Source organism: Leptonotus elevatus, chromosome 1 (assembly GCF_054856555.1).
Source record: "Leptonotus elevatus isolate MCC_2025b chromosome 1, RoL_Lele_1.0, whole genome shotgun sequence".
Lineage (NCBI taxonomy): Eukaryota > Metazoa > Chordata > Actinopteri > Syngnathiformes > Syngnathidae > Leptonotus > Leptonotus elevatus.
Window position 1 is genome coordinate 41,761,754 of NC_141239.1, and position 141,601 is coordinate 41,903,354.

The 141,601-nt window shown below is 39.1% G+C and overlaps 2 protein-coding genes across 5 annotated transcripts; one reads left to right on the forward strand and one right to left on the reverse strand.

Moving 5' to 3' along the window:
* Positions 1–32,415: 32,415 nt before the first annotated feature.
* Positions 32,416–110,759, forward strand: asic2 (acid-sensing (proton-gated) ion channel 2). The gene is made up of 10 exons (XM_086059147.1): positions 32,416–33,817; positions 83,276–83,426; positions 91,232–91,359; positions 100,220–100,370; positions 100,465–100,521; positions 103,276–103,429; positions 103,525–103,616; positions 103,754–103,833; positions 103,903–103,971; positions 107,787–110,759. Exons 1-10 carry the CDS (start codon positions 33,149–33,151, stop codon positions 107,877–107,879), a joined length of 1,644 nt encoding a protein of 547 aa, XP_085915273.1. The 5' UTR covers positions 32,416–33,148; the 3' UTR covers positions 107,880–110,759.
* Positions 110,760–124,457: 13,698 nt separating this feature from the next.
* LOC147182247 (MAGUK p55 subfamily member 3-like) lies at positions 124,458–139,078 on the reverse strand. 4 transcript variants are annotated; one of them, XM_086059185.1, is made up of 20 exons: positions 138,965–139,078; positions 135,553–135,606; positions 135,345–135,435; positions 134,593–134,670; positions 134,217–134,297; positions 133,772–133,909; positions 133,608–133,689; positions 132,825–132,910; positions 132,691–132,765; positions 131,358–131,554; positions 131,149–131,213; positions 130,124–130,144; positions 129,702–129,743; positions 128,208–128,273; positions 127,366–127,521; positions 126,496–126,576; positions 126,332–126,425; positions 125,915–126,023; positions 125,702–125,830; positions 124,458–125,495 (listed from the first exon to the last, which is right to left on the reverse strand). In XM_086059185.1, exons 2-20 carry the CDS (start codon positions 135,576–135,578, stop codon positions 125,316–125,318), a joined length of 1,797 nt encoding a protein of 598 aa, XP_085915311.1. In that variant the 5' UTR covers positions 135,579–135,606; positions 138,965–139,078; the 3' UTR covers positions 124,458–125,315. The 4 variants fall into 4 exon arrangements, with proteins under 4 accessions (XP_085915311.1, XP_085915303.1, XP_085915322.1 ...); XM_086059177.1 differs by having other exon boundaries at positions 135,345–135,463; positions 135,542–135,606; XM_086059196.1 differs by lacking the exon at positions 128,208–128,273 and having other exon boundaries at positions 135,345–135,463; positions 135,542–135,606.
* Positions 139,079–141,601: the final 2,523 nt, after the last annotated feature.

Sequence of the window (141,601 nt, forward strand, 5' to 3'; positions counted from 1 at the left end):
GACCGTATATGAGTATTAAATGCTAAATACCTGTACAGGCCAAACGTTTAGACACACCTCATTCAACGTGCGCTATTCTCATGACTATTTACATTGTAGATTCTCACTGAAGGCATCAAAACTAAGAATGTGGACTTATGTACTTAACAAAAAAAAGTGAAATAACTGAAAATACGTTTTAGATTCTAGTTTCTTCAAAATAGTCACTCTTTGCTCTGATTGCTGCTTTGCACACTCTTGGCATTCTCACCTTTGGGAACTCCTTCAATACTGTTGGAAAATCATTTCAGGTGACAACTCTTGAAGACGTGCAATCGAATGCAGTTTTTGCTCTGAAAATTCATTGTAAAATTCTTAATTGAAATAATGGGGGGAACAAAAAAATCACACACAATGAAACTTGTTTGTCTTAAAAACGTTTTGACATTTGTGTATGAATAATCATTTATGAACAACAAATTTACATAAATAAAAATTATTTATGTAAAATGTACGTGAAATTTACATTTTACATAACACAATAAGGATTTTCCTATAGTGCAAGTAGCATAAAAAAAATCATATTTTACATTGAGCTTGATTCAGGTAAGAGCACATGCCTTTTATTATTTTTCTGCAGGTGTAGATGTTAATATTTCATTAATGGCAAGCTGCATTGTTTGTTTTTGATAAAACGCTGTGTTTTTTTCTTCTTTTTTTTGGTTCTTCATTGTCCCCCTGATTTCTGAACACACTGCTACCTTTTCCTTATTAGGACCTTAATCTGACTGCAAACCCCCCAAAACGAGCTGTTAGTTAAAATAAAAACGGAGATCATGTAGCAATTTCCACTTATATTTTGAAGTATTTTTCAATTCAGCTATCATTGAGTACACGCTACAAGTTGGAGTCTTCAGGAAGATTTTGAGAGTAACAAATTCCGACATATTCTTTGTACCATAAAAGCATCAGTAGTTGGAGCAGAAGCTCCATGCCCCGTCCCAAAGGAAGAAGAACGTTAGTTTTAGCGGGGATTTTTGCCGCGGCGAAAATGGATGAGAAGGATCGTGTTTTTTTATGAAACTGAGGCGGACAGCTTCCCCGCGTCCTCAGAACCAACTGCGCCCAAATGTCCGACTTCATCGTAGTTGCGAGGCTGATTACAACTTCTGTCAATACATTTCAATTACAGCTAGGCTAGCACGCAGCATGCTCTGTGATCATGTCGATCTATCAAATAAAGGCATTAGTTTTGCTTGAGTTTTCTGCATTCTAAGACCTTGGCTTTTGTTTGCTGTGAGAGTGACTACGTGAATACAAACAGAGAGACCAACTTACCGCAGTTGTAGTGGCGAGCGACCTGGCAGAATGGGGCGCGTCTCGTAGTATAACGACATCCAAGGATAACGTAATAATATATATTTTTTAATGTAAATTATGTTGCTGAATTTTAGTTTTGAAAGGCACCAAAATTACTTTCACAAACTTTAAAATAAATAAATAAGTAAAGGGGCACTTTGGGCATCAGAAAGTAATGGCTAATTTTGGTTGTTTAACTCTTTGACTGCCAAGCATTTTCAGAAAAGAGAACATGTGGGTGCCAGCTGATTTAAGCATTTTGACTGATCTTTCAAGGTCCACAGAAAATTTTGTGTTTGGACTATGGAAACACAGATACTACCAAATGAAAGATTGAACTATCATCTTTCATCAGAAAAAAAAGTTCTATCTTATTCTGTTTTTCAGTAATCAACAATAAAAAATAGGTTAGTTTCACCCAAATGCTCTGTTTTGGACCAAAATACGGAGAAATCAAGCTTTTAGTGAAACGATATTATTTCATGCACTCTAGTGAATTTTACACTTCTTTTTGTCCATGAATGATGCCACAAACACCTAAACAGTGCTTTACTTCTGTAAAACACTACCACCAACAATGAAAAAGTGTTTTTTGATAGCAAAATACGTTTACTTACATTCAACAGTGTAACAATTTGACAAAACAATTTGGCAAACTATTTACAAATGTGTGCAACTGTGGTACTATTTACAATTATGTGGATGTTTCAACGACAGTTTTTCTTTTTGTGTAAAACTCCCCTGCGTGCAAGGGGACGCAGCAGGATTTGCACCACAGATTAGTTTCACTGCGATTGTCTCTTCGCGTGCACTTTCTTGCCGGCCTTTTTTTCCAGGGAGTAGCACGTATATACTGCAGTGTGTGTTTGGCCATGTTGCCATCAAGTCTACTATCAGGATCATGATACGCTTACGTTACGGTGGCGTTACGTCTGGCTTCCTCATGTCCTTCGGTTCCTATACCGGGTGGTAAGAGATGTTCTGATCCATCTTATCCACTCCATTCATGGTGGCATCGTAGTCCAGAACCAGTGTCTTCTCCGTGATCAGACTGTACCCGCTCCTCCGATGAATATGCATTGGACTCGGGGTACTCTTCATCGTCCGATTGAACGTCCGCATGTGCAGAAGTGCTCGTTTGTGCACCACGTTTTCCGCCGTTAGCATCGCTAGCCGGTGAGGCTTTACGACGTGATCGAAGCCGCCGCGTCAACGCTTCCAACTTCGGCGTCAACCTCGGAGTCACCATCATCATCGTCGTCATCAATGTGCTCTTTAGCATTGGTCGATGCTTTTCGTCTTTGAAAAAAATGCTCAAGCGTGAGCTGCTTGCAACCGGTCGCCATTTTCGCTTCTTCAGCCATTCTCCCCTCAACACTCTAGCTCCGCCTCACGTCTTCTACTGACGCCTACCCGATCTTGTCCAAAGAGAGTCATCGCTGCCATCTAGTGCCCAAAAATAGGCATTATACCAACTCGATCTGCTTGATACTTTCAGCACAGCTGGCCAAGGCGTTCCTCCACCCGTTTCCAAAAAAACCCCAAAAAAACATAGTGAACGTCTTTTAACGTTCATTTGGATTTTACTAAACGTTATTAAACGTTTTTGGCGGTCAAAGAGTTAATATTTAAGAAATTTGTCTTTATTTTAAATTTTGTAAGTTTCAAGTCATTTCAGTGAGCATTGAGGGTTTTTCTTTCATTAGCAGAGGTGTATCAACAGTTGTCTCCACGTGCTCAATACGTGGATGTGAATGGCAAAATATACTTGAATAGATTATATTCCACATATAGATGTGAATGTCCACAGCAGCCATGAGAATATGTAGAAAATGGCCGCCTTGCCTTCATATTGAACAGTGACATGGGAAAGAGCCAGGGTGGGATAAGTAAGTGCCGGCTGCTGAACTTCACACCCAGCAATGCGACATACCATCAGACACAGTCATTGTCTCACTTGTTTTTCACAGCTCTGTTTGTCGCTCCAAAGGCGAAAAATTGACATTTGCTCTGTGCGGTTAGTGGCATTTATACATTATCACTTGGAAAACAAAACAAAGTTTATTCAGTTGCAGGATTGAACAGACGCGATGCAATGTTTTCATGAGAAATGAGGTGACAATGTTTTTATCTGACTGGTGTGAAATTGCTGAGCGGAGGAAGACCCGCTTAAAACCCCGCTGCGAAATGATGTCGCGTCCACCGTCATTTGTCAAATATCTTCGCCGCAGTTATTGCTCCAACGGGACTTTTTAAGATGAAAGTCAACACCACAAGTGAAGTGTGTGAAAATGCTGAGAAAATCAAGTGTCAGAATTGCAGTGTTATCTATTGTTAACAATCACAGTACGGTAACTATAAAACATCATCAAACATCAGTATTGTGATGTATGCTCAGTACTGCAATGTATTTAATTCTGTACAGAAATGATACATCAACTTTGAATACATATTGATATTGTGATGTATCGTATCGATCGGTACACCTGCATCAAATAGAGGGTTGCCTTGAGCTACGCGTTTAATTTGTTCCGTGACAACGCTTGTAACCACTTGTATCGCAAATCATTATTTTCCAATCTCCATTGAAAGAAAAATCGTTCATTTTTTCTTGACAAATACTCAACTGGGAGTGGCCTGAAAATAGCTTGAAGGCTCTTTGAATATATTTTTCACTATCTGCCAAACTGCTGCTTGTTGTGAATTGAGCTGCGTTTTACACCCGCTATACAACAATACTGGAGCTCCATACCCGTCGCCAAAGCAAAAAACAACAACAAACACCTGAGCAACGATTATTTGTATCTTGACTTCTGGTTTGATACATGATGATAGCAAAACTTGTGAACACTTGATTACAAACTGAAGGAAAAAAAGTGTCTGAGTGTCAGATATTCTTTTTGTGCTGTAAGCCGGAATAAATATGTTAAAACAGAATATTTTCTTTCACAAAATATTGTTGAAACCACTGTATCCAAAATGGATGGACAAAATCATGTGTATGCTGGAAATATGCAAGCAAATGCACATGAAATAGGAAAGGGCCTCTAAAAACATCTGGCGTGCAGCTCTTTTGTCTATCAGCAGAGAAACAGGCGTTGAGCGTTTGTGCTGTGCGATAAGAGCTTGAACTGCTCGTCCTCGTCTTCAAAAGCGGCGCCAGGACGGAATAATCTACAACTTCAAAACAGGCAGAGAGCAGCATTTGAGTTACTGGAATTTGCGCAAATAACTGTTATCATCAGAGCAGGGAACGACATCTTCTGGAGTACAACAACATATGCAAATCCTCTCGCAACAACATCCTTTTTTGTCCTGTGTTAGATGTGTTTAACAAATCAAATCATCCACTGCACATGTGTCAAATTCCATTTAGGAGTGCAGCAATTTCTAAATTTGATACTAATGGTGCGGGACGGTAATGATACGTCACAATATCAATATTCGATAATATTGTATTTTGACACTTTAATGAATAATGGCACTCTTGAATCGATATTTTCTGTTGGTGTGGCGTTACTGTATCATAATGAATAATAGCTAGGAATGTTCCAATCACATTTTTTTTTTTAGTCTGAGCCTCTTGATTTTCAGTATCAGCCGATACTGAGTCCCAATCCGATACCTCAAAATTACATGAAGAAAAGAAAGAGAACATCAACATTGTCTCAATTCTTAATTTCTATATTTAAATGGTAAATAAAGATATCCCATTATACCTTTTAATGTGGCTACAAGTCGCTTCAAACAGAGTAAAGAAGATTATAGCATATCAGTGGTTTAAAACGAAATAATGATGCAAACCAATTATATTGGAGTAAGCTTAAAAAAATTCTTCAAATGTGAAATATCTGAATTTCATTTAGTGATCATAAAGATAATAATAGGATAGATAGACAGCGATATTGATATTTAATGTGGATGCTGTGCCAGGATTCACAGCGATACTATATAGTAATAGTGATATTTGTGATAAATGTAATTGTGATAGATAATGTTACATTGCTATATTGATAAAGTATTTTGACGTTACTGTGTTATGTATGAATATCATACTGGAAAAAGGATGTGTTGAAGTAGATCATGATGAACAAAATGATGTTTCTGTGTAGTGAAGTTACAACTATCATGATTCATTGCAATCAAAATTTAATGTTGCTGTGTTGTTGTATGATGGTGAGTCGACATGCGCTTCATTGTAATTTTGATATTTCCTGCTTTGTATCTTCCTCCTTATTTTTGTCATTTGTCTATTCAGATGTCGGTTTGTGTCATTTTGTGTTGACGTTTGAGCCCCGGGTGTTATTTGTTATTATTTGTTATTGCCCGTAATGAAAGCACGCAATATTCCTGCCACAAGGTAGGACAAACCGGTGGTCCCCGAAGGTATCGTCTTGTATTAGCAGGCCGGGCGAAGCACTGTGAGCTGAGCTACGCGGTCGGAAATGTCAGCTCCAAAAAAGACCGCGGGGGGAAAGAGAAAAAGACGCTGAGCTCGCCAGGATGGATGTTGAATTTGTGATGACTCATCATTCGCATGTGGACGCAGATGAAGAAACACACAAAGATGGATTTCTTCTTTCCGGTAGCCTGACAACATTAAATGTTAAATGCATCATCCGAAGAATATTCAAGTGGCAGTAACGGGCAACAAAGAAGGCCAAAAACATAACTGCATCTAATGTTCAAAAAATTGGAAATAGAGGGAAATGGAGCAGCACAATGAATTGGATTGCAGCATTAACATTAACTTTATATTTTATTGAGTTGTATTATTAGTACACAAATATTGATGCTGATAGTATTGATACAACATTATCAAAAAATAAAGAAATACATAAATAAAAAATAAAAAAAAAGAGAGCAATGATGATGACATGTCAAATCGGTAAAATTACTTAATGAACAATACTGAGCTCAATCAAAAGAAAAAAAAAGATACAACATCAAATATTATTATTGCGATGTCATATTGTTATGCATTACAATTCAGTATTCATACACCAACATCAGTATTCAATCTATCATTTGTGTCAACACAATTACACAGCATTGATTCACCATTAAACATCAGTATTGTCGTTTGCAGTATCACATTGTTTGTCCACCGCAGCAATTCCAAATTGCTCTCCCGTGTTGTGTCCCAATCCTCTTTTCCACATGATGTGTTCATCATGCCGTGCGTGCCATGGATGTGATGTCGGGGGGAGGGGGGGGGGGGCATGTTTTAGCGGCTGGGGAAGGACGGGGCAAACACGTCGGGAAGCTGTGAGCGCACTCCAACCTCATCACGGTTCGTCACTCATCTCACCTCCGCACTCGCACGCAAACGTGGGACAAAATGCCTGCTGGCCTGGGTCTCTCACGCACACACAAATAGAGTGCAATACAATTACAGTTTTGTGAGTGCAAATCATCTGTTGGCGTCCCGCCCCGCCATTGTTTACATTGTTTGTGCACATTGAGGAGCTTGTTGTAAATCCGTCTGCACTGCCAAAAACACGAGCACATGCTGTGCTGTTCAGAACGAAAACAAGGTCAGACACTTTGAAAGTCCTTAAAAAAATTAAAAAAAAACACTCATAATGTTGGACTTTGAAGAGTGCACAGAAGAACGCAATTTTTTCTTTTCGTGCACCGCTGCAGTAGCAGCCAAAGAGATAGCGGCAGAAGAAGAATGTCTTATGTGTCAATAAAAAGTAATTATGACTTGTGTTAAATAAACACAGAATAGAAAATCAAATAAAGGATTGAAGGTGGTCAACATCTTACATAGCCAGATACAAAATGTGTCAGTTGGGCCCCATTGTCGCCTTGCCCAAAAGCAAGGAAAGCTGAAATATTTGAATGGCAATTGACTACTATATATCTTCAAACATTTTCAAAATAATTCATATTACAGGCACTTTAATTTAATATGTAAAGGTGATTTGGTGCCCTAGGCAAAAGTGTAGATTGTATGGCAAAAAAATTGACGGACGCTCATTTTGCTGAGCAATCGACGAATGACGGATTGACGATTTGTCGTGAAATATTGACGGACTGACGATGACAGCAGTGTGTCCCGACTGTTGACGATTGCTCAAAATGTATTGACGCGCCTATCTCTGTATGAATATAAACATTTAGATATAAAGTAGAGTAAAACTTTGGTGGTAACGATGATTCACAGAAAAAACTTTACTATGTATTTATTTACATTAAACCAGCACACAATTCTTGCATAAATTAACGTGGTTATGGGAAACAATAATTTATGCACATCTATTTGTAGGTATCTGGGCTGTACTGACTTCTTTTTTGTTTGTTTTTAAGCCAGCAAGCTTTGCTCCTCTCTGGTGCACGGATGTAATAGTGGAGTAAACAAGTTACAAGCAGGCTAAGAAGCTAACGCTATTTTCATGTTTATGCTTTTTCTTCTCCTCCATTTGGCGCTTTCTGAATGCAGCACGAGAGGGATTGGACCTTTTTTATTTTGAACGTTTTTGATGTCGTATAGACAACAACACAAGCGTGCCATCCATCTATCAAGAGCGCTAACACTGAGATGAAGCGCGACCCCTCCTCCTACCTTTCACTGTAAACAGCAGCAGTGGGTCAGGTTCAGGGCGAAAAGCGAATTATTATATAAAATCTATTTGCCGTATAACATATTTTATTTTAGAAGACATGAGGGGGACTTTTTTTTTAAATCTTTTTTTTTATCCTGCAATTTGGAGCCCGCCCTACTCGATGGCGCCCGAGGCAACTGTCTAGTTCGCCTATGCCTGATCCTTAGATTTGTATAGAACTTGAAATATTTTGCTTGGTTCTGCATCAATGATGTGTGTATTAGGCAAGTTGATCCATTTTCTGTGTGTTTAGAGTGAATTGAACTGGTATTTCTAATATTAGGCATGCTCCGAATAACTTCACACACGACTGAGTCGTGCGCGTCCTCGCCAGCGTCACGACACAAAAGTCCTTGCGACGGCGCAGACACCTTCAGCAGCAGATTGTTGACATTATTAAAAGCTCAGGGCAAAACTCAAAAAGTCATGCAAAGTTCAATCATAGAGAAAATGCGCTCATTACTGCGGAAGGATAATGAGATGATGCTTTCAAGGTGTGTGGGCTGACACGCTGTCTGTCGCTTCTTGCATTTTTTCTTCTTCTTTTTTTTAAACAAGTCTGCATGCGCCTCCTCCAGGGTGGCAGTGATGATGAACACAAGTTCGCTGAAAGCATCTCCTTAATTACACCGCGGGAGACACCTTCTACTTCAATAGCGTGTCTAAAAACCTTTGCTGGCATTGTGTGGTAGCCTGAATGTTAGCTGATGTAAATATGTTACTTTACTGTTATATGTAAACATTCAAATAATCCCCAAAAATTCACTAGAGTTGCATATTATGCATGTAAATATATGTACTATATATAAGTACATTGGAGTTGTATAGAACAGCAAATATGATGTGAAAGTGATGCATTATAGTCGAATAGAACATTAAATATATGCAATGGTGCCCAGCAGCTGAACAGACCAGAAAATACAAGTGCTGCGTGCTGTTGTGGTTGTATAGAGCATTAAGTGTGTAAAAAGTTACACTAATTATAACGTTAATAGTTGTATCTGTAAGTATGGTACATTAGAGGTGTATAGAACATTTCATGTGATGTGAATGTAGAACATTAGAGTTCTATTGAACAAATATGTTGCACTGGATTTGAATCTGGAGGCACGGTGGCTGACTCGAGATCGAGTCCGGGCTTCGACCTTCCTGGGTGGAGTTTGCATGTTCTCCCCGTGCTTGCGTGGGTTTTTTTCCGGGTTCTCCGGTTTCCTCCCACATTCCAAAGACATGCATGGCAGGTTCATTGAACACTCCAAGTTGTCCAAAGGTGTGATTGTGGATGGAGATGGCTGTTCGCCTCTGTGTGCCTTGCGATTGGCTGGCAACCAGTTCAGGGTGTACCCCTGCCTACTGCCCAAAAGCCAGCTGGGATAGGCTCCAGCGGCCCCCCGCGACCCTTGTGAGGACAAGCGGTTAAGAAAATGGATGGATGGATTTGAATCGGAAGATTCCTTCTCATTCAGTAGCATAAGAAAGTGTCCCCAAACTTTTGACTTCTGCTGTCTATGAGACTCCGTGAAGCAGAGCATTCACAGACAGACAATTTGTTCTTCTTTTTGAGAAAAAGCCCAAAAAGAATATCTAGATTTCAAAGTCGCTGCTGCCGGCAAAGCCGACAAGTGAGGAAGGAATGATGAGAGCAACCCCCCCCCCCCCCCCCCCCCGCGAAAGAGATGCCCACATGGACAGGCGGCGAGGCTCCATATTTTTGATTCTATCTCTTAATCTGCTTTATGAATATTTCACACGCAGGCTGCGTTCACGGCTCGCCGGTGAGAGAACAGAGGGCTCGCGTCGGCCATTTTTATTTGCAGCTCTTCTTCCTCAAGGGAGGCTTGACATAGAAATATTTGGTTAACCGATTTAAGTCTTCTTTGAAGAAATATTTTGGCCCAATTGTAAGTCGTCATCAATGCGCACCTCCCACATTAGCCTAAATGTTAAAGTGATATTCATGTATTATTCAAAATAAATAATATGCCCTCGCAATGTTAAGTAAAGTGCTGCGCAGAACCCTCATTGACAGGACGTTGGCAAAAAAAAATCTCTTCAAATAACGACTGCTTAAAAAAAATCAAGCTAGCTGTGAACGATGAATCATTTCGTGCGCTGCATCGCTTCTTGATCCACACTGACATCAGCATCGGGATCAACAGGAGGTTCGACGCATTCCCGCCTGCATAGGTTTTCTCCCAAGCATCCTTTCTATCCGCTCAGTCACGCCGCCCACCGCTCGTCGCTCCCGTCTCCTCCGCTTGTTCTTCAGTCAGTCAAAGCAGCGGCTGCATACTTTTAATGAACTTTTCATGAACTTCACATGAGTGGATGAAGATGAAGAGTGGCTAAAGGTGCTCATTTTCAGCAGCCATTTTTTGCTAAGTGGCTAGTGTTTAAATGTCGCTCAGCTCACCTGCTACGTAAAGTATGTTTGTGTTAAAAACCAGATAGTCATCATAGTCATCTATATTATGTTGAAGTAGTTCAAAACGTGTATATAAAATGTGTAGATGTTTTTTTTGTTAGTTTTTTATAAAATAATGCTTATTTATTTTTCTTCTACTTTACTTCTTGATTAATCAACCATTGAATGAATGAATGTTTAAATTTTTTATTTTAGGTGCAGTATATTTTATTAGCCAATTAAGGGGAAAAATGCTTAAAGTGATCCAACACATACTACAGGGTTGCGGATCATGTCAACTATCAGGAATTATTTCATTTTATATTTGTATTTTTTTGATGGCCAGGTCTCTAAAGTGAGCATTAAAAATAAGTAATATATATATATATATATATATATATATATATATATATATATATATATATATATATATTTAACAAGAACGTAATTGTGTGTACTTTGAATATTTTGAAATTTCATTCATCACAATAAATCAATTAACAAGATAAATTAATACCCACATTTTATGCTTGCTTGCTTTATGCTTGCTCGTTTTATGCTTATCTGGAATTGTGAGTGTTTAATTTCACTTTTGTACGCTACTCTTTTCATTCATCCGTAACTACATTGCTAATGTTAATTTACATTTCATTTAATTAATTCTGTGTTGATTCCTTTTTTGTAGCAATTTATTTCTGTCTTTGAAATCTTCCGTAGGATCGCAGATATGGCATTTGACTTGAATGCTTGCTTAGTGTTTTTTTTTTTTGTGTCTTTACCTTTTTTTTTTATGTGAACGTTGTGCGCCAAAGTTCACAGCTGGCTGATCATTTTTAATGGATTATTCTGCTCTAAATTAATTAGTGCGTCCAAGGCAAATAGTTTTACACAACCGCGATGTTAGAGAGCTGCACTGACAGCTCGCTTTAATGAGGGCGAGTGTGGGTGTTCGCCGGCCTCCGGGTTACCCCCCCCCCCCCCCCCACCCACCCTTCAGATGTCCCTCATCTTCTGTCAGGTCAGCGGTCATCAGGTTGGCCTCTCTCTCTCTCTCTCTCTCTCTCTCTCTCTCTCTCTCTCTCTCTCTCTCTCTCTGTCTTTCTTCTTGCCAGATGTCAGTGACTGTAGCGTGCATTTTTACACAACATAGCAAATGTCAGCCTTTTTTCTATTTTTAGTCTTTGAGATTTGAGGAAGTCTCCTAAGAATTGAGGAAGAATCACAAGATGTGAGGATGTCTCGCATGATTTAGTGTACATTTTACAAAATTTGAAAATGTCTTGCATGAATTAGCACAAGTTTGATTGGACTTGAAGAAGTGTTGACTGCGTAAAATCAAAACATGAAATTTGAGTCTTGCGTTAATTATTATAAGTCTGACCAGATTTGAAAAATAAATTGGAGGGACTGTGTTGAAATTAAGCACCAGTAGCATGAAGTCTGAGGAAGTCTCACATATATTAGTACAAGTCTGATGAGATTTTGAGGATGTCCTGCCAGACTTGGCGGGAATCTCAAATGATTTAAGGAAATAGTTTGCAATTAAGCACAAGTCTCATAAAATTTGAAGAAGTGTTGCTTTTTTACAATTGTCACAAGAGTTATGGTAGTCTGATGAGATTTGAGAAAGTCTCATGAAATTTAAAGTGTAAGAGACACGTCAACCATCACCCTGAGTAGTACAAATCATGTGATTCTAATGATTACTTAAAAAAAGTGTAAAAATGATATATTTTCGTGAGTTTTGCAAGCCATGACAGCTCATTTCCGCGCCCTCTTGTTGTTAACCTGTGCGTGCGTGACGTCAGACGCCCAAGCGCTCACTGTTCAGCTCTCTACCTGGCGATGATGAGCTGTCTGTAACTTGTGCGCTCTGTTTCTTATTCATTGAAGCAGCCCCAACAGTACACAATCGTGTTAAATGCAGAAAAGTCACACAAAACGTACCTCGTAATTTATTCGATCTTGTAGACAGTCCGATTGTGTTATACGGACAGTAGTGACACAAGTAAAGCTTGAAAATTTACCATTGAAATCACTGAACGTTGCCGCATTGCCTCCGGAATTGTTCCTTACATTAGCAGCAAAGCTATCAGGTGACGGGTTCTTCCACCAAGCGTCTTGATGCTAACCCCGATCATTTTTATTCATCTCAGGCAGCGTTACGCCAGGTACCCGGTGAAATAATGTGTCACACTGTCACTGGTCATTCAAGAGCAGCGATGCTAGCGAGAGTATAGTGTCATTAGCCCGGAGCTAACGGCTTGATGCGAACCTCACCCCAGTGACTGACTGCTATTCATATCAGAACGCGAAAACGAAGGAAAGTGAGGCGTTATGAAGAGATCGAGTGTGACCTCCAGCAACCGAACATTTTATTTCCGCCAAAAGAGTGCCATAGCAAATTGGTTGCTGCTCAGATGGGATGGAATAAAGCTGGAAAAAGCATGATGTCCCGTTCGTTCATCTTTCTGTCTCTGCCGATGTTAAAGACTCAAGACTCAAGACTCAGAGTTTACCGGCTATAAATAGTCAACGTGTGTGTGTTAACATGTTTTAGTTGTTACCTGTTTTTTTTTCTCGCTTTCCTGAATGGCCTTAAATCGGTAGCAGGGCCTTTTTTTTTGCATAAAACCACATCTCTGAGAAGCCAAAAGAGGCTCCCCCCAACAAACGACTGTGTCGCAGAAACAACGCAAAGGTTCTGTTTTGCTCATGACATGGTGTTGGACATGGGATGTTTCCTTGTTAGCAACTTATAGACCATCTATAAGACTTTTGGATCCATTCCAGTCAGGTTTCCGACCTCATCACAGTACAGAAGCAGCTCTGATGAAAGTACTAAATGATATAAGATTGAGCAGTAGGTATCGGTGCTCGTCTTATTGGACCTCAGTGCAGCATTTGACACAGTTGATTATAATATACTGTTGGACATCCTGGAAACTTGGGTGGGGTTCAATGGAATAGTCCAAAAATGGTTCCGGTCCTACTTGGAGGAAAGGAGTTACTTTGTGACCATTGACATTTTTGAATCTCATCGAATGGCCATGACGTGTGGGGTCCCTCAAGGGTCAGTCCTTGGACCCCTTTTGTTCAGTCTGTATATGTAACCTTTGACTCGAATGCTTCAGGACGCCAATGTTGACTATAATAGTTATGCAGATGACGCACACCTGCATTTATCAATGTTCCCAAATGACAGCAGTTCAAGTAACGTATTGTGTCACTGTCTAGAGCAAATAACAACTGGAAAATTTCCTTCAGCTAAACGAAAAAAATGGAGGTCATTGTTTTTGGCAATAAAAAAGAAGAAGAAAATTGCTGTTATAAAACACCTTGAGCCACTGTTTTTAGAATCCAAAGACCAAGTTCGAAATCTTGGGGTGCTAATTGACTCAGATCTGACTTTCAACAATCCAATCAAATAGAAAATTCTGCTAGTTACCTTAATTAAGTCTCATGGGATTTGAGGTAGTATGAATAGATAAGTCCCATAAGATTTGAGTCCCGCATCATTTATGGTTGGCATGGAGATTTGAGGAATTTTTGCCTGATTTAGCGGGAATCTCAAAAGAAGGAATTCTTGTAGTCCAGTCAAAGTTTAAGCATTGACTAATTAATTAATTACAAAAAATGATTGCATTAATCATGTATTAACGCAGATTAATCACACTATTAATGTTGACCGCAGATGATCCTTTATTTTACAGCAGATGGTTAAAGGTAAAGGTAGCACAGATTGTGTTTGGGTAATAAATATAACTACTCGCATTAAAGTAGAGCATTTGATAAATGTTTATGTATGACATTCAAAATATTTGTTCATATCAAAATATTGGGGTCATTTTTTCTCATTCTATATTCCGCAAGTAATTAAATGATTAGAAAAAGAGGAGAATGAGAGCGTCCAGTGTATCAAAAAATGTTGAAGACATCCTCATAACATTAAATGTCGAAATAATTAACACATAACAGGTGCTCTTCAAATTTGGTGGGCAAAATGTTTTGATAAAAAGCCTTATTCATTGAGCGATTAATCATGATTCATCAAAATTCTGAAATGTAATTAATCTGATTAAAAATGGAATCGTTTGACAGCTCTAGTAATTAAGCAAGATTTGAGACAAGTCTCACATTATTTACCACAAGTGTCATGAGAGTTGATGTTGTTTGACGAGATTTTACAAAGCATTATGTGATTATCATTACATTTAAGCACGTCTTGGATGATTCAGCACAAATTTCGCAAGAGTTAAAGAAATCTCATGGGGTTTAGCATACAACTCACAAAATTTGATCCAGTTTCCTGAGATTTCCAATGCCTTTTTTTGCCCATCCTGCATTTTTCTGAGGATTCGATCCCGGCCGCCATTTTCCCCAGCCGTCTTCTGCAAATCCAGACATGAAAGTTCCATCCGGATATGAGCGTTTACCAGGTCCAGTTCTCATTGCTGAGAAGATCTTGTCCAGAGCACTTAAAGACCAGTTCACTAGTTCCATGTTGTTTTACAGACTAGAATCAGTACTTATTTCAGCAAGACTGGTGGTTGCTTTTCAAAGACGTAACAGCTCCCAAGTGACTATCAATCCTTGAGCAAAGACATCAGGTTCAGCTATGTTTACATTTTTATTTATTTTTTTAGAAACACCAGGCCTTGTTTACAGTTCAGGGTTTTCACCCAGATTTTGACCTTGAGTGCAAATGTCATCATATCCAGAAGTTATCGATTTTCATCAGTGTATCTGTTAAATATAAGTTATTTATACTTATTTTTTCTCCAAAATCCAAGTTATTCCATTGTTGTACCCCAGTATAGGAGACCGAAAATGATTTTTGTGTTGTTCTAACATAATTGTGTACGAATACATGTTTCCCTCTCCAATCATATTTCGATTCCTTGGCCTGGAAGCAAATTTGCAAGTTATAAGGGAAGCAGTTTTTGGACGCTTTATACATTGTCTGCACAGTCCTAAAGTTTATTAAGTCATATATTTTAAATAATTTAGATTGAATAAATAATTCATGTGTATATGCATTGTAAGGAGCGTTGTGTATGATTCATTTTTCTGGAGTATCATCAAAGGATGTAGGCGGCTTACGTAAGTAGTCCCCCAAATTTCAGCACAATAGGTCATGTAAGGCAGGATTAGCGCGCAGTAAATTATTTGAAGGGCCGTCTGATTTAACATATTTTGGGCTGTAAATAGAATAGATGTACGTCTAGCTAGTTTTTTGTTGTTGTTGTTGACTTATTTGAGTATTCCATGTTAACAAGTCATCGATTATTATTCCCAATACCTTGTGTTCTCTAACACGTTCGATATTCACATTGCTGACTTTAAACCATTGTTGCCGCTTCTACAAGTCTTCGTTTACACTTTGGGCCAGCTTGTTTAAATCCTCACCTGCACAGAAAATATTTGTATCATCAGCAAAGAGTACCATTTTTAAAACACTAGAGACTTTGCACATGTCATTTATGTATAGTATAAATATTTTAAGTCCCAAAACTGAGCCCTGGGGTACACCACATGTGACTTTGAGTCTATTTGAGATGCTCCCTCCGATTGTCACATATTGATATATTTTAGATAAATAGCTTGGTATCCAGTCCAAAGCTACACTTCTAATTCCCATTCTCTCTACTTTTTTAAATAATATTTCATGATTTACTGTATCAAATGTTCTTTTTTTTTAATCCAGGAAAATTCCAAAATAATATAGTGTTTGATCAATCGCATCGGTAATAATTTCCATGCATTCGGTCAAAGCTTGTCCAGTGGAAAGATTTTTCCTAAAACCATACTGACTATCGTTTAATAATTTGTGCTTTGCTGCGCATTTTGCAACCAGGTGTCTTATCTCAGTGTCCTTGACTGGTTCCAGAAACATTGGGTGTAAATTCCGTACTTGAGTGTTATCGAACTGAGCTGCGGAGATATTTTTTGCCAGGTCAGGATCAAAAGATACAAAAAAACTTGTTAAAGGTTATTTGCGACTTCTTCCATATTTACTACAAAATGTAGTGTTAAAGTCCAAATTGAACTTGAAATGTTTGTTTTACAAAAAGCTCTTTTTTTTGTTGTTGCTTGTCTGTTTTTGTCTCAGGAATTGGAATTTCGAACTTGGCTATATTCTAACGCTGATAACTAAAGAACGGAAAAGTCGAATCTTTCTTTTGGTGGCTAGCGAGAGCCGTCAGATTACTTTTCAAAGGTAGTTTAATAGACAAATGTTTCTACTGATTACTTTAACAACACACTCAAATGTGCAGTTTTAGTCGTTAAAATCACGACTTGGTTTCTGACGTACTCTAACTGTCTCATAGACCAAAATCTATGGGAAGAGATTCGTCTAAACGTTCACTAATGTTTCTAGAAAGGAAAATTGTGCTAATCACACTTCAAATTTAAGTAAAAAACAAGAGTATCTAAAAATGACAACCAGTTGGTCATTCAATTATTCAGTGGAAATATGTTTTTTGTCTATATATATATATATATATATATATATATATATATATATATATATATATATATATATATATATATATATATATATATATATATATATATATATATATATATATATATATATATATATATATATATATATATATATATAGGGGTGTTAGAAAAAATCGATTCGGCAATATATCGCGATATTACAGCGCGCAATTCTTGAATCGATTTGATATGCGGCCGAAGCGATTTTTAAACATCAATTTTTTTATGTGAATATTCAACGAAACGTCTTACTTAGGATTTGCACATTAAGCATAGAAGATTGTTATATTAATGGAACATTAAGCCTTAATATTTTATTTCAGTGCTGTTCAAACATGAAACAGACTGCAACCTCAATTTTCAGATAAATAAATACATTTTCATACAAATCTTACAGTGTACATGTGCAAGTTTACTCATTAGTATTTTCTAAATTTGAGTAAAAAAAAAATAATCGCAAGAATCAATCTATTGATTCGTATTGGGATTAATCGGTATCGGATCGAATCGTGACCTATGAGTCGTGATGCGAATCGAATCGCCAGGTACTAGGCAATTCACACCCCATATATCCGAAATAACTCAAAATGTGGACGCAGCATCAATTGGTCTCTTCTTACCCCCCAGCCAAATAAATTAAAAATCATTAGTCAGCTGCTCAACATTCATCATAGACCCACAAGAACGACAGCACAAAACTTTGGTCATAAAACTGTACATCTTTACTTTTTACATGTTGTTGTTGCTGCCTATGTGCATCACAGACGCGAAGTGCGCTATTCTGTTTTGTGCTCTTGTACATCATGCTGTGTAATTGCTCAAGTGACCCAGTTTCCAGTAAAAACCTTTCAAGCTGCAATCTGGAAATCCGCCATTGTCCATTTCGCTGTACACCCTGAAAAGCCATCGCTGCTTCCTGCACCTTGTCGCTCAGTCACGTGTGAAATTAAGTACAGCTACTGCCATCATGCCTGGCATCATACTGTACCGGTCTCCTGTGAGCGGAATGAAGCTACAACAGCCCGGGTCTTGTATTTTTATTTAGTTTATAGAGGAAGGTTCGCCAAGGGTGCACCATGGGATTGGTTGCCAGTCCACTGCAACCTTTATCCTCTGCCACCACAATCCAATGTCAATCCGTCCATTTTCCCTGGCGCCTATCATCATTTAGGTGGCAGGTGAACCGTTGACTTTGGGCAAGATGGTGTGGCACTTGCACCTCATGGGCCAATGGCAAGGCACGTACGCGTGGAGACATTAGACAAACAAGCAGCCATGCTCAGATTCACACTTGGGGCATTTTAGCACCTGCATGGCTGCCCACTCTAATGTGACCAATAAAACACTCTACTAAAGAAAAGCATCTACAATGGATACTTTTTTGTTCCCATGCCTGCCGCGCCCACACCTGACGCTGTAGCTGTCGTATCCATCATGCTTGCATCTGTCTGGCCCGCTAAGGTTAGGTTTTTGTCTCGGCTTATTGTTATCTATCTGTATGCTGCATTACAATGCATCTTGTTTACACCCCCCCCCCCCCGACTGTGTGGTGGTGTACTTACTGTATGTCAACTTCAAAGGCAAACTGCAACTATGTGACAATCTCGGTAATGAATCGATTTGGACTGAGAGAGTTTTTTTTCTCAATGTGATGAATTTTTTATTTTAGCATTCGTCACCTTTCACTGACTTCTCGCTTGGCACCAAACTGTGCGCTCGAGTGTCTGTGTGTGTGCGCATGACGCTGAATAACAAATAGCATCTTTTGGCTTTGAATATTCACAGCAGCACAGTAAGGTCGCTCGGATAATTAAACAGCAGGGTTAAAGAGGGAAAGTTTGGAATATTTGCCCTTATAGAGGTCTCGTTGGGGTTTTTTCTTCTTTTTTATGTGTGTAAGGCAATTCTCCCCAAAAACAATTATGCTCTGGAAAGTTTCAAAATGCTTGCATGTGACCGACTGAACATATGTCAAAACATGAATCCAGCCATTTTGAGCAAATGTCCCCCTGACCACCCCTTAAAAAGTCAGAAAAAATAATCCCCAGGCCAAAACTTTCACCGATTAACACCAAATTGGGTCGACATGTTTATTATAACAAGACACAGAAAAAAAAGTTTCAAGGATTTATGCCTTCAATTGAACAGGAAGCCCACCTTTTTGGTCTACCATTAAATCCCATGAATAATATGCTCAAACCCCCGGCCCACCCCCAAAATCATTTGCTGGTATCCTTTATTATCTGAGTGAATAATATGAATGAGTACAAATTAAAAGTGTAAATACTGTGCACTCTTTTAGTCATTTTAGTAAGCTATTTTCTATTTCTTCACTTTGCTTTTAATTAAATCACTTTAACTCTTGTAACTGCCTTTAAATCTATTGGTATGTGAAGCATTGTGAGTTACGTTGTCTTTGAAATTTGCTATATAAATCAGTGACCATGTTTTTTCCCCCCAGCCCCTAGATACTGCCGAGGTACTGGAAAACGTCTAAACAATTATTTTTGTTTGAAATTAAACCATACCGCCCCCTCGATTTGGGATAATTTTATTTTGGGGGGGAAAAAGGTTATTCATTTGATTTTATAGTAATTGCCTAAGTGGTGCCCCCCAAAAATGAGCAAAAATAACTCCCTGAAACCAGATACACTAATGAACATGGGTGCATATGTGACCCGCTCCAGCAAATGATCCGCATGTCGGAAGGATGTTTAACGAGCTACACACGAAAATGTACAGTTTGCACGAAAATGTCGATTTTGAGATTTCTCCACAAATAGCCTATTTGAGGTCTCTAGCTTCATTTCCCAGCATCACAAACGTCCAAAATGTAATAGAAGTGTGTGAAAATAAGCAATTATTAGACCGTATGCATCGTAACCAGGGAGTGTTTCTAGCAGAGCTGCTAGCTAGCGCCGCGTCTTGCACCTGTTTATTTAAACCAACCCGGAACGGCATTGAAAAATGGTTTATATAAACGTTGTGAGGAAACATGGTTCTGATTATGGATGGATGGATATAGCAATCAAATAATGAATGTATGAATGAATGGGGTGAACTAAACTGTAGAACCATCATAACATTCGTGACCAAAAGTATTTTAGGCATAACAACCATCCATGATGTTACAATAAACATACTTTTCACAGGCTACACCAAATTGCAAATCATCTTTTAATTCACACAAAATTATGAAATCACATTTCCCACTGCGGTATTATGACCTCGTTTAAGCAAGAAAATACCACAAGGAGCACCAATAAAATAAGAAAACTTTGGCTGATGCCGCAGAAGATGAATTGTAAGCTGAATGTGATCTTCAAAGTTGAAGCGGATTTCATCTGTTGAGAGGTCAAACTTTCAAAACTTTTCAAGGGTTCAAATCTCGGCTGATGGCCTTACCTGCGATTGGAATTGACTTTCCACTGATATTTTAACACTTCCTGGACATTTGGGGTTCATATCTTTTTCCTAAGGTACTGGTTGTGATAGACATTTGAAAGATGCAAGTACCAAAAAATTCTAGTTTTTCTCAAAACTAGCGATTTCAACTTTCCAACATTAAAGTTGCTGTAACTTTGTCAATTTTTGAGGTAAGTCATTTTAAAGGGAATTAAGTGCAGAATTTGAATATATCAATATTTTTTTGGGGGGGGCACACGAGGACCTTTTCGCTGGTCACATATGTATATAATAACAAATCTTAAGAACCCATGCGCAAACGTGAACATGAAGCCATGTTTGGTTTGAAGTTGCCATTTTCCAGGACCTCTATTTTAACAAACACCCACTTGGGGTAGTTCCTAGCCAGCGCTGCACTAATTTGTCCCAAAACAATTTTTGCGAGTGTTTGCTTTTGTCGTTACATTATTATTATCATCTCAGTCAGTGCGTTTGTTTTGATACTGCAGAATGGCCCTCAGCTGTTGGCTCCAAAAGAGCCTCCAACTGAGCGGAAAAGTGCCACTCCGACTGGTGAAGCCCATTAGGGGGGGCACCAGTGCTAATTAGCTCGTTTAGCTCATTGAAATGTAGCTGAAACGCGTTGCCAGCTATTGAGGCCTGCAACACCCTCCCTGTTGAATTGACAGTTTATCAGCTGGTGACGTGAAGATGAATTGAGCTCCGCTTTTATATTTGTATTTAGCAATTTTATTTATTGTTTTTATTTTATTTAACGTTAGCAACTGTAACTGATGTATACAAAAACATGCATGTCATGTTTTATGTCAACAAGGAATAAGTTGAGTTTGATGTTTACAAAAATCACCTTTTTAGGATCACTGAAGACTTTCAATTATCTTTGTTCACAAAAACTAAATATTTGGAAGACTATATTTTCTTTGGTATTTCAAAAAATACCAACAAAATAAACACACACACATACTGCACTGAAGACTCTCTTTGTGGTTTACGAAAACACATTTTACTATCGTCATTGTTGGGTACAAAAACAACAATTTATGTTACTCAAAGATGCTAAATTGTTGTGGATGTTTAAGAAATAAATAAAATTAATTGTCCTCGAGAGCATCTAGGATTGTGAAGTGCTCCAATACAAGTCTTTCAATTTCATTGTGCTCTCGTATGCTAAGCGTCCATCGTCATGTGTATTGAAATGAATGGGTTACTATAGCGGAGTCACCGTTGTGCATAATAACGTCTTGCATAATAAAGTCTTGAAGATGAAAGTGTTGAGATTAACATAATGTATTCACACGTGCGCACACATCAGCCCGGCGCGATGCAGTCTTGTGTGAAATTGCTGCCGACGTTCATCCGCTCACGCATCCGTTCATCGGCGTGGCTTTGCATCTTCAAGGAGGTTGGAAATTGTGACGAACCTTCAAAGGCTTCCGCTGATCCGCTTCATCCACCGAGGAGGATTTCCCCCGCCGTCCCGGTGAGAGATTACGGCGTGACGGAGCGGCAGCGGATTGTCGGGGGGAACAATGAGCTTTAATTAAGACCACAAAAAGTTAATGCGGGGGGGGGGGGGGGGGTCGTAACCGTAACGGAGCCGGGACATTACCCAATGCTTGGACCGGGGTCTGAAGTTTAACACTTGTTAGAAAGGAGGATTGCATATGCTGGTTAATCTGGCGAACGTGGCTGACCCATTACGAAGGAAAATTAACCATAATGACTACCCGTCCAAACTGAACCGAACAGTACGACTTGGTGGAAACAAGGATATTGTACTGCATTTACACTTTTGCTACGGTTACCGCTCAGATTTGTGCCACAATGGATGAATTACACCATTTTTTTGGGTGTTAATCATTAGCGCACTTTACACCAAACATACAAGTACCGATACCACACTCTAAAAAGAGAATTGTTGAACCAATTTAAGATTACAAAGTGAACTGATGGCTAACTTTAAAAAAAAAATCGCTTCAATTGGTAACACACGATTGAATTAAGTTAAACCAAAGTGAATATATTAAGTTTGATTAATTATGAGTCCATTCAATTTAATATATTCACTTGAATTAAATGAATCCAAAATTAATCCAAAGTGAATATATTTTTTAATGAATATAGTTAAGTGAATTAAGTTGGTCAACAATTTTATTTTTAGAGTGCACTACTACTTTTGACTTTTGATACATAATGGCCCCCCTCCGCAAAAAACAACAACAAAGATTTTAAAATTTTGAATAAAGACCTATATATCCCAATATAGAAATTAATGGCCATTTTCTGTTACCGTTTTCCCATTTGTTCATTAAATACATATTTTGTGTAGAACACAACAAAATGAATTTGAATAAAGAAATTACATGAAACAAATATTCCGGTCACAGATTATTTTGCCCTTAGTTCTGGAACTAAAAAAAAAAAACTACCACGAGCCATCATGAGTACCAATAAATACCCTGAAATAAGGCCAGATATCGGCCCGGTATCGGTACTCGGCCATCCCTAACATTTACATTTTTTTCTTTTATTTTTTTACCTCCTCTATGAACGGCCTGGCCCAAATGTCTAACCCGTTATTAGCCAGATTGATAATTGCAATTCACTTAAGGAAGTTCTCCACAATATCAATCTGGTACTGCTCGACGGTGATTTGCTCGGGAAAGGCGGGACATTCTGTGCAATACTTCGAGCTGATTGGACGATGCGGCATCTTGTACGCGTATTTTTTTACTAATCACGGCAACGGATGAGAATGTTGTCTCCGGTCTTGTTTTAGGGAAAAACGAGCACGAACGTCTTTGCCAGCTAAAAAGGCACGAAGCGCCTCTCGCTTTTCAACATTCAGGAAGGAAACGGTGAGTAATTCTGCACAAACAGAATTAATTGCAGCGTCCATTCGTCCATGTTAGGTTAGTTTGTTTCCCACGATGTCTGCGCTTCCTGGTTTCGTCACAGCTGCAAACGCAATCGGTCCAAACCACCGGTGGAAATCAACGGGCTCGGTACAAGATGTATTCTCCGGAGTTTGTGAACGAGAATTCAGCTCGGACGGCAAGGTTTCCATCTGTCCATTTTAAAATCAAATGTGGCCTTTGAGTCTGCTCGAAATTGCCCTTAGGTGTGAATGTGAGTGTGAATGCTTGTTTGTTCCCATGTGCCCCGCGATTGACCGCCCACCAGTCCAGGCTGCACCCTTCTTTTCCCCAAAGTCATTTGAGATAGGCTCCAGCTCCTCCGCTCCCCTAATGAGGACAAGCCCTCCAGAAATTAATATATTGATATTTGCATTTGGATTAGATGTTCCACCGTTTATCAAAAATGAGCTTCAAGGGCCTATACGCACAAGTAAACAAATGTGATGTGTTTATATTTCACTTTCCTCTGTTTGTTTTTGATCTGACGTGCGAAGATGTCTTCTGAATGGAGAGCTTGATTACAAAATGAGGAGTAACCTCAGATATCATGTCCTATTCGTTGGCTGTGGATTAATGGGATAGTTGAAGTGGGGTTGAGTGGGCCCCAAACAAACAGTTACTTAATGGGGAAAAAGACACAAAAACGTCTCGCTCTTTATTACACTTTTTACTCTCTCTGGGGTTTTACTCCTTTTGTTTCTTTTTCTTTTACCACCTTTGTTTAAACCTGCTAGCAGTTTGTAGCAAGCCCCATATCGCATTGTGGTTATTTGTTGGCAACGTGAGCCCATAAATCAGCGTCAGACCTGCTTGGCAGCGACTCAGGAAAGACAAAATGATGGGTCAGGGTGAGAGATGAAATGGAGCGACGGACAGTGATAACCGTACAACCTGATATGGATTTTTTTAAAATTATTATTTTTTTATTTTTTCCCCCTTGAGAGCTCAATATTTTTCATTTGGTAATGTTACGGATTCGACATGTCATCATCATTGCTCTCTTTTTTAAATTTTTTATTATTGATTTTATTTATTTTTTTATTTATTTTATTTTGTAAGTGCGTGTGCATGTGTGCGTACGTGTGATTGTTTACTCTGATATGGAAATAGTAAACAGAAGCACACTCGATGTCAATTTAGCAATTTGGTTGCTAAATTTAGGAGAATAACTCATAAAAACTCCCAACACTTCCCTTTCAGTGCTTTTTAAGCACATGTTGATTCAACGGCTTTTGTGATTTGTAACATGTTAAAGTCTAAGAAAATAGACAACTTTGTTCTAAAATTAAAACAAAAAATGCAGGGAGCTCCCAAACTCAGCAACATGTCTTATAAAGTTAAATGAAGACGTAAACTATTTAATTTCTCATTAAAGGGGAAGTCAAGTCAAAAATGTTCTATATGTGACTCCATGAGTCTAAACATAGTACTTTTTTTCTGATTAGTGTTAAGAGAAATTTGAATTTAACGCCACATAGGGAAGGAAACTGTGCTCAAGAGTAAAAGTACAGTTACGCAGTTGTGGTGAATTGATGTGGGCGGGGCTCTCGGCAAAATGTCAGCGCCATCATTCAGACTGAAGGCTGATGTTATATGCTGACCTTTTACACGCGGGCCCCCCCACCCCTCTTCATCACTGGCATGTGAGATGGCGCGTCCCTTGAGGGCTAAGCTATTTCTTCTGCTACATCCTCCCTTTTAACACCCAGTGACGTCCATGTGCCATGCATGTATTATTTTATTATCTTCTGGAATAGCATGCACGTAATTATCTTAATGGGGCAAGCCACAACAGATGTAAACTGAAACAGTTTCAGTGAGTTCTGTGTGAAAGGGACAGACACATACACATCAGCTATACTGTCCCCCTACGTTCCAATTTTAGCATTGAGATGCTAATTATAAAACACTTATTAACCGCACATATGCACAGGTGCTGCATTACGGCATTGCAGGAAAAGTGGTCGTTGTGCATGTCTCGCGGGGTGAGGTCATTAGCTTTAACAAGGTTTGATGTCCGGCTCATTAATGAAAGGATTTTTTTTTGCCATAATATGACACCACCAGATTATCATAATAAGTAGGCCTTTTATTCATAATTCATATTGAGGGTATTAGCTACGCATTTTAGCAGTCTCTGCCTTTTCAGTTGGGATTAGCCGTGCTTTCATTTTGCTCTCATTATGACTTGTGACTTCACATGACACGAGTGAGCCAAGCTAATGCTCAACTGAACTTTACATGCAGTCAGTTCATTATCTCCACATTTATATTTTCCCAATTTTACTAATGTGATTTCACTACCTTCTACATTAAAACAAAAATATTCTTAAAGTAGCACTAAGGAACTTTTCAACCTTAAAAGGAATCCCGACTGCCATGACAAGTTTGCTCTATATTATTTATTTGGTTGTTACTAACATAAGTGTGAGATTCATATTTCAAACATCATTTCCAGTTCAATACATTTTGTAGAAACTTTATTTGGACGTACACCGCCATTGTTATTTACGTCGCAACGCATTCAGTGCATAGCGACGTAGAATGCCGACTGGCTCTCTCTCTGCCGAGCAATGTGAAACGCTTATAAAGAAAGCAAGTTGAGCCTCCTACTAGAGCTGGGTGTTATGGCCCAAAAAATAAATCTCGATTTTTGCAGTCATTCAGGACGATTACGATTCGATTTTAATCTAATAAATCCAACAAACATTTATTTAAAGGTTTCATTTATTCAAAAATAACTCCTGTGCAAAATGACAACAATAATGTATACTGATTCTAAATTATTTTTAACATAAATTTAACATTCATAGTTTGTGCTTAAATGCCACAATTAAGTAGTTTGTAGCTATTGTAAACATGTCTTGTAAACCACCAATCCAGCATTCTCTGCCACTTGTGCAAATTTACAACTCACAAAAACATTTGAATGTAACAGAACACAACAACATCTTTTAATAATCCAGAAGACAAAATTCGATTTCACGATTTAGCAAATTCGCAACGATTCGATTTTTAAAATGATGATGTATCGAATTAATTCAATTTATTGCCCAGCCCTACCTCGTAGCGTTCCTAAAGAAACAACATGTGACCGGTAGAGTCACCCTCCCCCACGCCATGCTCTATCATTCGACCAGACGCATTCAAGAGTTCTTTAGGAACGCTATGGAGGCTGACCGTTTTCTTTCTACGCGTTCCACATTGCTCGGCAGAGAGCCAGCCGCCATTCTACGTCAATTCGTATTGAATGCGTTGCGACGTAAATAACAATGACGGCTACGTCCAAATAAAGTTTCTACAAAATGTATTAAATTAAAAATTATTTTAAAAAATGAATCTCGTAGTTAGCCAACCAAATAAATAAATTGAAATTACAGTCGGTCTTCCTTTTAATAAAATATTTTCATACCTTTTCTGATGTTTTAGCTACTTAAGCTTAAACTTAAAGCTAGTTGAATGGCACCTTTGCCATGGCCTGAGGGAGTCTGAATCAATTTTACTGGCACTAAGCAACTTTGAGGAGGATGGTAGGAACACTGCCACACAAAAAACTACAAATGTGAGGAATGCTTTATGGTATACGTCACTTCCCCCATTCCTCATTCGTTAAAAGACAGAAGTCTATTTGAATGTCGACGCACGATTACTGCTTTCCTGGCAGAGGCTGCAAAACAACTGAAAAGTTTTGTTTGAGGAGACAAAAAAAAAGAAAAAAAGAAAAGCTACCCGGATAAAAGGACAGTCAAGGATCAACATTGGCCCGGCTTTCACTCGCTGGCGTGAGCTAAAAAACGACGCAATGCTGCGCTTGTCCTCACGGGAAATGTAGTCTTCCTTCAGGCATAACGTTACAGCTTTTGTCCATATGGTGTCGCCATAATCAACGTAAACTAAAAGTTCCTTAGTGATGCTTTAAGCTACAGTATCACCATCAATTTAAGTTGCTCCATCCTTTATGAACATGTCTGAAATTATGGGGAATCTAATCAAAGTTGAATGTACTATAATCTTAATTGTCTTCATTATTTATTTGTATATACTTTTAAATAATTCAAAATGTAAAGTAATGATGGTTTTATAAAGAGCAGCCGCTTGTTGATGCAATATGCTGCTATTTACTTGTTCCGATTAGTCGACTAATCGCGACTAGTTTTGGTGATTAGTCGTCGAGCAAAATAATCGTTTGTGGCAGCCCTAATTTGCATCTACTGTCTTCTTTGTCATATTTGAAAGGAAAAGATTCTCTGACTGTACACATAGACTCCAATGTTAGCTTCTTGCGCTAGCCGCTATGTGTTTGTCATTTGATAGGACTGGGAAGCAGCTTATGTCGCAACTTTTTGTAAGCAAATAGGTTTGATGTGGTCCTAGGTATTTGAGTTTGTTTGACAAGTGAAAGATGACAATGTAGACTGCTACATTAGCTTCTCGTGCCAGCCGCTTATTTGTTATTATTTTTCTCTTTAACACACACATCCACCCACACACTCACAAACATGGTCTCCCGGGTGGGAAGCGAACCCTTGCCGCCTGCACCGAGGTCAAGCGACGCCACCACCTCGCCATCCAGAGCCCGTGCTAGCCGCTTATTGCTTGCTGTCTTATGCTTGTGGTTTGTGATCAAAAGGTAGTTTGCTGACAGATCTGGTTTAAAAATACGACATCAGTATTACTTACTTGGTTGACAAAAAGGAGTGTTTTATTACTTTTAATTGCCATCAAGAGCAGTTAACTTCCTATTAAATTTATATTTAATCAGATTGTGCTCTTTAGTGAGGTCAGAAGGAATCATTGTAGATTTTCATTCTCTTTGTCTTTTTCCCTGGGCAGCGTCACCTTTAGAATGCCGAACAGCGCTGTCTAAAAAGAAAAATGAATTGGCAACACAAGCACACAGTCGGGTCCAAAAGGGCGAGCTGTGAAATATTTGATGTGCACAAATGAAAACTCCCTTTTCTGTTTATTCAGCATTTTGACAGGAACAAGAGCAAGAAAAAGAAATAGCAACCGTGGCACACATTAAAATATTCTTGTTATTGTTTACAATTGAGCACTATTGCTACATGGCTCCATATTTGTGGAGACCAACATTGGCCAGATAATGTTTATGTATAAGTAGAAACTGACTATCATTGATCATATTTAATAATCATCGTAAAGTGATTATAGAATTGAATGAATTTCATTTTTCAAACACACACATATATATATATATAAAAGAAAATAAGAGGGGGAAAAATCTACTCAAAGATATTAAAAATTTAATGAAACATTCTCAAACAATAAGACCCAAACATAATTCAAAACACAGTCCTGTACATTCACATAAAGTCACATAAAAATACAACAAAACAAAGCAAATAATCCCTGCACGGACACCAAAGCGCCTTAATATTTTACATTTTGTCTGTGGCACTATAGTCATTAATGATTTTATAATTTAGTTTTTTCTTAAACCCTGATTATTGTCATAAGTGTAAATATAAGTGCATTGTAGAAAATATTAAATAGCTAAGCGTACACAAATAGATACAGTAGAAGTACAAGTATGCAAGCATCACACAAATAAACACATTTACAAAAGCATGCAAATGGTTTACTCGTACACAAATATATTGTGTATAAGCATAGACACATGCAATTTGCACACAACCACACGTGTAGTATACAAGTAATCAAATACACAAATAGGAACACACAAGTCACAGGCACAAAAATACAGTACACAGTGTACATTCTGCATACAGTTTAGCAGACAGCAAACAGTCCTTCCAAAAGAGCCCATTGCTGGTATCTGTTTCACTATGTTCCGCTCTCACTGACCATACAGAGTGGACGATTAAAGCTGTGACTCGCTTACATTTACAGTATTTATTTGCATAACTCAACACAGTACAGTACGTTATTCCTGGCTCATAGGACACGCTCGGTTTAACTCACTCCAATCAGTCTCTAACAATACTATTGTTACAGTATCAAGCCGTTTATTACATTCCAGTTGAGGTTGACTGTAAATCTAAACACACAAAACGAAGAAAATGACACACAGTGCAAACACACTTTGTTTAGCTTGTTTCCCGACTGTAGCTAGCGCAAGGCTAACGCACAATGGAAAGCGCCCTTGACTCGCTAACGCGCACTACTAACTGCACTTTTATCACTCAAAAGAACGGCTATTCATATAAAAACGATTCAGGAGTATACAGAGAAGCATGTTTACATTACTCACCGGCATATGCGCTTCCTACGCTTGTCCAAAAAAGACAACTTTTATTGGTATAACTTGATTGTGACTTTTTCTTCTACTCTCTAATGAGGCTACAACTTAACAGTGTATCAAAACGCGCGGAACCACACTGCCCCTAAGTGGCCAAATTGTGTACAACATAAACAGCGCTCCCAATAAAGGAACACACAAACAAGGGCAAGACATTATAAAATAATTTCAATAAAATAGATTTTGGGACATTTAAAATAAATTTAGATTCGTTGTAAATGAGAATTGCGATTATTATGACAATACAATTTTTGGGACACCCCTAGCATACAACTACACAAGTAGCACACCAAGCGCATAAACACAAGTAGCAATACACGAGTAATACATAAGTATGCAAATAACCATGCACAAGTACATAAATGCATAATCACACAAGTAGTGCACTAGTGTGTTTGAGTTATGTATCAGCTTTTGTGTGTTTTTTTTAATGCATGGATTTTTTTACGCTAACGACTCTTTGGTCCGCTTTGAGAAAATAGCTGCGCTATGTTGTGTTCTTCTTCTGTGGTCTAATAATGAAGCTTTGTGCTGGAGTCACTGAAAAGCACTCAGGCTGATTTGGCTATTGTACTGAGTCGTCGTCATTGTGCAACCAATCCCTACGACGCATTGCAGTCGTCACCTTGAAGTGCCGCCGACAAAAAACGGTTTTAAAGGAAGATTGTCCTAGCTGCTCCCTGCCTTTTTGTTGACAGGCTACCAAAAGGGGATGTTTACTTACTTAACTGCAGAAGAGGGAGGTCTTTATTTTTAAAACAAATCAAACAATTGTGTGTCATCAAAGCAAAGCCACACAGTGCCCTCTGCTGGCTCAATCAAGTCTAACGACCTTTAGCTGAAACTGTTGTTACAGTAAAATAATAATATTTTAATTCTGTTTTTGAAAAAAAATACACAGAAATGTGTGCGTTGTGACAGCGCAGCAATGATAAAATGTGGTGATGAATACGAGAGCTAATATCATTTTTGATTTTCGACATTAAGAGGGTTTGAATATAATTTTTTTTATGTTTAGCGTGATCAGTCAGACCTGCCCAAAAAAAGAACCATGAATAAATTATTTTTGCTTATTTATAACATTAATAATTATAACAACTAATTATGTATATTTATATATTTATTATTTAACTAATTTGCTCCCAAAAACTTTTAAATACGTTCTATTTTTAATGTTTTAAGTGTCCCAAAGTCATATTTATATGTTTTTTTTTATGGGGGTTTTTATGCTAGAGTGTACAGAAGGCTTTGATTGAAGAACGGTTGAAGAAATGGTAGTTATTACACAAACGGCCAGCAGAGCAAAAGAGATCAACCAGGACCATGTTGAAAAAAGCTCACAGTTCTAAATAGATTTGTTAATAATGATGAAAATTTGCTAAATTCTACTGCTAATTGCTGCAAAACGGAAACAGATAGAAATATACTTTTTTTTGTAAGGAAAGAAGAGGCTATAATCTTTCTTTTGGTAAATTCCATGTTTTTATAGCAATATAACACAATATTATCTGGGCCTTGCCAAATCTGTCAAAATCCAGTAAAACAGCCGGGAGTGAAGGAGATTGCTTCAGTGAAAATGGCTGGGAGTGAAAAATTAATTAGTGAGTTAATATGGATTATTTATGTATGATTTATGCATGTAGAGTAGATATTACCATTCCTTTAATTTAAATGTATTAACATTTATATAGTGTTTTTATTTGTAGTATAGTTATATTCTTATTTATATGCTGCATTTTATTAATATTTGTATGCATTAATGTTTATTTATATTTATATGAGGTATTTTGATCTTATTTATATATTTATTTTTATTATTTATTTTATTGACGGTATTTTTATTTATGATTATTAGCAATGGGAGAGTATCGACACGAGGTATCAGTATTGGTGCCGATTACCAGCCTTATTTTATCATTAGGAAATTGAAATTAGAAAAAAAGAATAGAAAATTGGCATGAATGTCATGCAAGAAAAATGCTATATTGAGATATAGCTTATATCGTCATATAGATATCGTCTTTCTTTAAAATTATCTGTCATTGCGTTTTTTATGTATCAAAAGTACTAGTGGTAATGGTATCGGTGACAACTCAAGAGTACTCGTACTGGTGTCAGCGCCGTCTTTGAGCTCATGCTAGCAAATGAAAACCGGATCAATGTTGATCCTTGACTGTCCTTTTATCTGGGTAACCTACCTTTTTCTTTTTTCTTTTTTTTGTCTCCTCGAGACAAAACTTTTTGGTCGTTTTGCAGCTTCTGCCATGGCAGCCGCACGTGTACGTTCAAATTGACTTCCATCTTTATAACGAACGAGGACAGAGGGAAGTGACGTATGCCGTAAAGCAGCCATCAATTGTAATTTTTTGTGTGGCAGGCTGCTTAGTGCCAGTAAAAGCGATACACACCCCCCTCAGGCCAAAGGTACCATTCAAGGAGTTGTAAGTCGGTGTTTCATAAGGAGAGTTATGAAAATATTTTTTGAAGGTTGAAAACTTCCCAAGTGTTGCGTTAATATATTTATTCACATTCATTATCATTTACGATATAATGGTGAATATGTCATGTGCATTTACATTCAGTTTGTCAGTATTTATTATGAATTGTCAAATAAATATTTTTGTATTCAATTATATTTATAGTTTTTTTTATTCATCCTCTTTATATTTACTTATGTATTGATTTGTAGTATTACATTTACTTGTATTATTTATAGTATATTGCAATTTTGAGAATGATGATGTAAACATTTTTTGTGTAGTATATTTACTCATAGATCAATTTTTTATGTTTACATTACCAGCCACGCACATTGTCATGTTTCATTGCGGCGGCGACAGACAAACAAGGACGGAGTGATGGGGGCTGGGGGGGGGGTGATGAGTGGTGCGGGGGCTTGAACAAGTTAGCTCAGCGGCGGGAGAACGGGGGCAGCGGAGGGTGGTTGGGAGCTCCGCTCAAATCGCGCGTCATGTGCTGCGGGAAGCAGAAGAAAGCGGAGCCAAATGCGAGAGGAAGACAGCGAGTGAAGGCTAGCGAGGGAAAGTGGGGAAAGAAGATGCGGAGGAGGTGGAGCAAGGAGTTGATGGATTGGAGTATTTTTAGAAGGCGAGCCAAGGATTCGCGAGGACAAACTCGTCTGCTTTGTTGTGCTTGCTTTTCTCCCCGACGCCGGGGTCATTTTGTAGCCTTGCGCTGAAGACCTTTGTGGCTCTGCCAGACTCCAACCATCCAAGCGAGGAGCGGCACGTGGAAGTCACAGAAGTGAGAGCACCGAGCGAACGCGGACTGCCAATCAGCTTCCGTGAGTCCAGCCGCTGTCGCTGGAAGCCGTGAAACGGTCGACGAAAGAACCTGAACGAAGCTGCTCTGCCCTCATTGATTTCATTACATTCTCATCTCACGTTTGTCGCCCCCACCCCCCACTGGTTTGTATTCTGTCCTCCCTCCTCCTCTTTTGGCGTCCTCTCTCGCTCGCTGTCACACAAGCTGCAGCGGCGGACGCTCTTGAATTTCTTTCCGCTGAGTCGGCAACGTCAGGAGGGACCAACAAGTCCGCTTAGTGAACCGGCGCAGAGGTACCTGAAGGGGGAGTGTCCTTTCCTGAGCAGCCAGCGGGGAGTTCATCCGGGTGTGGATTTACCATTTACCCTGGAGCTACATGTGGACCGCAGCCCCGCAAGCCGGGCTGGGAAATGACGCCGTCCCCGCGGTTGTAGGAGCCCTGTGGGCGGCGGTCATGGCCCGAGAGGGGCGCTGTCACCGGTCCCCGGCGGCAACCCGGCGGCGCGGGACAACCCGGGCACTCACTTTTGCTCTGCTGTCACGGACGCGCCTTCACGGCTTGAGGCAAGTGTGCGTCCCTGGCGGCTCCCTGGGCCGAAGGGTCTTCTGGCTCCTGGCGCTGTGCACTTCCGTGGGCCTGCTGCTGTCCTGGTCCTCCAACAGGCTGCTCTACTGGCTGTCCTTCCCCACATATACTCGGGTCCACACCGAGTGGGCCAAGGAGCTGGCCTTCCCTGTGGTCACGATCTGCAACAATAACCCCATCCGTCTCTACAAGCTGACAAAAAGCGACCTGTACTTCGCCGGACACTGGCTGGGCCTGCTGCTGGCCAACCGTACCGTCCGGCCCCTGGTGCTGGACCTGCTGCAGGAGGACCGGGTGGGCTGGTTCGGCAAGTTATCAGATTTTAGGCTCTTCCTGCCGCCCCGGAACTTCGAGGGCACCAACTTGGAATTCATGGACCGGCTGAGCCACCAGCTGGATGACATGCTGCTCTCCTGCAAGTACAGAGGGGAGCCTTGTGGAGCTCACAACTTCTCATCTGTAAGTTGATTACATATACGACATCATCTGTGCCATGCTTTATTGGGTTTAAGTCTGGAGGTGGACTGGCCAGTCTAAAACCTCTCCCAGCTTTTATAATTATGTTGCACAGGGTTGGAATCTAGAAATTCACTTGGCCCATGGACTAGGCCAGTCTAAACTTCTCAACAGCTTTTGTCACTATGGGTCATTTTGCATGTATTCTGTGCCATGCTCGATGGGGTTTAAGTCTGGAAATGGATTTGGTCAGTCTAAAACCAAATGTGCGTGAGATCCCATATGCTTCCAAAAGTAGCAAATAGATGCATGAAATGACTCATTCGAGATTTGTGATAGAAGTCCAAACACAATAGTGCTGAGAAATCTTCTTTAATGGCACAAAGAATAATGTATACAACACAAAATACAATTCCCATAATGCCATGCAACAGCTGCCTTACCAAACAAAAGGCAACCTGCAACCATTCCGCAGCTCCATCTACATGTGACTGGAACGCTGTGAGTCTACTGGCATTTTGTGTCCTGTTGTAAAGAATTCAATGTTTATTGTTTAAGGTTTGGTCAGAATTTTTCCATTGCTGTTTGCAAACACAACATTCAAAAATGACACACCAAGGAAGCTGAGGACAGCAGCTAATCAGGAATGAGCGTGAAACCAGCCCACCAATCAGGAGCGGGCGTTTGCATATGCCACTGATAGTATAGGCTCTGAGACTTGGCTGGGAGGAAAATGTTGAGTCAGCCCAGAAACGTCCAGGACAGGCCAAAACAAATCCTACGGACCATACATTCAACATTAGTTTTTTGTTTTTCACTATCGTAGTGGTGGTTGTGTGTTCTTTGCCTGCCTGTAGCGGGTTGTGCTGTCATTTTGAGTGAGGTTACTGTTGTGTTTTATGATCTGCTGTTTGTGTTCAGCGCGTGACAAGCTCATTGCAAGTTATGTGCTCGAATAAGATCAAGTGCCTACCGTGCGATTCAAGACTGCAACAATACTAACAGCAGGACATATGGACACTGATGGACACCTGCATACCATGCAGAGAAAATCGAGATTACGGAACCCTACCCCAAACAAAAACAAACATGTTGCCAAGAAGGGGAAAAAAAGCCAAATGTCCAGCTCTTAAAAAATATCAAACATTTTGATTTACAATTATTCTAGCTTTTACTATCATTATTATGATCATTATCATCATTTTCAGGGTCATTGCAGTATGTTCATATTTTGAATTTGCATAATTTTGTCGGATAGGTAGATCAACACATTTTGAGTTATTTGAAATAATACTTAATTAATGTTAAATATTATTGTAATCTTGTCTCTTCCGATTCACATTTATGTTAAACAAAACAAAGCAAAACAAAACGACATAGTCTGAAAAGAGTGAAGCGCCCTCTGCAGGTTGGGGACGAGTTTTCAAATGTGACGAATATCTTGGCCAGACTGAACACCTTGATATACAATATTTATTAAAAAGAAATTACCCCCCTCACTTATACAATTATGTCTTCAGAGACAAAGGCCCAAATTTTGCAGTGTCTAAGGCTAAGCTGTTCGAGACCACTTAAACAGTTACCGCTTTTGTAATGATTGGAGTCCTGTGTAAATCAATGACGCGCAAACTGTTTGGACTTCCTGTTACAGCAAATCGTTAAAGCTTTTGAGCGCAAAATGAGTTGCAGAAAAACAGCTAACAAAAAAATGAATTACTGAAAACACAAAGGTGGACACTGAGTTTTAATGAACAAAAACTGACAATGTGCACATTCAATCCACTCCAGAAGTATTGGAACACTGAATTTGCAAAGGGTTGCTTTTTGTTCTCCATTCAACCCCCCCCCCCCCCCCCCCAAGTAAAATGCATGCTCTTTTAGGTTTAAGTCTGGAGATTGATTTGGCCGGTCTAAAACTTTCTACATAACCTTCACAATTATTTTCCCCACATCCCTTCACAGTCTCTGGTTATCATGTTGGTTACACTTCTTTCAAGTATAAACAAATCTTAAGGCATCATGGGTCATTTACGCACAATCTCTATAGGGTTTAAGTCTGAAGATTGATTTGACAAGTATAAAGCCATCCACTTAACGTTTTTTTTAAAAGCCTTTTTTACACCTATAAATAGAATAAAAACTAGATGTCTTTGACTTTTAACTATAGCATGCTCTTTGGGGTTTAAGTCAGGAGATTCTTCAAAGATTTTATTTTTATCTTTGCTAGACCCCACTCATAAAGATAAAAAAAAAAGGCATTTAACAGTTTTGGTTGTATTCTGTGTTGCACACGAAAACGACCATGCGCCAACGGTTGCCGGGTGTTTCCGAAGAGGACAGCGAGCGGGAGTGTTGTAGGATGGCAATGTTGGCAAGCTTTGGAAAATACTTCTTGCTTGTCTGGGGAAAACACGTTTATAGCACACATAAAAAACACACACACACACATTGGATAGACTGCAGAGTGCTGGAAGACAGCTGGGATAAGATCCAGCACGCCCGTGACCCTTGTGAGAGTTCAAGTTCAAACAAGTTGGATTGATTGAACATATTTTGTTTTATTTATCACTGTTTCCTTTGTTTGTCAGTCGGAGCGCTCCTTTGATTGGCTGCATTAGGATTCGGTTCACGCTACAGTCCGCAGAGTCAAAGGGAGCTGTGGTGGCTTCTCCCACACAATTAAATAGTTTTTGGTCGGAAATTTTGAACACGTTTCACATTTCAAATTGTCTGCCCAACTAGTTTTGGACCTTAGTATCAGGACGAATCCACTCTTAACGTACCTCACACAAGCATAACGGTGGCATCGGGCTGAATCCTCATAAGTCACAATTTGGCAAATCATTTTTATCAAAAATCTATACTTCAGTCAGTCCACACGTGGGTGTCACTTTTTATGAATTATTGTCCAATCTAAAGTGTTGAAAATGGCTTGGCTTTGCGATGATGTAATATTGATGGTTGAACAATCGTCTTTTGGGTTTTCCCTGAAAAGTCAAGATTTTTGGCACTGCAAGATTTTGACCCAACGCCAGCGCTAATTAATTTTTTCAATTGACATGCTAGGTCGTGATGGTCCAAAATTGGGACAAAAACAGCCTGATTGTCTTTGTGTCTAACCAGCCTGAGCCAGTCAAACCTTCTGCTTTGCAAGTACAAACCCAAAGTTGCAGATAACAGAACCAGCACGGCGCTGGTTGTTTTCTGGCATCTTCTCACCTATCAGACTTCATCTCCCGTGTAGTTAAAAACTGCCGAAGAGAAAAACAAAAAGTTGGCCGTTACTATGCTTTTTCTCTCTCTCCTTACATTGTTGTTGTGTTTGTTTCTGTGCTGCCAGCCCGAAAGCCCACGAGGTGCATCAGCCTGCCACTGTAAGAGCTTTAATAACAAGCACGCGCTTCCATCCATTAGCTTTCAGCTCGACACGTGAATGCCAGGCTGCTTCATCGTCAAGTTAGCTTTGACAAAGTTGTGTTGAAAATGAGGTCATGTGATTGTGTGTTTTGTGAAACTGCACAACAGGGGGCATTCCGTAAATGTCTAATGCCATAATTTAGGACATTCCTGTTGAAGTCTATAAGGCAGATATTTTTTATCCAAACCCTTGTTGAAAAGGACTGCTATGTTGTTTACATCCTTGCCTGATGCTAAGTAGCTACATGCTAGCATGCATTTTTCAAGATCAATTTTTTCACCTAAAAAGTACACTTTTTTTTAAACCTCATTTATCACTTACTTGGCCAGTCTGTCTGTTTTAAAAAATCTAATATTCCTCTTGAGCACAGAAGTTTGCCCACCGCTCCTCTATAGGGTTTAAGTTTGGAGATTGGCCTTGTCAGTCTAAAACCTTCCACTTCAACTTCACATTTTTCTGCACCCATACACCATCCTTGATCAAATCTTCCCCTTGTTAGTCTGTTCCCCAACATGCTAAAGTTAGCCCCATTAGCTTAGCACGCAAGATGCCCTTCATTCCTTCCCTCCGTCGCAGGCTAACGGGACCTCTGTGGTTTGTGGTTGATCTCATTAGTGAGGACTCTTCGAGGTCTTTTATTTTTGCTGTCGACTGAAAAACAAATAGTTTGTTTTGGGAGGTTACTCCCTTCAGTTTCTTCTTTAGCAAAAAAAAAGAGTCTATTGCAGGGCTGGGCAAACTTTTGTGCTTAAGGGGCAACATCAACATCCATTTTTAAAATGGACAGACAGGCCAGGTCATTCATAGATAAGGAAGCTAAAATGTGGATGTTTGTTGCTTTAATGATAATTCCTTTATGCCAAACATTTTTTAAATTTAATTTAATTTTGTTGTGTTTGATATACATAAACTGACCAATTATTGATGCCAATAATGAATGCTAAAAACTGTGATTAACAAATACATAAAAAAAAAAAATTGTTAGGGAATAATACAGCAGTTACTGCAACAAATACAGCATTATGTATGGATTAAAGAATGGCACATGGCTTGTGGGCCATACTTTGCTCATGCCTCCTCTATAGGGTTTAAGTCTAAAACATTCCATCACCTATAAACCACATGTTCCTTGTGGTCTTTTTCATTATCACAACATTCTGAGTCATGTCATACAGGATGAATCCTGACGCAGCAGGAAGCACATTGGCTTTGACCGAGCCTCACCGGGAATCGTATATTATCTCACCATGGGGAAGAAGAAGACAAAGAAGGAAACAAAGAAGTGGAAAGATCAATAGATCTATTTGTGCTAGGTTTTGGAGCTGGTGTCTACTCTCGGCCGGTTTTGAACCAGCGTGGGAGACCCGCGCATGAACAGAGAGCTTCCACGAACCTCTTCCACCTGCAAAACCAGCCAATCACGACTAATTAAACGGCACGACGCCTCATCACATTCACGTAAACTCACATGGAAGCAAACCTTTTTTCTTTTCTTTTTTTGCCCTGAGGTGAGCAACGCAGCATCTTCTCAGAAATCTAATAACGGCAAGTACTCTTCGCTATCTTCAAACACGCAAGGTGTTTTTTTTTTTTCCTGTCATGACTCACCCTGCGGGGAGTTGTGTGCTTCGCTTTTGTTGTTATTTAAGCCTAATGTTTCTATTGGAAACACGACAATCACCTCTAACCTGCTAACCACTGAGATGATCTGTTTGTAAACATGAAAGTGAAGGTGAAGGCCAACTGGGACTTGCAGACAAAAACAACGCGCTTGATTGAAATGGAGACGTCACTTTTATTGGAGAATAACACTGATGCATCTCGACAATTGTTGTCCCTTGAGCCAGTTAGAGTGCCGATTTTTCAAATGTTTGGTGACACAAGCCAGCCGCGGGGTAACCCCACTCAGAGACAGGTGAACCCGTACATGGGATGGAATGGTCGTCTGATGGAAAATTAGGATTGTCATTAGGATTGTGCACATCTGTAAAGTATTTGATCATCTATCATTGAGTCTCGAGGCAGGCGAAGCACTTTTTTGAACACTGGCACAGGTATAGTAAATGTTTTTTTCTGACTTTTGGTGTCAGAAGCGGGATGGTCTGTCATGAGGTTTGGTTTTAAGCATGGATATGGGTTGGAAGATGGCATTTGAGTATGACAGCCATGCGGCTACTATGACAAATATCCTGACTCATGGTCAGTATCCAGGTTGTCGTGGTGTCAGAAGTCGGGTGCCAGTTATGAGAGAATCCGTCGGGTACTCTGGGTAGCAGATTCTATTACACTCCTCTCCACATACGGCTCATTGGATGAGCAGGGGATTGCGTATTTCTTGGTGTCAGAAGTGGGACTATCATTCACAGGGTTATCCACTGGCAGGAATGCTCATTTCTTATCTCGAAAATGGGCCAGGGCAAGTTGTGTGATTGAGAATTATATCACTTTATCATCTGGCTAGTTTGCCAAATAAGCTGCCCTCTTGGTCAGTGGCCAGTTTACTCTCAGTGTCAGAAGTTGGGTACCAGTTATGAGGCCATCCGTCGGGAGAAGACTTCCTTCCGGAGACCCGTTTTCCATTAGGTTTTCACAGGATCATGAAGGATTCCTGTTTTTTTTTTTTCTGCTTGTCTCAGCCTGGGATGGCTGGCCATGCGTCAGGTATGACGAGGCGCATCTTGAACCTGTCTCATATGCTCTTAAGAATGACAACATGTGGAGTTGTAACTGCACATCTGCAGTCATGAACGGTGCGCTCCCACATTCACCACGGTGGTTTACGTTGTAAACATCACGCTGGGCTCCAGTCATTCGCCGCAATCTCATTAACCCCCACGCCATCCAATATCCCACATCGCCGTTGACGACCAGAGAGCTTTCTCCCTGTTGTGATTGAAAAGAATGGTTGCTAATTTGCCGTCAGGTCCTCCACGCTGCGGCAGGTGGGCTCGTCTCCATGTGACAAGCGACAACCTTGAGCGGATGGCAATATTGGACGTGGTTCGCATTTGTGAAGTCACCCCCGCTGCATAAATGGCCAAGTTATAATAGGCTCTACTGTGCCAAAAATGTCATTGTTAATTTGTGTTGCTCTTAACGCGCGTGAAAAATGGAAATATTTTTGGTGACTGCGATCGTGGCTGCGAATGCTCCTCGCTTGACCTCGAAGAAACACGTACGGTGGAGGGCATGTTTACAATGTACCACGACGCCCACTGCGATAATATTTATTCACTTTCAGGTCCTAAGGGCAGCAAACACCCACACGAGCATCACATATAAGAAAGTCGACTCTCAGAAATGAGGCTACAGTGGATAGAATGTCCACTGTAGGATTTTTCCCTTAATTGTCTTAAAAACTAAAACACTTCTTCCGATATGATTTCCAAAGGTCCTAAAAATGCCAAATTCATGTCTTATTAATTTCATTGAGTGTAAAAGCTAAATGCTTGAGGCTGAAGGCTTATTTTAACAGCGAGTGAGACAAAAGCAGAGGCAGCATAGCATGCAGCATACGTACGTATTTTTTCGTGTGATGTCAATTTCTCTTTCTCAAGCTACAATCTACTAGAATCCATCGTGGAGGGCTACTAATTGAAACAGTCTGTACCGTGATGTTATCAAAGTGGAAAGCCATCATATTTTACGGTTTTTATTTCAACTGTTTGTTCTTAAAGACTGTATTAGAACAGAGCTAACGTTGGTGTTCTTATTTTGTCATAACTAGTTATCTGTGCTCATTTTCTTTCTTTTTCTAATTCATTTTTAATTTAAAATAAATGTCGTTAGAGCTAGTGATGGGAAAATGAAGCTTCATGAAGCACTTGTAATATTTTTTTACTCCTCTAGATGCCACTCTTGGTTGAAAGATGCAGTGGAAATGTAATCAATTTCCTTTGCACTAGCCTTTATATTTAAACCAAGAGCCCCATCTAGGGGAGTCAAAAAATATCACAAGTGCTTCACGAAGCTTCGTTTTCCCATCACTAGTTTGAGCTATAAATTTGATTTTCTTAAAATTAATTTAAATGCCAAGATTACATTATTCTATTACAATTGAAATAATTACTTTATAGAACTAGACTACTACATTTTGTTTTTTTTAATATTAAAATTTGAAATAAATATTTACAAAATAAATGCTAGATTTGAACGCTATCGTTGGAATGCATACAAACATACCCCCTCCCCCTCCCCCACACACCATAGAGTAGAATACACTGAAGGTTATTTGATTTTATTCTGTCTTTAGTCTATCCTCAAATTTGTTATTTCTGTTTTTAAATGTAAATTAATTCTGGTAATAATAGAAACACAATTTAATTAAAATTTAACTATCAACAAGTATTATTGTATTGGAATTTAAATACAGTTGTCATTAAACTTATTAAAAGGAAATTTTTCAAGTGTAAATAAAAATTTTGAATTAAAAGTTAAAAAAAATAACACAAGGAACCTAAATCCAACTTCTTTGTAAGGTACGATATACTGACAAATGCATCACATAGACCAAATGGTAATAGCCATGTTTGTAACAAGGCCAAAAGGAGTTTAGTGTCAAGGCTACAAAAGCAGAATGTTCGCCATGGACTGCAGAAGTGACCATTTATCGCTTTTGAGAGAAAATGTCGACTCCAACTAGATGATGCCCCTGTGTTATTGTCAAATGGGGTCACCGTGTCCCCGTCCGTTCCTGGTGCTGCTGCTGACAGCCACAGAAAGAGCCGGCCGAGCGGGACAAATGGCCGCCGCTAATCGGCCCGCCGTCCTTTAGCGTCTTTCTTCTCGCGCCATGCAATTAACGAGCGACAAGAGTTATGTGGGCGGCTCCCTCCCCTCTGGCGACTTCATTGAAGGCGATGGAATGTGAAAAGCACCAATACACTGATTGGCATTTAGGAAATAAGAACTTTTATCTCAACGGTGGTATTGCAAATTCAAACTGTGATACTCTCATTTAACAGGATGTTGTTTTGTTTGTACTGGTACCTTGAATTATAAATTTAATGTGTTCTTAATAAACTTCAGTTTACTCAGTCACTAAAGGAGAAAAAAAATACTCTATACAGCGTTTATTGCACTTTTTTTTTAAACATACTTTAAAGTAAAAGAACGACACTACAAATTGTATCTTGACTGAAAATGGAAATATTAAGTTGCACAAAACATCAATCGGATGAACACAAATATTTTCCTTCATCCCTGTTTTGTTTTTGGCATCAAGAGAAGCCAGATTCCAAACGGCTGATCATATGACCTTGTGCAAAAAGCCGCTCTTGTGCTTTCATGTTGCCGGCCCTGAACTCATGTGAATTAATTTTCTCATTTCTGCCGTTCTTTCCTCTGTTGTGGTTACGTTACGTTATCTTTCCGCATACACTCGCCCGTTTCGTAGGCATTCCTGATGAGCACTGAGACGGCGTGCGGGGCAGCCGCTTTGTCATTTGTGCTCTTTCATCAGCAACGTGCAACTTAGCCCTTTGGCGACGTTCCCGCCGGAGGAACTTCGTCACTATCTGTCAAAAAACGAGAAGAAGCGTCCAGACCCCCATCCCCCAATGGTTCTCTTTTTCTTTCCGTATGAGAGGAAGATTTCTGCCGCCTTCCAACTTTGCACTCACAGCCCTGAGACAAGAAGCACTCGGCCCGCCCTTCATTTCCCACTCAATGAATTCAGTGCATTTTTTAGCACGTTAACATTAGTGTCCTTGGAGAGGAGTCTCGGAGAAAGGTGGTAAGTGAGGGTAAAGAGAAACAAGAAGGAGATGTTGAGCTGCTGTCATTAATTGAATGAGCTCAAGCTCTCGCTGCTGCTGTCTTCTTTACGAATAATGGAAAAGAAAACGGGAGGCAATTGGCAGTGATGGCTTCTGTCTGCTCGGCAGCTCACTTTAAATCCCTCTTTTTTTCACCCCTGAACCCCGCTGTGTGTATAAACAAACACATTTCACCATGAGCATCCATCATGAGTACAAAAAAAGTATCAAGAAGACGAACTCCTTTAGAGGTAAACTTTTCCGGATTTTGTCCAACTGCTCCCAAATTGGAGCCACGTATACTGAAAATAAAATGGATGACACTAAATTCCAAAACGTTTTTTTGTTGTTGCTTGTGGGTGGAGCATAGTGGACTAGTGTGATGATTTGCCATTGATTCAGTCACTTTTCCAAGTGGCCCTTGAATTTTTGGCAAATTTAGCCTTTTGTACCTGTTTCACTTAGCAACACAAATGTATGCCTATTATATTAAACCTCAAGAAGCAAAACCTGAAAAGACAGTAAAAGTCCGCCATTTTTGTTTGAAGTGGCCATTTAATGTTCTTAAGACGTCAACTCTGCAAGGTCAGATCTTGACCAAATGTTTCATGTGTGAAGAAGATCCCACCTTCAGAGACGCTTACCTTCGAACTCTGCATACCTGCATTAAATTTCCATCCTGCTCACCTTCCAAACTTTGCCCAACAAATTTCACATTTCATGTCTTGAGCTGCAAAAGTTCATCCAAACTCCGACTCGTACATCTGTCTCTTAACCTTCTTAGTAACCTCCAGGGGCGGCACACATGCCGTTCCCCCCCAACACAAATGTCAACGCTGCACTGAACTCTCTCGTTTGAAACTCATTTGCATACTATTGCACCAGTGCCAGCATGCTCATGTTTAAAACCTTGAACAGTTTCTAAATCTGAAAAGTTGGTCAATAAACATATGTTTAAAGACATTTCAACTAAGTGTTGGCTTTATCATTTATTATTATTATTATTATTATTATTATTATTATTATTATTATTATTATTATTATTATTATTATTATTATTATTATTATTATTATTACACAGCAAATTCTGTAGTGTTAAATTGAGTTAAAAATCTAGTGTTAATTTTTTTTCACTGGGTGTTATTTAAACACGCAAAGTGAAGAAAAAGCTCTACGGTTGGTGTTATTTCAGCAAACTCATTGACTCCAGACATAAAATAAAAAAGTTTCCGGATTTTCATGAGTAGTGAAATTTATGTTAATAATTTTTTCCGTAAAACTAAAAACAAAGTGTATATTTTGCCATACAGGCAATTCATATTTACCGCGAGTCGTGCGGAAACTAGGCCTTCAAGAAATAATTTGGCATCTCGTAACGTACTTGGTAGTGTTGTTGCCCCTCATGTGCTAGGTACTAGGTTCGAGTCCCAATGTCTCTAGAAGTAACACTAAAACTGTGAGAAATTAACACAAAAAGGAATGAAAATAACACTTCAAACTGAGAAATTAATACCAAGGAAGAGGAAGTAACATTTTTAAGTGTTAAAAATAACACTAAAAGTAAAAGTAGGTAAAAGTGTAAAAAAAAAAGTTGACTTTTATGTGTCAAGTAATTACACTATGGGTGTTGTAATTTCACTCTACCAATGAGTTAAATTTTTCAACTTTTGGAAGTGTACATTTTACTCTGGTGAGAACTATATAAACTCAGGGAAAGTGTTAAATTTAACACTATGGGAGTTACATTTACTCTTCTGATTTTACTGTGTATTATTATTATTATTAGACACAGTTACCGGCACTTTGACTATTATCGCTACACCTGTTGCCTGGTCACGGAGCACAACCTACAGTCGAATAAGTAAAGGATGAGCAGTGGCCACTTTTTTCATGGGCTAACTTTAACTTGGGTTTTTAGTGAAAGTTGGGATGCAGACGCGTGTTTGGGATGTTTGCTGCACATCTATATAGAAGAGCTTGCTGACGTATATTCCCCATTGGGGTCTAATTACCGAGCGCCGGGTTGACATACACTATGTCCGCATTTGGAAGGTAATCGCCGACACAACGTAAATGGGCCGCAAAAAAAAAAATATATAACTGAGCCACTGAATGCCACTTTTCCTCTCGTTCAGTCTGCGAGGTGGTTCTTGCTCGGTTAGTGCCTCCCACGTGTCTTTCCCCGCGCTGTCTCGGCACCGCACAGCGGGGAGACGTGCTAATAGGGTGTCCATATTTCCCGACTTGCTAAAAACACCCGTGGGAGTCAGCGTAATGAGGCGGCGCCACCTGTGCCCGCCGAGTGATGCGGATTACGATACGCGACGTTGGCATCCGTCTCGCAAATGTTGAACGTCGCGGCGGCCGTTCGGGGTGTAATTTGATGGCAGAGCGGTAGAAATCACAAGGGAGGGTCCAGGGAGTCGTTTGGCCAACCAGCCAGAGCGGGAACATATTTGTTGGGGGTGGGGTTTCTCGGCGTGAGAAGCTCACTTCACATGAGTCATGAATAACAAGGGAGGGATTTTGGTCGCCTCAGCAACAGAGCAGCAATTTAATTCCAGCTATCAGCGTGAAAAGAAAAGATAAAGTTTCCAAATTAGTTGCTAAAAGTCATTAGGAGAAGCACACTCCTTAGCTGATATACAAACACAATTAAAGGTCGGGATGCGCCTTTGAATGTTTTCAAGGTGAAAGCATCACGGTAGTTGTTTGGTCCAGATCGGACCTTGTGGAGGTGAACAACAACACTTTTGTGTTTTTATAAAGTCTTATTATACTTCACTGCAATGTCAAGCCTATGCGCTATAATGAAAACTGAAATTCCTCAGATTTTAGCATAGCCCAAAATCTCTGGGAGGAATTTGTGATACGCTGTAAAAAATTATAAACCCGCTTAAACAAAAACAACAAAAATGATGTCCAGATATCACATCTAAAATATTTGACTTCACAGAAACAAAATTGAGTGACTTCGTATGACCTGATTATTTCATGTTGATATAAACCGGGGGTGACCAAGTTCGGTCCTCGAGAGCCACTATCTAGCCTGTTTTCCATATTTCTCTCCACTAACACACCTGATTCATGATCAGGATTGTTATCAGGCTTCTGCAAAGCTTGCTAATGAGCTTATCATTAGATTCAGCTGCGCTGAAGGAGGGAGACATGGAAAACAGGCTGGATAGTGGCTCTCGAGGACCAAACTTGGCCACCCCTGATGTAAACAATAATTCGTCACTTGAACCAACCTTAATTGTTTGCCTTGATCCAAATTATTTTTCCAACATTTTAGTTACTGAACCAAACTAATGTATTTACTTTTTAACTGAATTAACATATTCACTTTGACACCAGTTAATTAATTTATGTGTACCAAATAATATTTCTCACATATTATAAAGTTAAAGGTTGAAGTACCACTGATTGTCACGCCCATCCAAATGGGAAGAAATTCATTCTCCACATTTGACCCATCCATTGAGGGAGCGGTGAGCAGCAGCAAGGGCTTGCGCTCGGGATCATTTGGTCATCTAATCCCCTAACTCCAACCCGTAATGCTGAGTGTCAAACAGGGAGGCAAATGGGTCCAATTTGTATAGTCTTTGGTATGACCTGGCCGGGGACACTCATCCTCGAGGCCACTGAGCTGGTTTAGTTTATTCGACTAAAAAAAACTCATTTGTATTTTCCATCTTATAAACGATGCAAAAGGACACTTGGCCAAAAGAGTATACTCAAAATATATTTATTATATGCAACATATTAACTCAAGATGAGGTGAGGATGCAGAGAGAAGAGGAGAAAGAAGATGAGGGAGAAGACCGAATATCCCATTTATAATATCCCATGGGCAGTCTTTCGAAAGATGTCAGACAACAAAAAAACAGATTGCCTAACATGCAAATGAGCCCGGACAAACGCACGTGGTAGCAGGCCTACACAATCTGAGCCGTAATTAAACAATATCTATGGAGTCCCTTTGGTGCCAGGGTATGATTTTATTTTATTTTTTGCTAATCTGTACCCACAGTTTAGCACTTCAATAAGAAACGAAGAAGAACACTCGAATATATAGATACAAGTTTGATTTGAAAATTGGGGTATTTTGAAGTGTAAAACAGTCGAGAAACTCCATACCATTTTGATTTTGTGGAAATGAGAGCAGGTTAAAATCAGTGTTTTTTTTTTGTTTTTTTTGTATTATTAAAAAAATAATAATAATAATAATAATTTTAAATCAGTGTTTTTTTTAAACTGTAGGCAACGAGGAAATCAGCGTCATCACCAATGCAAAACTGTGAAAACACTGCCATCTTCAGGCCAGGAAATGCAATTGCGGTTTACGTTTTATAATCTCGGTTTAAGGAGTGCAACGGTAGAGCCAACTTCAGCATCGCTGCTCATTTGAGTTATCCATCGTTTGTAGAATACATAACTAATCCTCACATCACATTTACCAATTTCCCCCCGGCAGACAAAGATATAAGATGATCTATAGCGAGAGGCAAAGTGCTTCACGGCTCGTGTGTACAACACATTACATGTTAGCATTAGTAGCTATGTTTGTTACGCGAGCTAAAACAAATGTAACAATTTGACAGTGTGCTGGCTGCCGCAGGGTTTCCTGTCCCGACCAATCAGTTTTGGTCGTTGTGGTATACTCAAAGAATCACCTTGTATTTCTTCTTCTATTCACGTTGAAGCAATTTTAGCACAGAGAGCTATTAAACAGTATTCTTTCCAACATGGTGTCACGATACCGTTTCTTCTTTGTGTGTTCTTCTTTGTTTCTTATTGACGTGCTAAACTATGGGAACAGATTAGTAAACTGTGGGTACAGATTAGTAAACTGTGGGAACAGATTAGTAAAACTGGGAACAGATTACCAAACTGTGGGAATAGATGACTAAACTGTGAGGTACAGATTAGCAAAAAAAATAATAAATACATTTTCATACTCTGGCACTAAAGGGGCTCCCTAAATATCAAATGAAAGATTGCTTTCTGAAAGTAGTGTTGACCCTCAAACTACTAAATTCAAAACACTCACTCAAAGCCCTGCAATATAGCATAGCCTTAAATGGCTAACGCTACAGTACAATGCCATGGTTGCACCAGTGGTATGGTCAGATTGCAATGAAGGCGCACTTATGGACTGGTTCAGGTGCACGGGAGTAAGAGGGACTCGGCGAGCTTCCTTAGTTGAAGAAAACTCAGTTGGAGGCGAGGGCGGTCGGTGCGTCCGCAGCTGGGATGCTGCGGCAGGTCTCCGGCTGATGTTGATGGGTGCGTGGAGTGGAGGCCGCGGTCGGTCCTCGGATGGCACAAGTCCCTGGTTGGTGGTTGGGGCACGCGGGGTCGAAGACCGAGGCAGGTGGAGCCCAGTTCAGTTGGTTTGGGTGCTGCGGGACGTCGCTGGCGCACAGCTGAAGTAGAAGTCCGTGTATCGCTGGCGCACAGCGGCTTGGTGCGCAACAGCCTTTGTTTAACCGGGTCGGTGATTCAGAGAGCGGACAGTAGGTGGATCGGCTCTCGACAGGAACAGACACGCGCGCTTTGGGGCGCACGGTGTGGTTGCAAGTCCCGGGCTCAAGGAAAAAAACATGTGGTCACTTCAGCGTGTTCGGTGACCACGACTCAGGAGAAGTTCAGGACAATGCTGGAGGGAAGTTGAAAGAGTTTTTCCTTTTTGAACTGTCTCTGGTTGGTTTAAGGGAACATAGTGTTAATCCATCAAGGCACACACACACGCACATTTCCCAGGGGGAAATGTTTAAAAAAAAGCAACAAAAAATAAATAATAAATAAAATTGAGGGTGAATATTTGTTACAGCATGAAGAAAAAAAATTAACTGGAAGGAAATCAAAAACTTTATTTTGGGTTCTTTGGACATACATTTAGTTCCGTAAAAAACAAAATGAATGTCTGTCAATGCAAAATAAATAGTTTTCACAATCAAATCAATAACTTTATCCTGTTTTGAATGGAAATTATTACTTTCAATGAACAACTAACTGCATGTAACAATTTTTACAGTGTAGTAGGGCAAAAATCTAAATCTTGGAAATGGTCTTCAGACCAAAATGGCAGACCTCCTATATCTTTTCAGTCATGGCTTATTGTCTTGATAATGACAAAAAAAAGGGGCGGAGTTTTTTTTTTTTAACAAATTGAAAAGACACTTGGAAACATCCAAAATGAGCCAAATATGGCAGCTTGAAACCAAAACTGTATACTTCCTGTGTCTCTTCTTAAGGCTATTTTTGTGAGTCGGCTGATGATACACCACCGCTACCAAATTTCACGTTGCTAAGTCAAACTGGCTTTGGCAGCCACACTGGGACAGGCGACCAAACAATGTGAATAATTTACATTCACAGATTGGATTCACTTGATGCTCGTTTGTCCCCGTGCTGACCCCCCAAGTCCATCTCCCGAGTCTGATGCCGATAAGCAGCGTTGCCTTGGTAACGCTTCGGGCGGTCCCGCACTTTCCTTGTACTTTGCTGACACTTTGTCCCCTGTTAATTCTTTCCGAGTATTCCAGCGCACGTCACCAGGATGTGACGGGTCCACACGTTTATTCCGACCACTGACTTTGACTGAAGGACTTATCATTGTCCTTTCAAGCAATATGTATGGAGACAAGACAGGATTACATGTCCTTGCTTCCCTTGAATGCTATCACTGTATAAACATACACAACATTGTGGAGTGACTAAACGTCAAATTCAACAAGAAAATTAAATAGTGTTAGCACTAGATTACGAGTTATATCACATGAAACTGAAACCTATAAGTGGCCTACCTTCATGGAACATAAACACACACACACACACATTATGGACTGACCGTTTGTATGGGCTAATACATTTCATAAAAAAAAAAAAATGATAAAAATCATTTTTCAATTTAGCAGTGTGTTGTGATTTATGGCAAGTGAAACTGTGAACATAGTGGCATATAGCTCCCTGGAACATAATCATATACATACAACGTTGTGGAGTTACCATTCATTTTTTGGGGTATTTTTTTTGTAGTAGTAGTATCAATTTATTTGGCCAGTAGGTTATATTGCAATTCACTGACGTGGCTCCACAGAACAAAAACATAGACAGTAGACACATTGTGGAGCGACCACATGTTGAGGTTAATGCTTTTGTTTGTTTGTTGTTGTTTTTTTGGGTGGGGGGGGGGGGGGGTAATATTGAACACTGTTCCCAGTACAACACAATTTGTGTCAAATTAAAGTGAAAAGTAGTAGTAGAAGTATAGCTCCCTGGAACATGAACATAGACACACTACACTGTGGAACAAACACATGATCATCTTTCACACTTTTGTTCAATTCCTTGTTCATGTTCCTGGAAGCTATGCCAGAATTGGTTTCCACTTTCTATTAGAAATAAGCATTTACTCCAGAATGTTGTGCATGTTTGTGTTTTTATTGTGTGAGAGCTGTACCTCTTTTGGTTTCCAGTTTCCTTTGACATAAATAATAATTATACATTTATAATTGTTGAAACATTAGTTCTCCCCTCAAGAAGTGTTAACTCTGAGATGTGGTCACTCCTCAATCTTGTTCATGGTCCAGAGAACTACACCACTCATGGTTTCCACTTTAATTGAGTATGAATTTAACTCCAGTATCATTGTTCAATATTTTAAAAATGTTAACTCCGATATGATTGCTCTGCACTCAACATTACATCATCTTTCATACTTTGTTAACTCTTGACAGCATACGGTAAGACGCCACACTGCATTGACAGTTTGCCGCTGTTTTGGTTAGCAAAATAAGTCAAATGGGGTCAGCAATTAACTTAAGTTTGGCAGAGGTCTACGCAATGCGGTTTTCCCCAGTAGCATCATTCTAGAGCAATGTTTGTTAGAAGAAAAGCGCTGAATGGCGGAACTGCACTCCCATTGGGTGAGCCAGCGAAATTAAAAATCTTAATTAAAATAACATTATTACAATCCTTTTTCTTCTTGGTGACCATTCGATTTCCTCTGTAATCGTAATTAGTTCCAGGTGACGGCATTTGTTGGCACTTTAAATGAAACCACATCCATGACTTTGATGTTAGCTCTTTTCCCTGTGCGTCAGTACCAGTTAGCCTCACGGCAACCGAGGATAGGCCACGGTTTTGTCACTCATATCCTAACCCCAGCGACCGCTCCGCCTGCGGGTTGTCATTTCATATATAATAGATCTGGGCAGCTGTTGTCCACCCTGGTAGCAGCGGGGACAGAGTTCTCTGTTGTCCAATATTGCTGCTTATTTGAGGCTAATGCTGCCTCTGTGGTTGTGAACAAAGAAGGGTGGATGGGGGTTTATAGATGGGCTGGGGGATCTATGACTGCCCCCCCACCCCCAAAATGTACAATGTTGTTTTATTATTTGTTGTGAAACCAACCCAACAGATTTCCCTTATGGTGTGGCCTATTTTGTTGTTCAACACAGATAAAAGTGTGGATAGTATAATTTTGTTTTATTTATTTTTTACTCCTGATGAAAGAGCCCCCCCCCCCCATTCTACCTCCAAAATAAAAATGGTGCGATCCAGCCATCAAATTTCATAAGTAATTTTGTAGACGTTAGGTTTTTACACTTATATTCCATCTATCTATGTGATAAGAATCGTTCACCCCTGTTCCAGTATTTAAATAAAGATACACAAATACAGCGCTTATTTTAAAACTTAATATTGTGAATACTTCTGTCGTATTAGGCTACTTGCTAACATGCTAAATTGTCGAGCAGTCTTCTTCAGCGGGATGTTTGGTTCTTGTCTAACATCACTCTGTGTTCATTCTGTCGTGCTTCATCTATTTTGAGTGCATCCCGCGGAGCTAGCCTGTTCATTAGCCATGCTCTGTGATGACGCACCAGCCCGCCCTGCTCAGACTACCGCTAAATAATTCCTGCTCACCTTCACTCAAACTAGACGGAAGGCGGAAAGCGGCGAAGGAGGGGGTGACGACGACGGCACTAGCTAATGAAGCAGGGGTCGTATGCCGCGCGTCACGCAATTAAACTTAAAGCCACACATTCATTTTTTTAACAGTGTTCAGATCATTATGTTGATGTTTGGACTCTTGCCAGGGTGTCTTTTGTTATCTTTTGCAAGTCAATGAGGGGCAAGTACGTGGCGCAAGCGGCATTGACACTAGCCTGACTGCTACTGACTCACAGCTGATGATTAATACAAATAAATAAATAATAATAACGCTTTACAGGGAGCAGCCGTGTCTTTGCACCCCAGATTTTCATCTCATTTTATCAATATGTAGTTAGCATAATGCAAACAGTTTTATCAAACTACTTACCTAGCGGGGATTGAACTCAAGATTCTTTGTTGTGAACCTTATTGTAATGAAAGTCTAAATGTCAGCGGCATTTCACCACAGTCAATGCACCCCAACCTTTTTTCGCGCCACCAACTGGTTTCACAAAAAGACATATTTTAAAAACACAACTCATCATTCGGCTGAATGTTATTGGCATTAGTGTTGTATTGCAACGACGAATGTCGTAAAAATTAAGTTCTCATTTTCTCGCAGGTGTTGTCCATACATTATTGGACATAACATTGAAGCGACAAAAATGGAGCTTCACTTCATGCCGCTGCCCTCGTTCCTCGCCGCCAGTCCTGTGCCCAGCTGTAGCTAGTATAAATCTTTTGATGACTAGCAGCGATTGGACTTTTGTCTGACATGTTGACGACAGGTGGGCAAGTCAAAAGTCCCCTGTAAAAGGGACCAATTAGAAAACGAGATGCCAAAAACATGATTAGCGATTGGTCTACTTAAAGCATGTGGACAAATCGGTTCAACTCCTACTACCTATTTATCATCCACTGACGGAACGACATATCTACCTACTGTACCTACCAAGCCAATGAATTACTGTAGATTCTCTTCTCACTTTCCATACTCATTATTAGCCATTATGCTTTTAGCTACTCTACATGCTAATATTAGTTTGGTAGCATTTGGCATTTCAAAAACAGTCATTGTATAACTCTTAGTAGCCAGAAAAGTTTCCGACTTTGTTTTAGCGTCACTCTTAGTTGTTTGAGTCCGCCTCCCAGACACCATCATCACCACCATCATCATGAAGTGGGCATTAAATTCATGTTGTTGGGGGGGTGCAGCATCCTCACCAGCTTGGCTGTGATTAAACTGAGAGTTGAACAGCTGTGAAATAAATGTGAATAAAATAAATAAATAAAGCACAAAGTCGGGTCTCCTCAAGTGAGTACCGAAACATCTGTTGACCATTTCAAACTCCTCCAGGCATTTATTTGGAAGTGTGTTGAGGCAATATGGCCCGAAACAGTGGGAAAGCACGCACAGTTTTCTGAGTTGCATACTGCCTGCACATAGAAAACAAGGCAGGGGATGTCAACCTCAACCTAAACATAACCAACTCATCTATCAAACCGCTCATCTATCCATCGACCTACCTACCACAAATGAGCCCCCGCCCAAAATTTGATTTCTTGATTAATACCAAGTACCTACCCATACTTGATAATGACCTTACATCTAATTGGGATGAAAATGTGCTTTGTTTTGAACAAATATTGTTAAACACACAAACATTTCATGAAATGGCTTCAGTTTTGCTCCAATATAAAAAAAATTGGCAGACAAAAACTGCTGGCTCTGGTTTTCAACTCAGTCACGAGAACAATGTAACACACAACAACGGTGTATATTTAATTAAGCCTCACTGTCTAAGCATGACTGATCAATCTGCTTTATCAAACTGATACATGAGCATATGTCTTTTTTTCTTTTTTTTCTGAATGGTAATGGTTTCGGGGATGCAAGAATCCCACCAGACAGCAATGAAAAGCTTCTGGCCGGATCAGCCAGGTAGCCGTGGGGGCTTATGCTTGCCGGCCGGACAACGGGCACGTAGGCGAGCGAGCGAGGATGCGCATGTGCTGCCGTGCGTTACCTGTAGCACCAGCCTCCTTTGCCATGGCTTTGTGATGGGACTTTGGCTGGCTCAGCGGGAGCCGAGCAGCGTGGACCTGGCTCCCACTCCACCTGCCAGCAAGATATGTCTGGGTAGTGAAGTGGTATAGACCTTTTTCACAAAACCCGGAAGCTAAGTGATAGTTGTGATAGGTCCATAGGAGCATTTTTACAAACGGGTAGAGCTGTACCGTATCACCGCCGATCCTGGTCTTGATATCGGTGCATTTCTAATATCGACGTATCAACCACTTCCCGTTCCTACCTAGCTATACACAAACTAGTGGGCTAGAGGGTGCAGTAGGTAGTAAGGTGGGTAGGTAGATGGAGCTACCTGCCTGGCCACTTGCCCTCCAACCAATGTGTTCAGCTACCTACACTGTCATCCTACCAACCCGCGTTTTCTTCTTACCTGCCTCCCTACCCAGATATCCACAAGCTACCTACCTAGCCACTCAACCACCAAACAACCCATCTACAGTACATACGTATCAACCCACTTATAACCATCTTTCCATCAACCTACCTAACAACTTAACCAACCCCTTACCTTACCTGTTACTGACCTACATTCATACCAAACAATGTATCAACTCTCTACCAGTTCATCTCCGTACCTACCGAGGATTATATATTTTTGAAACCCCGTACGTAGTGAACACCTCCCCCCTTCCGAGCGGCATGCCGAAATAGAGATTAAGCATCTGCGGTGTGGTTTTATCCTGAAGCGCTTCCGACCTTCATGCCCTCTGAGCCACACGGGTTTCAGAGCGGAACCGCAGAACCGTGCTGGCGCATTTTTGATTCTCCCAGGCGATCTGTCTGTGTGCGTGCATCACGCCAGTCATCTCACAATGACATCACCGTCACTTATAAAGGGGACTGGGATGACGCGTTAGTGACGTGGGTTATGCGAGGCGTCAGGCATGTTAGAGGTTTGATGCATGTGGACAGGTGTCATCTCTTCTCTTGTTCTGGTGAGAGGAAAAGCAGGCCAAGCTGTCACACTGATCATATTTACTGCACTATTTCTTTCTCCTCATCTATCGTCTACGAACCTACTGATCTCGTTACCACTTGCTGCTGACTGTGTTATCTAAAGAACTACTATCTATCTACCTACCCATTTATCATCTGCCTCCTGAGCGACCTGCCTGCCCAATCAACTACCTAATGTACAATGTTGTTGTCTACATTGTAATGTACAATTGTAGTTATGCCGTAAATAAGTATTGGCGGGTGATATTCATTAATTCATACAATGTTGGTGTGGCAATCAAAGTCACTCTTGCCACACAAACCTCACAAACACTCTTGGAGCACATGCTCACTGCACAGACCCTCTTTATTGAACTCAGCACACAAGTGACGAACATAACAGTTGCCACTTTAGCACGTCTCATGACCAATCAACCCGCACATAATCCAACTGTTACATTAGTGTAATAGTTGCTTTGAGAGTAAATCGATTACTCCTGCCTGGAAAGTGAGGCACAAGGGTGACATAATTCCGTGTTACCCTCTTGTACTCTACATGAGTGGAACCGAGCTAGCGCAATACCCCCCACATTAACATAACAATATTAAGGATAGTTATATCATATGGCTGCGATTGGCTGGCAACCAGTTCAGGTTGTGCCCCGCCTACTGCCCGAAGCCAGCTGGGATAGTCTCCGCGACCCTTGTGAGGACAAGCGGTTAAGAAAATGGATGGATGGATATATCGTATGGTTAACCGTTAATGTTTTGTATATGTCAAGTGCTTCGGCCTTGACGCTATGTTGGAAAATACACTTTGTGGATTGGACGTCGTCTGATTTTTAGGAATCAGTAGGCAAACAAACGATTGCTAGCAATCAAACTACTGGAACTGGTTCTTAATAAGAAGTGATTTTTAATTCTATCCCTACCTTCATACCTACGAGCCCAGGCATAGGCAAGTTCAGTCCTAGAGAGCCGCAGTCCTGCATGTTTTCGGTGTCTCCTGCCTCCAAGCCAGGTGTTTCAAATCATCAGCTCATAATTACGTTCTGCAGGAGCCTCTCAGCTGTGTTCGAGGAGGGAGACATCAAAAACATGCAGGACTCTGCGGCTCTCTAGGCCCGAACTTGCCTACCCCTGTACTAGCCCATCTAGCAATTTTCTATTAGTCTCATTCCTTCCGTCATTTGGTCCTTCTGTCTGTCTTTTTTTCTTTCTGTCTTTAGTAATTCATTAAAAAGGAAATTTCCACCACAAAAACACTTTGCAGTCATCACTGGCCAATGTAAAAGCCCCCAAATGGCGTCCCTCGTGCCTATGATATTGCGGCTGATCACCGAGCGAGGTTAAGCGTCATCAGAAAAGACGCGACGGCCGCAGTCCATGTGAAGTAAATCCTCCTTATCGGGAGTGCCACGTCTCTTGGGGAGAGGCGGTGATTTATTTATTTGCTCCCGCTATTTCGCAGCTGTCAAAGTGAAAAGCGACCATTTGAACGGGAGAGCTGCTGCGACGCCTCTTGTCGAGGCAGCTCAAAGCCTGCCGACGCGGGGAACTGAAAAGACACTAAGCCATGGAAAATAAGCCAGAGACACTCCATAGCGTGCCGAATCTGTCGTCCAATATATTTGGCCAGGAAAGTTATCGTTTACAAGTAATATTTTCTCCTTAAGACACGATTTCGTCACAAACGATTGACACTGAGCTGGGAAATTTGCCAGGAAAAGGACACAAAAACATTTGAGTTCTGCCGTAAAAGGAAGGTTATTGTGGAAATACAAAATCTTGCTTTTGAAACATTATTAGTCACCAAAAGGCTATAGAACACAAAAGACGATCCAAAATCTTTCAGCAATACTATTCCAGGCACAAAAATTACACATTACAATTATAATGTCCAAAAAAAAAAAACGTCATTCACGCACAAAAATGTGTACATTGGCTGTGAAAATGTTATTAATATATATTATTTTTTGCCTGGAAATATGGTATTAGATCACTAAATCAGTGTATTCTGCCCTAAAAGTTGGTGTAGTTTCGTGTGAAAAGCAGCAGTATTGACTGGGGGATGTGCGTCATCCAGACGAGTCAGCACATTTTGTCAAAACAACTCCAGGTAATGTTTTGTGAATATGGTCTTTGTCTAATTAGAGTTATTCAGATAGCTTCCCACCTACTTGCTTGGTGCTGATAGAACAAAATGTCCGACAAGCACTCATTGCCTCCAGAATGACGAATCAGCAACAAGCAGCCGGCTGGAACATTTTTTATTTTCTTTACTGTAATTTGTGCTCTGCGTGTGTGTGCTCTTAATGCTTCAGACATAATCAGGGCAATATTGTTGTGAATGCACCGCTTTTCAAATGGTAGGCACTCGGGCAGGCTCGGCTGCTTGAAAAAAAGATTTCAACAAAGGAAGTGAAATAAGTCATTTTGACAAATGCCAATTCATTTTACAATTATTTTAATTAGCAAAAAATAAAAAAAATTAACATTATATTGAGAGTCAGTTTAATAATTGATTTAAAGAATAATTTAATATTAAATTACTTTTATTAATTTGAATTTAACCAAACATGTAATACATAATGAATTGCTTGATAATGTTAAAACATTGTCATTATTGCAAAATGAATAACTGTAGAATACTTTTATTAATACTTTATTTTGCAAATGTAACTTAATAAAAAACATTTAAAAATATTTGCGTTAATCATATATTCATATTTTTTTTTTTGCTACACATAATTTACTAATATTTAAATATAAAATTAAATCAATTTGAAAAATAATTTGAATAACAAATTAAGGAATAATGTAATAGTACATTTTAATACTTTGTGATTAAACAATACAAAAAAACATTATTATTAGAAATTATAAGTTTTTCAGCTGCATTAATTTTTTTTAGTTGTTGCTAAATTTAAATGATTAATTAACGGAACGTCTAGCCATCTTGCTAATTAACAACAAAAGTGTTTGCTTTCATTTGACCTTTAAATCTTATGTATTTTTTAAGAAGAGAAGTTTGAAGGTAATCTAATACAAATATAATCTGACATTTGGTGGTCAACGGGCAAAAATAGCCTCGTTAGCATGCAGTGTAATGTGTCACATCTAGCAATTAGCCTGTGCAAAATCATTTTGCACGGCACGCCGGGCATCATGGCCCGTTTTAGAGGTCTGGGTCTGACTTGCGTTGTATTCTACAAGGTTCCACCGTGTCTTTAAACAGCTCAGCAGTCAGATCACGGAGTCGAGAAGGCCTTCACTCCCTCTAACATTACTACTTTTTAAAAACAAATGATGCGTGTCAGACTGCGTCCCTAGGCGGCACGCCATCTCCGCCAAAGTTACATCCTCCTTAAATGATTTTGTGATGAGAGACCACTGTTGGATTGCGGATTGCCTTAAACTGTAAGTGAGGGATTTTCGAGTAAAAGCTGCTATCAGGAAGTTACAGATGAGAACAAATGGAACAGGACATTGGCTGTAAATCGGACCTGCTTCATCCAAACGTCTAGATAACATTTTTATCTATAAATTGACTAACTTGGATAAATGCCGATCCTGTATTTGGTAATGCTGATCTGCATTGTCAGTTCAGTCATTTTGAAGACTGCACCAAATATGGAATAAGCAATGTCTACTGTCTAAAATAATGCTATGCTCTTGGTAGCGGTTTCAGATTTTGGTGTACGGTTCTAGTCTGAGAAAAAAAACTGAGTTTTTACGGTTAATCTTATAGACATAAAAAATATATATTTTTACCAACAATAACTGAAAATGCATTTTTAAAAAGTTGCTGACTTTTAAAACAAATACAGCACACAAATAAGTAAAAAAATTAAATATTATAGTTTCAGAACTTGAAAAGCTCAAATTGGCTTTAACTGAAGGTTTATTTTTAACAGAGTGAAAATAAATAACTGAATAATAAAATATAAAGTAGCTGCCATTTGAAACATAAATAATACAATTAACAGGGAAACAACATATTAGGTATGTATTACCCTTCTGATTAGACATAGACGGCTCGTAGGCTCTTACAAGTGGATGGTATGTACCCTCTTTTTCTTTCATCGTAGTAAAAAATCTACTTTTTCTTTCCATTTCGATAATACTTACAGGAGAAATGTTCGTCTGTTATTTTGCAGCCAAATGCGTATGCCAAGATACGTTTCCTGGGAGTCCCCGCGGCTACAAAAGTCTCAGCCTATGGCCCATCCAGTAAGGCTGAGTGAGCCGTTTGTTGTTGTGCTCCCGCTAAATAGGCCGTGTGAAAACAGAAGAGCTATGAATTACCTCATGGCGCTTTTTGCACCGCACGTGAGTTTAAACTGACGGGCTGTTGTAAGTGGAAATAACCGGTGTTGTTGAACGGCTGCGGTTATATAATCCTGACGTTTAAAAACCACGGTTAATCGTAAAACCGGTTATTAGCTGCACCCATAACTGTTGGTAGCTTGTGAAGCATGCTAGTGCTCGTTAGTATCCATCCAGCTGACTTGAAAGCGAAGAGCCACGCAGCTTGAGTGCGAGTTAGGACACAAGTTTGAATTCGCTGGCTGCGTCTGACAAATGATTCAAAGTCAGATTTAAACACACACACACGCGCAAACATAGTTTATAGTGATGGGGAGTGTTTTCCCTCCATGTGGCTCTGTGCTCGCGGCATCCTTTTGCTCGTCCAAGACCTAATTTTTCACTGATCTCCCGGCAGGTTTAAACATTTTCAATAAGGCGGGCGAATGAATAATTCACAGCGGCAACCTGTGCAGAAGCCCTTATTTTCGGCTCTCCTGCTGCTTGGCCTTTCAATCTTCTCGTTCACACCCTGCCTGCCATTCTGTGAATATTGTCAATATTTTATGCTGGACACAACAATGTGGACAGACCACCACGTCACAGTCTGTTATCGTCGCCTAATTCCTACGCAATTATGCCAAAGGTATGACATTTAATTTGATACGTATCCAATACGCTACTCACCAAAAGTCATCGATATTCGATGAATATTGGACCAAAATTGTATTATAACCTTTCCAAGTAAATTGAAGTTGACCTAAACTTTTAAAAGCATATGTTCAGTGTTTCAATACTTTTTGCACAACTTGGTTTCCTCTAACAATTATCTGAAAACACATTACCGTCAGAGTTTCGTGTTTAATGACGAGTTGCCAAACTTTGCTGCCATGCTCCGCTTACACGCTATAATGAAGAAGAAAATGATTCTCAATTGTCTTCCTGTGTCTTTTCAGGCATTGATTCTTGAGACCTTATTGCAAATCAAACTCATGATAGATATGTGTATTAGTTAAACTGGCTAAATGGGTATGACTTTTTTTTCATGTTGTAAGTGAACTGGCGGCTCAGGATACGTTTTCAAAAAAAAAAGTACACTTGTAAATATCCAAAATGACCCTTGCAGTTTCAAAGAAAAAATTATTTTCAGGCACCGAGACTTTAATGCGAGTCTACTTTTACTCTTAAAAGTATGTTTCTAAGTTGAAGTGGCTTTAGGGGGTGGACGTTCTACAAATTCCAAGGACATGTGGAAAAATCCACAGTGACCCTAAAAACCAATGGTCCAAAGCAAAATGGCAGACTTCCTGTGATTTTTTTGTGGGTCTGCTCATGATTGGCATCTACGCCAAATTTCAATTTGCTGAGTAGAAGTTCCTTTTAGGTGTAGGTACATTTCCAAAGACTTTGAAGGGAAAAAAATGGCATCTTCAAAGCAGATTCCTGTTTCTTTTCAGGTATGACTTTTTGGAATTTTTTGTGTAGGTCTAATTAATCATGCCAACCAAATTTCATGGTGATAAGAGACAAATTAAGGGGTTGATGCCCATGACTCTTCCCAAACTTTAATTTCCCCCAGGATGAAGCAACGTGCTTATGTTGTGAGTCTTCCTTTCCTTCAAAACCTTCCCTTCCAAATGAGGCAAATGATGAACTGCAACATTTGTTCCCGCTGCACCGCAGAGCATTAAAGAAAACCGTTTGTCCGACTGAGATGAAAACTAGCACATCATTATCACCATATAAAAGTTATGCAACTGTTTGATGTTGGCTCGCCTCGAATTGTTATCTCTTATTATTTCTCTGCTGGAATGTTGTGCTTTGGCCAGATAAACAAGTTTGCAGTTGTCTTTGATGATAACACCGGAATTTTAGTTCATGTCGGACTTTCTTTTCGTTAATATGCAGCAGTGTTTCCTCTTCATTCATTTTGTAGCGGCAGCAAACCGCTGCTAAATCTCAGCCACCGCTCTTCAAGGCTGGAGTGCAGCACGCAGCGGCACACCAGATGGATAGACAAAAAGACGGCCAGAAAGCATCGACAATTTCATTGACTTTCATGAAACTGTGGTCCATTTTCACTCGTTAGCACCCCCCAAAATCTATCATAACAAACAAGAATAGTAATCGCTGCTCACAGAGATTAAAATATTCTGTCGACCGAAAAGTTGTCATATGTCCTGGCAGCTGGAATATGAACGCACTTTTGTTTTGGAGGTGCCACAGGAAGGTCCCCCCCCCCCCCCATTTCAATTTAATCTTCATGATGTGTGGGAGGGGACAGGGGTTGCAATTTCTGAATTGTAATGGTGTACTTTTGAGCTAACTTGGCTGCGAGCTCATTTGGTGCCGCATTGGTACGCAGCGACAGGCCTGAAAATTACGCACCTTTCAGTGAAATACGCCGTTTAAAAACCAAAATATATGACCTGCGTGAATCGTGGAGATCCGATGAGAAAGTGGGGAGGGGGACTGCAGCTTTACTATTTAAACACCACAATAACAATGAAAATGATTTTTTTCTGCGTCATAATGTATTTCAGAATTAGTGTGTGTATTTGGAATTGGAGTATTCCAAAAGTAATAAATATTAATTAAAATTGCTTTACTATAACATTACAAACTTGGATTACATTACTAACGACATTTTTTAACCGGTAACTAGAAACTGTATCAGGATACATTTTAAAAGTAACCCTCCCAACACTGCCGGACAAGGGGTACTGTAATTCTCACCTTCTTCATTTGACTATTTTTCATTTTTTATGTTTATTTTTTATTTTATTTTAGAGCAGACCCCCTCGCCATGCACTTGACATGGCGTTTAAAGCTCCGTAATGGTTTGTCTATATTTGTCCTGTGATTGGCAGGCGGGGATCAGATAAGATGGACAAACAATTGATTTTTCTTCCCCTTGGCAGTAAACTTGTGTGAGTCATCAGAGTTCCAATTTGGTGGTATGCTGATATGGAGAACTACTTCCGTTCAAACATGATCAGTCAGGCACAGGTGCTTACATAAGAGAGATGGACTCCTGGTGACATCTTTGTCATTGCTTGTGTCCTTTCATGTCTGCGTTGCACATCCGCCCCACTTTAATTAGACGTCTGCTTGCTGCCTTTCATCCCCCATACATCCTCGTCTCTTTGTCAGACCACGGAGACCGCCACATTAAACTCTTTTTTCCCCTTTTATTTTAAATTTATGAACAGAATGTAGGAAGACGGATTCTGATGCAAGTTGGTCACACTACGGAATACTTCCATATGTGGTGGAAACACAAAGCTCTCAAACCCCGGAAGAGGGAAAAGGGTAAGGAGGGAAACAAAGCAAGGGTCCAGGAGCAGGGAGTCCAATTGGCAGTGTAGGAAAAGCCTTTTAGAGCGCCAAGGAGACTCCCATATTAAGTGAATCAAATCAATCAGTCACAGTGGCACTTAATAAGGAGACTCCTGTCGCGCCCTTGCAAATGATTACCCCCTGCAGGTCAAAGAGCCCATTTGAAGAGTCAAGTGCGGAACAGATCAGGACAGATTTGAGCATTTTCCCTCGGCTGCCATCAAAGTAAGTAGGACCGATTATACAAACTAGAATGTCTCTTAAAGATGATCCTGATTGATTAGCGCACTAATTAGCATTAGCGAGTCAGATCGGAGTAGATCATAACGATTCTTTGCATAAAATTGAAGCCGAAATCATTGTCAATCCAATCATTTTGAATCAAAAATCTTTTTGAATTGAAAATCAAATCGCAGACCCAAAAATGTGATATTAATATAATCGTGAGACAGTCAAATATTCCCAGCCCGAGTTTTTTCCCTCCCTAATCTGTTAGGGAAAACGGTCAGGGCCGACCATCATCAATGTTAAACCTGTTCAATATTTAAAATGACCAAAAGGACACACTCAGAAATACACTTGAAATTTGCCATTAGGGTTTTTGTCCATTTAAGAGTTTTTTTTCTCTTCATTTTTTATGATAATTTTAGACCTAACTTGCAGCGGTTCTTCAAATACAAACTTGTCACATTGCTACCAAATTCTAACCATGTATGGGCGACACTAACATGAGCAGACCCACAAAATGTCTGAGGAAGCCTTGCTTAAAAAGGCAGGAAGTTTGCCATTTTGGTTTAGAGCGGCCATTTTACACCAATTTTCGACATTTTCAGAGATCCTCAAAAACAAAAGTACCTTCAACATTTTTGTCCGATTGTAACCAAATTGAACCCTGTAATCTATTCTAGACCGATGCACATTAAAATGAAGCGTTTGCGTTTACATCATTGCGTGGGAGCGGCGAGGAGTTAAAGTTCTACAAGGCGTTCATTGGGAATAATTCATGCGGCCTCAGCCGCAGTGGTGCGTTTGTTTATGGTTATTATGATGACTATTATGGGATGGTTATGAAATCTCACATGGTCGATGTGGAAGACGCATGATGACTAATGACGGGATAAATGACTATTCTTTGCAAATGAAACACCACCTTAATAATTGAGAAAACACGAGTGGGTTATTAACGCCATCAATTGTCTGATTGTGTGTACGTGTGCGAATGTGTGAATGCGCGCTAGAAGTATGGCTTTCCATCCGCATTATGATGTTGAATGTATTAAGTATACATTAAGTATATACAGTATGTATTTATATAGTTATGTATCTATACATAATTATATAAAGTATAATGTGTACATTTACAGCATTGTATATATGTACATGAGCTACATTTTCTTGTAAAAGCTCAGCAATTAAGGTTAAGTGCAGTTTTGCTGAGTCATGCATGATTTATGTAATCTCTAACATGGCATGAAAAATAGATACAGGCCCGTTTATGGCTGGAAACACTTTTCTCCATTTAGTTATCAGCTGTCACTCAGAGGGGAAACAACACACACGTCTCTTCACCTAATATATATAGCAAATAGCATAGGCGCTACGGTGCTAGACGAGCAGTTGAACCCGTGACTGTTCTTGAGAGACAATCAATCGACTTTTAACGAGCGGCCGATTGAACCACCTCTCGTTTCCGCTATTATTTCCTCTGTCCGTCACCTCTTCCAGAATGTTCCCTGAAGTCAATGTGGCATCACTTCCTGGTAGATTGACTCAAGTCTAATCAACTCCATCCCGTCAAACGTGGTTGATTTTGTGCGCTGTAACAGTCTCGTGCCCACCGAAAAACCATTACAAGCCATTCAATATTCATGCGTCGTAAAAGAATGCAGCACAAAATGGTCGCACGCTAACCCGTCATCTTCTTCTTCTCGAAACAAGAAAGGAGGAAAGTTGGCACGGTGGATGAGTGGATGACAGCTGCCTTGGGCGGCAGCAGGGGTATCAAACGGGGTGCACGGAGGCGGCGGTCCAAACCGTCGAGTCAACGTCATGAAACGTCATCTGACTGCAGGCACTTTACAGGCTGCCTTACTTTAAAATGTTTACTTTTTGTTTAATTGGTGTCAGAAGTGCAGACCAGGTGAGACTTTTTTTTCCTTTTTTTTTACACCGGTCCGTGTAGTATTGGCACTTGTGAATGTGAGTTGTCAACTATTTATTTACAACTGGGACTTTATTTGATGTCAGAAATGGGATCCAGGCCTTGCTTTTACATTGCTCTCAAAGTGTCAGATGTTAGTTTTTTGGTGTCAGAAGTGGAATCCAGGGGGACCTGTGATGTGACTGTCGTATTTTTTTTCATGCTATGTCATGGTAGTGTCCACACTCTCACAAAATGTGAGTTTTGGACTCTTTAGTGTTAGAAGTGGGATTTATTTAAGACTATGACTTGAACTGCAGAAAACACCATGTCCTTGTTGTATTCATGCTTGTTACTTTGCTCTCAAAAAGTTGCTTTTAAATGTTAGTTAAGAAGGGATTTGATGTTCGAAGTGGGAGCACAAGGACCACCACGACCCGACCCACGTGGTAAAGACGCTTACATTTTTAGAACTGATCTGTGGTTTATATCCCCTGTATACTGTTTGTGTTGAACTAAATTAAGATCATTAGCACACCATACTTCAGATTGATATGAAATGTCTAGGTTATAAGGATGTTTGATACCATTTTTTTTAGACTGATACCGGTATGAGTAGTCACTAGTGATGGGAAAATGAAGCTTCATGAAGCACTTGTAATATTTTTTTACTCCTCTAGATGCCACTCTTGGTTGAAAGATGCAGTGGAAATGTAATCAATTTCCTTTGCACTAGCCTTTATATTTAAACCAAGAGCACCATCTAGGGGAGTCAAAAAATATCACAAGTGCTTCACGAAGCTTCGTTTTCCCATCACTAGTAGATATCTCTAGTACTTTGATTGTAATTGTAATTGTAAAGAGACCTTCCGTTTTGACGCAGATGATTTGCCACTAACTGCCACAGTATAGCGCCAACCTCTGCCAAGGAGAACTTACTCTATTTTAGATTGTGTTGCCTTAAGTATCTGTGGCTTGTATTGGCAGCCTCCACAAGAACCCGATGCCTTAAAATGAGGCCGGTGTCATGCATAATACAGATATCTGGTATCCATAGTGTAAGTGACTATTTTACTCATACTTATTTTTGGTATTAATGTTTGCATTATTTCTTATGTACAACCAGAATTAGTTTAATATTTTTTCAGATAAAGTATTTGTTTTTATTTTATTACTTTGTTAAAAACAACCTACAGTAGCTCGTCAGCATCCTTTCTGGAAGACTTTTACTTTGATTAACTTTTTTTATTTATTTGTTCCATTGTATTCTTAGAAATGTATTTTATCCCTGCAGATAAAATGAAAGTGGTCTTATTAATCCAATAAGTTTGACAAATCTCACTCATATCATCTCACAACACCTCCTGGTGTGCTCTACAGTTTTATTACCATGCGGATGTCGAGCCAAGCTGTGAAAATAAATAAACACAGAAGTGATGAATTTACCACTAAATGGCCAATTAATGACTATGATATTAAATTTGTTGAAGCCTGATTATTAGCAAACGTACAGCTGCAAGACAGATACCGAGAGTAATAGAGATAATAAAGCCTATTGTAATTTTAGCACAGCAAGATGAGATTGGAGAGCGTTGTGCGTGTATTAAAAAAAAATGTAGCGTGTCAGAGTGTGTCAGGGTATCATTCCGGCTCATCTGATTGAGATGGCACATTCATTTGGCATTCCAAATATGAAAATGTAGCAGAACCATGGCTGCAAATCCAGAAAATGAAATTTGAAGCACCCCACGCAGATGATGCTTTTCTTTTTTAATATAACACTGGAAGAATGGAATATAGCTGTAAGTCTCAAGAAATGAAATTAAGACACTTTTATTGTTCTATATGTAATGGCATGCCAACCATTAGCATTTAGTTGATTATCATTTGAAATAGTAACTGACTAAATGGTGTCATTTGATAGACTTATAGGTCATGATGTAAAATTCTTATCAATTCATTTTATTTAAATTGGTTGTTCTCTTGCTATATGTTAGCATACCAACTGTTAACATTTGGTCAAATTTCATTTGAAATAAGGGCATGATTTAAAATCGGCATCAATTTGTCCTGGTACTGTTCTCTCCTCCCAGGTTGCCATGCAAGTATGCTATTATATCAGCATATTAGCGTTTTGCCAAGTCTCATTTTTAAATATTACCCAACAAAAGACTAGAATGTAAAGTCATTTTGAACACACAATGCATTGCGGTATACAGTTAAATATTGTAAAATAGATAATGCTGTATTTTTTTACAGTGTGTGTAACCAGGCAAGCATCACGCAAGGCAAGGTAGGCACCGATATTGAGAAATAAGATAGTGATTGCTGGTGATAGCATGAGCGAGGCAATCAAAAAATATTTTTTTTAAATGAAAGAAGGAAATGTGTAGCAAATTCATCTTTTAAATATGACAATGTGATGTCCTACTTTGACATTTTTGGAACAGAAAAATATCCCTGGATCAGTATGTCAAAATCAACCTATGAATTAGAAAAGAAACAGACAAAATAAAAAAAACACTTGAATCAGAATTTCAAAATGCTATTGTGAGAGAAGACTGTTTTTCAACAGAGGAGCTGTCACAAAAAACAATTAGGTTTGTAACCTGTTGTTAAGTCTCATGTCAAATGACAGTACTACCATACAACAGGATATGAGATAAAGTCTTCTCTGGTTGCCATATACAGCATTACAAACTATTAGCATGTTAGCATAACAATTCTTAGCGTGTTAGATATTTCTCACTTCTCATTCAAAATACAACTTAAACAAATCCTTAAGAATCCACCTGAGAACTTTTTTTCTACTCAATTTGCTCTCTTGATATGTTAGCATGCCAAGTGTTAGCATGCTAGGATTTGGTCAATTCTCATTCGGGTTGCGATGTAGCGTATGCTACACGAGTCAGTTTCCTGAATGCTATCATAACAGTGGGCTCTATGTTTAGTTGATGATTTAACTGCACCTTCTCAATGAGCTTCCTGTACTGATCGCAGACAGGGGACCATAAATCGCGGCCTTTAAGCGGCATTAGCGCTGGCTGAGGCCGATGCTGATGATGCGCTTTACGGTGGCAATTCTGAGGAGACGTCGGAGCGAATCAATCCAACATTGATTTTATTTTATTTTTCCCATCCGACATGAAGAACTCTGTCATCAGGTCATGTTCCGCCGCAATTTATGGCAGTTGAGAAAACCAGGGTCAGGCTTTAGACTTGAAATGTCTTGTTTACAAGATGATGATGATGATGATGATGATGATGATGATGATGATGATGATGATGATGATGATGATGGGGGCAGGTTGACTGCTGGTGGGAGGACAGTGTCGTCGCGGTGTCTGATAATGAGCTTGGGAAGCCCGTCGCCTCCCCGAACCGTCATGTGTTTAACGAGGTCGGCAACCCGCTGTGCGATGAGCTAACTGACTTTTAATTGCTGTCTGATCAAAACACATACACACACACACACACACACACACACACACACACACACACACACACACACACACACACACACACACACACACACACAACACTTTCATGTAGTGTGTAGCATTGTCCTTCATCGTGAGAGATGGTCACAACTAATGCAGAGGTTCCCATTCCCAAACTAAAATTCCTTGTAGCTCTGGCCGTGCATTGAGTAAGAAAGAAGTAGCTTCTTTTTTTTTGCCCATTCTTGCCTGTTAAAAACATTTTATTATTTTAGTATTGGAATCGGTCTACTTGAAAAACAAAGTGGGACAATAAACCATTCACAATTCATAAGTTGTGACAGAACTTTCTCATAGGGTTTCCGCTGCCTTTCTTCCACCAAGGCACGCATTTCAAAGCATTTAGACAGCAGACGCTCGGCCTCGGGTGACTTTTGACACTTTCTTCAGAACTGATCTTTTTTTATATATATATATTCTTTTTGCGCCCATAAATGTATTTAACATTTCAAATGTCACCTTGAAAAACCGCCGTGAAAATGTCAACGTAAGACGATTACCTGCACATATGTGTCATTGTGTACATATTGAAGGCAAGGTGAAAGATGAGGTGACATTTAACAGAAGTCTTGGAGCATTTTAATGATAGTAATAATAATGCCAGTCGTCTCAACCACTCTTCCTCCTCGCTAGATTACGTGCCACCCTTGTGCCTTTACCCCTTATCTTAACATTATCCTGACTGTGAAGCATTCCAAAGCCAAATTGAGAATCCAGATCTTGCCTGGAGCTGGTTGGCAACGTACCAAGAATGATACCCTTACTCAATCGTCAAGTGTCCTGGCACCAAATGCATTTTTGCCTCAAACTGTCAATACAATAAACAAAAAAGATTATAGGACAAAAAAAACAAAACAGTATAATTTTCACTAATCTTGTTCATTTAAAAGCCTGCAGAACATATTTCTCCATTATCAGTCACCGTGACCTTTGCTCCTTTCCCTTGCGCACTCGGATAATTGGTGTGAACAAAGTCAATGGCTAATAATTTATGGCGCACTGTGCGGCCGCGTGAAGCCGAGTTTGCTCCTCCGATGAGCAAAAAGCAAGCAGGGCGCTGACTTTAAAACAGGCAGAGCAACAGCACACAAATCCGTGAGAAGAATGAGCTAATGTTATCGCTAAAACCCCGCTCGCGCTAGCTCACCGGGGTACGCGTCGCTAAATGAACAGTAGCAACACTCAAGTCTGTTAAGATCATTTGCCCAACGATCAATCAGCCTATTTAAGTGTTTGCTTTACCGGCGGAGCAAATGTTGCTTGCTGCATGGTGCCGTTTTTCACTTTTGAAAGCTTGTATGTATCAACAAATAACCACTCGCGCGCGCACACACACACACATACCAGTTCATAGCACACAGCTTTCTGTACCAAATCATACAGACTGTATTAAGAATGGGGGTGGGGGGCTATTACAGATATAGCTTGAGTTATGCATCTTTCATGTAGATCCGCCATCTTATCACTTTACCAGAGCAGTAAATATTTGTAGCCAAAGGCCATATCGTACTGTATAATTGGAGTGAATAGTATCTTAATTGCAATAAATCATATTGTTTTGGATCAGAATTAGACAGCATCATATCGTATTGCCCTGTTTCAAGTGAATTGTAAATGATTTCAATCTGATTGCGTCGGAAATGGTACATTGAGAAGGAACGGTATTGTAAATGGACTGAATGTATTTCAATAAACGATATTAACTTGTGTCATAATTCGAGCGCATTCAGCATTACAGTATATTGCGCGAATGGGTCATATTTTGAGTGATTCGCATGACATGGTAAACGGAGCGAATGAGATTATAAATAGATAGGGTGAATCGTGTTGCATCATAATCGGATTGAATCACATCATATGGCATCTTAGTTGGAGTGAATTGTATTACAGTACATCATAGTTGGACTGACCTGTAAGAGTCATTCTCAAATAGTGACGCAATGCATTGTAACGATTCATCTAGGGAAGTTTGATTGTAACCTGGCAACAGCCAGATTGATCATTGTGATTCACTCAAGGGAGTTCTCCACAATATCGTCTGGGGCTGCTCCACGGTGACTTGCTCGGGAAAGGCGGGACATTGTGTACAATACTTCGAGCTGATTGGACGATGTGGCATCTTGTACACGTTTGTTTTCACCAATCACGGCAACGGATGAGAATGTTGTCTACGGTCTCTGGAAGAAAAAAAAAGCATGAATATCTTTACCACGATGTCTGCGCTTCCTGTTTTTGTCACAGCTGCATATCACGCCCCAAACACAATGCCGCTCTGTGATTGGTCCCAACCACCGGCTCGGTGGAAATCAATGGACTCGGTACAAGATGTATTCTCGGGAGTTTATGAACTCACAAATACCGCGAGAATTCAGCTACCACTTTTTTTAGACCAATACCGGTACTCAAATCTTTAGTACTCACTGTCGCCAATAACGATACCAAGTGCTGATACCATTAGTACTCATAATACATAACATTTCCACACCAAAAAACAATGACAGATCAATCTTTTTAAAAGGACCTGCAAATCCCAGCAAACTGCTTGAAATTAATGGCAATTATATTTTTTCAATTTGCTCATAAAAGTCATTTTTTGCATAAAGCACACAATAAAAAAAATGAGATTTTTTTTTTTTAAATAGATAAAAAACAAATAATCCAGTGGCCAAGGGGGAAAAAGGCCTAATCAAAATAAGTGGTTGTACAACTTCCTTGTAAGGAATACAGTGCAAAGAATTCAATTCAATACAATAGTGCTTCAAGTAATTTAGTCATGTCTGCCATGTTCAGAATTCCTCAAGCTGTTTAGTGTGTGATGTTTAATCTATTTTGTTTTGAAATCCACGCTTTTAATTTGAAAGGCTGCTCTGTATTTCCGTTTCCTGTTTCACGTTCTCCGTTCATCATTCATCTCATAGCAGTGCGGCAGTCAATGACGATATACTATATAATATACAAATATATGTCTGCACTTCAGAGCTGATTAAATTGTTGAGTACAACTGAAGACTTATGTGCTCTCTTACCGGAGCCCCCTGTGGCGGTCAATAAATGCAAAATAACCATTTCGGAAATGTATAGTTCCTGACTGAAAAATGTCCACTAGCCGATACCAGTATTGATATCCGTTGCGAGTACCGATACCGTAAAATGTATCCTGGTATCGGCCCGATAAGATACCTGGTACTGTTACTCGCCCATCCCTAGATTAATCAAATGGCTCAAATAAGTTGAATTAGCCAAAAACGTTAAAGAAAGATCACTGCCTCAAAGCTCTGCAGTGTTAATTTTTTCCTCTTTTTTTTTTGCTTAATAATACAGAAACAAGTTTTATCCCATCACTCGTTAAATTGCTGTGATAATCGATTCTAAAAATATTGGATGGCTGCAGCCCTACTAGAAAATGTCGTATGAGGAGAGGCCGTCAAAGGGGTGATGATGTTGCGATGATGTCGCATGTCAAACCGGTGACCAATCACGTTGATGTGACATCCATATACAAAAGCCTGCAGGGCTAAGTGAAATGGTGGTGTGGGGTCGGGGGGGGGGGGGTGTATTGCTCTGGCTACCAAATAGAACACCAGCCTAAGCTTTCAACAGCATTGGGATTTTAAATGAGGTTTTTTTTGTTATTCATGTCTCCTCATGTTATCATTTCATTTTCTTTCCAGATTAATATTTCATTCATCAGTGTTCCATATTCATGCCGATCACTGGCACATAATGTGGAGGGAATTACTGGAAAGTACATTAGGAAACGACTCCATTTGGAATTTGATGTATTACCCACAGTAAAGTTCACAAGCTTAATTGCTTCTTTCAGCTCTTTCCCTGTGCGGCGTGACGCTCGTTAGTTATTATGATCACATGTCCAGTGGGTCTGGACTGTAAAGCATATGATTAAAACTACTGACCTTTTTCTACAACCGGCCTCCATTTTGGCTCCCGAGAATCAAAATGGTGACCAAGCACTGATTCATACTTTACTTTGGTAAAGGTAAAAAAGTACTGACTTTAAAAAGTAAAACTGAGGTGAATATCTCTTGTGGCTTTACACATCATGCATCATCATTTCATTAAAGTAGAGTGGATGCAGTTTATTATGCATTAGCATTAGCTGTGCAGGACTACTCTGAAATGCAGTCAGTTTTCACGTGTCCCGTAGCACTAGCAGATGTGGTCACGCTACAGTTGCGCTAGTGATGGCCGACTGCAAATGTACGTACCAATACTGATATCGATACTGGTAGGTTAAAAGACATATTTAGTAAAGGAAGTTGCATTTGTTTTCTTTTGTTTTTCCTGGAATTGACGCTTAGAGTGACCAGTTGTCTCGTTTTTGCCTGGACAGTGCAATTTTTGAGCCTCGGGTCCCGCCTCCCGCTGGATTTCGCCAGCCTCATTGTTTTGTGCCACTATTACACAGGTCCTGTCCTGGAGTTGCTTCTTTGCCATGTATGTCAATCACACAGTTGCCATAGCGATTCATACGGGGGAAAAAACATTAAAGGGGAATTCAACTGTTAAATTATTACTTACAGATTCACATTTGCGTTCTCAATCGCATCTGAATCGAGTTTGTAGCAGACAACAGGCATTGCCCGGAACTAGAACTAATTCCTGCTTATTAAATCTCTCCAATCAAGACGATTCGATACGCATCTCGATACATGGGGTGCGATCCGATACAAGGTCGGTTCGATTTTAAAATGGAACGATTCAGTTTGATTCGATTCGGTGTAGCGGTGCAACGATTATTTGATTACTCAAATATTAGTCAATCGGCAAATTAATTTATAATTATTTTGCTTCTCCATTAAATTGAATATCATCTGCCGTACTTGCGGTTGACAGTTTTTGTACATGGCGACACTTTTATCCAGCATTCCATTGTTTATATAAAATAAACATCTCTTCTATACTTTGTATATTAAACTTGCCAGATGTAGATTGTTGATCTTGTCCGCATTCAACTTCCGTCCCAAACTGTAAGCGCAGCGCTATCTGACGGGCGAAATCTCGCGTGTCTTAATAGAGTCAAGGAAATGATATTCTCATTCATCCAGGACATTTCATTCTCATGGCATTGAATCGATCGCAACTGGACTGTTTTGGTTTTATATATAAAAGAATTTAACAAAAAAGGTTTGAGAAGCTCTATCTGCAACATAAAATCGATTTATAATGTCTCGACCGGGCCATCGGCCGGTTCAAGCTATTTTTAGACCGATTCATTAGTCCGTGTGCTGGTGCACTCGCATCATTAAACTCAAAACCAGTTCAAATCATTTTTTGTTACACCCCTACTGTTTATGCACCTAAGAATTATGGGAAATGTAGTCCTACTATCCACTGCAGTCGCCACTCGCCGGTCAAACAACGAGAGCTGAACCTTTTATGTTACAATGCGTGACCGGCGCGAGGTAAATGGCACAGCCAGCTTCCAATAGCTGTCGGGAGTCGGGACAGAGTACAAATGGTGAGTATTGACGTTGTTGAATCGTTACCCAAGATAGCATTGAGCATTAGAGAATTATGCCTACCCCCAATGAATCAGTAATGGTTGACATTTAGACCAACCAATACCTGTGTGAGAAAACCATTCAGTAAGTGTCAAAGCTAGTAATGATTTATATTTCAACGACGGATGTCTTGGCGAGGAAACTGTCTTAACATTAGTCCTGAGGCTAATTTCAACGCCTACCTTAATCCGAAAACCCGAAATCCTCTGAATAAACACATGAAAGCGAATCCTTCTCGGTGGGGACTTTGACATGCTGCCTTGCTAATCGGTAATTAGCGGCAACGTGGATGCTAATGTAGACAAAGAGGGTGCGTCTACGGAGCAGATGGACGAGCTCGCGAACAGATGGACCCACGACAGTCGCTCGAGTAGATATTGTTCTAGAAGATACCGATGGACTCGTTTTTGTCCTTGGCGTGTGTGCCCTAATGTAGCGTGACGACCGTCCCCTACAACAATTTCCTTCCTTTCCTCCACTATCGGGTGCATTAAGAACAGTCACTCATGAGGGTGCCTGACGACTGTAATCAGATTTCACCTCCGCACTCCCTCGGAAGAAATGTGACAAGCCAAGGGGAACGTCTTGAATAGGTTTGCTGCGCACCCCTCCAAACACCCCCGCCAACCCCCCCCGCCCCGTGGTGGCTCCCTGTGTTAGTGTCATCACGTTATCCAATGTCAGTGACACAATGCAGACGTTGTCGCTGCATCACAAATCACAAGTTGTCGCCATGTAACAAAAACAAATCTGCGTTGCTTAGTAGTATTCATCGGTTTGATTAAATTCTCATGTTTTTGGGATATGAGGTCAAAATCGAAATCACGATTAAATTTTGATTAACTGCCCAGCCTTATTGCGTAATTATTGGAGATGCCAGTAATGATTGACATTTAGACTGTCCGATGCTTGCCAGCCACATGCTGCTTCACCAGACATGACATGGAGCTAACCAACCAGCCTCACATTCCTTTCACCGTCATATAACTCACCCGTTTTCTTCCTTTCCCTAATCTTGAACCCTCCCTCATCCGCACTGGCATAAATCTGCCGCCGCCCGCCATTCTTTTGCGCTATCGCGGCAGCGTCGCCTTGTAAAAAAATAAAAACATCATCATGGAGCGCCGTGATGGACGACTTCCATAAAAAGCGGCCGTTGGTTTGGAAGGTGACGGGAGCTGCTGTGTACTACGTCGAGGAGAAGTCGACCGCACAGCGAGTGTGTGATGATGAACGGCGAGGTCTACTGTATACAGCGCAGGCTGGCACAAAAGGACCCATTTACCCATTTGTTACACTTGCATTTGTCAAACAGTTACATCTTTCTGGTTAGGGTCTCTTCTAGCCTTGGTCAGAGTTTGTCCTTTAATACGTCCTCCCTTCTTTTCTTCTATCCTTCCTTTACCCATTCTTTCTTTCTGTCCAAGCAATTTGTTTTTCCTCAATGTCTCTCGCTTGTGGCCTTACTTTGTTCCCATATCACATGACCGAGATGACTCTTTTGACTTTCAATTCTGATGATCAGTCAAATAATTTTGTTCAGGCCCCGCGGTTGAGAAACCCTCATTTGGCTAGTACGCTAGCTAATGCTATCGAGGACCCTCACATCATGAAGATGGTATATTTAGTGTTGAATATATTAACAACCACATAGTCATTTATATGATTGTGATTACATATGCTGCATTCGAGGAAGGTCGGAAGTCAGATTTATCCCAATGGCTTTTCCCAGTTCCGACCTGAAAGCATAAACAACCAAAATGGCGGATACTGATAAATTGTTTTGGGGTTTTTTTGGACCTCAAAGCACATTTTGACCTCCAGCAGCCTTCTCGCAGTTTTGCTTCATTTATGTATTTATCTTATTTCATATTTCATAAGCATACCATACAGTTCAGTAGTTTACCATATCATTTCATGCAGGGAGATAGCGGCATATGTATGTTGTGTTATGTGAAGTTATGTTGAATATTTATTTATTTATTTTATTTTTTTTTTTTTCTACTCTTTTTTTTTTATAAAGAGCTCAGTATTGTTCATTCGGAAATGTCATCATCATTGCTCTTTATTTTATTTTATTTTTATATATATATATATATATATATATAATTTTTTTTTTATACATATTAAAACATATATATATATATATTTTTTTTTTTGTATGTGGGTGAGTATGTGTATGTGCGTGCGTGCGTGTATTTGTTAGCTGAATATTTATGAATGAAGAAAGCTATCTACTTTTATAATAGAGTCAATTGTGTTTTACTATTCACGGTTTGTGTTTCCAAAGGGGTCACCATTGTAGAGTGTCGTGGTTGGTGACGTCGGGGTACTTTTTTCCCCCCAGACTTCGCAAGTGGGATTTCCCAGTTCAAGGGGGCGTTCCCGTACACACTTCCTGGTTTGAAGTCAGATAAGTCTGACTCCACAGTTTCCTCAAATGCAGCAAAAGTGTTGATGCTTTATGATCATCTCCGTTGTAAGTGCTTTTCCGCAATCGTGTAGCTTCTATACAGCAATTACCGGGTCGCTGAATGTGTAGCTCTTGCTATTTACGGCAGGGCGATAGGGACCGTTCACTGTAATTTTAAAAGTGTATACAACATGGTGTGTGTGTGTGTGTGTGTGTATTATTTATTAATGTATCGCTTTTGTGCTAATAGTGTTTCTCTCCATTCATTACTGTAAATCTCTTGTAGTCTCTTCTCATAACAGCTTATTGATTGGCAAAACAATAACACAGCATCTCATAAGGACTCTCTCCTTGGATCCGCGGTGTTTCAATTTTCTTGTTACACCGGGCTCGGAAAAGACAAATGAGAAAAAAGAATGTGGATATTCGTTTAATGCGAATATTTGCATAATTTTTCATTTCCATGTCGCGCGATGACTAGTGGAATTCCTTTTAGATTGAATTTTACAATAGATGATCCTTTTCATGTTAACAATGACATAATTGGCTAAGTGTGGGCTTGTTAGCATATAGTGGAGAAATTGCATTCTGGAAGCCTTTGTGCAGTGCAATCCACACGTATTATTGTATGCAACTTCTCTTTCTTGGAAAAGGATACAAAATGTTCATTGTATCAAAAGTTCATATTACATTTCCAATAAAAAGGGCAAAAACTTCCTCAATAGATAGCCTCAACAAACATGGCCATAAATACCGTGCTCAATGGAATAAACATACTCGCATTCTCCTTCTCCTTTAATTTGCCCGTAACCTCCGTGGCGACGACGGCAGCCCCCGCTCGTGCATGGTAAAGCAGCATGTGGCAAGTTTGTACAATTTCCGGGGCACGCAGATAACCCCGGAACGTACTCATGTGACCCGCTCCGTGGGCCACTTGCACTATTGCTATCAGTATCTGTCAACAATTTGCACAGATACAGTTTCTTGGTGAATTTATATCATTTGAATAGCATGAGCAACTGGGCGGTTCAGTATCTATAACTTTGTCATTTCACCCTTTTTTTTTCCTATTTTACTTGTTCTTCTTTTTTTCACTTTTTAAATATTTCCATATATTTTTTCACTTTTCTCTTCTTTCGTCCAGAGGTGTTAAATGAATCATGTAGGCAGGCGAATTCACTAGCTGACAATCAAATGTTCAAATTTTTTCTGACTCTTTTTTTGGTGCGTGTGCTTCTAAAGACAGGATGTATTTTCCTTTCAGTGGTGCAAAGGCAGAATTCATACATGGGTGGGTTTTTTTTTGCAGTTCCTTGCTGCCCGGACAAAGCAGCACTATTGTGTCAGATGTCTGGACAGGCTTGAGAGCTCATTATGTGCTGCTCTTTTTTTCTTTTTCGTTTTTTGACATCTCCACTGCTGGCAACAGATGACAAGTAGCGGGAAACGGCGGGCGAAGAATTTCAATGGCGGAGGCCGCAGTTTTTCGTTCTTTTGTCATCCCGTCGCCCCGCGAGATGACGACTCTTTTCTCCCACAGCCCCGTTGACTTCGGCCCTGACCCGAGCGCCGAACGTCATCCAGCATGATAAATGCAGCTGTTCAACCTCTATTGTTCAACCTCAAAGCCGTTTAGAGCTGTCAAGATGTGGAACAAGCGCAACCTTTCGCAAATTGTGCTGAATGGAGGATACGATCATCTATCACGTTCAATGCAGTTATCGCATATGTGTCATCGAGTAACTAAATTGTGAAATGATAAATAAGGACTTTAATGTTGATTGACACCTTTTGTCTTGTTATGATAGTGATGGAATTTCAGGTCCATCAGTGGAACTGTTGTCAGGGGGCTTGTATTCTTAGATCCTCTTACTGGAAAAAAAACAAAACAATATCTTCATATAGCAACATGTCCGAGAACTGAGAACAATAATATCACACCCGTCCTAATTTTTATTATTATTATATATCTTCAAGTTACCATGCTATGATTTGCTCAAGTGGTCAACCTGGAATTCACACACAACGATAGCTTGAAGCAAAAAGTAGCTTCATGTTAGTTTTCAGGGTGAGGTTCGAGAGACTTTTTGTGAGTGTCCATTGGGGAAATAGCAAATGTACTTTCTTTCTATTCACTTTTTTCTACACAATATGGTGCCAAAAGCGCTTTACAAAGCCTCACATTAACCCATTCACACACACCAGTGGTCGGCTGCTGCTGTGTCGTTCGGGAACAAATCAGGGTTCAGTGTCTCAAGGACACTTCGACAGGGTCACCAAGGGTGAGGTTCGAACCCACAACCACTCTACCACTGAGCCATGCCACCCCCTGGTGTCACGGGTTTTATTTGAGTTTTTTTCAAAAAATATAATTTGACCCTAATAAAAAAATCCAATATCTTGAAACCAACAGGCATTCAGACTAAATCATTCCAATGTAGTAGAATGTGTTTTTTCAAATCGCACGTTGCCCTTTAGGAGGAAAAAAACCCCTTTCATTTCAACCGGTTTATATTGTGGCGACCGTTGCTCAGGGTGGCGAGACGGTCGTTCATTTACCAGAAGGTTGGCTGTTCGATTCCCGCTCTACCCAAGTCATGTGCCGTTATGTCGTTCCTTGGGCACTTCACATGCAAAGCCTCCAGTGCTACTCACACTGGTGTATGAATGGTGCAAATGTTTTGGTGGTGGCCGGAGGGGCCGTAGGGGCTCACTTTCAGCCTAGCTTCCGTCTGCATGCCCCAGGGCAGCTGTGGCAGGGTGTCCGGGCTCTCCCTTAGAGATAGGGTGAGAAGCTCGGTCATCCGGGACGGACTCAGGGTGGAGCCACTACTCCTCTGTGTTGAGAGGAACCAGTTGGGGTGGCTCGGGCATCTGGTTCAAATACTTCCTGGACGCCTCCCTGGAGAAGTGTTCCGGGCATGTCCCATGTTGCAGCCTCTTTAACCTGAAACATCATATTGCACGTTTTGATTCAATGAACTGCTCCCTTGCTCCGCTGTCTGAAAGCGCAGCTAGTAACAACTGCAGTCATTCAAATAGTGGCAATTGTCACTTCGATTTTTAAACATTTGAAATCCACAAGTGTGTGTCCGTTGCTTGGCAACGCTTAAACAACAGGTGCTCACTCGCTTCTCGACTACAGTAATGGAACAGCTCCAAATATGTTTTCAGTCACGAGCACGGTTCTCGAATTAAATTACTTTTATTGTAGGCTATTTCTTTCATACTGAATACAAAAAAAACGCATGTTGCTTCAAAGTAGCTCGTTAGATGAGTTTGAGGACGCAGTATAACTTATCATCCATACGTGAGTCGATTTGAAGTGCGAAATATATTCCGAATAGATCACTCCACAATTCAATAGGTCACACCTCTTTGGTGGCTGCGTGGGTTTTCACCAGTTACGCAGGTGGGTGTGTCAGAAGCCTGTGACAGGAGAATCGCCGCACTTTTCAAGTGCATAAGGAAGGTGTGCAAGAAATGGATTTATGTGCAAATGGGAGAATATGCACCTTAATGCGGATTCCCGCTATTGCAGATTTTTATTTGGGTCCATTTATGCTGCTATATTTGTCCCTTTTTCAATACTCTGGTGGTCACTGGAAAGGAGCTACAGTACATCATTTACATTAAAAGATACAACAGAATTTTAACAAACAAAATACCTTCGCTAGCTATTCAAACTGTTTTTTTGTTTTTTCTTCTTCTTTGTAATGATTTTAGGCGATGATGTCTTTACCAGAGCTCAAGCTGTCAAAATTATGGCTCAGGGACATTTAGTTAGTAGGAAAGGCGTGGACGGCTCCTTTTCTTTTTGAGTGGGTTAAGGCTTTTTAGGCTTTGAGTTCTACATCACGTGTTCCACCAAAGCAGGGGTGTCAAACGCGGGACAGATCAGGCCCGCCAAGGGGTTTATTCTGAAGTGCAAGATGATTTTATAAAGTAAAAAAATAAGTAATGTCGGACCAATTAATCAGACGTCCAAAATCAAAGCATATCAACTTGTAATTTCACAAGCAATCCCCAGATGAGCTATGCGACTTGTAAACGGAATTGACCTGGATGTGATTATTTTACACACAACCTAAAGTTATGGTTTGCTGAAAAAAATAAAAACATAGACCAACATAAATCAAACATAAACGTAATGAATACGACACACAGCTACTGCTAACACAAACACATATGACACGGATTCACGTCGAATGACTTCATTAACTGCTCCACACAATGCATTCTGGGAACAATATATACAGTATGCCCGGAATTCATAGAGGCCAAGAATTGCCGCGTTCCATTTGCATTTGTGTTATTTTTTGGAACACTATATTAACAGTTAGCCCCGCTATTTAGGGCTTTCTTTCAAATAGCAAAAATCTGTGTTTAACTGACACTTGTTTTTAAGTTATATTACCCACTGGGTAAAATATTTCCCTCCATGTGGCCCTTTTTTTTGACATCCCTGGACTAAAGCCTCCCCCCACCGGAAGACTCGGTGAATTATGACATTGAATGTGTTTTTGTCAAAATGAGGAATTTCTACCTGGCAATATTGAAACTGCTGTAACTTTGTCAAATTTTGCGGTATGTCTATGTATTATATATCATTTTAAAAGGAAGGAAGTGTAGAAATAGAATATACTGCATAATACCCCACAATATCTCAATATTCAAAAGTATTTTGTACCCATGAGGACCCTTTTGCCAGAGCTGGCCAGATATATACAGTACATATGTTATCATTTGGACAAATTCTCTAGTAGGAGTCTGCCAAAGTACAAACTCTGGCGCTGCTGAGTCAGTTGTAGGGGATTGTGTTCGGGAACCATAAAACGCAGGCATTTTTCACAGAGTGCGAATTGACTGCCAGTGCAGAATCAGTCTGGGAGCATTGCTGTTGCCAGATAAGTCAAGCGCACCCTCTTCACATTCCTGCGGAGACGCACCACCTGTGGGTCTGCTATTATCAAGTCCATCAATCGTTAGGCCAAAAAGACCCATGTCAATATCCAGACAGCATGTCTTCCATGTTTTCTTTAGGGTTTTTTTCTGTTCCCTTTACCTTAACAGCAAGCTCACACATTAAACCGATGCCGATCCATGTGAGAGACGGGGGTGGGGAGTGTTTTTGTGTCATATTGATCCAAATGAAAGTCTTCATTCTCCTTGCATCAGTGCAGACAGAATTTGTGATGCTAGGTGGCTACTGTTAGCTTCACTTACATCAGTGCGGCGGCATAGCCACGTTTTGTCACAGTGACACATGCAAATATAATCCTTTGTCTGTGAACTAATCAAAACCAGTTTCCTGATTATCTCTGTTCTCCTCAAAGCAGATGGGTCTTCGTTAGGCTAATGAGGTGGGAGGGACTGGCTGGCAGGGACTCGGACGGGCACGATAAAACACTGCATCGCCACATAAACAACTCTTGTCTAAATTTACATGTGTTCTGGGAGTACCACTTGACTCTTTTGATTATTGGGATGCTATTGTTGCACACAAAAGTGTGTTAGTGTGTGTGCCGAGTGCAGTAATTACAGCTTGCTATTTCAGTAATTAAAATGTGTCATTTTCTACTTTCACTTTCATTAACATCTCACCGCAAAATAGATGAAAAAAGTAACATGAGGTGTCACTAGTTAGCTGTAAAGACCTTGACTGTAGTCACGTTTCTACCAACAAATGCAGTTAGTTGCATGAGCTCTAATAAATACCTCACCTTAAATTGAGACTCCCTTATGAAGGCAACAAATAGGCACTTTAAATACCTTGATAAATTGAAAGAAAACCAAACATAACAAAGGACAGCCTCTTCAACAATCACGTTTTTTTTTCATGTTTTTTTTATGCTAGAGCATACAGAACTGCGGAGAATGCTTGAAGCAATGGTAGTTATTACAAAAACGTCCAGCAGGTGGCAGCAGAGTATAAGAGATTAACCAGGGCCATGTTTCAGAAAGGCTTTTTTCCCCAGTGATTAAAACAGATTTGTGAATAATCATGAAACTTAGTTGGCTATATTCTAATGCTAGTTGCTGCAAAATGGAAACAGAGGTTCCATGTTTTTATAGCAATAGAACACAATATTCTGGGGCCCTGAGGTGTTGCGCTTGCTCTGTCCTGGCGGGGGCCGACGGCTCCCCTTTTTGGTGGAGATTTTCATGCATGCCAGATCCACCGCACCAGCATCTATCGAAACTCAGACACAATCTGATTCTTCCTCTGGTCGTTGAATCTGTGGAGGCTGGTGTCTGTGGATCTCACTCTGCTTCGTCTGTCCTTCCTTTCCTTTCCTCAGTCTCTCCTTTGGTATTTTGAGGTCTCCCTGATTTGTTGGAATTGAGATGTTTCTGGGGTTGGTGAAGGACTCTGGTTGGTGGCGTGGTGGGTGGTGTCTGGTCGGTGCTGCATTTCACTTTCCTTTCTTTTCTTTGGTCCTTCCTCGGGTCTCCTGACGGCCTCACGAATCTTGCTGGATTCTGAAGTGTTCAGTTTAGGTGAACGGTATGGGATTTTTTAATAGGTTTTAGGTGAACTAATGCATACACACTCACACACACGCACATGCACATACACACCCACATACAAAATAAAAATGTATCCAAAAAATATAAATACAAAAAATAATAATAATAAATAAAAAAAAATAAAAAAAAGAGAGCAATGATGATGACATGTCAAATATTCTGTGGGCCTTGCAAAATCCGTCAAAATCCAGTAAAACAGCCGGGAGCGAAGGGGGTTGCTTCAGTAAAAATGGCTGGCAGTGAATGAGATAAGCTGCAATTACCTTTACTGAATGCCAAAGGAGACAAAAGTTAATATATTTTACAAGGGAAATCATCTATTTGGAAAAAATAAACACCTCACCTCAAACAAACCTCCCGCTAACTGCCTCAAACACATAACATCATAGCTCCAAGCAGAACGGCGCGTAGCCAACAAAGAAAATTGCAACTGTTATGTGTCTCGCTTCACTCTTCCACAATCAGTGGGACAATTTAAGACTTCCTCAAATAAATGCTAGGTACTCTCTCTGAAGTTGTGATACATCCACAGTCTGACTGAGTACTGCCTCTCTCTTCTCGCAGGTGTTCACCCGGTACGGCAAGTGTTACATGTTCAACGCGGCCGAGGAGGGCAAGTCCCTGCGCACCACCATGAAAGGCGGCACGGGGAACGGACTGGAGATCATGTTGGACATCCAGCAAGACGAATACCTGCCAGTGTGGGGCGACACAGGTGGGCCTCGCTTAGTACTTAAGACTACAATCTACAGAGACCGAGCGGGTCTTTCCGTTGAAGTCGCCTCTCTGCTTGTCCGCCTCGGGGGCCGGCGTTGTTTTTTTATTCACGCAATTGGAATTCATCTATAATTAACGCAGCGGTGACTCACGGTTTTCTGGAAGGGAACGCGGCGGGACACACCGTCTCAATTCACACATGGGAAAGTATTTCATGTGTGTTACATGCTATTTATGAAGCTCTTTTTTTCCATTTCTAGGACACAAAAATAATATTAATTTGGATATTTTATTGCTTCCTGACCAAATATCAAAGGACAGACGAATAACCTCCTTATAAAACAAAAAAAAATCACACAACAGGTAACAAACGGTAAAATTATTTGACTGCGCCTTGATGTCAAAAGATCAAAGGACAGAATGATGCAGCTATAAGCCCTAACCCAAAACACATATGTACATACCCATTGATGGATTAATTAGCCCTCACATTTCTCATGTAAATTTATAGCACCAATAAGATATTAAAAATGACAATGTAAACTATAAGAACATACATGACCTTGTTATTAACTTAACTTTTGACCTAACACCTGTAAAAAAATTTTTTATGTCATCTCAATTTTAAATTCCTCCTGTTGGGGGGAAAAAAACGTACAGCATGACTAATGACCCTCATAATGCACTTAAAAATGTTAGCTTGGAATATATAACAGTAAAGATGCTCACATCATGGAAGAAAAAAATCATATATATCACACATTTGATTGCCTTTAGCTACCTTTTGATCTGGCATCAAGAACGTAACAATTGGAATTGCGTGCCTGAAAACATTAACATCTTGTTCATCTAGAATTTATTACCTCCTGGTATTAGAAGATCACCTGAGAGAATGATTAATGACCCCTCATAACACGTAGAATATGTCGGATTGGAATTTATGACATCAATTAAACACTAAGAATACTCACATGTAATTTTGGCAGATAGTGAAGACTGCTCTAAAAAAATGACTTCAAGCTAATGCCTCTACCAGTTGAAATTTGCTGTCAAACCAGGACAATAAAAATTTATTTTTGGGGAGGCTGGAATGCTGTTTGTGGAATAATTGCTAACTGGGCCAGTGCTGGCTCTGACTACTTGTATTGGCCTTCTACTTCATCAAGTCACACATTGCAAAACATGTTTAATTTTGGAGGGAAAATGAGGGAGTTTTTGTTGCCTGGCAACTGGACGTTATTTAAAGGAGGTGCTGTCTGTTGTGCGTCTGGAAGGTGTTGCGACATAATAATCAACTCAAATCAACTCTGATTGACAATATTCTTAGAGGAGAACAAACATTAACCCAATCTGGAAACTCTCATTTGAAACTCTGCCCCAGATTTGAAAAACCCTACTTTTGAAATTCTGACACACACTTGAAACCTTAACTCTGGTTGAGCCCCCAAAACCCTACTTAGTAAGTCTCACCCTAGCTTGAATCTACAACTTGAAGCCCTAACAATGACTTAAAACCCTACTTTAAAACTATAGCATTGGCTTGAAACCCTTATCCTGGTTTGAAAGCCTAATTTCAAACCCAAGCACAGATCTAAAATTCTCATTCTGACTTGAAACTCTAAGTTGAGATCTTACCACAGGCTTGAAGCCCTAGCCCAAAATTAAGACCCTAATTCTGGAATGAAACCCTATATCAATACTTGAAAAACGAATATGAACCCTCATCCTAACCCTGATTTGAAGCCTCAATTTGATTCCTAACCCTTGTGTGAAACCCTAATCTGATCTTGAATTCCTGACCTTGAAACCCTAATTTTAGGGTTACGGTTGGGGTTGTTTCAATCTAAGGTTCTAACTTGGGACTTTAGTTTGCAATATCTGTTTAAAAACCCTTCCTCTAGTTTGAAACCCTACCCATGGGTCAAAAACCTCATTTCTGAGCCTAAGTCTTGTTTTGAACCCTTATCATCACCTCACCCTGAATGTACTGTACTGAATAACAATGTTTTGGTACCTTTTTACCGGTGAGAAAGTCAAATGAGTTGCTTCAAGTCTTAATAGTTGTCATGGCGACCATTCGTGTCTTTTTAAAGTTTCCAAGCAAGACCTCAAACGTTTCATTTCCTGCTGATGATGGCCGATTACTTCACAGAAAATCATGTTGTCGCTGTCGTGCTTCCTCGCAACCTGAAAGGCCACCCCCAAAAAAAAAACATGCTAAATGCCACAGTGCCGTCAAAAACTGGAATCATCCGAGAATGGATTGGAGTTTGTAATCACGACTAATAAAAGACATTCCCTGGGAAAGCAATTACTCCATGCTCGCCCTCGTCTATTTTTAGCCTCCTTGTTGAGCTCCGAGCAGCAATAGAAATAATTAATAAGCAAACAAGTGTGTGCTGTGTTGCATTCTTAATGACTTCCTCTCATTTTTATTCATTTTTATGGCTCATTTTGCTTTGAGGTCCTCAGTGGAGATCCATCAAAAACAAGAAACTTGTCACCTGCACCCCAAAGCAACAGGTGGCGCTGTAGAATCAAACTGCAACTGAGACATTCGAGCCATCAGAAGTCAGAAGAAAGTCACGTGTGGAAAAGACATTCACAGTGATCTCTTGAGGTTGAAACCCGAATTTCAAACCTTGAAAGCCTAAGACTCAAAGCCCGAAACGTCTTTCTTTAACATCACATTTGAATACAACATTAATCCTTGTTTAATACCCTCATTCTAAACCCTAACTCTAACCCCAATTTAAAGTGGAAGTCAACCTTAAAACTTTCTTGACAATAATATCTTATATGTGACCTCACTATTCTAAACATGACATTCTGATTAATATTATGTTTGTGGAATATGAGCTATGCAGAAAAATCCAACCGTTTTTATCCATCTTAGGGGGCGGCCATTTTGCCACTTGCTGTAGCCTTAAAATGACATCACAGTTGCTCAGGACTCAGGCAACGACCAAACACAGTTCACCTGTTTTCTGAAGCTGAGCTGTGATTGGTTGCTACCTGAGACCTGAGCAACTGTAATGTCATTTCCAGTCGACAGCAAATGGCAAAATGGCCGACTTCTTAAATTATAAAAACTGCTGCATTCTGCTGCTGAACTCATATTTCACTAGCACAATACTAAACTAAATACCGTATTTAGACTAGTGGGGCTATATAGAACATATTATTGTCAAGAAAATGTTTTGGGGTTGACTTCCCCTTTGAACTTTGAACTTGAAACTACTTAGAACCCTAATTTGAAGCCTTAACCTACACCTTTACCCAGGTTTAAAATTCGTAAAGCCTTAATCCTGGCTTAATTTGAGACACTATTTTGAAAGCCAAACTATTGTTTCAAACACTAACTTCAAACTCAAATCCTATCTAGAAACCCCTGACCTAAAACTGACTTTTCTTTTAAACCCTCACCCTGGCATGAAGCCCGAGTTTAAAACTCTGACTTGAAACCGGTCTGGAAACAACAAGAAAAAACTTTTAAAACCCTAAGTCTTGTTTAAATCCCCAGCTTCAGCTTGAATCCCTGCTTTGAAACCATAATTCTGGCATGAATCCCTAAACCTGGTTTGAAATCCAAATTTGAAAGCCAAGTTCTGGCCAGTTGCAACGCCAACACAAGCATATTTAAAACCCTAACGCTTGTTTGATTCTCTAAAACAGGCTTGACACTGTAACTTGAAAGTCTAACACAGTCTTCAAACCCTAATTTTAAACGTCATATTTATCTTCGTTGAAACCATACAAAGTTTATCAACTTTAAATTCTAACCCAGGCTTAAAACAAAAATATTCAACTTTTGCTTGAGGCTGTTAATGACTTAAAACCCTAAAAAAAATAAAGTTTAAAACCCTAATTTGCATTAAACCCTAATTTGGATCCCCAACCCAGGTTTCAAACTCCACTTTGAAACCCTAATCCTGGCTTGATTCCCAAGTTCAACTCAAACCCTTTCACGAAACCCTAACCCTGCCTTGAAACTCTTATTTTAAAAACCTAAAACTAACTTGAAAGTGTAGTTTGAAACCCTAACCCAGGCTTGAAACCCTCACACTAGCTTTTAAGCCTAATTTGAAACCCTTACCCTGACTTGGAACACTTTAAAGTTATGATGATCAATAAAATGATAAATGATCAACTAACCGATGACCAAATTTTGATAATGCAATAATCCTTTAGATACCTTTTTTACATTCTGATGCTCAAAATTTCAGCTTCTCAACAGTAAATATGCTCCGATTTCTGTCATCCTCCACCAAAGCATGTTGATTATCTTTACATTGAGTCAAACTCAAACATTTGATTTCCTTTGAAAAACTATGATCAGCGTTTTGCCTCAAGCCAGTAACTGAATTGAATCATGATACATTTTTGTTTGTGCATTTTCTGCACTGTCAATTTGTTTGAAATAATGTTGTGTTTTTTAATAAAAGGGGTGGATTTTTTTGTTAATTTTTTTGTTAATTTTTTTCCCCAAAAACCTGATTAATCAGTTACTGAAATAGTTGTTTGTTACAGCACTGCTTTGAAGCCTGACCAATCAGGATATCTCCTTACGAGTCTTTTTGCATGCAAGGTCTCATTAACGTGTTATCATCAGGGCCGCAGCTAATTTGCATGCGTGGGCGCGAAAGTGCCAAGAAGACAAAAGGCCATAAAGAAGAACACAAACAAGGTGAGCTTTAAAATGATGAAAACGCTTGAAGAATGACTCAGGTCCTTCATTTGCAATGCCGTGCGTGTGCGCGCGCGTGCGCGTGTGGCTTTTCCCCATCTCATTGCAGCTGAAGCAAATGCATCAAAATGGATGTCAAGAACTCTGATTTTGAAGGTTGTCAGACACTGAATGACTCAAGTACTTCACTGTCAACTCAAAGTGTACAAGTGTATTATTTATTAGTTAGTGAGCTTTTAAGCTTGTCTGCTGTTTATTATCGACATCCTGATTGAAGCTCCGCTTTGAAACCTGAACACTTGTTTGAAACCCTAAGCCTGTGAAATATATTTCTTTGCACTTTTTTCTCGTGATGGGAAAATGAAGCTTCATGAAGATATTTTTTGACTCCCCTAGATGGTGCTCTTGGTTTAAATATAAAGGCTCGTGCAAAGGAAATTGATTACATTTCCACTGCATCTTTCAACCAAGAGTGGCATCTAGAGGAGTCAAAAAATATTACAAGTGCTTCATGAAGCTTCATTTTCCCATCACTACTTTTTTCTATCATATTGATTATAATCTCATGCTTTTTTTTTTGTTTTAGTGTAAGATAATAAGGTAGCCCTTGTTCATAACTTCCATATGTTCATGTTTATCTTTAATGCAAACATTTTTTTTTACGTTGAGCTCAAACTGATGCTACTTCATCACTTTAAAATGACAAAATTGATTGTCTTGAAAAGAACGAGGAGCTTATTGATTTTGAAGGACGTGAATCATTGAAGTACTTCACTTGGGTCAGGTCAAGAATTGAATTGATTTTGTTGAAATCTCCACGCAGGCCCAATTCAACGATTGAATGTGTCACCTGATCACCTACTTGAGGCTTCATGGGATTATAAATGATCTTTGCCATTGTTAGGTCAAGAGCATTATTGTCGTTTTGGGATTTTAGACACCACATGCACGAGGTACCTCACTATCAAAGACGGTCACCTTGTCACACAGCTAGTGATGGGAAAATGAAGCTTCATGAAACACTTGTAATATTTTTTTACTCCTCTCGATGCCACTCTTGGTTGAAATATGCAGTGGAAATGTAATCAATTTCCTTTGCACAAGCCTTTATATTTAAACCAAGAGCACCATCTAGGGGAGTCAAAAAATATCACAAGTGCTTCACGAAACTTCGTTTTCCCATCACTACACACAGCTACACATTTTATGGAAGTTTTATTTTTCTTTTCTTTTTTCTTTGTCATCTGAAAAACCTAACTGCATCAGATACATCATTTATTTTTTCATAATTTATGGAGTGTTTTTCTCCCTGCTCCCTGCTGGCCGGCAAAAACTAACACGGTCGGCGTTGATTGCATCTAAGCTGTCGCCATGGCCACAGTGACAGACTGATGAGTGTGTGCTGCTAGTTTAATGGGTGGGAGGGGTTGATTAAATGCATCCTCGAAACACGAGCGCACGTGACGCTGGCTGTGATGTTATTGATTTCTACGTGGAAACATTCACTCACTCGCTCTTTTATCGTAAATCGTATTGTGTGTGTGCGCGCGCATGTGCGCGTGTGTCTGTTTTCAAGGTCTTTCATCAAACCTCTTTATAGCGCAAATTGGGTCAATTAATTATTACATTAAATAATTGATTGATTGATTAAATGGCGGACACTTGAGTTTAATATTTCCGTTAAACTCGAGCTCGCCTTTCGGAGCACCACATCAGTTTTCAGGATAACAGATGATAACCTTGGTAAATCAGTCATTTAAAGTGAAGAATGCTACATTTTAATAGTTTATGAGTTTGTTTTTCAGTTTAGAGGTTAATGTAAGTTGTTAAAACACACACAGTGCAAAATCAGGTTTTAATTATGTGCATGTTTATTCTTTAATCTACTCGGAAACTCAAAAAAGCAAAACGCTAACTACGGTGATAGGAATGGGACAAGTAAGAACTTAGAAGGTTAAAATAAACAAAGAAGAATAATAAGAATTTTAAAAAACAACTAAAGAGGAACAATCTTAAACCACTGTATCCGATTGGAAGCAGCAATTTGTAAAATCTGCAAAGTTGCACTTTACAAATGGTTTGATTTTGGGTCTGAGACGTTAGGAGGCTTGCCCTGATTTGAGGCTCTCAGGCAAGCGGGACAGACAGACAAGAAGAGATGGGAAAAAAACAGTTCAGCCAAGAGAGAGTTCATCGAAACAAAAATTGTCCTTGCGGCCCATCGGAATTGCAGTTTGCAATCCTCCCGGAGTCTGTTCTGCTGGCTTTCGAGGAGCATACCTGTGAGGCCAAACCTGAGTCGGCCTTCAGCCTGGCAGAGACGAGAAAGCGTTGTTGACGTCACGTGGCAATGACTGGGGCTGCGTGAAAAGAAAAAAATGGCGGGAAACGCAGGTACACAAGTTAGGTCCAGCTTGGAAGAGCTGAGAGGGGGTGACACTCCATGTCTCAGGTTTCATACAGGGTGGTGGAAAATTCCTGGTTTAAGAAATGTTTTAACAACGGTAAGGTCACCTTTCCCTCCTTGCTAGTGTATCTTAAGACTATATAGCGGATGATAACGCTTTGATATGAAGGTTCAATCAAGTCAATCCACAACTGATATTAACAGAAAGTAACCAAAAGTTTACCACTGTAGAGAAGAAGTCAGTGGGATTTCGAGACATCGCAGTGGGGGTTCGTCACCCTCGCACTTTGGAGATTCACAAGACAAAAGAAAGGAGCCATTTTTGTCATGAAAACTTTCCTTGTACCAAAATGGAACTGTAATAATTAGAAATCAATTAGATATGTCCTCGGTTGTTACTATTCCTGATTGCCTACAAACACACTCACAAAGGACGGACGGAATCTTTTTATTGAAGCACCACATTGTTGTACAAGCAAACTACTGTTAAAAACGAATCAAATGAATGTTTTGCCCCATCTGTTGTGTTGTTCCTGATTGTAAACAAACGGGCTCGTAACCCCATAAAAATGTTGGTCTGGTTCTCAAAGGAGCACCAGAACTTTTTGTTTGCTGATCATTATTCTTCCTGACCCACAACTATTCCAAACAAATATCTGTTTTCCCCCATTTGCTGTCTCCATTCCAACACTTGTGCATTCTTTTGCAGAGGACACAGCGTTCGAGGCAGGGGTCCGAGTCCAGATCCACAGCCAAGCCGAGCCCCCCTTTGTGCACGAGCTGGGCTTCGGCGTAGCGCCCGGCTTCCAGACCTTCGTGGCCACGCAGGAACAGAGGGTGAGTTTACATTGATGCCCTTACACAACCTTCAAATACTGGCAGGTATTGTCTACGCAAGGCATCGTCATGACCAGTTTGTTTGTTTCCACAACGTTGTCATTGAGGCACCTAAGTGCACTAAAGTGAGCTGTTATAATGTTTTACACCGTCCCAGCTTACCATGGACGTACAAAAAGCTGTTTCTTTTGCACTTTTTCTGTTGTGTGTGCGTGTGTGTTGGGAGGAATGGGGGGATGGGGCGGGGGCGAGTCGCTAAGTAGACAGTAGACCGTCACAGACAGAAGGGAACAGTGTGACAAAATGTTCCCTCTGTCTGATGATGTATGCCCTAAAACTGACTTCCCACACAAATTTGAAACCCTAACTTGTAAACCCAACCCAGACTTAAAACAAAATCTAACAATGGCTTAAAACTCTAATTGTAACCATATTCCTGGTTTGAAAATCTAATTTGAAACTAGGGGTGGGTAATATGGCCTAAAAAGTATATCACTATATTTCAAAGTTGTTGTGTTTTGGTTTGTTTTATTGGTCATGTTTTCCTTGTCAATGTCTCATCAGGTTTTATCACCTCCAGGTGTCTCTCGTTATCTCGTTACTGTGTGTATTTAGTTCCCTGCTTTCTTTCAGTCCTTGTCGAGTCATTGTCTGTGTCGCACCCGGTTTCCAGCTCCTGTGTGTCCTGCCTGTTTTAGGCCCCGTCCATACGGAAGCAAGGCCGGCTTCGTTCCTCAAACAAATCTCGCACACACAGAAGCATTTCAAGACTTGCGTGTGTCCACAAGAAGACTCTGAGGAATTTTAATGGCTGTAATGTATATGCCAAGTCTGGAGTGGCGCTGTAGCGCAGCCACAGGGAGTTAACGAAAAGCGTAGAAGAAGAATCGGCAAAGAAGATGAACACTTTTTTTTCTAACTTTATTGCAATCTACAGAACAAACATGGCTTTGCGTGTATCGAAAAAACATGAAAAAGACGAACACAGGAGAAGAGACAATGGCGGGTGATTCGAGTACAACACCGCTTGTTGAACGTGAGATTAAAGAAGCAAAATATTTTGCTGCAACACCATAAGCAAGCTAAGGAGGCTGCGCAAAACGACTACGACACGGCTAGCCGCCATTGTTGTTGACAGACTGACGGTTCGAGAATTGGCGCATACGTCATCAAACTACGACAATGCGTCGCCATCGAGTGTGGTCGAACGGCCTAAACGGTAAGAAACTGTACATTGAAACTGGCTTTCGTGTAGACGGGGCCTTAGTTTGATACCCGTGAGTTTATTCCCAGTTTTGGTTTGTACTTTATATCTTGTTTTGTACGTTGTTTGCTTTTTGTTTAATTAAACAACCACTTTTTTGAGCACACCTGCCTCCTCGTTCTGCCGTCCTGCATTTGGGTCCACTATCACCCGCACACCGCGACAGTGTAGTTGATCTTCGTGTTGTGGGGGGATTCACCGTAGCAGCCAGTTTGTGGCATCATGCTTTGTACAGTACATCGCAGGCATGTGTATTGTTGAAAAAAAAATTCCCCTGCGATTGTTTAGGCAATGGTTATTTTGCCGTAACTGGCAACCCGCGTTATTTTGCTGTGAATGTCTCTGATTGGTCAATGATCAGAGGAACAAGAACATTTCGTAATTGCTTGTAGACATTACTCGCCGGTATGAATAACACAAATGTGCATGTTTATGCAGCTGCGCGACAGCAACGAGCACGCCGTCTCGTCGAGAGCACGTTAGCTTAGCGGCCGGTTAACATCACAAACTCACGTCAACTTGATGGCGAGTTACCGGTCACGGTAAAATAAACACTGCAGACTGTTTATCTTGGCCAAACAATACGCAACCGCTTCAGTATTATCCAACCACCATCTGCTTTTTTTTTTCCATAAGTAGTGCGTCTAACCAAGAGTGCTCCAGTAATGAACTTTTGTTCACGCCAAACAACACGAGCTGTTTCCATGTCCTCCTCGCGTGTCTTTAGCGTGTGCATCCTCTTAACATTAACGGCAACAGTTTTCCTGCACAATTTGTAACCGATTGTAATTTTTGCATCATGTCTGACCTCTTGTAACCGAACAGCCTCCACACGACGAATGTAGCTCACTCCCACTTTGCTGAAGACGCGACAGAACTGGCTCACACGCTCCGACATTGTTTTTATGCAGCAGCGAACGATTTAGGTGCGTCCAAATGGACACGAAGAGACATGCTGTTACGCATTACGAGTCTGCGTGTCAATTCACACCAGCTGTGGTGCTGTGCGGCTGCGGAGCTGCGGAAGGTTTCCGCAAGGTTTCAATTTTTTTTCGGATTCCGCATGCGGATTTTCATGAAGTTGGCGGAATTACACGAGCCGTACAGGAAGTCAGACGTTGGCATCACGGTAGATCCGGTATATTTCAAAATAAAACCGTTTGTCAACTACATAACTTGACATGAGTTGAACATTTAAAAGACAAAAAAGGAGCTCAAAATAAATTAAACATGACAAAATAACACTATTTAAAAACAAAACATACTTACCCATGGTAGAAGTCCCAGAAATAATGTCCAAAAAGCATATCGATGTGAACGACAGGCAAGCGTGACTATTGTTAGTAGTGTAGTAGCGCTCTATATACACAGTTGTTATTGCTTGAACTCAACTCTCCAGCATGAACCCCCGTGTTCTTGTGGTCTCGTGGGTGCAGATTTCCGGACACGTACAGCTCACGTAACGCGCTCTCTGTGAATTGCGGTCCGGTCCGCGTCCGCACCGCAGTCAGTGTGAACTGGGCGTAACTTACATAGCCTTAACCCAAGTCTGAAACTGTCATTTTAAACATTAACACAGACTTGAAGCCCTAACCTAGAATTATACCCGACTTAACTCAGACTTAAAACCCTAATTTGAAATCCTCACACTGGCTTGAAACCACAATTTTAAATCCGAACCCTGAATTGAAACCTTAAATTGAGATCCTAAGCTTTCTTTGAAAGACAAATTTAGGTTTGAAAACTGGAACTTGGCTTGAAACCCTTTAACCCTTACCCAGGTCTGAAACCTTAGTTTGAAACAAGTAACCTCATTTTGAAAACCTTAACCTTGGTTGAAACCCAACCTCATATTCTGCAAAAAGTTATTAATTTTTAAAATGAATGAAATCAAGGATGCTGAAATATAAATGTGCTACTTTAGTTTAGCCGCTTGCTAAAAATGGTTGATTAGAATACCATTATTTTTTGTTCATTTTTTAATTAAGTAATTATTAAATAGGTTTAATTTTAAGCATAATTAAGAAATAATTAAATCATGTTTTATATATGCACGCTGACCTTTTTTTTAAACCCTTATTTTACAAATGACGTGACCCATCAATGTCTTTTAAAATTAAATGTTCAAGTTTGCGCACCCTTGATTTAACAACTGGTCTACCTTTTTGAGTTCAGTGTTGACATTTTTGCCATTTTCTTCCACATTTTGTTATAAACTTGATCCCTTCGTCCTTGTCTGAGTGTTGGAATCGTATTCTCTGCTAAAAAAAAAAAGGTAGAACGGCTCATATTTGACCTCCAGAATGGACACTTTGAAGCCTTTGAAGTTATCACAAATGCCTTCTGGAGTCAGACCGTTGCAAGTAACTGTTTTTATTGCATCGAGGCCGGTCGAATTTATGACACCACAAAAATACAGCGTCCGACACAGTGCACGTCATACAAAAAAGTTAAAGCTTAGCATCTTAGCGTTGACTAATGAGCCTCCAGGGTGAGTGTGTGCGCACCTGGCCGTCATCCCACTTTTCTGACTGGCAGGCTGAAGACGGAGCTCTTGTTGCTCGTTACTGGCATCGAGGCGAGCACACGCACTGAGGAGGCGGGAAAAAAAGCAATACATTTAGATCCTCGTTAATTATTACAGAACGCAAACGTCATCAAGTTGTCTGCTGGGACCATCCTTCTTCTCAAACACTTTCAAGCATAATAACCATTACTTGAGTTATATGCAACATTAAATATGATAGATCATAACATTTGCAATTGGTGTATTAGAGATATACATTGTGCTAAATACAATGTAAATATGTTAGTACAGTTGCATGTAACATTAAGGTAATTACAGTACATTAGATTTGTATAGACATTAAATGTTATGTAAATATTGAACATTTGAGTTGTCTAGAACATTACATATGTTGAAAATATTAGGGATGCACCGAAATGAAAATGTTTGGCCGAATCCAAAACGCCCCCAAAAAATGATGCCAATTTTTACTATAACTGCATTTCTTCTTTTCCTTTCGGCTATTCCCTTCAGGGGTCGCCACAGCGAATCAGTTGCCTCCATAGCGAATCAGTTGCCTCCATCTAACCCTGTCCTCTGCATCCACTGCTCTCACACCAACTACCTTCATGTCTTCTTTAACTACATCGATAAACCTCCTCTTTGGTCTTCCTCGAGACCTCCTGCCTGGCATTTGGAAACTCAGCATCCTTCTGCCAAAATACTCACTATCTCTCCTCTGGATATGTCCAAACCATCTCAGTCTATCATAGCATTTATTATAATTAATTAAAATTATAATATTATTATAAAATATTTATTTAGCACTGGCATTTTAACCAAGCACAATATAAATTGAAATGTGCCCACACCACAGACATGTTGGCTAATAGTACATTTTCTGGCGGTGCGATTGCACTTTATAGTCAATGTAGTTCGCACATGCGTGCGGCGGGACAAGGTGCGGCTCACTTAAAATCCGCACATTCATATATCCACCAACGTTGAAAAATAAATTAAATACATTTCTTCGCACCAGCTAATCGGCTTCGGGAACGGACTGCAAAGTCACACACAGCGTCCTGTACAGGTCTGTCGCCACCCGGAGATATCGTTAAGTGTTTCCGTGTTTAAAACTGTTGATAAGAATAGTGCTAGCATTAGCTAAAGTTTTTAGCACGGCCACTGGGATGCCGGTGAAAAAGTGGAAGCGTTTGAGGGGCGCTGCAGGAGAAAGAGTGGCCCGTTTGAGGGTTGTGGGGCGGGGGACGGGGGGAATTGTACTAGCAGCACAATCACCACAAAAAAAAGGGTAACAACAACACTTTAATATGGTCACTATGGTAACGCTTCCCAATGAACGCTTGTCATGAATAATTCATGCAACACAAAAACTAGGGTATTTTGTAGATATAACAATAAACGCGAAGCCACATTTTTATGTAACTAAATTAGCAGCAGCAAACATGCATGCACCTTTTTTTTCCTTCTTGGTCACATCTCATCAATGGGCCTTTTCCCCATTGCAAAGAAACTTTCCAAATACGTCTGTTTTGTACGCATTTTACTAACTTGTCGATTCAGCATCAGCGCTACGCAACCGAGATAATTAGCATTTTGACATGCATCGAGTCCATTGTCAACAGACAGTTACTTTTCATAATAAAATATTTTAAGACTTGGATAATCATTTCAAGTAAGTTTTTATTCTTTCAACTATGCGACCCACAGCGGCCTGATCCAAAGTGGCCCATGGCCCGGTACCGGTCCACGGACTGGGGGTTGGGGACCACTGGTATAGAATATTAAATGTAATGTTAATATGTTTTTTTAGATTAGTCGTATATATTTAGCTGTAAATATTTGGAGCTGTATAAGCCATGTAAAACATTGTAAATATGGTTCATTAGTGTTATAGGATGTTAATATGGTACACTACATTTACATAGAGCATTATTTAATTATCAAACGACAGTGTCACATACAGCAGAACATTGTATACACATTGTATTGAACATTAGTGAGTTGTATAGAGCATTACAAAGGTTGCGACTATGGTAAGTTGAGTTGTATATGGATCATTACACATGAAATTCTACAATAATAGAATAAAGTTATTGTGGTATAGAATATTAAATGTGATGTAAATATGGTACTTTAGATTATTGGTATGTATTTAGCAGTACAGTATAACATTAAATATGATGCAAACATGGTACAATAGAATTGTATAGAACATCAAATGTGTTAGTGTACAGTATGTTAAAATTAACTGTTGAGTGAAAATTATATACATATGGAGTATAAAATTTGCAGATATTTATTTCCTTAGACCCTAAATTTGAATGGGCACTTGTAACTGCCGTGCAAATCCCATCTCAAAGGCCCCCGAAATCTGACCAGAGTCCTTCTATTTCATGGCACAACGCGATAAAAGGGAAGGCACACTTTTATCGCGTTGTGCCTGCACTGTAAAGTTCAAGTGCGTGATGCTAAAACAAAAACAGCCTTTCCCCACAATTTGCAGAGTGAACTGTAAAGCCTCCTTTAAGCTCCCCAACACTACCTCCCCGCCTTGGCGCCGGAGTGAAATATTGATGAAGACAACGGCGAGTGGCGCCAAGGCTTTTGCCGCTTATTAGACGGCCTGCAATCGGCTCACATGCTATTACACCGAATTAATCAGATGGCGAATTAGCCACAATTCGCTTTAATTGGGCCCAAAGAGAAGATTAGCTTAGCGGCGGAGGTGATTGGAAAGGTTAAGGATTGCCGAGTGGCACCTTTCACGGAAGTGCTAATTGCATCGGGGATGTCAGCATTCATCGCTTTTAGCAAGCAAGGTACATAAACAAGCACACAGCATTGTGCTGCTGCCACATGGCAGAGTCACAGCTTTTTATTTTTTAATCATTTTTAACAGTATTCCTACTCCACCAGAATGCATGTTTAGTGTAATTGCCCGGGGGAGGGGCAGAGCATAGGAAGAACCCTGCAACAGGGACCCAAAGGAGTACAACACAGTTTTATTTCAAATAAAAGCTGCCAATCTGGAATAGAGGGTCGATGTCTGGTGGGTCAGCATCTTTTGGAGCCGATGTGGCGCTATTTAATGATCATTTTCCTCAATTTTAGTCAACAGACCAGCCCATAATTTAGAGGGAGCCAGTGCAAACCCTTAAGCAATTTGCAATATAGCTAGCAAACCAAAGCAATCAACATCAATGGCAGAGCTACGTGGTAGCCAGGTGTGGTAAAGAGTTGGGGCGGGCCAGGCCAGCAGGCCTAAATCAAAATGACAGGGCCAATATTTTTGTGTCACTCCATCCCCGGATTGGTCTCATGGCCTTCCGTCATGCCAGACAGACTTGATTGATATTGTTAAGAAGACTGCTCATGTGCATTCTGGCCTAAGACTAATGTATCATCAGCAAGTGTCATTATTTCAGTAAAAAATAATTACAATTCAAATGAAGCATTTTAATCTAGATTAACTCCGGATTAATCTCGATTTTAAAAAAAATTAATCAATGCCCAGCACTAATTGGCACATCTCCCCAGAACATAAACATGGGCACACACAACACTGTGGAATAACCACAGGTCAGAGTTTACACTTTGTTGGATAAACAACGTTATCGTTATGTTATGCTATTAGTTATGTAAAGTGGAGTTGGAAACCATTGGTAAACATAGGAGCACACACAACATACACATACTGTATGAGTGTATAAGTGTAACACGTGTAAAACTGGCAAAACATAAAATGCATAGCTCCATCTGCCATAAAGGCACACAACGTTGTGGAGAACAACGGGTGATTACTAACACTTTTGAGGAATATTATTGATGTTTTATTTCAAGCGACAAAAGAAATGATATGTGATGTAGCGCTCCAGAATGTAAACATAGGGAAACCCAACACTGCGGAGCAACCAAATGTCAAATAATTGAAGTGAAACTGGAAGACCAATTGCTTCCTGGAATGTAAATGTGGAGGAACACAAAACCATGTCAGAATCACTACTTATTTGGAGTATATTACAATTTAGATCCAATAAAAGTGAATACAAGACACAGCAAAATAGACACACAACATTGTGCAGCGACCACCTGTCTGAGTGACTTTTTCGGAATAATATGATCACTTTATGTCTAGTTAGACTGGAAATGAAAAGTAGTGTAGCTCCATGAAACATAAACTTGGACATACAACACTGTGGGGCGACGAAGTGTGAATCTGATGGAATTACTATCTCCACAATTATAAAAAGTGAAAATGCAATTCATATACAACACACACTTGACTTTATTTGAGAAGCTGTTTATGTGCTGCTGTTTGGGTTAGCGACAAATGGGCTCAGCAGCAGTTAAAACTTTAATATTCATGCGGAGAAAGTTAAAGGTTGAGGATGAGTGAGGAGCACGTTATAATTGTCATCGGGGATGTCCGCATTCATTTCTTCCACTGGCTGCTTTCTTATCGTCCGTCACAGCCTTGCACAGCAATCAGCAACATTCCGCGCACTTGGCTGCTTTTTAAGCGGAATGTTGGCGCGCCAGCCTCTGCTTTGCGCTATCACTCCAGACGTGCTTTTAAATCCGAGCCAGCGGCGGCCCACTTTCACCTGGCACCGTCGCGTCTCGCTCGGTCCAGGAAATGTAGTTGCAGCTCCCTCGTGCGGCATGTGCTTCCGTCACATCCGAGGTGGAGTTGTTTGACCCTTACTCTTGTTGTTCGCCAGAGCACAGCGTGTTGGAGTGATACCCCCTTTGTCGAACCCGGAGGAATTATTTGGTCAAGTGTCTGTGCAGCTGTGAAATTGTTTGGCTCAGCGCACTACTGGTGTAGTCCAAAGAAGTATAGACACTTTCAATTCACAATGTTGTGTTCATCCATGTTTATAATCCAGGGAACTTTGACAATTTGCAGTTTCCAGTTTTACTTACTATTCTTTTTTTGGGGCTTCTTATCACTGGGAAAGCACCTTCTCTTTCTAAACAATCTTGTTTCAATTTCATGTTGTACGACCATCATTGGGTTCCCGAGGTTCAACGGCACGTCATTTTCTTATCTTCCTCTCTTGCAGCTGACTTTCCTGCCTCCCCCCTGGGGCGAGTGCGAGTCTAAGGCTCTGGAGTCGGGCTTCTTCCAAGTGTACAGCGTGACTGCCTGCCGGATCGACTGTGAGACGCGCTACATTGTGGAGAACTGCAACTGCAGGATGGTGCACATGCCTGGTATAGGACCCCCTCCCAAAACTAAACACAGCATTACCCGTGATTAGAAGCTAACATAGGTCTGCATCTTGACACAGTATGGTCTTCCTGACAGGTGATGCCTCATACTGCACCCCTGAACAGTACAAAGACTGCGCTGAGCCCGCCCTCGGTGAGTCATGTGGTCACACCATGTGGCCATTTTGTGAACCTTTTTTTTTTTTATCGTGCGTGTAAATCCAACATTTATCAAAACATACTGACTGACTGAAGGGAAAAGATTCTTACATTGGCTTCCTTCAGGTGAGGTCAGTCAAAAAGATGCTGATCTTGTTTGTTGCCTTTAATGTGGTTTAAGAGGGAAAAAAAGAAAAAAAGAGCTTTGTGTGATCATCGACCCAATGCTGCGAGCGATGAGACGGATTTATTTTACTCATTCACTCCCAGACATTTTCTCTTCGCTCCCGCCTGTTTTACTGGATTTTGGCTGGACTTTGCAAGGCCCACAGAATATTGGGTTCTATTGCTATAAAAACATGGATCCTACCAAAAGAAAAATTTGAGTCTCTCATCAGGAAAAAAAAGTATATTTGTATCTGTTTCAGTTTTGCAGCACTTAGCATTAGAATATAGCTAAATTTCATCATTATTCACAAATCTGTTTAAAACAGTGGGGGACAGAGCTTATTTGCAACATGGCCCTGGTTGATCTCTTATACTCTGCTGCCACCTGCTGGCCATTTTTTTTGTAATAACCACCATTGATTTAAGCGACATCTTAAGGTTTGAGCAGAGGTGGGCATCGAGGGTGCGGAGTCCTGCAGGTTTTGCATGTTGCCCTTCTCCAACACAGCTGATATAAGCTCTGCATAAGCCTGATAATGATCCTGTTGATTGGAATCAGCTTGTGTTGGAAGTGAGAAACCTCCAAAACCTGCAGGACTCCGGTCCTCGAGGATCGAGATTGCCCACCTTCTGGGTTAGAGGCTGCATCAAAGCCTTCTGTATGCTCTAGCATAAAATAAAAAAAACATATAAATACGTTTTTGGCAATATTTAAAATGTTTTTATATATTTTTGGGAGCAAATGAGTTAATCTGCTGGGTTCATCTTGCTTTTGTTGTTTACATCCTGTTCAGAGTAACCAGGTTAAATGCAACCAATCACAGGCAGCCTGGTGGCGGCGGTTTGCTGCTCTCAGGTGACGCATGGCTAACACGTTAGCAATTGACGTGCAGTTGCCTCAATGACTTCTCAGTGTAAGATTTAAAATGTTTAGACCATACTTGAATGGCAGCTTGATTGATGGAGTTTTTAAGCTTTTGTTTTGCCTTTTAGTCACGTTTACCGTAATTGCAGCCATTTGTGAATGATTGCTTTTGTGCCTTTTCCCAAACGGATTTTCTTCTACTGTCTGATTGGCTGAAATTACTTTGCTAGGGATTTATAGCTAATGTTTTGCAAAAAAAAAAAATCCTAACCAGAGAGCGCAAATGCATTACAAAAAGTGCGCACAGGGTAAGAAATAAAAGACCTCTGTGTTAAATGTTGTAGTCAAACTTTACTTTTCCGCCCACGCTCTGCAGCAACCTCTGGAATGCTGAGAAACGTCCTGGGTAAATAAATTCAGGTACGGCACATGACGAATGTAACCAAGGGGCATCGAGACTTTTCCCGGTTGCAAACTTTGACGCCACATTAAGTGTCAATAGCGAGCTGGAGGCTCCTCTTCACTTGTAATTGGGCCACAGCTCTGATGCCTGGATCGCGACATGCAAATCAGGTCAAGCCAATTTGTCAGAACGTTTCTGCCCGCAAACTTTTTTCTCGCTCTACTTTGAATAATCATTTTCAACACAAAAAAAACCCCGCACCTGTCTCCAAGTTGTCAGATGAGATTATAGGTTGCTCGGCTCATCAAGCGTCCCTGCTTTCAACTTGAAAGTTTAAGAGGAAACTTTGATGACTTCCTACGCAGACGAGTTGTGTTATTACCGCCGAGATGATGAGCCAACATGACAAACAGTCTCATTAAATGAGCATTATAAGTTATATTATTACATGGCTCTCGATGGATTATTTTTGACTGATGCAGTCTATGGGAGTGATTTTGTGTCTTCACTGCTTCTACCACTAACCATTTGTCTTCGGCATAGGCGGAAAGGCTTTTCGAGGTTGGTTGGTTGATTTTTTTTTGATTTTTTAATGAAAAAAGAGAGGTTAGTTGGTTGAGCAGACTGAAATTTCACTTGCTTGATAGATGGAAAAAAAAGTTTTGAATTTGTTGATTGGTTGATTAGAACTTGTTTAGCAAGGTACATAGGTTTGTTGGGTAATCAGTTGGTTCATAGGTCGAAAGGTGTGGTTGATTGGTGTTGGTATGTTGGTTGATAAAGAAGGTACGGTAGTTTGTGGTTTGGTTGGTTGTTTAAAAGTTTGTAGGTTAGGTCGGTCAAATTGTATAAGGAGGATGGTGGATTTGGTAAATGACTGGTTGGGTGTTGTTATTCAGAGGTCCAGAAAGTAAAAACCGTTTGGATTTAGCCCCTTGTGCTAGCTAGCGAGCTCCCTAGCTAGCTCGCCTGGTGCTCAGTTACCTGCTAGGAAGCTAACTAGCGAGCACAAGGGGCTAAATCCAAACTGATTTTACTTGTTGGACATGGATTTGCCACCTTTGTGGTTATAATTATTATTTTTTTAATAGCCAGTCAGTTTATTTGCTTATTGGAAGCTTAATGTATGATTCATGCTTTTCACTGGACATGAGCAAGCACAGTACAATGTTGTTAAAAGCCTCAAAAACACTCAACAGAGAATATCATATCAATATTATATGACTACATTTACAGTGAGATCACATCCTCTCCTGTGCCCTTCATCGTCACCACTCCATCATCATCATCATCATCATGGTCATGGTCATTAGCCAAGCTGTCTGCAGCGGAGAGCAGCAGCTGCATGTGCCGCACTCCGTGCAACGTGACGCGCTACAATAAGGAGCTGTCCATGGTCAAGATACCCAGCAAGACTTCGGCACGCTACCTGCAGAAGAAGTTCAACAAGTCTGAGAAATACATCGCGTACGTTCACACGTTCACGTCCTCACCACATGCTAGCAAGGTGTAGCACGTCACAGGCGCCGTTGGCTTTCTTACCATGTTGTTGTTTTTCACAGAGACAACATTTTGGTGTTGGATGTGTTTTTCGAGGCTCTCAACTACGAGACCATTGAGCAGAAGAAAGCCTACGAGGTGGCGGGCCTGCTGGGTAATAATAAGAAGAAGAAATGTGGAAGAATGCTATTTGGCATCCACACTAATAAAAAAAAAAATACTCGTAAAAATAAGACTACTAATTCTATTAACTGTAAATACACTTATAGTGCCACATTGCACCCCCTACAGGTGACATCGGCGGCCAGATGGGGCTCTTCATCGGGGCCAGCATCCTCACCATACTGGAGCTTTTTGACTACGCCTACGAGGTCAGTCGTGCAGTCTACCAAGAAGCTGAGCAAGACGCATCAGCCCATCTGGACTCTTGTGTTTTTCAGGTGGTACGGGACAGACTACTGGAGCTCCTGAGTCGAGAGGATGAGGAGGAGGGTCGCCGAGGGGATGTGGTAACTTGAAATCCTTTTTGAACTTTTGATGGATTTTTCGGGCTGCGAGGTCCCGACTCCCTATTGTATCTGTAGACGTTATTATTCTTTCCTTTTCTAATTCTCTAAAATGAATAACATTTTTGGGGATCAAACATGTTCGAAAACTCACCAAACAATCATATACGAGGCTCTATAGCGCCACCCACAGTGGAAAAACAACAGACAATACCGGCATGTTTGACCAAAGGCTACAAAAATTGGCAGGCACGTGTAGGACCCTGAGACAAAAAAAATCAGTGGAAGCCATACCATAAAATGTACAGGAAGTGAGATATGATTTTTTTGAAAGTCCAATTTGGGCCCATTTTTGCACATTTACAGAAGTTATACTTTTGCCCCCGAGATCTCAAGACCTGGGCCAACAACTGGGAAAAAATATTGAGTTTTCGAAATTCTATCTAACTGATTTGCCACAAAGGAGGAAATGTTTAATAACTCCCATGTACATACTCAAAAAAAATCCCAGACATGTATCTTAATAGTAGTGTTGTTCTGATACCAATACTGGTATCAGCAGAGGCCCCGATACTGCATTAAAAAAGTGTAAAGTATCGGTATCGGTGAGTATTAACAAGTAAAATGCCGTTACCATTAATTCTGATGCTTATAGAGGACTTTGGCATCTTGTGTCTTGCTCATGCACGACATTCACTGATGTGTGACATGTTCACTGCATACCGAGCTAAGATATCCTATTGGCCCTTGAATGCTCTGAACCAATGGCAGGACAGCTTTTTCACGTTGAGAAAAAACAAACAACAAACAACAAACTTGGTATGGTATCGGCATCGGGGGCCAAAAAACGGTATTGGAACAACACTAATTAATACTCATGGCCTGAAGACATCTATATGATAATATTCAGTTGTACACATAGTGCCACCTAGTGGTTACAAGAAATTGACAAGAAAATCTGTAATGCCGATCCCTTTGCACAGATCCAGTTGAAAATTTGTCAGAATAGCCTTATTATGTTGCTCATGCCTCAGACGACCGAATATTGTGACTTTTCGGCAAAGGACGTGTCCATGACAGTGCCACAAAGTCTGATGATTCACAGTGACAATAAAAGCTGCTGTAAATTCACCCAGATGATCCTGTCTTCTCAGAATTTCACATATTTGATGAGAGTCCAGGCCTGAAAACATCGAACATATTTTTCATCCTAGTGGTAGTGCCACCTAATGGCAAAAGAAAAAACATGATTATTATTTTTATTTTTGTATATATTTATTTTAGCAGGTTAAACAGATCACCATCGTATTTGCTTGTACGAGTGTTTTGGTCTTTATGATGTTCAAACACGAAAGTTGTCATTTTTTGTGAAACTTTGTTGCCATGGCAATGCATTGTTCACCAAACACAGGGGGGAAAACACTGATTTTGAACATCTTAACCTGGACGAAAACTCATAAAACTTTGCACACACATCAAGCCTGCTGTCAAACTAATCAATATTTTAATAATTTAATGTGATCTTTTTCAAAAATAGCTCAGTAATGCCGCCTACATATTTTCAACAAAGCAGCAGCAGTATTACTTTTCACTTAGATCTACAAAAAGTTGGAAGCATATAAAAAAAAGCCAAAGACCTACAAAATAGTCTCCTGGGGGCATATGTTAAACCCAACACGAAGTCCGCCATTTTACACTTACTTTCAAATTTTGCCCAATTTTTGGCCTATCATAGAGGTCACATTTTAAAGAACTCCTCCCACAGATTTGAACCGAATGACTTGAATCTGTGGGTGTTTCATCTAAAGATGGTGAAAAGTAAAAAGACAACTTTTTATTTGATGAATGCTGTTGCTGTGGATACACACTGTTTGCCAAGAAAAATTATGCCGATTTGGTCGGTCTAAACATGCTTGAAAACTCATGAAATTACGAATACACATCAACCCTTGCAAAAAAACAAAATACAGTCATCCATATGTGAAGGTTTATTGTGCCATTTTCAAAAAATTAAAATGCTATTGTGTCAGTACCCCATTGTGCAGGGTTGGTGAATCCGGGTCCAGAAAGTCAAAATCTTGAAACAGTTTGGCTTTAGCCACAGTTGCTTCTACTCAACAGGTGGAGACAAGCTCGTTTACCTGCCAGTTGAATAGAAGCACCTGTGCCTAAAGCCAATCTGTGGCAGGATTTTTACTTTCTGGACCCGGATTCCCCAACCCTGCCAATGCAAGTACCCCAAAGTGGCCCGGGGCTGCGAGGGCCCTTTATAGCTGCTCGTAGTTCGAGTTTTTGTTTGTTTTTTGCAAGGCCAAGGCATCATTGTCTTCATTCATTGCAGTAATGCTGTTCTATGTCAATTAGTGATGGGAAAATGAAGCTTCATGAAGCACTTGTCATATTTTTTGACTCCTCTAGATGCCACTCTTGGTTGAAAGATGCAATGGAAAGGTAATCAATTTCCTTTGCACTAGCCTTTATATTTAAACCAAGAGCACCATCTAGGGGAGTCAAAAAATATCACAAGTGCTTCACGAAGCTTGGTTTTCCCATCACTAATGTAAATTACATCAAAACGTATTTTCTTTTTTTTCCTCAGTTATCTATTCATCCATCCGTCTTCTTAACCGCTTAGTTAGTTATTAAAATAAATAATTAAACAAAGTTAGAAATTAAAATGTGTTTTTACATACAATTTTGAGCATTGTTTTTTTTTATTTTTTTTTTATACTCTAGTCTTTTTTTTTGAAAATACAATTTGACTATACTGCTAATTTTTGGTTATGTATGCTTTTTATGAAAGTGTCTTTTTTATTCTTTAATTTGAGAACTGCTAGTTTTTGTTGTGACTTTTTTGTTTCATTGTATTTATTTTAAATTGAATAAAATGTGCATTGATGTTATTATTATTAATTTTTGGGATTTTTTATTTAGTTTGTTTTTTACGTTTTATATTATTTTTAAATATAAAATTTTAGTCACAGATTTTTATTCAATTATTTGAAATAAATGTTGAGTATGGTTATTTTTTCTTACAATTATTATTATGAAATAAAATGTGTGTGTGTGTGTGTGTGTGTGTGTGTGTGTGTGTGTGTGTGTGTGTGTGTGTGTGTGTGTGTGTGTGTGTGTGTGTGTGTGTGTGTGTGTGTGTGTGTGTGTGTGTGTGTGTGTGTGTGTGTGTGTGTGTGTGCGCGCTCCAGGGTTATTATAGTTTTGGAATTTTAATTTTTTTTCTTTTTTAAGTTTTTTTTTGTTTTTTTTGTTAGTTTTAATTCGTTTTCAAGGTGGTTCTATTAGTTTTTATTAGTTGAAAAATGCTTAATTTTAGTTTAGTTTTAGTTAGTTTCAGTATTAGTTTTTGTATTTTTTTTGTTAAAATGTGTATTACTTGTGTGCAATATTTAAGAATGGTCAAATGAAAAAAATAACGCACTTCTTACCTATTTGCCATTGGAGTCAAAAGTCAAGCACGAATTGTCGCCTAGGACGGAGCGACGTCATCTGAAGTTGCTTTTCTATTGGCTGCTGCTAGATGATGCCACTTCTGTGTGACACATTTCCAAACATCCTTATTTCGGTTAATATCTGAAATAAACATACTTAAAATCACATTTAAAATCATCCCCAAAGCCCCATTTATTAAATGGATTACCAAAGACTCAAATGAAGGACATTTTCGCTATAATTAATATAATTATAAAATGTGATTTCAGTTTTTTTTTTTTTTCGTTAATAAAATTTTTTGGGGAATTATTATTTTTTTTTTTATGTTAGCTTTCGTTAATTTAAATAACCTTGGTGTGCTCCTTTTTTAGACTTCCTGTGATCCTGTGGCCAACCACTCTGATTCGATCAGCCACAGCGTGGCCGTGCCCCTGCAGGCCACCTTGGAGGAGATCGCCTGCTGAGTGCCCGCCTCGCCACGCCACGCCCCGCCCCACCACCCTCCTCTTTTCCGTCCATTGTCAGGACAGCCAATCACGAGGCGCTAAAAACTGTTTTATGCCTCCGGGGTGCCAAATGGGGCGGGTGGGCCGGGGCGGGACACACCTGAGTAGCATCCATTGGTGGCTCGATGGACACCTCAGTGCAAAAAATAAAAAAATTAATAAAAAAGACTGAGAGCCACCAAAGCGCATGCATGACTCCTAACGTGCCCACGTTATGAATGTACAGCTTCAAGCCTGGATACCCCTTTCAGCTTTAAATGGGGTGACGAATCACTACTTTTTGTTGGACAGAGGAAAAAGAAAATCGGCCAATCAGACAGTAAATAAAAGATTTTTGTTGCACTTCTGTTTTGAATCAGTCTGCTGAAAGACTCAGGGGCGTGCTCACAGTAGGCCATGCTACACGTACCCAAACGCTGCAACTTTCCTACTTTATGGTTTACTTCCAGGCCTTCTTTTGATTTCTATTGTGCAAGGTGGCGGTTATCAGAAATTCTTGGCGAGAGTAGTCATGGCATGAATCTTATGAAACGGCATTTTATGAATCGAGATATCTTCACTGTGGGTTATTACTTTGATTTCTATTGTGCAAGGTGGTTATTATCATTGATAACTGGTGATAAGAACAATCATGTTAGTCATACGACACACGCATTGATTGCACACGTGCCTGGCATGCTGTGGATTTTGTGGATTTAGGATTATTTGAAGTCGTTTTCTTGATTTCTATTGTTCACGGTGGCATTTATCCTGAATAACTGGTGAGAGAAGCCATAGCATGATATGATAGGACATTTTTATTGTTGAGTGATCTTTTGTTGACGGGTGGATTAGTTTCAGTCATTCTAATTTCTATTGTGCAAGGTAGCGGTTATGAAGAAAAACTGGCAAGAGGAGCCATTGCATGAATCAAATGAGGGCAATGTGTGCGCTACCAAGAGTTGAGTGGACTTTTTTGGCCAGGGGATTATTTCTAGTTCTGTTGATTTCTATAGTGCGAGTTGGCGGATATGATTAATAAATATTGAGAGGAGTGATTGCATTAATAAAATGACACATGCATGTGCCCTTGCCTGATGTGCGTACAGTGTAATTTTTTTTCTAGTCACTCTGTTTATTTCTATTGTGCAAGATGGCAGTTGTCATTGATAACTGGTGATTGAAGTAATCGCATTAGAAATGTAGAGTTTACCTGAAATGTTTCTTTACTTTTTGGATTATTTGTAGTTGTTCTGCCAAATTATATTGTGCACAATGGCGTTTATCGTAAATAATGGGCGAGAAGCCATTGCATTAGACATTTACATTGCATGTGCTCAGACCAAGCGTGCAGTGAACTTTTTTGACTCTGTATATTATTTGGAGTTGTCGTATTTCATTTCTATTATGCAAGGCGCCAGTTAACCTGAAAAAAAGGAAGCAATCCATTTTGGAAGTCCAAGCGTGCCGGACTTTGGGTGTGGAGTGGGCCCAAGCGCGGTTCCGATGGCCTCGTGTGAGCACGCCCTCAGAGAGGATCTTTGACAGGACGCCACACTCCCACCGCTATCCAAAGGACTCAAAGTGGAGCGTGATTTGAAGGCTAGCAGTGTACAAAATGTCGGATGGAGATGAAGTCATTAACCAAAAGATCCCTGACAACTTCTCACCATTTGTCTCTCAAAAAACAAAAAGCTCAGACAGAATGCTTTATTTGTTTAGTTTTTTGTAAAGATGGTGTAAATATGTGTGTTTCTTGAACTCACATTAGTGTTGGCGACACTTTTGCTTAAGAGGATTTTGCAATGCCAAACAAAATGGAGGATGCAATTGAGCTTTTACTGAGACACGGCCTGCCTTTAGTTACTGTTACCTTGTCGAAACATGTTTGACATTTTTCTGGTTTGTTTTTGTTTTTACATTGAGCAAAGTGTTTTATTTTGTGGCTAAAACAAGGTCACCACTTACCGTAACTTGGAGAAGGAGGAGTTGAAGGTCAATGCGGGCGGCCACATGGCTTTATCCAAAAGCCTCCAATTCACTGCCGTTATATTTGAAAACAACAATAGTTTTTTAAATGTAATATGATCAATTAACTGAAATGGTTACTTTTTCCAAGAACAAAATATTTAATGTCATTATTTTTTATGTATTTTGAATAAATTGATGAAGTTCACAATAAGGATTTAAAACATTTACTCCTTTTTTTTATTTATTTATGTAATTAAATAATTTCGTTTAAATAAAATTACGTTTTACAGTAGTCAATATCTTTTTAACTTTCATTTTACTCACTTAAATTGAATACATTAATTTATAGATACAAATGTAATTAGGTTTTAAAATACAATTTGTAATTAAAAATATAGAATTGAAAAGGAAATGTTTTATTTAAATAATAAAAAAATAAAAATTAAAAAAAACCGAATCTTCCAATGTAGCATTAATTTGTGCTGGGCTGCTTTTGGTGGTGTGGCTTAGCAAAAGCTCAATTTTGGGACGCTGCAACACTTCATCAGAAATAATTGTGTCATTTTTGTGTTGTTGTTTTTTCCTTTTAATTTTTGTTCAATTTCCATCATCATCCCAGCATGGTCTCTCCTCTGTCTTGCTCGGAATGATTTCATCACTGCACTTTTAATTCTGACTGTTTTTTGTTTTGTTTTTTTCATCCACTACGCTTGAAAGCCGCCGTTTATGTGTTCCGCCTCGTGTTGCTGCGTCGGAGCCACCTGGAACTGCTCGCCGTGCTCGGGTGCCGTTTTTGTGCCACTGCGCCAACATTGTGTGTGTGTGTGTGTGGGTGTGTGCGTGCGTGTGTTTTCAATGTGAAACCATTAAATTACACTTTTTGCTAGACTTGTGTCTTCTTGTTGTCTTTTGTTAATTTTGATGGTGTGTTTTTGCTTATACAGTGATACAAATAGCAGGGGCACATTGTATAAGAATATATATTGTGATATTTATTTAAATTTTGTCTTCATGAGCATACTCAATATTGGAGTAATCCAAAAGTAATCCAGTTACATTACTTTAATATTTTGGTACTTGGATTACATTACTAACTACATTTTTTGTTTTGCAGATAACTTGTAACTGCAAAACAAAGACAAACGAAAAATAGAGTTTCACTCGACTCCATAACGCCGCCTCATAGAGGTTGTTTGTTAGCCCGTATATGGCTTTTCGCCATTATGCGTGGGCAAGTAAGCTAGCAAATTTTAAGGTAATGTTCTTTGTTCTTTATCATTTCGAAAAAGGCATTAAATCTATTAATTGGATTTTTTTTTTAACTGATATTTGCTTTATACTGTTTTTTTTTTACATTAAAATGTCAAAAAATCAATCTTTCACAAATCCTACAGTGTTAATCACGGCTCGAAAAAGGCGGGTTCGTGTCGCAGTTCCGTTCCGTTCCGTCTTCAATTCCGCTTATCCGGGGTCGGGTCGCGGGTCATTAGCTCCTCATTAATGAATATTGACTTGCAAAACTGTGATTCCAACACCGAGTCAAAAGTAGCCGGTACTGTTGTTTCTGTCATAGCCCACCTATACCCATTTTTGGGGTTTTCATCAGAATTTGTAAGAAGTTCACAGACAGTTCTTACTTGTTGCAAAGAAATTTTGAACATGTTCAGACAATTTTTCACTGTCTGCGAAGATCATTTGAAACCTTTTACACACCCTGACAAAGACCCCAAATTCGCTCCGTTCGCATGCATTTGCTGCTCAGTTACATACAGGGAACTTTTCATTTATGTATTTATTTAAATTTCCACTTCACTTTATAGAAGATGGTTCCGACACCTTAGTCTTTATTTAGAAAAAAATAATACATTTTGTTGAAATGTAGAAATTATGTTGAAATTTTGGAAAACTGCAGTAGAAAACTTTAAGGAGTTATTTACTTGCTTAGTTTTTAATTCAGATTAACACATGGCGATGACTCAGGTAGCTCCCTGCAATTTTTTATCATTTTTAAACAAAACTGTCTATTCTTTATTTATAATTAAAAGAAAAATCTTCAAAGTGTTGAAAAATTGAGAAGTTGTTTGAACAAACTTGCTTAATGACATTTCAACAAAGTTTTTTTTTAATTTGACGCAAATATTTCCTCTTTTACTGCAAATATCTTGAAATATCGATTATTGCATCCTTGACTACAAATAATCGGTATCAGGTATCGGCCTTGAAAAAAAACCATATTGGTCTATCACTAATTTTGAACCCCTGGAAGTGCGCCGATACGAATTAATTGGGGATTCGAACCACTGGTAGTCCGGCCATTAAAATTAATGTAGAATTCAAACGACTAAGTTGAATCGACGCTGGTAGCCCAGCCATTCAAATGAATGGGGATTTCGGACCCCTGGTAGCCCGCCCATACGAATGAATGGGGGATTTGGACCCATTAAATGAATCTGGAAATAAAACGACTATGTCCATTCACCCCTGGTAGCCCAGCCATTCAAAAAAGGTAAGAGAGAGAACATGCTTGTCTGCAATTAAAAAAACAAGGAAAACATATTCTATGATAGGTGGGGACTGTGCATTGTTGAATCAAAATCTGTCCCTCTTAAGAGAATCTTCTCCAAAACAGGACATTGGTATTTTCCTGCAGAAGAAACCAGATCAGCTCCTCCGAGAAGTTATTGGGATGCTGTTTTGTTATTGTTGTTTTTTTGTCTTTTTGTGTTGCATATTTTATTTTAGACTTTGTTGTGTTGTTTTGGAGTGATTCGTGTTAAAAACAGAAAAAGTTAAAGGCGAAAATTATTAAAAGTTCAACTGAAAATAGTTAAGGTTTTTTTTGTACTTATTTTGTAATTATTTTGTAGCTAAATATGCATCAAATAAATAAAGGATTTTTTTTAAATTAACTTTATTTGATAAAATTACATTAAAGCAGAGCTTTCTCCAAAAAAATAAAATGTAGCCTATTTATAGACAACAAAATAAATTTTGCTGCTGTAAACAATGTGTGAATTTAAGAAACAAAAACAATTGATTCTAGAAACAAGAAAAGCAAGTGTTCATTCATTAATTTGTCACTTTTTTATTGCTTAATAAAACCCGTGCGTCAGTTCCCCTTGCCTCCAATTAACCTGCAAAAAAAAAAAAAACTTGCTCCTCCATGTTAGAAAGTTGCTCCCCAAATAAGGTCATTGTTTGGCAAAACTGCTCCTCAAAAAAATACATTTATTTCAAGCCTTGGTTAGCACACAATAAGCAAGATTTCAAATGTAAACATAAATGAACATTCTTTGGACTTGCCTTAAGCTGTCGGGAAAACGACAATCTCTGATTCCATTATTTCCAATTGTAAAGTTTAATGTGTGATGTTGTGTGAGTTTGGTCCATTGCACGTTCATCAATGATTCATGGAATCGTCTCCCAAAAGCAATATTGGCAGCAGGACACTTTGATTTTCAACGTGTTGACTTTATTATTACTCAACACTCATTTTGCTTTTGTTGCAAGCAGCAGATGTCTCTTAGGCGTCAACATATGCCAGCTGTTACCACACAATAATCTTCATCTATCAACAACTGAAACGGCTTGACTGGCTGCAACACAACCACACATAGTTTGAAGTAGGTGAGGGTAAAAAATGATCCCGTGAATTAATGGCGGGAAAATCTCATGAGTAAGAAAATGGAAAAGAGGTTGCTAGGTAACAAACATGAAAGGCATTTGATGTCAATATGCCTTTTGACATAATTGTCTTTTATACCATTGATGTTTTTTTTTAGGTGATTATATGTCTTTGATGTAGGAGATATTTTTGTCAATGTGTCTCTTTGATGCCATTGAAACTTTGATGTTATCGTGTCTTTGAAATCATGATGTGTCTGGTGTCATTGTGTGTTGATGCCACTGTGTCTCTTTGATGTTGTTGTGTCTTTGACATTTTCTTGTGTCTTTCGTGCCGCTGTGTCTTGGTGCCATCGTGCATCTTTGATGCCACTTTGAGGTATTGTGCCTGAGACTGATCTGCTCTTTGATGCCCCATGTGTTTTTATGTTGTGTCTTTGATGTTGGCTTTCAAGATGATGCTTGTTTTTGATATGAGGTGGCTTTTGTGAGAGGTTGCCCTTGTGTCTCTTTGACATAGGAGACATGTCCTTTATCTAACTGTGTGTCTTTGATAGAAGAGATTTGCATGTTATTGTCTTTGGCATCATTGTGTCTTTGGTGTCACTGTGTATATTTAGCGCCGTTTGCAGTTGTGTCTTGGATGTCATTATGTCTAAAGGCCTAAATACACCAATCTGACGTCAGCCAAATGTGACCCGAATTACCCTGTGGCGTCGGCCCAGACGTCGGCACGTCGCGCAGAAAAATTATGTAAATACACACACACCGCACCGACACCGACTATTACGAGCCTTCTGCGCATGCGCGAGAAGTAATTCCCCTCCGTACCATTGGCGGCGGTAGACAAGTTTATTCCTAAAGGCAACCGGCAACCTCTTTACGGGGGCGGGATGTTGACAGCGGCGCAGGGGTAAACGAGGCGGCCAGCTGGTGAAGCGAAAACGGGCGCTGGAACAAGCTTCGTCCCCTTCTCGTTCCGGAACACACGGTCGTCGGTTCACCCGGCCATGCAAACGCGGTGCCGCCCTCCAGCTTCTGAAGGAGCTTCCTCGAGACCGCCGGACGGAAGGGCCATGCACAGCTGCTGTTCCCACAAGGATTGCGCTGTTAAATTCGCGGTCATTGACAAACAAAACATTTATTTTGAGGGAGTTTTTCCTTTCCAACAACTTGGAAACTCTGCCTGATGGAGACCTGGACTGCCGCTGGTGAGTCCACCGCTATGGTTGAATTACTACCGCCTGACTGTGCTTACTTGGACGCTCCGAGGACGTCGAGCCGAGGTGGGGGAACGGCGATTATTTAAAAAAAGCATTAAAATGCAAACGATGTCTATTTACCACATCGACCACAAGCACTAGTTGATCAGCTTCCACATTATTCACATGCGCAATCAAATTGCGCCCGTTTTTTAACTTTCAGACCTTTAGTAAATTAGGCAATATGTCTTCGTGTGTCCGATGACATTGTGTGTCTTTGATGTAGGTGAGTCCTTGATGGAACTGGCCAAAGATCTAACAACAGCGTATTATTATTTTGAAGATAATATTTTGCTGAGCAGACAGAGATTAAAATGACCGTCCATATAACTACAATGCATTTTTCATTCTTGGTTTTGCAAAAGGAACAAAATATATTAAATTACAGATAGCACATCTTACTTTGAGGCAACCAAAAATGTGAAAATATGCTAGTGTGTTGCTGATATTTTAATACTAATTTTGTCCTTCTCAACCACAAGCAGAGCTTTCTCTTGTTGTGCTACTGCCCTCCAGTGGTGGCCCACTGTTGTCACTGATGTCATTCATCTCAATGAATGAAGTTCCCTCCATTGAAGTGCATCATTCTAAGGTTCAGTGTAATAGGGTGAACTCGGATTATCTACAGCCTGGTGACTTCACATAATAAAATTTATTTATATGCTGCATGCATAAGTGACTGTTTGACCATGGATTGAGCCTTAAACTCAATATATCATCCTAAATGATGAGATTACAAATATTTTTATCTACTAGTCCCATCTCCAAAGATCACAATTGATTTTAGTACATTATTATTATTATTATTATTATTATTAAATTAATGGCTCTAGAATTATGCTCAAACCTGGCTTTGCTCATCAACCCTCAGGCAAATCACAGAAAAAGTAATAAAAAAACAATGATATAATATGATATGCAACGTACCGATGTGAGGTATGGCTGACCATGACGAAGCAGCCTTATTTGAAGGCATCAGTTCTCACAATGGTGGCCGATACCAGTTGCCAATCGGCCGCCCTTTCATGGTCGTTTTCACAATTAGGAACTAGAAATTAGAAGAATATAAATTTGCCATTCATTTTATGCAATTTTATGGAAATTGGATATATAGGCCGTTCTTCAAAATCATATATCATTGTTTTTTGGGAAATTGTATGTACTAGTAGTATCGGTATTTAGTACCGGTATCTGTGACTACTTAAGAGATGAGTACAGTACTCGTACTGGTATTGATCTAAAAAAAAGTTATATTAAACAGCTCTATTTTAAATTACAACTCAAGGAAATAACTTATTTAATCAATAAAAACGCAGCGTATAATTATACAATAAAATTGTAAATATTTCTAAATCCTTGTAGCTCCAAAATAATTGCTTTTTGGGAGACCTCATTAACAGTAAGTTTGTTAAACCCTAAACATTGCGTCATCAAAGAGAGCAAGTCATTCTTAACACCTCAGATTGGTAAATAAGTGGTATTGATGCCAACCCAAAAAATTCCAAGGACGCCCAAAAAAAATGCGTATACTGTATGTGTATCAATCAGCAAATTCTTCCACGTGCACTTCAAGCCCCACCCCCTCCATCAACTCCCCCATTGTTTTTTCATTAAACCTATTTATATGGTACATGGGTATACAGCCCATCAGACGGTGTATGTACATCGACAACAACTGTGCTAAATTGCACGCCGCTGATAATTACGGCGGTCGCTGAGGCAAAAACTCGGACATGAGAGGAGTTCGGTGAGGCCATGGAAAACGACTTCCGGATGGCTTCGAAGAAATTCTGGTCCAGCGTCTCAGGAGAGGAAAGCAGTACGCCATTAACACTTTGTATAGTGGAGATGGGGTGCTGCTGACCTCGACTCGGGACGTCGTGAATTGGTGGGGGGAATACTTCGAAGGAGCGGTTTGCAGCCGAGTGTGAAGCGTTTGGGATGAAAATCAGCACCCTCAAATCCGAACCCGGATAAGCGGTAGATGATGGATGGATTATAATTACAAAAGCGTATTGATGTCACACCAAGAAAAGACAAAAAAAAGAGCCATATCATGTTTTAACATAATAATTTTAACGTTTTTACATACGTTTCATGTTTTAGCATGATCATTTTATGTTTTAACATTATAAATATTATGTTAAAACATGAAACTTATGTAAAAAACGTAAAACTTAACGTAAACACGTCGGATCAGGCGATTTCTCCGCCTTTGCTCAACACCACGGGAGTCTAAAAACTTCAACAGATGTCTCACACTCTTGGTCACAACATAACCGGCTTGGATGCAGTGGAGATGGTGTAGCTTGTAGCCGTGGAGCCGTCCGTGCCCCTCCAGCTGATTCAGGATAAATGATGCTACCTCCAGCGGGTCCGACTGATTCTTCCTTCTGTACAGTCCCATGCACTTTAAATTCCGTCTGAGAGTACGCATACTTATTACAACGCCATCAACTGTGCTTAGCAATTGTAAAATCTCGCCATGCCTTGAACCAAGCATGAAATAGAACTTAATCAAATTGTTTAAATGAACTGTGTTATCCATTCTGCAGACGGGGCGTTCCTACTGCTTTTTCACGTTTTTACATGATAATTTTCACGTTTTTACATCATTTTAACATTTTAACATGATAATTTTCACGTTTTTACATGATAATTTTCACGTTTGAACATTATATATTTCAAATTTTTACGTGATAATTTTCTCGTTTTAACATGATAATAATTGTGTAAAAACATTACATAATAAGTTTCACTTTTTACATAAGTTTCATGTTTTAACATGATAAATATTATGTTGAAACATTACATAAGTTTCACTTTTTACATAATTTTCACGTTTTTACATGATCATTTTCACGTTTGAACATGATCATTGTCACGTTTTTACATGATAAATATTATGTAAAAACATTACATGATTAGTTTATCTTTTTACATGATAAGTTACATGTTTTAACGTGATAAATATTATATTAAAACATTACATGATAAGTTTCACTTTTTACATGATAAATTTCACAATTTAACATGATAATTGTTAAATTAAAACATTAAAATTATTTTATTTAACATGAAATATTATTTATTAATTTCATTAAAATGGTTTTCATGTTTTTTACATAATTTTCTCGTTTTAACATGATAATTTTCTCATTTTTAAATGATAATTTTCTCGTTTTAACATTTTAATTAAAATTAATTTATATAATTAAAATAATTTGTTCTCGTTTTAACATAATTTTCACGTTTTAACATAATTTTCAAAAATTTTCATGATAATTTTCTTGTTTTAACATATTGTATTAAAACATTAAAATATTTTTTTTATTAATTATAATTATGTAAAAACGAAAAAATTATCACATAAAAACGAGAAAATTATCATGTTAAAACGTGAAAATGACCATGTGAAAACGTGAAAATTATCATGTAAAAATTTGAAAATTCTAATGAAATCAATTTTAATTTTTTAAGACAATACTGTGTTAAAATAAGAAAATTATGTAAAAACGAGAAAATTATCATGAAAAAAAGAGAAATTATCACGATAAAACGTGAAATTTATTGTAAATTTTTTTAAGCTTATGTTAAAACAAGAAAAATTATCATGTAAGAATGTGATAATTATCAAGTAAAAATTAGAAAATTATCATGTAAAAACAAGAAAATTATCATTTAAAAACGTGAAAATCATGTAAAAATGAGAAAATTATGTTAAAACGTGAACAATATTACGTAAAAGTAAGAAAAAACAAGAATTATCATGTAAGAACGTGATAATTATGTAAAAATTAGAAAATTATCATGTAAAAACAAGGAAAATTATCATTTAAAAACGTGAAAATCATGTAAAAATGAGAAAATTATCATGTAAAAACAAGAAAATTATCATGTAAAAACGTGGAAATAATGTAAAAATGAGAAAATGATCATGTTAAAACGTGAACAATATTACATAAAAGTAAGAAAAAACAAGAATTTTCACATTTTTACTTGATCATTTTCTTCTTTTTACATAATTTTAATAAGAAAATTTTAATGTAAAAAACGAGAAAATTATCATAAAAAAAGAGAAATTATCATGATAAAACGTGAAATGTATTATGTAAAAAAAAATTAACTTATAAAACAAGAAAATTATCATGTAAGAACGTGATAATTATCATGTAAAAAGGAGAAAATTATCATGTAAAAACAAGAAAATTATAATTTAAAAACGTTGAAATCATGTAAAATTGAGAAAATTATCATGTAAAAACGTAAAAATAATGTAAAAATTAGAAAATTATGTTAAAACGTGAACAATATTACATAAAAGTAAGAAAAAACAAGAATTTTCACATTTTTACTTGATAATTTTCTTCTTTTTACATAATTTTCTCATTTTTATATGATAAAAAAATTATGTTTTTACAAAATATTCACGTTTTAGAATAAGTTTGATAAGAGGGCTTGGTTTGATGGAGGACCCAGTCGCAGGAAGGCAGGGCAAATAGGCGAAGGTGAAGTGCAAAAAGGGATTCTGTCACGACGGGTGCGGTTTGGTGGAGGACCCAAATGCAGGGAGGAAAAATAGCCAGGCAAGGATGCAGTTGATGAAGCAAAAATGGGATTTTAATTTCTATAAAACAAAAGCGAGCTTCCAAATTACCAGGTAAACCAAAACATGGGGAAAACAACAAGGCAAAAACGGGCAGCATGACATGAGGAAAAGACAATGAACCGACACAGACAGAGGGGAGACAGTAGAGTAAATACACAGACACTAACGTCACAACAAGACACACCTGGGTCAAGACACAAGTGGCTGAGGGCCCTGATTGGTTCACACGAGGAAGGGCAGGATGACACTTAAACAAGACCAAGGGAGACACACAAGGAAAAAAGAACCGAAACATGACAAAGTTAAATTTTTTTACATAATTTTCTCATTTTAACATGATTATTTTCACGTTTTTAGATATTTTTTTGTTTTAACAATATTGGGTTAGAACATTAAAATCAATTTAATTAACATTATAATTTCATATTTTTACATAATTTACACGTTTCAACATAATTTTCTCGTTTTCACATAATTTTCTTGTTTTTACCTGATAATTTTCTCATTTTTACATGATTATTTTAATGTATTTATTATTCATTTAAAATTAAAATAAATAATAAAATACATTTTAAATTATTTATAATTAAAATGAAAGAAATAAAAAAATTTGTTAAATAAATAGATTTTAATGTTTTAAGACATTATTTTTTTAAATAAGAAAATGATCATGTCAAAACATGAATCTCATGTAAAAATGGGCAATTTATTATAATGAAAAAAAAAATCATAAATTTTAATGTTATATGTAAATGTAAGTAAAAATGAGAAATTCTTGTTTTTTCTTGCTTTCATGTAATATTGTTCACGTTTTAACATGATAATTTTCTCGTTTTTACATGATAATTTTCACGTTTTTAGATATTTTTTTGTTTTAACAATATGGTGTTAGAACATTAAAATCAATTTAATTAACATTAAAATTTCATATTTTTACATAATTTACATGTTTCAACATAATTTTCTCGTTTTCACATAATTTTCTCATTTTAACATGATTAATTTTTCGTTTTTACATGATAATTTTCTCATTTTTACATGATTATCTTAATGTATTTATTATTCATTTAAAATTAAAATAAATAATAAAATACATTTTAAATTATTTATAATTATATTGAAAGAAATAAAAAAAATTGTTAAATAAATATATTTTAATGTTTTAAGACATTATTTTTTTAAATAACAAAATTATCATGTCAAAACGTGAATCTCATACATTTTAATGTTATATGAATACATTTTAATGTTTTAAGACAATATTGCTAAAATAAGAAAATTATCATGTAAAAATTTGAAAATTATCATGTAAAAACGAGAAAATTATCATGTTAAAATGAGAAAATTATCATGTAAAAACGAGACAATTATCACGCAAAAACGAGACAATTATCACGGGAAAACTAGAACATTTTCGCATTAAACCGAGAAAAAATATAATGTAAACACGACAAAATTATCATGTTAAAACAAGAAAATTATATAAAAACAAGGAAATTATCATGTAAAAACGAGACAAAATCATGTAAAAATTTGCAAATTATATGATAAAATTTGCAAATTATCATGTAAAAATAAGAAAACTATTTAAAAAAAAGAGGAAATTATCACGTAAAAATTAGAAAATTATTATGTTAAAACATGAAAATTATCATGTAAAAACGAGAACATTATGTAAAAACGAGAAAAAATATATTAAAACGAGAAAAATTTGTAAAATTTAGAAAATTATCATGTTAAAATGAGAAAATTATCATGTAAAAACGAGAACATTATGTAAAAACATGAAAACTATAATTAAATAAATATTAAAATGTAATAAATAAATAAATGTTAATGTTAAATACAATAATAATAATAATTTGGGGGGATGTTTTAAGACAATATTGTTAAAATAAGTAAATTATCATGTTAAAACGTGAAAGTTATAATAAGAAAATGAGAAAAATTATCATGTAAAAATTAGACAACTATCATGTTATGATGAGAAAATTATCATGTAAAATCGAGAAAATTATCATGTAAAAATGAGATTATTTAAAAAAATTAGAAAAATTATCACGTGAAAACGAGAAAATTATCATTTAAAAAAGAGAAAATTATCAAGGTAAAAGTGACAATTATCATGTAAAAACGAGAAAAATATCATGTAAAAACGAGAAAATTATAATGAAATAAATACATTTTGATGTTGAATAAATACATTTTAATTTAAAATAAGAAAATTAGGTGAAAATTATCACGATAAAATGAGAAAATTATCATGTAAATTTTTTAAAATTATCATGTTGAAACGAGAAAATTGTTCAAATGAGAAAAAAGTGTAAAAACGAGGAAATTATCACAGAAAAAAAGAAAATTATCATGTAAAAATGAGAACGTTATCATGTAAAAATTTGAAAACTATCATGTTAAAATGAGAAAACTATCATTTAAAACTGTGAAAATTATAATGATATAAATTAATTTATTGTTAAATATATAAATTTGAATAATTTAGGAAAATATTGTGACATTTAAAAAATTATCATGTAAAAACGGGAAAATTATCATGATAAAATGGGAAAATTATCATGTAAAAAATGTGAAATCTCTCATGTAAAAACGAAAAAATCATGTGAAAATGAGAATATTATCATGTAAAAACGAGCAAATTATCATGTTAAAACGAGAAAATTATAATGTAATAAATGGATCAATTTAATGTTAAATAAATAAAAAAATCTTAATTTTTCAAGACAATATTGTTAAAATAACAAAATTATCTTGTTAAAACGTGAATATTATGTACAAATTTGAAAATTATTTTAATGAAAATAATACATAAAGTTTAATGTTATTTTTTTATGTTTTAAGAGAATATGATGTTAAAACAAGAAAATTATCATGTAAAAAAGAGAAAATTATCATGTAAAATGAGAAAATTATCATGGAAAAACGTAAAATTAATCATGTTAAAACGAGAAAATTATGTGAAACATTAAAATGATAATTTTCTCGGTTTTACATGATAATTTTCAAGATTTAACATATTGTGTTAAAACATTAAAATTTATTTACGTAACATTAAATATACATAATAATATTCTCGCTTTTTTATTATAATTTTCTTATTTTTACATAATTTTCACGTTTTTACATAATTTTCTCGTTTTTACATAATTTTCTCGTTTTAACATCATAATTTTCCCCTTTTTTTAATCTTTTATTTTTATTTTAAGATGATAATTTTCCCTTTTTTACATGATAATTTTCTTATTTTTATATGATTATTGTCTTATTTTTACATGATATTTTTAATAATTTGATATAATATTTATCATGTTAAAAGGTGAAAATTATCATGTTAAAACGGGAAACTTATGTAATGTTTTAACATAATATTTAGCATGTAAAAACCAGAACATTATCATGTAAAAACATGAAAATCATCATTTAAAACGAGAGTTATGTTAAAACGTGAAAACGATCATGTTAAAATGAGAAAATTATCATGTTTATACAAGAAAATTTGTATGTAAGAACATTAAAATTCTCATGTTAAACGTGAAAATTAATTACATGAAATAAATAACTTAATTAATAGATTTTAATGTTAAATAAATAAATTATTATGTTTCAACATAATATTTATCATGTTAAAACAAGAAAATGATCATAAAAAAATTGAAAATGATCATATAAAATTTTTATTTTTTAATAAATAAATTATTTAATTAATTTCAATGTTAAATAAATATTTTTTTATGTCTAAACATAATATTTGCCATGTAAAAATGAGAAAATTATCATGTTAAAACGAGAAAGCTATGTTAAAACATGAAAATTATGTAAAAACGTAAAAATTATGTAAAAATGAGATAATTATCATGTTAAAACGTGAAAATGATGTACAAAATTGAACATTATTTTAATTCACTGCCATTGACGACTATAGACGTAAAAAATTCATGTGAACTATTTCTATTAGTTTAACATTTTTTTCCATTTGATTAAAATTTTTATGAAAACCTAGAAAAAAAAATGGGGATCAATTTATAACAGGTATAAAATTTTGATTATGATTAAAAATTTTCATCGTCTGACGCCTTTTTTGAGGGGCGTCAGGCGATTAACATTTTTAATTGTAACTAATCACATGACTTCACTAGTTAACTAACAAATTTTTATATCTGTTCTAAATTTACAATAAAAAAGGCTGGGTTTTCATATTCTTGTTAGCAAAAGTAAAAAAAATTGTTAAACTAATAGAAATAGTTCAAATTAATTTTCAACGTCTATAGCCGCCAATGGCAGCGAATGAGTTAATGAAATGAATAAAATAATTTTAATGTTAAATAAATACATTTGGATATTTTAACATATTTATGTTAAAACGAGAAAATAATCATGTAAAAACTAGAAAATTATCATGTCAAAATGAGAAAATTATGTAAACACGAGAAAATTATGTTAAAACGAGAAAATTATGTAAAAACGTGACCCAGAGTACTGTGTGACATCTGTTGAAGTTTTTAGACCCCCGTGGTGTTGAGCAAAGGCGGAGAAATCACCTGATCCGACGGGTAACGTTAACCCTGGGCCTAATTTCATTTGGCATGTTGACTCGTACGACAAACTAAAGCCTTTCGGTATATGAATCAATGATAAAATGTTTTTTTCATTTTTACATACGTTTTTTATCATGTTAAAACATGAAACTTATCATGTAAAACCAATGTTAAAACGTGATATAGATCTTGTTTTTTTTTCTTGGTGTGGCAGCAATACGCTTCAATAAATACGCTTCCGTAGAAAGCAATTTAATCAGCAAACACACCCTTAATTAGCTTTACCATTTATTTTTTATTATGGCACTTTTTACATGTTTACACACTACAAATGACTTTCAGGCTTCCGTGGGCCCCCGTACAGCATTTGAAGACCAAAAAGAATGTTACATTTGCCGTGAAATTAGCTTTTTTTTCTTTCTCCTTTTTTTTTTAAATCAAATTTGTATACCAAGCAAAATTAACAATCCAGTTTGTCCGATTTTATTGCATTTTCAGGACGCAAGTGTCACTCTTTATGAATCCTTAAACCAAACCAATCTTAACAAGCTTAAAAATGTTTATTGACAGCCACAATAGAGTTACTGTATGTTCATCCAAATACTTTTTAGGGTTTGTTTTTTTAAGGACAAGATGCAATGCAGTCATTACTCTTTAATTAGCATTTAGCATTAGCATTTATCTGTAACGTGAGCACTGTGGATCTCTATTCAAGTAAAATATTAAAATAAACCCCCAAAATATTCATCCATCCATACAAACAGGTGCAGGCTCCAAGAGACGCCATTCGTTGGCACACCAGGAGTCACATGTACATTATTTACATTAAATACGCAAGTGGACATGCAGTTCCTTGAAAAGAAGCTTGTGGAAAAATAAACATATGTCACATTCTGTTGAGCATTTCGTCTCCGGGAAGCATTCTGTGATCTGTATTCATTACAAAACATGCTACTAGACCAGGGCTAGCCAAGTTCGGTCATCGAGAGCTACTATCCAGCCTGTTTTGCATGTCTCCCTCCTTCAGCGCAGCTGAACCAAATGATCAGCTCATCAGCAAGCTTTGCAGAAGCCCGATAACAATCCCGATCATGAATCAGGTGCGTTAGTGGAGAGAAACATGGAAAACCGGCTGGATAGTGGCTCTCGAGGACCAAACTTGGCCACCCCTGTACTAGACCAACTCCAACGGGAGTCGTGGTAAAGCTGACTGAGTGGTCTTCCGTGCCAGGCAGCGATTAATCAAGCAGTTCTTCAACGCAAACCTGATAAATGTGGCATTCAGGAAGTGGCGGATTTTTGCGATTCAGACTCAGTTCCCCGCTGAGTCCTGGATGGGAAGTGCAGCAGACCCTCAAGTCCGGTTGAGGGCCAGGATGATGGCGGTTTTGAGGCGGTTTTAGGTCCGAACCCAGCTGAGAGGCACCCAGAAACACTCACGTTCCAATCTTTCCAAAATACTCTGCAGTTCTGTGCAGGCGCTGGCCGAGTCCTCCTTGATCAGGACCCGGTCAACCAGATGTCCATACTGCTGATCCATCTGGACGGCCGACTGGCGCATCTCCTGGAGGTCCTCGTCCTGTTGAGACAGTCCCAAGAAGTCATATACCTGTATCATAATCTCTTTGATCTACCAATAAAATTCATGTTCTACTCTAAATCTACTAAAGCCTGAAAGTCTGAAGATGAGTTGACAACAGGGACTGGTAGAAAGGTAGCAAGGAACATATTTGTATGAAGAACTTGAGAATCTGGGGCATTGAGGAAATGCTTCCGGAAACTCACCGTAACGCGGCCTTGCTCCGCCCCTCCCGGCGAGGTGGCAGCGGTGCGTCGCCGTCTGCTTTCGGGAACCCGCGGTTTGACAAAAACCACGTAGGGCTTGAACTCCGCTGTCCGCAGCCTCCTCAAGGCCTGCAGTGTCGGGGGAAAACCATCAGAAGAGGAATTCCCAAGGGTGATTGCGGTTGTATGAGCACGAGTAGAACTTGCAGATACCTCAGGCTGAACATCTACGATGCACATTTTGTTATTGGCCTGCACGGAGCGGATGGCCTCGATACTGGTGCCGTACTGGTTCTCCTTGTACTCGCCGTGCTCGATGAACCTGAAAACCAGAGCCACACAACCATTTAGCCGACAAACAAATATGTGTGTATATTTTACAGATACGCCATGCTATTACATAATTTCATTTGAAATATAATTTTTTTTCTGGGCAGGAGGTTCAGCCTTGTGCAACAACACAGTTTGCATATTACCGTCACTGCCCCTTATCCAAAAAGAAGACTGCCTCCCCTTCCAAAAAAAGTCCCATTTAAATATATATTTTTTGTTCTTTTGAAGTCTGTATCGTCCTAAAAGATAGTTGAATTCCCATAGAAAATGAAAAATCCTGGAATTTTGCCACCCTACTTGTTGTTGAGGACGTCGGTGTCAAACTGCTGCTTGGTGACAAAGTGATACTCCACACCTTCCTTCTCATGAGGTTTCTTGGGCCTGGTGGTGTCTGCAGGATCACCCAAAAATGGTTTCAGAGCAAGAACTGAAATTAAATTTAGAGACTCGTGGAGACTCACGTGGTACCGCCACCGCGTAGCGATGCGGGTTCTCAGCAATCACCCGCTGCTTGAGTTCATTGATTCGCGCCCCGAGAGAACCTTTAACAACAAGAAACAGTCCCAGGTGAAGCTTGTTAAGAGGAAGAACCACAAAACAGTGAGCTCAAGTTGTTTTTGATTCTGAGAGAGGACTCGACGATAGGACCTTTTTATTCATGAAAATATGATTTTGAATTTTAATCTATTATTTACTCTTCATGGTTTGGAATCACATACGTCAAGTCAGGCTTTTTTTTTTTAATCCCCCATCCACCCATAGACTGATCACAGCTCAGCTTGCGAACATCACTTGACCAAACCGAGAAAACCGTGATTAGTCGTTAGCTGAGCCCTGAGCAACCGTGATGTCATTTTCACTCGACAGCAAGTGGCAAAATGGCCGCTCCATGAGATGGATAAAAACGGCTGGATTTTGCTGCTTAACTCAAATTCCACTAACACAATATTAATCTGAATGTTGTACTTAGACGAGTGGGATCGCATAGAACATATTATTGTAACAAAATTATTTGGGTTGACTTCTTCTTTAACTAAATTAAGTGGCTATACTAGATGACTATGCAAAGTGAATATGTACTCGTAGCCTTGTAGGCATAGCTAGCTAGCTAACTTACAATGGCACAAATATCTGAATTCAGTTTACAGGGTCTTTAAAAAAAAGCATCATCTTGAATGATAAACTTGATCAAATCGATACATTGCCAAGCCCTACGCGATCTGAAGAAGAAGGAAATCCCAACAACCATGCAGGTGTTTCCTCAAACTGTGGAGCTAGCCAATGTAGCTAATGAGACAGTCCCTGACTTTCTAGTGGTTCCCCCAGCTTACCAATCAGAACCACCAGTCGAGGCCTCTCATTGGGCCGCTGCTGGTAGCGAGTCACCTCCTCGTAGGTCAGGAAATCAGAGTCTCCCGGGTCGGAGCCGTCGCTCGAGGAGCCTTGTCGGTCTTTCCGACTCAGGCGGAAGCTCCTGCGCAGACCGGCTGATTTGGAAAATGGTCGGAGTGACAGGAACAGATGGCATAAAAAGGGTAAGATGGACACCACACTAAAAATGTCAAAACTTGAACTTTGCTACTCATTTCCATGCATTTTGGAGTGCTTTGTTATATAGTATTGTCGTCAAACAGTGATTCTCAAAGTGTGGTATGCGAATTCCCTTAAGTGATACACGAAAGAATCACTGACTTCAGTTTGTCAAATTTTTTAATTTTTTGTGTGCATATTATCAAACTTTTGTTTAAAATCCAGTAGTTAAATACAGTTCAATTGTACGGTATTAAACATTTAATTACATCTTTTAGAATTGATTGTTTATTAAGAAAAAATACATTTTAACTGGATTATTATTCAATAACATTTTATTATTCCTCTATATTAAGTGCAGAGTTCATCTTCAAAATGTGTATAATGTTACAGTGGCTTATAATCAAATGTTATAAACCACTTTATGAATCCTTGTTATTTTAATTTTGATGTTGGTCATTCTGGTGCTCCTTGGAGAACCGCGCATTTTTTGAGCTGTCATGTGATGTAAAAAGTTTGAGAAGCACTGTGCTACAAGTCTGAAACAGGACAGATGGACCCGACCCTGAGCCCCGCCCCACAGTCGGGTCCATCTGTCGTCCGGACGGTGGACTACACATCCAAAGGAAGCCGGCCACCGTACCTGAATAAAATTCCCAGGAAAACACCTGACCACAGGAGGGCGCCACTGCGTTACACTTAGGAGAGACTACAACTGGCGTTAGAGCGTCACCTCACTTAGCCTCACACGTGCACACCAGGAAGGTGAACGAGCAGCAGACGTGCCTGGTAGAGTGTGCAATGCGTCCAACGTGGCAGGAGGGCCCTCATGGGGTGGTGGCTAAGGATGGGATTTGCTTGGTGGTAGGGCGGGGCACTGGAGCACTGCAGCAGATGCAGATGCAGGCAGGGTGGGGCGGAAGTGGGGATCGGTCGGGAAGGCATGGAAGGGGGACTCGGGGAAGGGGAAGGGGGAAGGGGAAGGGAAGGGGGGCGGGGGAGTGTAGGGCTCCAAGCAGGGTGCTGAATGTACCGGAAGCACAAATGTTGCTTATAAGGTGACACTACCAGCTGTTTGGATGTTCCCAATGATAGCATTCCAGCAGGATGGAGGGAAGCAGACGGCTCATGTTTGGCTGAGGGACGGCAGTTCAGAGGAAGGGTTGAAGTCGAGAGCCCCTTTCACACTGCATGCCAAGGAAATGGCGAGCAAAATTTTCGTGGACTCACGGTACTCACCCAACCTTGAAAGCTCCTATTTTACAAACAACACACTTTCCTCCTTCGTCAATACTTGACTCATAGTGGCACTTTGCTCATTTGTACAACTCTGCAGTGCCCTCGTTACTTTATTCATCATTGTAGCTCTGCGCATATCAATTAAAATTGATCAGTATTGCTACACAATTGCTCATTTTATATTGTACTAAAGAGACACTTGACTTTTTAGCGTTAGAGGCCAACTTTCGAGGTCGTGTTAGATGCGGCATGGCAGCTGTGAAAGGGAAGAGTGAAAAGTCGGGACTACAGGTATAGTTTTACACAGATTTTCTGCAAAATTCTGCAGGTTTATTCATCTGTTCCTTTAATTCAGAAGCTGTAGTAGGCCTTCCACACAGTCAAATTTTATATCTTGGATGCCGGGAATGTCGCGAGTTGACGTCATCCCTACATACTCTTATCACAGAACAGCGCGCAAGAAAAAGCTGGCTTCTTTATTCATTATTTAGGAATTAACTTTATTAATCAATATTTCAGTATTTGGACCTTTTGTTGACTTCTGTCTCTCCATCAATTTGGTCATCTTACGGCTACCAAAGATTGCAGTATCATGCCCAAAAACCCACGGGTCAGCTGTGTTCAATGTAAACCAATCCACCAATCAACATCTTTTGGTACCGCCAGCCCCCTCACACACACAAGTGCAAACATCCCCCAAAAAAAGAGCTGCGGAACAAACACCAGAAATTGTTTGGTGAAAACAGTTTTTATGCATCTATTGCTCTATCCTGGACCCTTCCACAGCAACCCTCAACCCTGCAGCCAAACATCTGGGACCTCCCCCAGGGCCCGTTGCATCCGGGGAACCAGCCAAGTGCCATGAAGTGCAAGATAAGAAGGGTGTGCACGCTCTCACCTATGTACTGTCCATTGAAATAGCCCTCACAGTCACAGTCGTCTGTAGGGAGGGAAGCAGGGAAAAGAAGGGATGGGTAAGCAACGCGGGTGTCGGACACGTTTACAGGGGAGGCGGGATACAGATAATGAAGGAAGGACAGGATGGGAAAAGTGGCCAAAAAAATTCATCCACAGCCACAGGTGGGACAACATCAATTTCGCCTATGTGGTTTCTGGTAGCATGCTGAAATAGTGGTTAGCATGTCTATCGCACTATTCTGGAGTTCTGGATTTTCAATCCTTCAAATATTCCTCCCACACTACACAGTAGGCTACTATTCAAGTGGGGAGGGGGATTAAGTGGGAATAGCTGTTGGAATATGATAACACATACAAACAAGCTTATACCTTTGAAATCGTGTCTATTATGTCTGTACTCACCTTTGTCACATGCTTGATCATCTGTGACAGAAAAGAAGGCAAAATAACACAAGAGAAGAAGAACATGAGAAGAAGAAGAAATATTTACTGGACATGACGGTCCTAATTTAAAGTAGAAAAAAATACTGGGGTACTGTCAAATGTTTTTGTCCAGCTCATCATCATAGTCGGGTTGATGGTGGTTTTAGTTTCCGGTTAGTGGAGAGGCAGTCTGTGTCAGCATTTTGTGCAAACTACAAGCTATCAAGTTAAGAGAGAGATTTATTAATGTTTTTAACAGTTTCATTTTAGATTTTGGTCTAAAGTTGATCATGTGTTTAGCCACGTTTAGTCTTGATTAATTTTGGTGGGTGATGTAGGGTGGAGATAGCCTACTATGTTAGCATCTCACACTATCCGCTAGCTATCGCGTGTTGGGACTTTTTCCTTTCATTTTCTTTTGTTGTTGTTGTTGCTTAAAACATATACATGTTGGATTGAAAAATATGCCTCATACAACTCGTTGAGCGTTTTTGCATTTTAGTAGGTTTCTCATGCTAGCCACTAACTCTCAAATTGAGATTGTAAGAAGCATGTCTCAACATTTTTAAAAAACATATTTAGCTATGTCCAGTGTTGTTTTATTTTGTGTGAGACTGGTTAACCTCTGGTGATATTTTTTTTGATGTGATAAAAATCCATATTGACATATGTCGGATTAAAAGCGATAAAAGTCACTCGTGGGAGAAGCAGCGGGCAAGGCCCCCAGCTGGGCCGGAGTGGGAATTAAGAGGGTGGCTGCCATGTTACTAAGCCACGGTGGCCTCCCCCCTGCTGCTCATAATCGGATAGCCTGCAAGCTTACATCCTATTCTGCCCCGCACCCCCAACCAACACAGATTGAGCCACCCCTCACCTGGCTGCATGTACATAGACCACCAGCGGAACAACATAAGGAAGCGGGAAAGTGACCTATTTAAGCTGTCATCGGACAGATGGAGATTCATTCATATTATTATTAGTACATGAAGCTCTGGGAAACTTACAGGAAGGTGTTTTAGGGGACTTGAGATTGGGGAGTGTGCCCACTTTCATCCTGTAGGCCAATCGCCTGGTGAGGAGGAGGAAAGAAGAAGCATTAGGGACATTTGAGGAAATAACGACCTTTTCCTTTCACACATAAGTAACCCAGCTAACGCATGGTCGAGCAGCAATGCACACAAAAACAGCACACAACAATACATGTAATGCTTACCTCTCCTGGAAGTGTTTGGATGGGATGAGTCCGGCGCGCAGGTTGCTGTCGCCCACACGCTTGGCCTGCCACCATGTCGGGTCATCCTGGGTCACTACCTGCAGGATGTCGCCCCGTTTGAAGGGAAGTCCCGCCTCCTGGCATGGTGTGGCCTTGTCCTCCAAAGGGATGTAGTCAAACAAGGCTCTCAAGTACACCTGGATTGGGTAGATATTTATAACCCGTTGAAATAGCACCATTGCTTCAGTTTATTGGAGCTTGACTGGGCTGAGTGGTTTATTTGGACCATAATCTTGCCAAATTGCAAATGAGGTACAATATGTTGCTGCTTCTTCCTGTATCACGCTCACAAATCAGCACTCAAACATTTTATATTCACAATCCAGGTTACTTGCTTTAAGAACTTTGGACATACCAAATAGTAGGTCGCAGAAACATCAATCGCCTAAAACACAAAAATCCTTCTTCTTTTTTTTATCATTTATATTTACATTCATATTTTTTCTATTATTTTTTTGTTTTTATATTTTTCTTTTTTTCAGTTTTCATCAGATTGACTTTAAACTTGGCAGATATGTAGTTAGTAGTTAGTAGAGGTGTGAATTGCCTAGTACCTGGCGATTCGATTCGTATCACGATTCATAGGTCACGATTCGATTCAATACCGATTAATCCCGATACGAATCTATAAAATCATTATTGCGATTTTTTTTTTTTTTTACTCAAATTTAGAAAATACTCATCAGTAAACTTGTACATGTACACTGTAATATTTGTATGAAAATGTCTTCTTTTTTTCTGAAAATTCTGGCTCATAACTGAGCCACTGCATTTAACAAACAGGTTGCAGTCTGTTTCATGTTTGACCAGCACTGAAATAAAATATGAAGGCTTAATGTTCCATTAATATAACATTCTTCCATGCTTAAAGTGTGAACCCTAACCTTAAGTAAGACGTTTTGTTGAATATTCCCTGAAAAAATTGATATTTAAAAATCGATTCGGCCACATATCAAATCGATTCGAGAATTGCGCGCTGTAATAACGCGATATATTGCCGAATCGATTTTTTCTAACACCCCTAGTAGTTAGTGTCTCAACTGATTCAACTTTAGTCGTAATTGTCCTTCAACTTAAGGAAATCACTCAATGTCAAAGTCTTCACATAACAACATGAAAAATGTATTTCCAACCGACAACTTCAAACCTGGGACGAAGGCTTCTTCGATACGCTACTTTGAAAATACACCATTATATAATGACGCAATGGCCATAAACGTTTATTACATGAACAAATCAGCTCTTTGGCAAGCTTCCCGTGGTGGAGGCTCACCTTGCTCTCCCTCAGTCGGTCTTCCTCTTTAACAGCAGGAATGATCTTCAGAGTGATGGAGCCCTGCGACTGTGACTGGACCAGAAGAAGCGTTCAAATAAGAGGAAATATGACCTCCATCCGTTTTGACTCACCAGCAGCTGACTGATCTCATCGGGCCTCTTGTGGACCACCGAGATGCCGTTGACTTCCCTGAGTTCGTCGCCTACATGGACCAAACCTGCGGAGAACCACAACGGCGACCGTGAAAAGAAACAAAAATCAACTCAAGGCTGTTGATGGGATTTATCTATTTACTTTGACAACTCCCTGCTATGATGTCTGCAAGCACAACAATGAAACCCAAGATGCTAATACTGATCAATACTCGTAATGGACTCAAGAGCATGTTATAATATGGGGATCGTCCTTTTGATTCTTGAGCTGTCTTGGTCTTCAACTCTGTGTCTTTTATCACTAAAGCTAATAATAGACGGTGGATCATTATAAATCAGTTGGCTTCTAAAATAAGATACAAAAACAGCTACTTTGTCTCTTAAGGGAGGCAAAAGCAAATCATTTGAATCCAAATTGTTGTCAGGAGATTGGTAAGTTATGATGGAAAAAGGAGACCTTACGAAAAGTTTGATTTGTAAAACAAACAAGTTTCTCAAGTATTGCAAAATTGCCTCTTGGTCAGACTAGTATTGGGTTTTAGGACAAATGTTATGGGTTAGGGTGAGTATTGACTGTTGAGGTAGAGAGCGGGTAAGGAGGCGTGGTAAACGGTAAGGTTTCGGGTGTAGCAGTGTAAGGTGATGGATTTAAGCAAAACATATCCTTAGTGGTAAAGTTGTATTCTGTGTTAATGTAATTACTTAAATTAAGGTGTTAGAAGTTGAGTTAGGGTTTAGTTTAGGGTTCACTTCACAATTTACCGCTTCTGTCCGCCGCACCCCCTCTCATGATACGAGCCACAATTACAGCCCCGGTGGCCTCATCCCTCCTGATGGTGGCGCCCTGAGGAGGAACGCAATTCAAATCTGATCTGCGTGACTCTTGATCACTCCATCTTTTATTTTGTATGCGCATCGCCACTGACCAGAGGCTCTTTGTTCTTGACCAGACGCACAATCTTCACCGACTCCTCCTCCAGTTCATCGTCGTAGTCGTCCGGCAGCGGCGGCAGGACGGGATCGAAACTCTTCTGGGCCACCGTGTCGTGCACGGACAGAAGGGCCTGGGGGGGGATACCACAAACAGGCAACTTCGGCTACGACATGGATGGTGGATGTGTACATTATTTAGATGATACTATAAGGTTTCTCAGGGATGAAAATCGGTTCTATGCGCATGATAAAAGATGTCTGATGAGTTAGCTTAGCCTCAGCAAAGATCCAGTTGACAGCACCGCCAACTTTTTTCCGCATTTAAAAGTTACTGATATCCCAAAACAGCCAATTACAATAGAAATAGCATCACTACTATCTGTACCACCAATCAGCAGTGCATCTGACACGCGAGGCAACTGATCGCCGGCGGCTTACTTTGAGATGCGGCGATGTGAGCAGATGCACCAGCTCCCGCTCCTCCGTGTTCATCGAGCGACTTTGCAACTCGTCTGTCACCTGTCAACCACACGCACACTCAAATCAGCTTCCTGCCAAGAGCACTCGGAGTTGAGTGGTCACTGAGTGGTGAGCTGGCCCAGGTCAGCACTTTTGCCAGGGCTGCTGGATGCTGGCACCCGGGATGAGAGATATGCCTGGTGATGACTCTGCACTTTTTTACAGCCTTAAGCAGTTCTTGAAATGCTTCTCGGCTGGAGACTACTCAGGGTTATTACCTCCGCCAAGGACATTATTATGTCCTTTATTATTATTTTGTGTGCGCGTGTGTGTGTGTGTGTTTTAGTGGACGTACATCTTCAGCGAGAGAGAAGACGCTGTGCAGGACAGGAGTTGGACTTTGTCTCTCATACTGTCTCAGCCTCTCATGGATCTGGTCAGGAATGTAAATACAGTATTAGAGTTGTATAGAACATTAAATGTGATGTAAGTATGAAATATTAAGAGTTGTTTAGGGCATTAAATATGGTACACTGGAATTGCAAAAAACAATAAATATGATGTAAATTTTTGTACCTTAGATTTGTAAGGCGCATTAAATATGATACAATAGAGTTGTATAGCACATTAAATATTGTACAATAGAGTTGTATAGCACATTAAATATTGTACATTGTAGGACAAAAATGATGTAAATATGGTACATAAATTGAACACTAAAAAGGATACATTGGAGTTGTATAGAGCATGAAATATGATGGTCCTAAATATGGTACATTAGAGTTGTATATACTGTAGCTTTGAGTATTCTACATTCAAATTTTTAAGAACAACAAATATGCCATTCATAAAGCACATTTCAGCTGTATATAACAATAAATAGAGGATTTTAGAGTTGTTCAGAGCATTAATTATGCTGATGGTACATTCATAGCGCATGACACATGAAATAAGATCGATATGTGGTACAAGGAAGGCCACATTAGAATTGTATAGAGCACCAAATATTTAGGATTTTATAGAACTTTAGATCTGCCACATTAGAGTTGTACAGACTATTAACTGTATTTGAATTGCACTGTCAATTATTAATAGTGTGCTCCTCACTTTCATCAGGCACGCCAAGCTTCTCTCGCTGAAGACGTCTTTTAGGAAGACCATGTCCTCCTTGTGGTTGGCATCGGGTCGCAGCTGCGAGGTGAGCAGGGCCAATGTCTCGTGGAGCCCTAAGAGGACGAAGAGGAGGAAGAAGATTAAGGAACATGACGAAGGCTGGCCACATTACAGCGCGGGTCTCAATTTACCTGCTCCTGCTGTGAGCACCGGCATGGCTTCTTTCATGGATCCTCCAGGTTTGGAGGAGTTATGCCTATCAGGGAGGGAGACATTTAACTCAAAGTCAAATGTAAAGAAATAGAAATTTAGTTTATGTAGAAATTGCTTGTGACGCTAAACTGAAATGCTAAGGAATTTACTGAACTTTTGAAATTTTGATTGTGAAGAAGTTGGACTGGTTTAGTTCAATAGAGGAAATGAAAGGAGCATGGAAAAAAAAGTTAAATATCACATAGTTTGGGAATTTTATTTTGAAAATGAAATCCGTTGGTCTGCCCCAGGGCAGCTGTGGCTCCACAAGAGTGTAAATGTGTGAGTGCATTAATAATGTATTCATTGTGAAGCACCTTTGAGTGTACAGAAAAGTGCTATCTAAATCTGAATCATTATTATTATTATCTATCCATCCATCCATCTTCTTAACCGCTGGTCCTCACAAGGGTTGCTGGAGCCTATCCCAGCTGGCTTTGGGCAGTAGGCAGGGGTACACCCTGAACTGGCTGCCAGCCAATCGCAGGGCACACAGAGACGAACAACCATCCACATTTATAATCACACCTTGGGACAATTTAGAGTGTTTAATTAACCTGCCATGCATGTCTTTGGAATGTGGGAGGAAACCGGAGAACCCGGAAAAAACCCACACAAGCACGGGGCGAACATGCAAACGCATCCAGGAAGGCCGAAGCCCGGACTCGATCTCACGTCCTCTGCACTGGGAGGAGGACGTGCTAACCAGTCACCCACCGTGCCGCCTTTTTATTATTATTATTATTATTATTATTATTATTATTATTATTATTATTATTATTATTATTATTATTATTATTATTATTATTATTATTATTATGTGGGTATTTTAGCAAAGTTTTGGGAATTTTATCAGGGGATAAACTTTTTATAAAATAAAAAAATTTGTAATGTGAAAAACTCATGTTTGATTGGTTTAAACCAGGTGAGAAATGTGGAAGCAAAAAATATTGGTGGAATAATACAAATTGCTCATACAGCATTCGCAGCATAATGGAGCTTGTTAGAAATAAAAAAACTAAAAAATAAAAAAAAAATTTTTATATGGCCCATAGAGTGAACTGCACTTATGAAATATGCCAGGACGTCCACGTCAGCAGCTCCACAAATAGACTCAGACACTTTCTGGGTGGCGTTCCAAAAAAAATGACGTACTCTGCACTCAAATCTCGTTAGCAGCTTAACGGGTGGATCACACAAACATGATGATGTTCACCAGGGCAGATGATTGGATGTCACATTTTCAAGATCGCCCTCAAAGTAGCCCCCCTCAGAAGTACTGATTTGAATACCAACTAGGACCTCCGCAAAGGCCCAATACTCCTCATGAATGGCAAAAAAAAAAAAGCTGCTGTCTTTCTAGCATATTCCTTACAAGGGAGAGGAGAATTTATAAAGAGCAGACACAGTATGCAGTATACATGGTTCAGTGATAAACGTACAAACATTTCAAGCTTTTGGGTGTATTAATACCTTATTTGCCTCTTTTGTTTTTTATTTCATTAAATACCTTTTTTTGCATTTGGGTCCACCCCAAAAGTCAACGTTTGACATTTAAGATCAACATCATGACAGGCCGGCGCACCTCAAATCCCTCACACACCCTCAATTACGTTCAAAGGAATCCCATCATCGCCAACAGAGTTGGCGCACCCCTCTCACCTGCCCACCCATGGAAAAAAATCAAGTCAAACCTTGTTAACATCCGGACAGATATGATGCATCCCCTTCTCGCCCACAACCAACTAAAAGGCTAATAAGCTAACTGCAGTCATTTGAGGAACTTCCAGAAGATGCTGCTGACCATGATACCCTTAGAAGCAACCATGTGACGTGAATTTAACCAGAACCGTAGATGACCATCAACGTGCACTATTAGTGTTGTAGAATGTGAAAAAGTGTCATTGAGTGTAACACAACACAACGTGTCTATTTTGTTAGCGTTTTGTTAGCAGCATTGCACCAGAAAAATAAATAATCAAAAGTCAAGCTGTTCCAAGCTGGCAGTCGGCTAAGACACACTACACACTCCACTGATGACACATAATCCATGAGTATTAAGTGTCTGCATGTTACACAAAACAAAAGGCATATGTCTGTTAGTATTGTTGGCAAAATATTGTAATAATAGTCGGTATTCCTGGCAAAGCAAAACTATCATACCGTTATACGTGATATTATCAGCATTCATTACAAAGTATCGCTGTATCATGATATTATTGGTATCGTTATTGTGATTATACTGTAATATTGTAATCCTTAATGTGTATTTTTGGCAAAGTATTGCATTCAGATCATATTGTGATGATACTATCGGTATTGTTGGCGAGGCGTCGTAATAATTTATTGTGATCAGTAGATATCATTGTTAAAGTATTGTGACGATATCGTATTGTGATGCTATCTGTATGTTTGACAAAGTACCATGATGGTTTGTATCAGCTATTTCTCCAACATTGTATGCTATCGATATAGACAAAGAATTGTGATTATTGTTTACAGAGTATTCGTCATCATCAGTATTTAAAAAAATAATAATTGCAACGGTTGAATCCAGGCAAGAGTCCAATTGTCTCATGTACAGTATTGTGATACTCTTGGTATCGTTTACAAAGAATCATAATGATATTGTAATGTGATTCTGTTGTAATCTTGACAAAGTATCTTCATGTATAGTGATACAATCTGTAACATTTACAAAGTATTGTGGTGATATATTTCAATTGGATGGAAACCTTGACAAAACACGATACTATGTAGACGTTACCAAAACGATCACTGTACGATGCATAATACTTATGGTAATGACGACATAGTGTTGTGATAATATCGTACTGCTTTTAGAATATCAATGCAATGACAATATCTTAGCGTCGGAATAAGAATCAGCGTTTTGGGCCAGGCATGTTAAAAGCACCATGTTGAACCTTGCGTGATGGCATGGTGTCACTCTTAAATACGGCATTTTGTACAAATATAGACAGCATGTAAGGTGAGCACATGTCACGGATGAAGCTAATCCTCTTGTTTGTGCCTCATCATCCTCACCATCGTCATGGTGGTACCTGACAGGAGGGCGTGGTCCTTGCACCACCCGTGAACATAGAAGGAAAGTACTGCACCCCCTTTTCGACTGGCATATTAAGGCTATTGCTATCCCATCCCCCGCTAACTACCCCCCACCCGAACCCCTCGGCCCCCGTCCTCATCATCCCTGCGCAGTATCACGCTGCTCTTCCTCGCCGGCAGATGGAGGGACACACAAAAAGGGAAAACAGAGGGATGAAGGGATGAGTGAGCGTCCCATCTGTCTCGTGTCGATGGCGTTAAAAAGACTAAAAACATCAAACGAGGTGTCCTACCTTCTTCTTCTTCTCCTTTTCTCGATGTCTGCAGCCACACTGCTCCCTGGCCGGTCTTCCTTCTTCCTCCTCCTCTTCTGGCTGCTGTGCTCACAAACCTGCTGCACACTTGGAGACCCCCCACCCCCTTTTTTAAGCCCCTCCCTCCCTCCCTCCTTCCATACCGTTTCTCCCTCTGACATGATGCTAGACATACACAAATAGTACATGGATTTTTCGACGTTTTATTTTTGGCCACATGCATTCAGATGATCAGATGATCAAATTTTGGTGCAATAAGTGGATCAAAATGCAAGAAAGGATTGCTCCTAGGTCCCAAATCAATCAAGAAATCTATTGCAGCATCGCAGAATGCAATTTTTATAGCACTAGAAACTTTGTTGATCCGAACAGACGAAAAAAGTTAATTAAAAATCAAATAAATGGATGAATGTAAAATGTAAACCAAATAAAAACTGCACTAATAAATACTATATAGATACTAAATTATTATTTCCAGCAGACTTAGCAATAATAATAATAATAATAATAAATAGTGTTGTTAATTATTATTATTATTATTATGTTGATGGTGATATAAACATTTTGTATGAAAAAAAAATTATCAAATAAATAAAAACTATACATTAATAAATCATACAGATTATTATTATTATTATTAGTAGTAGTAGTAGTAGTAGTAGTAGTATCTGAATACACAATAAAGTATTGTGGTTGTCGTTAATATTTGTCATCCCTGGGCATGTAAAGCCCTTTGAGACACTTTTGTGATTGAGGGCTATATAAATAAACTTGACTTGAATAGATACTTTATGAATTACAGTAAACAAAAAAATTTAAAATAAAATATTAAAGAATGAAAAAATATTTTTTTAAAGTAAATTCATAAAAAAAAAAGATTATTAAATATATATTTTTTAAATGCTACTATTGACTAAAAATAATAGATACTTTATAAATTGTGGCAGAAAATAGATCAGTAATATATACAGTGAATAAATAAAAAAATAAGCACAATAATTAAAATAGATTAAGAACTAAATCCCACTTGTTCATAATCGCGCAGAAATAGGAGTTTTTCATTCAGTGTTTTTTTGTTTTGTTTTTAAGCGCCAAAGAGGCCTTTGAGAATACTTTTTTTTAGTGGGTAACTCTTATTGGCAGACACTGTAAAAACTGAAATATACAGTAAAGATGGCAACTGTCTTTTTGTTAGGGTGGTGTGATGGTGTCACTAAATGACATATCTTTAGCCTAATTGGTTAATTCTGCATCATCCCCCCCAGCCTCCTTTGTGCACCCACATGGCCGCCTGTGGTCGCCTGTGACCCCCCCCCCCCCCCCCCCACACACACACACACACAGCTTTTCACATGGTAATTGTGGGTGTTTCCATCTGGACTGTCATATATCTTCAGCTACAAAGATACAAGCTGTGCATTGTTTTTATTTGAACTCACACATTTCAAACCCTGTTGACTTTTAAAACATTTTATGTTGACAGATACATATTAAAGAATTCCAATATATATTCCAAAATATTTAGTGAATTTTAGTTTTGTTTAAATAATGTGCATTCCGTAGTGCACATGTCAAGATCCGGTCCTCGAGTCCTGAGTCCTGTTTGTTTTCAAGGTTTCTCTACTCAAAACATTAAGTCTCTACAATTTAAAGCATCTTTCTTTTTTTGTTTATTGTTGTTTTGATTCTGGAACGAAGTATGTATATAAACTTTATCACTGTAAAAATAAACATGCAAATAGGCCTATAGTATATCTAATTTTTACTGTCATCAGTAGCGGGCAGATTGATCTAAATATCGATATATATGTTGGTATTTATTGATTGATACCAATGTTAGGTATTCATTTTCGATTCATTCAAAATAAAAATAAAATCATTCAGGATCGGTGGTGCTGGCTCTGTGTAGTTATCAAATCGCTATCAAATCTTTACAGTTTTGCACTCCATTCAACTCCATGACACATCTATTAGAAAGCCCATCAAATGACTTTTTTATGCAAACTTCGCATCGTATCGCATGTATTGTTTGTCATGCTGTGCTACGACGTTCAGGACTTACAGTACCTCCCCCAAGGCCTCACACACCCCAAACCAGATGACGACTCCAGACGGTGCAAAATTGAATTAAGATATTGTCTTATTGGTTTTAAAATATGACTATGATATGTTGGAGGCGGTTATGCGACTCCAAAGGCTGCTGGGAAATGTCTGCCAATTGGATGCATTTTAGTGACTGCTGCATTAGCCGGCATCGTAAATCAATTACAGCCAATAGACACAGTGTCTGCTGCTTGTCTCGGTATCATGATATCGTATCACCTTGCTATTGGCAGAGTAGCATGATAACATCGTTTCTTCACTCTATCGTTGTCATATCATAGTTTCATGATTTAACAGTAAAGTTAATTAACAAAGTTTTGATATGATATCGTGATACTGGGTGTTGCTAGCAGCATATCATATAGTGATGATACCGGTATGATTAAGATTGTGACATGTATCACCACATTATTGACAAAGCAACGTAAAATATTATAACAGCGGTATAATTGGTGAAGCATTGCGCTACTATATCACTATTTATGAAAGAATATGACATTGCCCAAATGTGAA

Excerpts from the sequence above, each read along its gene's own strand:
- LOC147182247 (XM_086059177.1), bottom strand. The coding sequence starts at position 135,578 with ATGAAAGAAGCCATGCCGGTGCTCACAGCAGGAGCAG. Across the intron at positions 132,911-133,607 it reads GGGTGCGGCGGACAGAAGCG|GTTTGGTCCATGTAGGCGAC; the intron begins GTAAATTGTGAA and ends GGTTCTCCGCAG. Across the intron at positions 132,766-132,824 it reads ATGAGATCAGTCAGCTGCTG|TCACAGTCGCAGGGCTCCAT; the intron begins GTGAGTCAAAAC and ends CTTCTGGTCCAG.
- asic2 (XM_086059147.1), top strand. The coding sequence starts at position 33,149 with ATGTGGACCGCAGCCCCGCAAGCCGGGCTGGGAAATGACGCCGTCCCC. Across the intron at positions 83,427-91,231 it reads GCCAGTGTGGGGCGACACAG|AGGACACAGCGTTCGAGGCA; the intron begins GTGGGCCTCGCT and ends ATTCTTTTGCAG. Across the intron at positions 103,430-103,524 it reads AAGTCTGAGAAATACATCGC|AGACAACATTTTGGTGTTGG; the intron begins GTACGTTCACAC and ends TGTTTTTCACAG.